This window comes from Notamacropus eugenii, chromosome 2 (assembly GCF_028372415.1).
Source record: "Notamacropus eugenii isolate mMacEug1 chromosome 2, mMacEug1.pri_v2, whole genome shotgun sequence".
Taxonomy (NCBI): domain Eukaryota; kingdom Metazoa; phylum Chordata; class Mammalia; order Diprotodontia; family Macropodidae; genus Notamacropus; species Notamacropus eugenii.
In genome coordinates, this window is record NC_092873.1 from 475,397,141 (window position 1) to 475,541,319 (window position 144,179).

Sequence of the window (144,179 nt, forward strand, 5' to 3'; positions counted from 1 at the left end):
TTGAGCAGTTACACCTCAAAAATCAGCTAATGCTACAAATTAGTCTTTGATTTATAGTTTTGTTAATTGTCTAGACTTAAGAAAGTGACGGAAATGCTAATAATGCACATTTAACTTAGATGTGTATTGTGGACACATTGCTCCCTACCCCCTCCCAGACAGTTGTTAAACATTTAACTGCATACTCCACACTTTTTCCATGTATTAATTAGTTTTGCTGATTTTTTCTCTTTTCATTTTCTTTTTGTATTTAAAAAATATTTTTTGTTGTATAGGATAGTTCATGGGGAGGAGGATACTAGGGAAATTTGAGTATTAAAATAAAAAAAAGGAATTAATAAAAAACTTTTTTAAAGAAGTAAAAAACAATGAGGAGGGAAGGGGAGAATGTTGTAAAATAACCAAGAACAAATGTGGTTCCAAAGAACTGATATGAGAGAATATCCCCATCCCACCTCTTTGAAGAGGTAGAGTGGGTGCATTATACATATTCTAAGACTATATATATGTGTGTGTGTGTATGTATACATATATTATATATAGTCATTAAAATATTAATTTTCATGGCCATGATTCTCTTGAAGGGGTAAGGGAAAGGATACGGGGGGAAATTTTGGTTATTAAAAAAGATATCAATAAATATTTTATTAGAGAACCAAAAAATAGAATTTCTTTTTGTCTCTTACTGTTGGGTTTTGTTGATAATATAAAGAAATACTAATGATTTGTGTGGGTTTATTTTATATCTTGCAACTTTGCTGAAGTTGTTAATTGTTTCAACTAGTTTTTTTGTTGATTAGTTCTCTAAGTATACTTTATATTATTTGCAAAGAGTGATAGTTTTGTTTCCTCATTACTTGTTTTTATTCCTTCAATTTTTTTTTTCTTATCATTGCTATTGCTAGCATTTTAAACATTCTTGTTTCACTCCTGATCTTCTTGAGAAAGTTTTAGTATTATCCCCATTACAGATAATACTTTCTCTTGGTTTTAGATAGATACTACGTGGCAACTTTAAAAAAACTCCATTTATTTCCATGCTTTCTAGCATTTTTAATAGGAATGGATTTTGTATTTTGTCAAAGTTTTTTCTACATCTATTGAGATAGTCATATGATTTTTGTTGTTTTTGTTATTGATATGGTCAAGTATGTTGATATGTTGATTAGTTTAATTCCTGATATAAATCTCACCTCTACCCAATGTATGCTCTTTATGATCTATTGCTGTAATCTCCTTGCTAGTATTTTATTTAACATTTTTGCAATGATATCCATTAAGGAAATTGGTTTATAGTTTTCTTTCTCAGTTTTTATTCTCCATGGTTTAAATATCAAAACCATATTTGTGTCATAAAAGGAATTTGGTGGGACTCCTTCATTTATTTTTTTCAAATAGTTTATATAGTATTGGGATTAATTGTTCCTTAAATACTTGGTAGAATTTACTTATATATCCATCTAATCCTGGAGATTTTTCCTCAGGAAGTTCATCAATAGCTTGTTTAATTTCTTTTTTTAAATAGGCTTAAGTATTTTATTTCCTCTTCTGTTAACCTGGGATGTCTATTTTTTTGCAAATATTAATCCGTTTCACTTAGTTTATCACTTGTCCTGACATGCAAGTGGGCAAAATAACTCTTAAAAATTGCTTTAATTTAATCTTCATTGATGGTAAATTCACCTTTTTCAATTTTAATTCTAATAATTCGGTTGTCTTCTTTCTTTTTAAAAATCAAATTGACCAATAATTTATCTATTTTATTTTTTCCATAAAACTAACTCCTATTTTTATTTGAGAACAATATATATTTTTTTTACTTTCAATTTTATTGATCTCTACTTTGATTTTTTTTAAGATTTCCATTTTGGTGTTTAAATGGGGATTTTAAATTTGTTCTTTTTCTAGTTTTTTTGTCACATGCTCAATTCAATGATCTGTTCTTTCTCTATTTAATTGATGTATGCATTTAGAGATAAAATATTCGCTAAGTGCTACACTGATTGCATCCCACAAATTTGGAATGTCATCTCATTGTTGTCATGTTCTTTAGTGACTTAGTTATTGTTTCTGTGATTGTTATTCAACCCACACATTTTTTAGGATTAGATTATTTAATTTCCAATTAGCTTGTAATCTATGCTTCCACAGCCCTTTGTTAAATGTAATTTTTTAATCCATTATTATTTGGAAAGGGAACGTTTAATATTTCTGCACTTCTGCATTTGGTTGTGAGATTTTTATGCCTTAATACATGGTCAATTTTTGTAAAAGTGCCATGTATAGCTGAGAGAAAATTTTCTCTTTTATTAAAGGAATTTTTTAACCCATTAAAACATTTTACTTTATGTATCATACTTACTACTCAATTAAATACCAGCTCCTCCCATCCCCAATCATCCTCTGTTGTTCCATCCCTTAGAATCACAAAACAAAACAGTAACAATGCAGTAGCAGCAGCAAAATAAAACATGAAACAATGATTTTTTAAAATTAATTTGTTTATTTGTAGTTTTCAACATTCATTTCCACAAGTTTTAGCTTCCAAATTTTCTCTCTATCTCTCTTCTTCCCCACTCCAAGACACCATGTGTTCTGATTACCCCTTCCCCCAAACTGCCCTCCTTTCTATCACACTCCTCCCTTCCTTTATCTACACCTCCTCTATTTTCATGTAGAGCAAGATAGATTTCTATACCCCATTAACTGTATTTCTTATTTACCAGTTGCATGTAAAAACAATTTTTAACATTTGTTTTTAAAACTTTGAGTTCCAACTTCTTTCCCTTCCTCCCTCCTCCCCACTGAGAAGGCAAACAATTCAATATAAGCTATATATGTGTAGTTTTGTAAAAGACTTCCATAATAGTCATGTTGTGAAAGACTAACTGTATTTCCCTCCATCCTATCCTGCCCCCCATTTATTCTATTCTCCCTTTTGACTTTGTCCCTCCCTGAAAGTATTTACTTCTATTTACCCCTTTCTCCCATTTGCCCTTCCTCCTATCATCCCCCACCCCACTTATTCTCTTCTCTCCTACTTTCCTGTAGTGTAAGATAGATTTTCATACCAAATTGAGTGTTCATGTTAATCCCTCCTTAAGCCAATTATGATGAGAGTAAGCTTCACTTCTTCCCTCTCACCTCCCCCCTTTCCCTTCCATTGAAAAAGCTTCTTCTTACCTCTTTTATGAGAGATAATTTGCCCCATTCCATTTCTTCCTTTTGCCTCCCAATATGTTCCTCTCTCATCCCTTAATTTTATTTTTTTAGATATCATCCCTTCCTATTCAACTCACCCTGTGTCCTCTGTCTATATGTATAGAATCCCTCCAACTACCCAAATATTGACAAAAGTCTCGAGTTACAAATATTATCTTTCCATATAGGAATGTAAACAAGTCAACTGCATTAAGTCCCTTATATCCTCTTTCCTGTTTATCTTTTCATGCTTCTCTTGATTCTTGTGTTGGAAAATCAAATTTTCTATTCAACTCTGGTCTTTTCATCAAAAATGCTTGAAAGTTCCCTATTTCATTGCATAACCATTTTTTCCCCTGAAGTATTATACTCAGTTTTGCTGGGTAGGTCATTCTTGGTTTTAATCTTAGCTCCTTTGACTTCTCGAATATTATATTCCAAGCCCTTCGATTCCTACATGTAGAAGCTGCTAGATCTTGTGTTATCCTGATTGTATTTCCGCAATACTAGAATTGTTTCTATTTGGCTGCTTGCAATATTTTCTCCTTGACCTGGGAACTCTGGAATTTGGCTACAATATTCCTAGGAGTTTTTCTTTTGAGGATCTCTTTCAGGAGGCTATTGGTGGATTCTTTCAATTTATATTTTACCCTCTGATTCCAGAATGTCGGAGCAGTTTTCTTTGATAATTTCTTGTAAGATGATGTCTGGGCTCCTTGTTTCATCATGGCTTTCAGGTAGTCCCATAATTTTTAAATTGTCTCTCCTGGATCTATTTTCCACATCAGTTGCTTTTCCCATGAGATATTTCACATTGTCTGCTATTTTTTCATCCCTTTGGTTTTATTTTACAATTTCTTGATTTTTCATGAAGTCATTAGCTTCCATCGCTCCATTCTAAACTTTAAGGAATTATTTTCTTCAGTGATCTTTTGGATCTCCTTTTCTATTTGGCCAATTTTGCTTTTTAGGGCATTCTTCTCCTGATTGGCTTTTTGGATTTCTTTTGCCATTTGGGTTAGTCTGTTTTTAAAGGTGTAATTTTCTTCAGAAGTTTTTGAGGTCTCCTTTGGCAAGCAGTTAAGCCATTTTTCATGATTTTCTTGTATCACTTTCATTTATCTTCCCATTTTTTTCTCTACTTCTCTTACTTGATTTTCAAAATCCTTTTTGAGCTCTACTGTGGCCTGAAACCAATTCATATTTTTCTTAGTGGTTTTGGATGGAGGAGCTTTGATTTTATTTTCTTCTGTTTGCACTCTTTGGTTTTCCTTGTCACCAAAGTAAGAGTCTATAGTCTGACACTTTTTCCAGCTTTTGTTCATTTCTCCAGCCACTGACTTTTGAGTTCCTTGTTAGGGTAGATCTCTGATTCCAGTGGGGGTGGGGGGTGTACTGTCAGCTGATCAATTCTCCCACAATATGTGGGCCTAGAGTTCCACAAACAGTAGCTGTCTCTGCCCCTGCTGCTGCTGTGGCTATTGTGGGTTCCTCTGCCCCCTTTCTCTTCTGCTGCCCTGAGCCTGGGGCCAGAACACTCCACTCTCCTACACTGGTCCCACAGGCTTTTCTCACTAACCTTCCAATTTGTCCTTGGTGTTTTGTGGTCCTGAAGTCTGGAAACTGCCACAGGTGTGAGAGATTCAGTCTTCCTAAGACCTGCTCAGGTTCTGTCTATGCCTGCACTGCCCACACTGGACTGCACTCTGCTCCCAGCATGGTACAATAGACACTTGCTGGTGACCTTCCAGGCTGTCTTGGACTGGAGATTTGCTTCATTCAGTCATTCTTTGGGTTCTGCAGCCCCATAATTTGTTTAGAGCCATTTTTTTACAGGTATTTGGCTGGGCTTGGCAGAACATTCCAGAAAGTCTGTGCTGTTACTCTGCCATCTTGGCTCTCCCCCTCTACTTCTCCCCAAAACAATGTGATCTTAGGAGAATTGAAACTACAGACTACTCAAAAGGAAATGGAAAAGCGCATGGTAACTAAGTAAGTTGTAGTGATTAGTGGTGATTTGTATGGAAAAATTGCATAAAGAATAAAAGTTTCCTAATTGGTTTCTCCTCCAAATTGTGTCTTCTCCACATTTGCCAAATTGATATTCTTAAACCACAGGTTCACTTCCTGTTTGGAAAGCTTCATTGGTTTCCTATTTATTCCTAAGTATGAATTTTATATGATCAGCTTGTCATTTAAAGCCCTTGACTATCTGACCCTACTTAACTTTCCCGTCTTGTCTCACATTACTCTCCCTTGACTTATTCTGCATTTCTAGACAAACTTGACCTCCCATTTCCCATCTCTGTGCATTTCTATAGGATACCCCAATTCCTGGAATGGATGCCCTTCTCACCTCCTTTTCTTAGAATCCCTGCTTTCCATTGAGACTGAACTTATGTGCCTCCTCCAAATAGAGAATTTTGCTTCTATTTTCTCCCTTCTTTCACTAAGCTGGTATTAGTACTACCCATGTTGTTTATCTGATCATGTCCCTCCTCTCATTAAAAACCAAAGCAGGATTTAACTAACTTCATGAAGTAAAACTTAGGAAAGTTTCAGGTGCTATGCCCGTAAAGTGTTAAATGTATATGAAATATCTGAAGTGTTAAAGACAAAAAAACAAAAAAAAGATTTCCAGTACACTGGACAGATCCTCTGTGAAATATTTGAAGCAATGTGGTACAATATAAAGAACTCTGGATTTGTAATCAGAGGACCTGGCTTGAAAAGTTGGTTCTTCCACTAAATACCTGTATGACCTTGGGCCTCTCTGGGACTCAGTTTCCCCATCTGTAAAATAAGGGAATTGGATTCAATCACTAATCTATGATACTATAATTTATGAAAAGACTCAGCAAGCATTGCACTGATGAGTGGGTGTGGAAGGGTTACATACAGCAATGAACAGGATATCCACATTGAGGAGATCATGGATACACCAGTGCATTGAAGTAAAGTTTCCTGTTGCTTATGGAATTAAATTCAAATTCCTTTACCTGACATTCAAGGCTCTTGACAATTTGGTATCATGCTGCTGTTCCAACCTTGTCTCATATAAATCTACTTTAAAATATTTTGAAAAATGTATTTCAACATAATTGGTTTCCTTGGTAATTCTAGGAATTTTTTCTAATGTAATTAAAAACGTTTTCAAAAGGGGTCTCTAGGTTTTACTTAGAGGAGTTCATGATACATAAAAGACCAAGAACCCCTGTATTAATTCCTTTTCTCATATCAATTCTGATCCACGCTGTAACCACATTGGACCATTCCATTCCTAAGCAGGCATCACACTTGCTTCTGAGATTTTATTCCCTGTGCCTAGAACAATCTCTCTCTTTCCCTCTGTCCCCATTCAGTTCCTACCAATCCCTAACATCCAGCTCAAATGTCACTTTTGCTATGAAACCTTCCCAAATCCTTGCTTACAGTAGTAGTCTTTTCCCCCAGGGGAATGTGCAAGGTATTGTGTTTTATACTTCTCCAATACATTTATCATATGATAGTACATTTTATATTTGACTGAAAATATGCCTTATTTCTACCCACCCCCCTTCATTAGATCATAAAGTGTACTGAAAGCAGGGATCGTCTAAACTCTGCATTTCTTCCAATGCCTGGCACAGGGCTTTAAAATATGCAGTAGGCAGCTAAGAAATGATTACTGAACTTAAGGAAAATAATATGAGCAAGATTACAGTTGCTTGGAACAAACATTTGTACTTTTTGTGAAAAGGGTTTAGAAAGAGTAAACATTTGGAACATCCTAATCAAATTCTTCTGGTTATATAAACTTGCTATTTATAATAAATTGCTTAGATTAATTAGATAAGATTTAATAGAGGGGATTTTTTCATGAGTTTCTAATAAACACTAGTATTAGATGATGGATTTTATTGATTCTTAAAATCAAGGAGTAGCTAAATATCTCACATTCTGGGAGGATGGCAGCACTTGAGGATAAATCAAGCTACTCTACTGATGTGCTTGCTCTAGCTCTTCTGGAAAGTTACTCCATGACTCCCAAATTCCCTTTCAAGTACCTGCTATTCTTTATTTTATTGCACCTAAATGTCTGCTCATTTCAACAAATCTTGGCAGACATGGTCTGCCTCCCATTCCTAAATACTTTGCTCTATTGGCTCAACCTCCTTCACAGAAAGAGTACTTTAGCACAATGCCTGGTATACAGTAGATGCTTAATAAATTTCCCTTCTCCCCCTTTTTTCCCGTCTCAAGTAAGGAAAATATAACAGCACTAAGTCGTAGAAAAGAGAGAATCTTTGATGAAAAATGAGAACTTTGGATTTACAACATAGAGTCAAAGCTGAACAGGTGTGTATCTACCTTTCACCTTCATCTTCATTTCATCCTCTCCAGAGCTCTGCACTCACTCTGCCCTTGGTGCTCTGATAGATCCTTTGATATCCACTATCCCCACTACCTATTCTCAATCCTGGGTCCCACCACAGTCCCCACCCTCAGATGAATACATACATAACAGCTGCTATCATAGAAAAGAAAGACATTTTGATGAACAAAGGGAACTTTTGGTTCATGGAAAAGAATTACAGTTACAGGGCAGGTAGCTGTCTATCTTGGCTTGTGCACTGCCCCTTCATTTTCAGTTGTTTCCCACCAGCACCATGGAGTCTACCCTCTGGAATCGTATCTTATCTTACCTTCAAGCTACTTCCTGGCATCTCTACACCATGCTGCCCCATTCTCATTGCCCTTCATGCACTGTCTTCCTATATTTGAATCTTAATTCCATAAGGGCAGGGACTATCTGCCATGTTTTTGTATACTTGAAATTAACCACCGACCCTTCCTTCCTTCCTTCCTTCCTTCCTTCCTTCCTTCCTTCCTTCCTTCCTTCCTTCCTTCTTTCCTTCCTTCATTCCTCTTTTCTTTCTCTCTGTCTGTCTGTCTGCCTCTCTCTCTCTCATTTATCTCCTCTGTGTGTGTCTCTGTCTGCAGCTTTCTCATAATCTCATTTTTCTTGCTCTAGCTAAGGTTAGGTAAGGTGAGAATGACTTAAGGAGGAGGAAGATAGTTAGGAGTTATCCAGATGTGCTATTGTCAGCTTCTCAAATTTGCCTAAATAGTTACAGAAGAGAACTAGGGATCAATAATGTAGATCTGACAGGTGCCTCATAGAACTAGAAGTATCTTCTTGTTATCTTATCTCTTCTCATAAACAGTCCTGAAAAGGCATAGGATCATATATTTCTAGATCTAGATTGAGCCTTTGAGGTAATCTGATGTTTTGCTTTGCAGATGTGGAAACTGAGACCCAGAGAGGCTAAGCAGTTTGCACAAGGTCACACAGCAAGTAACAGAGTCAGGATCTGGACTCTGGTCCCATGACTCCAAGTTCAGTACTTCCTCCATTGTATCATGTTGTCTCCCATCATTCATTTTTATATTATCAAGGTCAAACACAATACCTTGCACATTCAGGGAGATGGTTTTTATACTAAAGTGGACTTGAGAACATCCAGAAATTCATAGGACTGTGGATGATTCAGCACTGGAAGGTATCATAGGGGATCACCTAGTCCTAAATGTACTCTTTGTAAATGAAATAATGAAGGTCTAGATTAATTGCTTCATCCAAGGTTCTACAGGTGAGTCAGTAGCAAAAACAGGATTCAAATTCAGGTCTTCTTTCATAAAATGCAGTGCTCTTTGGAAGGTCCCATATCATCTCCTACAAGGTTGCCACCATTGACATATAGAAACAGAGTACCAAGGATACTTAGATAAAATCATTGTCACCAATTTTTTATCATTCAAGAAGAAACTGAGATCAATTCCTCCAAATAGTGGAGTCTTTAAAAAAAATCCTGACAATAAATATAGGAAATTTAAAAATTATAGTATATTTAGAATTGAGCAATGATCTGATGCATTTAGACTGTATAGACAATGTCTGAATGGTTTAGCCAAACTCTTTACCACTTGGCTCTTATTTTTCTGAGGTTGTCAGCAGGACACTCAATAACATTTATTATGTACCTAGATTTATCAGTCATGTATTAGAGTAATTCAAATCAAATAAATTCTCCTCCCTTCCCTAATCATTTAAAGAATTCCAGCTGTGGAGGTCTGGCCCCAGTATCTAAAGTCATAACTTCTCATTGTAGATGCTGCTAATAAAAACTTCATAGATGATGTGAAACATATTAGCAGATCCAAAAAGGCAATTCCTCCCTTTTTATGGGAAAAAATGATCAGCCTGAAATTACCTAGGAGATGCATTTTTTAACATAAAATTTTCAATTGATTAACTTACTTGCCTCAGATGATTTTTTAAAATAATGTTACTTGAATTAAGGAATAAGGAGGAGAGAGGGTTTGGTACAGTCTCTGAACTCTCATTCTTGTGTCCTACTCAGTAACATTCATACCAGTCCTGGGAAAAACTGGAAGTGAACAAAACTTGTCTTTGCTCTTTCTGCTTGACCTTTTGGTGCCTGGTGCTATGGGCACCCACCATCTTCATGGTGGGTGCTCATAGCATGTAATTCAGTCTTCCATGACCAGGCTCCAGTAGGATTTCATTGCATCTCAATTTTATAAACTTGCCTAAAACTTTTTGTCTCAATAGTGACAGGTAATGCAATTTTATACCTTGCACAATTTGTATGTGTATATGTACAGGGTGTCCTCAAAGTTTTGGTTAAGAACTCTGATAAATGTAATGACCACTGACACTTTGGAAGACTGATGAAACATGTTTTCCTACCGCTTAGTGAAAAAATTTATAAACTCAAAGTGAAAAATGAGACATAAATTTTCATACAAGTCCAAGGCAGAGATGTGTTTTATGAGACTAGTTACAGGGTTTTTTTTGGGGGGGGGGGAGCATGTAAAGGGGAATCATAATGAAAGTGATGCTGTGAAAAGAAAGAAAATAATATCAGCAAATTGTGTGAATTATTTTTAAAAGAGAGAGAAGGAGATACAGACAAGCAGGGCCGTGTTGGAACTTGCATGATCAATTTCAATTCTACCACATGAAAAAATTTTTTAAGATGTACTTAGTGGGAAAAATATAGCAAATGCTATTGGTTTCATTTGCAATAACCTTTAAAAATTATTCTTTGCATATTAAAATGTTTGTGCATATTAATATTTATATTCATAATAAAAAAGGAAATTTATTAAGAAAGCAAATGTTTATTGAATTGAAAAATGATTTAATGCTAAAACATTTTCCAGAGTCCTTATGTGTCAGGTCTTCTTTCAGATCATTAACTAGGGAATCTAGCCCTCAGGGCAAGAAGCACATAACAAGCCCCAGGGAAAGAAAGCCTCAGGAAAAGAGCCCTCATGGCAAATAAAACCTTCAAAGAAGAAATTCCTAGACAGAGTGAATGTTGGAATGGTGTCAACGAAAGGTTAAGAGAGAACATGGTGAAATGTTGGGGAGGAAGTCGCATAGGGTTGTTGTTATGTTTGTCCTTCATTTTCGAAGAGGACCATGATATCAGAGAAATGATGACTTGCACTTGACTTTGTTTTGAGCGAGGGAGGGCTGTGCAAGTTCACCAGCTTCACTTTCTCCTCCTGAACCATCTGGATCCAATGACCAGATACTTATCAGGATGACTGGAGATGGCCCAGCTTGCAATGGGAGACCTTGACCTTTTAGGCTAAGGCCTTTTCAGGCACTCACTTAAAGTGAGGTAATGCCCATTCAGTGAATAGTCCTCTTTAAAAAATAGTCAAGGGGGTGGTCCCTTTAATAGAAAAGAAAAAAATTAGACAAATCATCCTGGGAGAGGCAGGAGCCTCACATAGGGTATGGTTGCTTAAAGGAGGAAATATGTCCCGATAGCATCCTATTATTTTCAACAAATAGATCCTAAGTACAATGATTTCTACCTGTGGAATACAAGTGTTGCCAACACCCTCTATATTTCAGTGGCATCCTGCTCCAGTTAATACTTCAACTGGTTTTTCCTTGATCTTAATACATGCTTGTTGAATTGAATTGTATTGGGTATGCAGAGAGCTCATGCTAATTGAGAGTTGACTTGGACTTCTCAGGAATGTACTCCTTAGTTTTTGTGTAATTATGGGCAGAACTGAACGTTTGAGGTTTTGTTGGCAGAGATACTGGAGTGGTTTTCCATTTTCTTCTCTAGTTCATTGTACAGATGAGGAAACTGAGGAAAACTGGGTTAAGTGACTGACCTAGAATCACATGGCTAGTGTCTGAGGCTGGATTTGAATTCATGAAGACTAGTCTCTGATTCCAGACCTGGCACTATGCGATGCACTACCTAGCTGCCCAGAAGACACACCAGACTTTTGCTCATAGATCATATATGGTGGTACCCAGGGATTGGTAGATAAACTTAGCTGGTGGTTAGATAACTCAGCTATAGGCTGACTCACAGGCCATCATTTCTCTGTTCCTCAGTAGTCTGTGCAACATCTGTAATCTGGAGCCATCTGGAATGTTTCCCAATAGCTAAACAGGTAGATAGTTCAAGGGGTGCAGACCCTTGCTATGCCTGTGGTCTTCCAGGTGACTAGTGTATGACCACATATACAGGTGCAGATCCAAAAGGGGAAAATATTCAGGAGTCCCAGAAGAATGACATTACCATTCTCATCTCACATGGTTTCTTCTCACACAGCTCTCTCTGCCAGGCACTGTGCACTGGCCCCTTAGAGATGATATTAGCATTTGTGTCTGGTAATTTTTCTGTTTAAATACTTCCCTTATTGCAGTCCCAGTGTAGACAGGAATATGTGAGGCTGCTGCTGGAGTTCTGTATGCCTCTTCCTCCTCACCTTTCCCTTCCTTCTGAATTGGTCTAACCACAAATCACTCAAAAGGAAAACTTCTGAAGTAAGGGGCTTGTCTCCAGAAGTAAAGAGTCACTTTTTAATGTTTTCTATGGATTTCTTTAAAACTTCCCTCCCTGCATAAAATGAAATTTTACATTATATTCTATTTTTAGAATTGCAGATGAGAAACTGGAGCTAGAAAAATTGAGTGACTTGCCCGTTTACAACACATATACTTGTAGGAAGCCACAGAACTGGGATATGAGCTCAGGCTCTCTGACTCCCAAGCCAGAAATCTTTTTGCTTTTTTTTTTTTTTTTTTAAATTAAGTAACCACTATGTGTCAAGTCCTGGACTCAGCACTAGCATTTTAGAGAAAGGCAAAAATATGGTCCATATTTCCTACCCTCAAGGAACTTACATTTTAATTGGATAGACATGCAAAAAGTTATACCTAACAAGTTATATAAAGAGTAAATGGAAGGTAACTACAGATGGAAAATATTAATAACAGAGGAGGTGAATGGAGAGTAGACCAGGAAAGATTTCTTGTAGAAAGTGGGATTTGATGAGTCTCAAAAAAAAGTCAGGGTAGCAGGAGTCATAAGCGAGGAGAGAGAGCATCCCATGCATGGGAGATAGCTGTGGGAGTCCAGAGATGGAATGTCCTGCGGGATGAACATCTAGAGGGCTAGCATTGCTGGATCGTAGAGCACACACATGGAAGGGTATAACGTGTGAACAGATAATAATTATAGTAATAATTACTAATACTAGCAACTAGAGTTTATGTAGTTCTTTAAGTTTTCAAAGAATGATGCATGTCATATCATTTGATCTGGTTATGCAGGAGGCAACCAGCTGGCAAGGACTTTAAAAGCCAAACAGGATTTTATTTTTTACAGGACACAAAAGGGAACCACTGGAGTTTATTGAGCAGGGGAGGTAGCATGATCAAATATGCACTTTAGGGAAATCATATAATAATAGCTCCTGTTCTCTAGGAGACCAGTACCTTCTAGGGTGTGTTCTGGGTCCCCAAGTCTTCAATTTTAACACACACCTAGATCTGTCTTCCCACAAGTTCCACTGGCCCAAAGTTACTGCTTATATCCCCACCTCCATCAAAATTCCCATTGCATAATGTTCAGGATTTCAGTAAGATGTTAAGAGGTAAACAATCAATTAAAATTAATCCATTTTGAAATGCAGATTTCTGAAAGCTCTTCTACCCCCTCTTACTAACCTTCTTTGGGATGCTTGCTTATTGACCCCAATGAATTGTTTAATTGGCAGATTTTCAATCAGTTTAATGGCGACAATTTGAGTAGGGTAAGATGGATGGAAATTTCTCTTAAATCACATTACTCATTCCCTCTACTCTGTGTCAAAGGGGGCGAGGGGACTGGGGACCATGATTATTTCTTATTCCTTTCCCTTCTCCTCTTGAGGGAAGAAGTACAAGAAATTTCCTATGATTTAACTTACTTTCCCCTGCTGCATCAAGTCCATATTCCTCTGTTTGACTTGAAAAATCCTTCATAATCTAGCCCTTTCCTTCTCTAAAATCCTCCCTCCCTGCTTCATTGTGGTGTGAAGGTAAACCCTCAATGGGCATCAGAAGGATGCAAGTTATGGAAGGTTTTCCCAAGTGGGTGTAAATGTTGGGACTTACTGAGTTGATCAATCAAATCATGCTACCTCATGTATAGTAACTGACAAAACACCTTCAGATCATAAGGGAGAAGAGAAGAAAATAAGTATTTGAATAAATATTTATATGGTACCTACCATGTGCCAGGAACTATGCTAAGTGCTTTTTTACAAATAATATCTCATTTCCTCCTTATAATAACACTAGGCGGTAGGTGCCATTATTCTCTCCATTTTATAGTTGAAGAAACTGAGGAAAACAGAGGTTAAGTGGCTTGCCCAGGGTCAGAAAACGAAGTGTCTAAGACTATTTCAACTCAGGTCCTCCTGACTTCAGGCCCAGCACTCAATCCAATGGGTCATCTAGCTGCCTCAGAGGTCAGAACAGATCTCAGCTGATTCAATTAAAGGAGTGACTGAAGTGTGAAAAAGGTCTAGACCTCTCAAGCTATGCATTTCAGCTATGTTTAAATACACATTTCTCTTCATTAGTTGAAGGACTTGGTCACATTCTGTGAGGCACACATAAAACAGGGAAACTGGTTTGGAACAAAAAAACAAATTGAGAGCCCATTAGATTAGTGATGAAAGCCTCTAGCTAAGCCCCTAAGCAGGAATATCTTGGGTGACAGGAGAGAGTCCTTGACCTTGGTCTTTGTTTCTTTTACTGACTACCTCCTTCCCCTTTCCTTGACCAGAGAAAAGACCCCATGAATCTTGGCTCACCATATGATTTGTATTTTTAAAAATCCATATCCTTGCAACATTACCATGACAGCAGTGTCTTCATCGGGAGCTCAGGACAGACTGGAGGCAATGAGTAAAGATAGATTAAAAGTTCTTCAAGGAACTCAATAGAAATGTTAGATATAAGATGAACATCATGGATACCTACCTCCAAGAGAGAATAAGGACTTTCAGCAACTAGTCTCTGTGATCCCTTGGCCATTTCGGCTCTAAGCCTGAGCTCACTTTCCCCTGGACTCTGGATGTACTTGTGGGGGTACATAGAGAGAGAGCATTTTGTGCCAATTATAACACCATAGTAAATGCCTGTTTTTTAAAAGTGAATTATCTGACTGATTGACGTCAACTGATCATTGTGGAGGGTAGGACACTCTTAGGAGTTTTTGAGCTATAGTGTCAGAGGACAACAAAACAAAATAAAACCCTAATCTTCAAGGCTATTCAAAGAACTCTAAGGGGACAATTAACCACCTCAACTCTGGGGACCCAACCTGCCAGTGTCAGTGAGTGTTGCAAGACCTGCTCCATAGTGCTATGCAGGAAGTGCTTGACCTAAAGTCCTGATATTGACTGGGCGTATCACTTTGGGACACATCACTTTTGATCTGAGGATCAGCCCCTTTCACTCCAACAAAAGGAGATTGACCAACAAACTTCAGATTTGAAGCTTAAAATTGCACTAAGACTTTGGGGATGCCTTATATAGAAGACACTTAAGGAATGGAACCTGTGCTCGGAGAACTTACAAACTTGAGGAAAGAAAAAACTTGAAGCCACTGTTAAAAGGGTTAAATGCTAACTGTATGTGTGGTGTTAGCTATAAAGAATACAAGCTCAGATTATCAATGTGAGCTGAAGGACATGGGGTCTTGGGTTAGGGTATCATAGACTATGAAGGCTTTGGATAGGAGCCAAGGTAGCAATTGAAGTGGAAATGAAAATAATGCATTTGGGAACCTTGGAGATGATAGTAAATATATTAAACATTTGAATACATCTCTTATGTCATGCATCTGGGATTTAGTTGGTAAACATGTATACTATAGGGGTGAAACATGCCATTTATGAGAGTTAGAGTTAGGGCCTCATCCAAAATAATTATGACATCCTCTGTTTTCTTTTTATTGGTACATCTGGTAAAATAGAACTTCTAGTCATTGTGCTAAACAGTAATGCACAATGGATTTTCCCTAAATTTTATACCTGGATACAGAAAAATGAAGCAGTAGCAGGGCCTTCCAACATCAATTTTTCAACCAGACTTTGTCTTATGGACAAGAAGCCCCTATAAATTAAGTAGCATTGGAAGGTTCTGTTGTACTCTTACTGCTTATAGGCTCTTCTCCCTTAAATTCTGTTACATGTTCTTCAATCTCATTAAAAGAGCCAAAAGCTTCTCTACCTTTATAACTATAAAGAAGTGGTATGTTTTTGAATTGGAAGAAACTTAATAATCTTCGGAATCGTTGCTTAAGGCTAGAGTCTTTCACTTCATTCGCTACTTCCCTAAATAACATGTAGGTAAAATCAGCCATCCGCTTGATGGAAGGATCTTGATCACAGAGCATTTTTTCCATAGCTGAAACAAGAAAATTGATTCACCCTTTTAGGATTAAGCTGAACTCCTCCCATAATAGACCCTTCTGTTATACTGACTGATCCCAGCCACTCTCTTCTGAAGCTTCTTCACTCCTGAGTTTTCCCAGGGAACCCCTATCAACACTACCCTTCAAGCTTTGATTACTGTTTTTGAACCTTCTCCAGTGAATTATCTCCTTGAATTAGATTGACTTTAAATTGTCAGCTTCTGCTTTCTTGTCTGGATTTTCCAAGGTTGTAACTTTGCCTGTTCCTACTTACGTGGAGTTGGGCTTTTTAGGTCTCTCAGAACTCATTATCAATCCCTGCCATAAGGCTGAATATCCAGGGAGGGCCCTGAATCATCTGATTATGGACCTTCTTCAATGGGCTCCTTTCTAGCTGGGGCAGCTAGGTGGTGCAGTGGATAGAGCAACAGTGCAGGACTCAAGAGGATCTGAGTTCAAATCTCACCCCACATACTTGACACTCATTAGCTGTGTGACCTTAGGCAAGTCACTTAACCCCAATTGCCTCATCCTGGGTCATCTCCAGTCATCCCGATGAATATCTAGTCACTGGATTCAGATGGCTCTGGAGGAGAAATGAGGCTGGTGACCTGCACAGCCCTCCTTCACTCAAAACAAAGTCAAGTGCAAGTCATGTCATCATTTCTCTGATGGCATGGTCTTCTTCGGCCACGAAGGATGAACACACACAGTCCTTTCCAGCCATTGTTAATCTGTTTGAACACATTCCCCCACAGTTATTATACTGCTACCCTGTAATACTCTCCCCATCTCAGACTCCCTCTGTGTTCCCCTATAAACCTTATTCTCCATCTTTAATTGCCTACTCTCTTACTCCCATTCCTATAACCCTACCATTTTAAAGTTCCTCTCCAGCTTCCTTTCATCTTTTCTCTTCCCATCTTTTGGCATTCACCAAAACCTGACTCCTTCTTAATGACAAGGAATCCCTGGCTGCCATTTCTAACACAGTTTTCACTTTCATTTATATTCATTGGTCCTAGGAGTGGGGTTGAATATTCCATAAGCCCCGTTGTCACTTGCAGACTCTCCTTTTACCACCCAGGAAATTATCCTCCATAAAGAATCATTTGATTGACATTTATACCCAATCAAGATTCTGGTAACTGTTATCTACTGACCTGAGAACATTTTCCTTCCTTCCTCAATGAGTTCAGTGCTTAACTCAAACAAAGTCTTTTTCTCCATCCCAACTCCTGCCCTCTTATTAGGGGACTTCAATTTATATAGTGACACTCCCTCAAACAACCTCTCTCAAATGTCCCAGTTCTTTAATTTACTCATTTTCTATGACTTACTCCTCTAGTCCACTTCAGCTAAATAGAGAAATGATTATACTGTTGATTTTGCCAACAACTACATGTATTCTACTACATGTATTCCTCTCATGTACATACACTTCAAAATTCCTTCATCTGATCATAATATTTTACCATTCTGTTTTTTCCTCTGTCTTAAATCCCCAAACTTGGTTCTTTATCTTCATTGTGACCTAAACTTACTCAACCATTCAGTTCTTTTCCCAGTACACTACATCTGCACTGCCTACATTCTCCTTCTTCATCTTCACCTCTTAGTGAACCAATTTCACTTTACTCTTTCCGCAACAATCAAATCTTTCATATCTTATCTATCATTGATTATGCTTTGCCAAGACCCAAACTTGGAGTACTCCCACAATCTGCTGCTGTCACATATATATTCACTCATTGCTAAACAGAGCTGGAGAGAATTATGAAATTGTGCTGACTTGGGCTCACTACAAATTTAATACATAATCTCAACTGGACCCCCATGGAAGAAAAGCAACCCATTTAACCTCCTTAATCAATTAACTATTTCACTCATCTTGATAGCTTTTCCAAACTTTTTTTTAATCCCTCCATAGGCCTCTCATTGTTCCCATCCTTCTGTCTGCTTGGATAAGAACCTTGGCTCATATATCACTGAAAAAAAATGAGGCCATTTATAGAAATGGCCTTCTTTCTTCTTATTTCACTCCTTCTCATATCACAATTGCCTATTTCCACTATCTCCTTCTTCACATTGTCTCACATGAAGAAGGATGTGTCCATCTCCATATAAAGGCAACATATATACTTGATCCTATTCTATCCTTTCTTCTCCAATAGATTTCTTCCTTTATCCCCATCTATTTTCTTATTAATCTTCAGTTTCTTTGTGTCTATTGGATGCTTTCTACTGCCTACAAACATGCTTATGTCTCCATTGTCCAAATAACAGCAACACCTCTTACTTGATCTGAGCATCTGCTACCTCTTATCCTATATCTCACTTTTGTGGTTAATCTTGAGAAAGCCATCTACAAAAGCTTATATGTCTTTTCCTTTCATATCTTGACTCTGCAATCTGGCTTCCAATTTTGTCATTCAATTGAAACTATTCTTTCCAAAATTACCAACAATCTTATTTTAAAACTTATTTAAGAGTTTTAAAAAATGTTAATTTTATTTTACTTTCAGTATTCATTCTCTCTTTCCTTACTTCCTTTACCCCCACATAAAGAAAGCAAGAAAAAGTCAAGCAAAACAAATTATCGAACTGGCTTTCTGTGTTTATAAACATAAATATAAAAACTTACATATACATCATTTTTCACTCTGAGTCTCTCATTTCTCTATCTACAGGAGGGTGGCATGCTTCATCATAACTCATCTGAAATTGTGATCAGTTATTATGTTGATCAGAGTGCCTAAGTCTTTCAGAGTTGTTTGTCTTTACAGCATTATTGTTACTGTATACGTTTTTTCTCCTGGTTGTGCTCACTTAGATTCACATCAATTCATGCAAATCTCATCAGGTTTCTCTGAAACTATCCCTTTCATCACTTTTTAACAGCATAGTAGTATTCAATTATATTCATATGCCATAACTTCTCTAGCTATTCCTCAATTTCTAATTCTTTTCTAAAAAGAGGTGCTATAACTAGTTTTGCACATATGGGTTATTTTCTTCTTTCTTTATCCTCTTTGGAGTATATACCTAGTAGCAGCATTCCTGAGTCAAATGACCCGCACAGTTTAACAGCTTTTTAGGCAGAGTTCCACATATTTGTCCAGAATGGCTAGACAAATTCGCAGTTCTATCAACAGTGCCTTGATGTGCCCTTTTGACCCCCCTACAGCCCCTCTAGAATTTGTCATTTCTTTTTTTTTCTTGTTTAATTTGCTACTATGTCAATCTGATGAGAATAAGGTGGCAATTTAGTGTTGTTTTAATTTGAATTTTCTCTTTTATTGACTTAGAACATTTTTTCATATAGCTATTGATAACCTGGATTTCTTCCTTTGAAAAATTCCTATTCATATCCTTTGATCATAATTGGAGAATGACTCTTTTTCTTAGAAATTTAAATCAATTTCATATACATATATTTATATATATATATTTCATTTTTGAACATACACATATATGTATATATACATATATATGTATTAGAAATAAGACCTTTATCAGAGAAACTTATTACAAAGATTTTTCCCATTTTCCTATTTTTCTTATGATTTTACCTGAGTTGGCTTTGCTTGTACTCAGACTTTTTAAGTGTAGGTAATCAAAATTGTTCATTTTACTTCCTGTGAACCTCTTTATCTCTTATTTGGAAATGGATGCTTCCCTTATCCATAGAGCTGACATCTTTAATGTTCCTCTAATTTATTTATTATGCCACCATTATATTTAAATCATGTGCCCATTTGGAGCTTATCTTGGGAGAAAGTATAAGATGTTTTCCAATTTTCCCAAAAATTTTTTTCAAATAATGAGTCCCCTTCCCCACAGTTGGAATCTTCAGGTTTATTAAACATTAGGCTACTATCCACATTTGCTTCTTTGTACTGTGAATCTAATCTATTCCACTGATCAACTCCTTTCTTACCCAGTGCCAATTTGGTTTTGATGACTATGGCTTTGTAGTCTAATTTGACATCTACTACTCCATTCCCTCAAAATATTATTAATTTTCTTGATATTCTTGATGTTTTGTTCCTCCAGATGAATCCTGGTTTTATGAAGCAATCATTTGATGGTTTGATTGATATATCTTATTCCATCTTTCTTTTATACTCCATTAATCTAATTGAAAAATCTGATGGTTCTTTTTTACTCCTCATTCTTCTTGACCTCTGTAAAACCTTTGACACTGTTGATCACCATTTACTCCCTGATATTTCCTTCTTTCTAGATTTTCATAACTCTTCTCTTCCTTGGTTCTGCTGCTGCCTCTCTGGCTACTCCTTCTTGGTCTTGGCTGGTTGTGGATTTTGCACCAACTATGAATATCCCCCAGTATCCATCCTAGACCTTCTCTCTGGATTCAATTATCATCTCTATGCACATGATTCTCAGATTTATTATCATCAATTAACTTATATGATGCCTAGTGCGTCCCTACTATGCTAATCACTTTTCAATATCATCTCATTTGATCCTCACAACATCCCTGAGAAGTAGGTACTACTATGGTCCTCATTTTATAGATGAGGAAACTGAGGAAAACAGGTTAAATGACTTGCAAGGATCACATAGCTAGTAAGTGTCTAAAGCTGGATTTGAATTCAGGTCTTCCTGACTCTATGCCCAGTGCTCTATGTACTGTACTACCTAGCTGCCTCTAGAAGTTATTTATCTGGACTGTCCCCTCTCCTGACCTTAGGTAAACATCTTCAAGTGCCTATTAGATATCTTGAACTGAATGTCCTATAGATATCTTATATTCAATATGTTCAAAAGCGAGCTTATCATCTTTTCTCCTAAAACTTCTCTTCTCCATTTGCCTGATGCTATTGAGGGTACCACCACCTTCAAGGTTATCCAGACTTGCAACCTAGGTATCATCCTTGACTCCTAATTCTCTTGTCCCCCATGCTCAATTCTGTTTCAAAGTTCTATAATTTTTACATTTGGAACATCTCTTATTTATATATGCCTTCTTCTCTTAGATATGGCCACCACTCTGAAAGCCCTCATCACCTAATACCCAGATTATTGAAGTAGCTTTTTGGTTAGTTTCCTTGTCCCCCAATTCAATCCATCCTTTCCTCAGCTACTAAAATGCTCTTCCTAACCAGTCTGACCATATCATTCTACTCAATAAATTATGATAGTTCCCCCTTTTACCTCTAGTATTTGCTCTACCTATAATGTTTGTTCTAAGACCTTATACATCCTGTTTGGCTTTTAAAGATCTCTACATTCTGATGCAGTCCTACTTTTCCATTATTTTTATACTTTCCTCCTGCTACTTATTCTATGATCCAGAAATACTGGAATTTTTGTTGTTCTTCTCCTATAACACTACATCTCTCAACTTCTTGACTTTTTACTGGCTATCTCCCATGAATGCAATAATCCTCTTTGTTTACCTCAATCCCTACCTTTTGTAAGAGGCCTTTACTGTTTGCTCCACTCCTTGTGTCTTTTCTTTGCAAGTTTCTCCAGTTTACCCTCTATGTACATATGTAATGGTTAATTTAAATGGGAAAATCTTTCCCTTTCATTAATAGGCCCAGGTGACCTGCCTAAATCACATGGAAGCCTAAGTCACACGTGGTGGGAGGAACTTGCTGAACAGGTAGAATAGGAAGGGTGGAACAGAACTGGAAGAAAGAGAGCAGTTAGGATGGGGGAGAGAGGGGACATAGGTAGGCATAGCTAGTCTTGTGAATGTTTGCTTGTGGGAAGGCCCTGGGATGGGGGAGGCTTGGGAAAGGCTTTGTCCCTTGCAGTGATAATGTATATTGCCTTCTTGGTTACCATGATGGATTTGGCTTTCTGGTATTGGGATTTGGCTTTATGGTTTCTGAATAATATTTTTCTTCTGCCTTCTATACGGAGAGTCTGTTACACTTTGTGACCCAGAACTACACTGGCATATTCATAGTTGCTATTGGTGCTGTGAATACTGCCTTGGTGATGCAACATAGTTTTTTCATGTTGCTTCCCCCATTAGAATGTGATCTCCTTAAGTGCCTTTTTTTGTATCCTTAGCTCTTAGCACAGTGCTCTTGGCACACTGTAATCCCTTAATAAATGCTTGTTGACTTGATATGACTCCTGAACTTTCTATAAGTGTCATACCAAGTTATATCATATAGGTAAATGTAACTGCCTCTAATCCTCCATTACTTCAGAAAGAAGAAAGAGAACAGAAGGTAGTAAGATGGGGTAGCAGAGAGCTGGATTCTTAAAAATTAGATTTCTGTGTTGGTCAAAGTTGTGATTGTAGTATACAGTTTAACCATTCAAGAGAGTCTAGAAGTTTGAATTTTAAAAATAAAATACTCTTCCATATTTTTTAAGAAAAGAGTATGGCTTTACTGGGGAAGGAAATAATGTTTATAGGCAGCAAAGTGGTTCAGTAGATAGAGTGTTTGACTCAGTATCAGAAAAAGATGAATCTTGAATCTTTCCTCAGATAGTACCTAGCACAATACCTGGCACTGACTGACATAAACTGGTGACCTTGGGCAACTCACTTAACCTTTGCTTTCTCAGTTCCTTTTCTGTAAAATGGAGATAATGATTGTACAGGTTTTCTTTAATGAAGTTCAAATGAGATATGTGATAAGCCTTGTAAACTTTGAAGCATATGTAACGGCATTTTGTCATCACACCATTCCACTCTATACCATTTAGCTCTGATAGTATATTGATTCAGAGGCACCTTAATGAAATATGTAGAGAGTTGGCTTTCAAATCATGTACCACCTCTGACACATACTGGCTATGTGACGCAGGGCTGAAAATTCAACCCCTTAATGTTCTAGGTCAGAAGTGTCAAACATCAGGTGAAGGTGGCCTATCACACTCCCCAGCAAGGACGGAACCAGATTAAAATGCAATTGGGAAATATTTAATAAAATTTTAAAAATACAACTAATGTTGTATTTTAAAACTTAGTCAACAAGTGCTCTTCAAGAATCCTTATGGTAGATCCCTTCCACTTTTCTATTAGAGTTTGATACCACTGATCAAGGCAACTTTTAAAGACGATTAGTTGCAAAGTAGGAGCTCCTCTGCCTTGGATGGAGTTTTTTCTATCACTGAAATCACAGGCTAGTTTCCAGTAGTCCTTCACTGTTCTCAGGTTAGGAATCTTAATTCTGCCTTCAGAACACTGACACTTTGGTAATAGGTAGGGGCTTTGATTTACACTTTTCTCTGTTTGCCCTACAGCACCTGGTACTGAGATGGTTACTCAGGAAGCAATGAAATAAATGTGTGTTGATGAATTGTGAGCTTTTGAAATTTGGAAGGAATGCCAATTTTAAAGTGTTCTAATTAATCAAGGTGTTAGTCAGAAGCCAAGTCAGGTTAGGGTCCTAACCCAATCCTTCAGAAAGAGGTTTTTTTGTTTTGTTTTTTATTGGAAACCAGGATTGATGGTCCAGGAAGAGAGCTGGTATTCCTCATTATCTCTGCCTTTTCTCATCTTTCTATCCTCCCTTTGTGAAAAAACATAAACAGATTTCAGCAGTTTGAGTTATTCCCTCTTTCTACCTATCTTCCTTATCCCATTAGAAGGAACCTATAGTGTTGTGCAAGTTAGTTTGGACAAGCAATACGGTTGTTTTTGTTGTTTTTTTAATTGTTTCATTTTATGAAGGCGATAATCATATGGTGTGTGCTACAATTGATAACTAGATTGCCTCAGAAGTCTGAACTTGACCAGAAAAAGTCTGATTGATCAGGTTTCTTCCTCTTTTTTTTAGTTCTTTTTCAATTGAGTGCTGGATTTCATGCCATATACATGTGTTTCATTGTTCTCTTGTGTTGTGTTTTTAATATGTCATTTTTAATGACATTTAAAAGGTTGCAGGTCCCCAGCTAGAGATGTCCCCGAGATCCCAGTGTGGTGGAATACAATCATTCTGTAAGAAATGGCAAAGGGAATGATTTCAGACAAACCTGGGAAGCCTTGATATGAGAAGCAGAGTGAAATGAACAGGAATAGGACAATAATTCATACACTGATAACAAAAAACAAAGACAAACAACTTTGAAAGAATTAGGAATTCTGTGGAGTATAATGACCAGTCGTGCTTCCAGAGGACTAATGCTACCCACCTCCTGTAGAAAGAGTTCATTCAGTATAGAATTATGAATGTACGTGTGTATGTATATACATATATTCACATACATGCATACATAACATACATGCATACATGCATCCCCTCATATAGATATTGGACTTGACCAATGTGGAAATTTATTTTGCTTGACTATACATGTTTGTAACAGGTTTGGCAGTAGATTTTATTTTTCTTTTCTTCTTAATTTGGGTGAGTAATAGAGATATTTTTTCTGATTTAAAAAATTACAAAAAAGAAATATAGATGAGTTTAAATACATACAAAATATACCAAATCTGTATAAAATTCATCTTACCCTTAAGCATGACTTCAATTTCATCCCTGAGAAGTAAATAACTCCCCAGTTTTGCCAGGTATCCTAAACAAAAAGTCAAAATAAAAAGCGATCACTTAAAACATAGAAGTTTCTCCAATACTGATTGCCTAAGGTTGAGCTTTCAGCAAGAACAAGTACCTCCAATCAGTCATTATTAAAAGCCTTGTATGTATCAGGCACTAAGTTCAACACCAGGGATAAAAAGAAAGACAAAAGACAGTACCTCTCTTTGAGGAGCTCACAATCTAATAGGAGATATAACATGCAAACAACTATATACATACAAGATATCTATCTATCTATCTGTCTATCTGTCTGTCTATATTATACACACATATAGATGTGTATATACATATATATGATAAATAGAAAATAATTGAGAGAAGGCACTAGGATTAAGTGGCATAGGGAAAAGGTTCCCATAGAAGTTGCAATTTAACTGCTAATGAAGGAAGTGAGGGAAGTTAGGAGGCAGAAGTTAGGAGGAAGAGTATGGCACGTGTAAGGGATAGCCAGTGAAAATGCCCAGATTTGAGAAAGAGGGTCTTATTAAAGGAAAAGCAAAGAGGACAATGTCACTGGAGCAAAGAGCATGTGGGGAAACGTGGAGTACAAGAAGCAGGCAGAGTAGAATGGTAGATGGGAGGAGGAACTCATTTATGGACTTTGAACACCCAAGAGAAGACATTTTATTGATCCTGGAGGCAATGGAGGAGAGGAGATAGAGTTTAGCGAGTGGGGCAAGGGTCACATGGTTAAATCTGAGCTTTCGGAAAATCACTTTGGTGACTGACTGGAGGTTGAACTAGAGTGGGGAAAGAATTTGAATAGGACAGGCAGACCAATCAGAGGCTATGGCAATAGTCCTGGTGTGAGAAGATAAGATTTATATCAGGGTCATAGTAATATCGAAGGAGAGAAGGGGATGTACTTGAGAGATGTTACAAAGGTAAAATCAATAGGCCATGTCAGGCACCTGGATGTGTGAAAGGTGAGAGAATGAGGATGACATCTAGAGTGTGAGCTTAGGGATCTGGGGGGATATTGGTGGTCTTAACAATAATATGGAACTTTGGAAGAGGAGAGAGTTGGTAAGGAAAGAATTATGAATCTGCTTTTGGACATGTTGAGTTTAAAAAAGCAGCAGACTGGATGTGAAGGCAGGGAGGCAGAGAGAGACAGACAGACAGACAGAGACAGAGAGACAGTGAGAGAGAGACAGAGAGACAAAGAGAGACAGAGAGACAAAGAGACAGTGAGAAAGAGACACACAGAGAGACAGTGAGACACAGAGAGAGACATAGAGAGAGAGAGAGTGAGGCAGAGAGAGAGAGAGACAGAGAGGAAGAAAGGCAGAGAGAGAGAGAGAGAGTGTGTGCACGAGACAGAGAGACATAGAGAGACAGAGATAGAGAATGACAACCATGATGTGAACTTGGGGTTTTGGGAGGATGGTGGTGTTCTTACCAGTAATGTGAATTTTTAGAAGAGGAGAAATTTGTAATAAAAGATTCTGAGTTCACTTTTGCATATGTTGAATTTAAGACATCTGTAGGACATCCAGTTATAGATATCTGATAGGCATAGTGAGGGCAGAGGTCAGCAGAGAGATTAAGTCTGGAAAGTAGATTTGAGAATCATTAGCATGGAGATGTTAATTAAACTCTTGGGAGCTGATGAGATCATCAAGTAAAATAGAGGGAGATGAGGCCCCAGGACAGTCTCCTGGGACACCCATAGTCAGAGAACACGATCTATATGAAGATCCAGCAGCAATAAGGTAGAAGGAGAACCAAGTGGTGTCCCAAAAAGCTAGAGAGAAGAGACTATGGATAAGAGAGTGAGCCAGTGTCAAAGGTCACAGAGAGGTCAAGGTGACTGAGGACTGAAAAAAGTCATTGGGAAATTAAGAGCTCATTAATGACTTTGGAGAGAGTAGGTTTTGTTAAATGAGGAGATCGGAAGCCAGACTATAGAGTTAAGAAAAGAGTGAGAGAAGAGAAAGTGAAGGCAGCTATTGTAAACAGTTTTTTTAAGGCTTTTCTAACCACAAAGGGCAGGAGAGATGATAAAATCAAGTGAAGGTGTTTCAGAATAGGGGTGGATGGTGGTGGAATGTTTGTAGGCAATAGGGAAGCAGCCTACTGGGAGAGATTGAACGTAAGAGATGGGATAGAATGGGACTGCTTATAAATGTAGTGGGGTTGGCCTCATAAAGGGCAGGGCCAACTCATCATGTGAGACAGACGTAGAGGAGGAGTAGTGACAGAAGGTATCTGTGTGATGTGAGATAAGGAAGTGGGGAGAAAAGGGAGTTCTCAATGCCTAATTTGATTTTTAGTAAAATATGAAGCACAGTTCTCAGCTGAGGGAGTGGGTGAAAATGGAACTATGGAAGTTGAGAAGAGATGAAAAAGTTTAGAAGAGTTTCTGTTGTAAGTAGCATAGTGTGTTAATTAGGGAAGTCTAAAAATATCTAGCAGCAACGAGAGATAAGTTGAGGTTAGAAAGATTAGAGAGAGGAAAAAAGGAAGGAAGGAAGGAAGGAAGGAAGGAAGGAAGGAAGGAAGGAAGGAAGGAAGGAAGGATCCTAGAGAAATCTTGGTTTGGGCTATGTTGGATTCAGGATGCCCATGGGACACTGGTGTCAACATTGCAGCAATGTTCCTCCAATAGACAGTGAGAGATAAAAGTTGAGAACTCAGAAGACAAATATCTCAAAGCATTACCTGTTTTCTGAGTTCCCAACTTTTATCTCTCACTGTCTATTGGAGGAACATTGCTGTAACGCTGACACTTTGGTGTCCCATGGGCATCCTGAACCCAACATAGCCCAAACCAAGATTTCTCTAGGATGCTTTCTTCCTTTCTTTTGTGTAGAAATAAATAATCACTGAAGCTATGGGAGGAAACAAGATTGCCAAAAGATAAAGGCCAGAAAGAGGATAGGGTGGTAGATAACTATAGAGAAATTCTTGTCTAATGGCTTCATTTTCACAGATGAGGGAAGTACTTTTCCAAGGTGATGCAGAACTTGAAGAGGGAGAGCTGGAATTTCAACCCAGGGCCTCTGACTCCAAATCCTGCACTCTTACAATAACATGGAAAACAGAGATTTTCTGAATAGTTACCTTGGGACTTCAGGAAGAGAATACAGAGCAACCAAAGAGAAAAAGAAAGAGTAATTAGAGCCAGGGCATTTCAGAAGCCAAGCGCTTCTGAATAGGGTAGACGGTACATGAGAAAACTCAATAGATGTCACTCCCAAATGATCTTTTGTACCCCTTTTTAGCCTGTTTTAAAGAGATAAAGATGATAGGAAATGAAGTTTGACATCTTGGGTTGTTTTTGTTTTTTACCTACTAAAATGACTGCTGCTTTCCTTAGATAAGACCTACTGCTCTTTAAAAATTCCAAAGTTGCATAAATAATCTCTGAAATGTAGTTTCCATAACTGTTGAACTAGAAAGAAAAAGAGAAAAAGAACTTCAAATAAAAGGGAAAAATCTCCCCCTTGTTCCCCTCAAGTAGTTTTTACATAAAATCTTAATATCTAAGAATACTGAATTTGAAATTAATGTTCAAGTGTCACTCCGTTATGGGCTATATGATCTTTTACATTCAAAATCTCTCTTGATCACTGTTTCCTTAAGTGGAAATAAGGTTTCCTAATAACATTTATTCTACCTAATTCAAAGGACTGTTACAAGAAGCAAATGAAATAACATATGAAAGGTATTTTGAAACTACAAAACAATATTTGTTTGAATGGCTATTATTATAACATAATAATAGTAGTAGTAACAATAGAAGCTAAAATCTGCTTTGGGTTTATCTCCTTCCATCCTCATCACCATCCTGTAATGTAGGTACTAGTATTATCCACATTTTTCATCTGAAGAAACAGGTTGATTGAGGTTTATAAAGTGGTTTTCCTGGGATTTCAGAGTTAATAAGTATCTGAGACTGGATTTGAACCTGAAATTTCTCAGTCTTAAGGCTAGTATTCCATCCATTATACTAAGCATAAAATACAGAAACTAGGGAACAATTTGAAAATAAGTATTATTTTTTTATTATTATTTTTCCAAACATGGACTTTATTTTGCTTCCCTTAGACATTACCAGGCTTCACACTTGATACCATTGGTCATTTTCTGTGTTGCAGTTTAAAAAGTCTATCATTCAGCTTTCTTCCCTCAAAACTTTTCTTCCTTCTGCCCTCAATATCTTTTTCCCTTATTCTCCCCTCAAGGGATTTTGGGCCTTTCTTTTGTTGGTGACAGCTGTACTTTCCTACATTAGAGCTAGTGTAAGATCTTACTGTTCTTTCTATTCTCTAGCCAAACTCCAGAGAGTTTATAGGTGGGGCACACTGATTACATGTTGGTGGAGAAAAGATAAGGAGAGATCCCAAAGATCTGCCTTCCCTTCCATTTCCATACATTCCATCTCCCAGCCAAGTCTCCAAATTTAGCCTAATGCCCCTGTGCCAGTAAAAACCCAAAGAGTCACTTACAAGGCAGTTGCAGATGCTGAGGACAACTAGCTCGTAATGGTAATATTCGTCTTGGAGCAAAGCTGAAGATTGCCATTTAAAATATGGAGCACAGATGTTTAATGTAGATTTACATGCCTATGAGGCAGAGGAGGAAAAGCCAGTGAGATATTCCATTCGGTGCACATAGTTTTCATCTACCTGCATATCTCCATCCCCACTATCTTGCTTTCATTTAATAAAATCATCAATTTATAATTCTTGAGAGAGCTCTCTCTCATAAAAGAACCAAAAAAAAGTACTTCATTAGGATCCTCTAGCCTTTTTGGAATGCTTAATGCTAACTAGGCATTGTGCTGCACACTAATTTCTACTACGTGGGAGGCTGAGGTTAGTGAATCTCTTGGCAGGAGTGTTCAGTTATAATGTGCTAAGTCAGTTGGTTGGCCACAACTAAATTAAGCATCAAAATAGTGAACCCCCAAAGTTGGGAGGGCTATGAGGGTCCATAAGCAGGAGTTTGCCTAAAGAGGGACTAAATTGCCAAGATCAGAAAATTTTGTCAATTATTAGTGGGATTAAGCCTGTAAATGGTTACTGTACTTGTAGCCTGGGTGAGATTGGGAGACTTAGTCTCAAAAAATAAACAAATAAAAGAATTCTTGTAATCATTTCTGCATCATTGTCTTATCTTTTATGAGATGTTAGTCAGCTGCCTAGCAATGTTCTGGTTTTTCCAGCTGGAGGGAGCCAGGGAGGTTTCACAAACACTCTAGATTTCCAGTGCCAGGGAAGCATCATGAATAGATGGACTTACTCGAACTACAGTGATCTCTGTATCTTCCAAGAACAGGATTAAAGGCACCATAGCTTTGATAACAATAGGCTTTAGCATCCAAGTATATTGATTCATTTCCTGGAGTAGTTCACCAAAATGTCTAATGGCCATTGCTCGAATGCTTGAAGTCTTCTGCAAAATACAAAAAAGATTTCACTTGAAAAATCCTTTGAAGGGCTTGCAAGGCTGACATGAAAATTCAGACTTACAAAGCAGAAAGATCAGGGTGCCAACTACCTATTTTATAAAAGGATTTTCTTCATATTCCCTTAATTCTGAGGTTCTTAACCTTTTTAGTTGTTGCATTTTCTTTTCAAAGAGTTACCATCCTAGCAGGACAAATTCAAACCCTTGAGAAAGGGTTCTTAACCTTTTAGTGTGGCTTGGACCCATTTGGCAACATCTGTTTAAGCCTATGAGACTCCTGCTCAGAATAATGTTTTTAAATGCATAAAATAAAATACATTAGATTGCAAAGGAAACCAGTTATATGAAACTGTAGTTATGAAACATTTTTTACAAAATTTATAGGATCCCAAGTGATAGAATACTATTCACACTTATATTTAGCATTTTCCATTTGCATTTAAAAGAATATTTATTCACACATATTTAAGGTTTGTTGAATACCTTTTGATAACAATTGAGTGAGATAAGTAGTATAAATATTATTATCTTCAATTTATAGATAAGGAAAGTATGACTCTGCGAGATTATAAGTAACTTGTCTAGGGTCACACAGTTAATAAGTGTCTGAAGAAGGATTTAAACCCAGGTATTGTGACTAAAACCAGCAATCTTGCCACTATGACATGCTGCCTCTCAACATGATTTGATTTACTTTTAAAATAAAAGTTTTATTGATGCCTTTGTATTTCTATCAGATTCATTTTCAGAAACACTTTCCTTGTATTTGAATCTTCCCTTGTATTAGAAAAAAATACCATTATGCAGAGACAACCTTTGAAAATATATACAACATTCATGAAATCATAGACTTCTAATCAGAAAGGACCTTGAAGTTCAACTGATTCCAAAGCCCTCATTTTATGGGTGTGGAATTGAGGCCCAGGAAGATTTAAAAATTTGCCCCAAACCCCAGTAGTAGTATCAGGAACTGAATCAACAACCCCTTGCTCTAAAGCTAGGAATCTTTCCACCATGCCATGTTGCCTTTCATTCTGCCTAGGTCAACTTCTACCTACTCCCCCATACCATCACATTTCTTGACTATGAAGAGGGAATCTTGGGATCTTCATTAGTTTTTCAAATTATCAATCAATAAACATTTGTTAAGCACCTACTATGTGCCAAAAATTGTGTTAACCACTGGAAACAAAAAGAAACAATTATAGTTCACAAAAATTCAGTCTACATATAACATTTTTTTTTCCTGCAATATAACCAGTGTATAAAATATGGGCACATCTCTTCAGTCAAAGTTTAGGAGGCATTTCTAGAAAATCCTAGAAACCCAGGAAAATGTCACCTGGATAAACTATGGCTATGTTAACTTCTATAGATGAAGTAGCTTATACAAAAGGATTAGCTCTGAAAGTCTGAATTATAGATTTGTAACCAAATTCTAGAATTCCCCACTCCTTTTAGGAACACCTCATTCAGGCATTTGGCAACAAGTGCTAATATGTGTTATTGTGCCTTGTAGTATGGGACACAGTATTCTAAGGAATCCTTGTACCTGACGAAGTAATAATGGAGAGTAGGAATTCTAGAAAAGTTTAAGTAAAATTATCAGGCACATTTTAGTTTTTCATAGTACTACCTTCTACTTCATACATCAATTTGATCTAATTGAATGATCCCTGGACATGGGCTCAGAGGACGTGTGTTCAAATCCTAACTTTTACACCAGATACGTGGCCTGGGTCAAGTTGCTTTAACTCTTGGAGTCTCTGTTTTCTCATCTATAGAAAGTGGATAACATTTGCCTGGAGTGAGAGTGAAGTGAATTGTGAAGATCACACAAAATGAATGATTTATGAAGTGCTCAAGCTATGTACAAATCAAGGTTCTAAAAGTTGGGGATACAAGTAGAAAAATAAGACAGGCCCTCCTCTCAACATGCTCACATTCTAATGGGGGGGGATAGATATTAAATAATGACATGAAGGAAATGTCATTAACATCTGCTTTGCCGCAGTACCCAAAGTACCATGGAATTTTTCCATGTGATTTGCAGCTGGAACCTTCCACATGTGTTGTCTCCCCCCAAATGTGGTTCAAGGTGCTGGGCTATACCCATCAAAGTCAGATGGAAGATGGTGGTTTAGGTGGGGATGGGGGTGGTGGTGGTTTGCCTTGTTTACCAAAAACTGTCTACTTGATCCTCAGGGTACCTTGCTCTATCACCTAGCTTGGCTCACTTTATAAGTGGCATTTGGTTGAGATGTTCCAAAGGTGAAATCAACAGGTCTTGGCCATAGCTTGGATATGGAGGGTGAGAGATAGTGAGGCATCCAGGATGACTCCTAGATTGTAAGCCTGAGAAACTGGGAGCATAGTTTTGACTCCTACAGTAACAGGGAAGGTAGGAGTGGGGAGAAAGTTTAGAAAGATGAGTTCTGTTTTGAACATACTGAGTTAAAGATGTCTACTGGACATCCAATTTGAGATATCTGGAAGGCAGGTAGAGATATGAGATTAGAGGTCACTAGAGAGATTGGAGTAGGACAGGTAAATCTGAGAATCATCCATAAAGAGGTGGTAATTAAATCCATGGGAGCTGATGAGATCACCAAGTGAATTAGTATAGAGGGAGCAAAGAAGATCTAGGACATAACCCTGAGGGACATCTCTGGTTAGAGATTGTGATCCCAAGGGGTGTCTAAAAAAGGAGATAAAGAATGATCAGATATGTAGGAGGAAAAAACCAAGATAGAGTGGTTTCACAACAACTCTGCAAGCTATTATTACATCCATTTTGCAGCTGAGGAAACTGAGGAAGTCAAAAGTTAAGTGACTTTCCCAGGGTCACATAGCCAGTAAGTGTATGAGGCTAGATTTGGACTTAGTTCTTTCTGACTCCAGGTCTAATGCTCCGTTCATTGTTTTAGAGATATGTGTCAATTTCTCTGAGGGGAGTGACTATATTCATAGAGTATTTCTTATTGTTTTCCAAACACTGATGATCTCATTTTAGCATTCTATAGAACTAGGCATCCCTCAAATGTTGCCTATCACACTTCTTATTCCTGAAAATTGTTTTTGCCACTCAGGTTGCATTATAATCTTCCTAAAGTGTGATATGAAAATTTAAACCTACAAAATAATGAAATAAAGAAGTGGTTTTTTAATGGAAAAGAATTCTCTGTTTTACTGAAGAACTCGAGATGACTCTTTCACGCATCAAGAACTCCAGGGCTTTGAGGTGAGGGTAACATTTATTAAAAATTCTATGCCATGTCAATCCTTCATCAAAGAGATTATTGCATGAAATGAGGCAGTCAACATGTAGGCACCAGAACCCTATTAAAGAGGGACAACTTTGTATAATGGAAAGAATACTGGGTCCAGAGTTAAGATGATTTTAGTTCCAGCATGAAATAGCTATGGGATTTTAGGTGATTCGCCATTGTGAATCCCAGTTTCCCTATTTATAAAATGCATGAAAAAACCAGATAATGCCTAAGGTTTCTTCCATCTCTATAATTCTAGATGTCAGTATTAACCTTTCCCTAAAATAAAAATGTAGAATGCTTAGCTTGTTAGTTTTATTTTATTTCTTAGAGGGAGAGAAGGCATCATTCTCCATTTTCCCATTATCTTCAATTCCCTTTCCCATGTTTGGGTTGCTTCATTCAAAGATATGCATTTTGCTGAATAATACTCTGAAGTCTCTGAGTTAGAGTATTGTCTAGAAGGATTTTGGAATTGAGTGCTGTAGGGTTGTATGGGGCAGTCCCTGGGCTATAGCCCTCCTCCCTCAACTACCAACAAATTCATCCCATGCATGTAGGTGTCTCACTCACATGATCCATGAGCAGGTAGTAGCTGGAAGCAATTCGGCCACACAAGAAGGAATATGTTACTTTGTTCACCCCTGAGAGGAGCTTTCGGAGGGTATTCATGGCCTGTATTATGACAGTTTTGTCTTTGGAGGAGAAGGATTCCATTATACATAATATTAACTCTTTGACATTCGATACCTGCATAAAAGAACCAGCAGATAAAATATTCCTTTATCCCACTGGCAAATAGAGAGAAAATTGCCTGCTAAAGCTAAGCACTAGAAACCAGGGGGCAATGACAGTCATGTCAGTGGACAGGGAGTAAGAATTATATGTAGCATCTATTATGTGGCAGTCATCGTGCTAAATACTTTACAAATATTATCTGGGAGACTGGTCATATTATATCCATTTTATGGTGGAGGAAACTGAGACAAATAGAAATTAAATGAGCTGCTCAAGGTCACACAGGCAATAACGGTCTGAGGCAGAATTTAAACTTAGATCTTTCCAACTCCACCTCACTCTACTGTAACTCCAGCAGTCTTTAGGCAGAAAGGACTTCAGAGGGTATATAGTTCATTCCCCTGGTTCCAAGTAAAGCCTCATTCAAACTTGGGGTGAGTGTCCCCTTTGCTATATCCTCCTCAGGGCCACTGGGGGTGATACGTTGTGCATATATGGGTACCACTGAAAGACCTACAAAGCAGCAAAGCTTTGCTGGAGTCAGCGCTAACAGGTAAATTGTTATTATACACATATACCACAGAAACTGTCCATGTCTCTAAATCAGGGTTTTAGTTATCTATTTGTTGATTTGGTTGACTGTTTAGGCACAAGAATGTGTTAATAATGTAGCTTAGACTTAAAAGTGTGTGTGCATACATTTCCCCCTCCCACCCCAGAGAGGCCAGTAGTTTTATATTTTCCTGATTATTCCTGTATTAGGAAGAGAATAAGCATTTATTAAGTACCTACTATGTGCCAGGGACTATGCTAAACACTTTACAAATATTTTATCATTTGATCCAGAAGGTACTGTTAGCACACTGATTTTATAGTTAAAGACACTGAGAAAGGGAGAGTTTAAGTGACTTGTCCAGTCATACAAACTCAGATTTTCCTGGTTCCAGTCTTAATACTCTACCCATTAGGCCACCTAGCTGGCAGCCTATTGCTCTATTGCTTGAGCTCAGTGGACTTGCAGTAGAAGGCTGAAGTAATATGTCATTCCCAGATTGCAGATCTGGTGATTACAGGTTAAAAACAATGATAAGGAGCATTAGGATAGACCTTTAAGGATTGCAAAGTGACACACATATGATCTCATTTGGACCTTACAACTTTCCTGCCTATGGGCCTATATCTGTCTATATGAAAGGAGATGCGGGGGGAGGGGGGAGGAAGTATATTAAAAAGAAAACAAATGAGAGAATAAAAGGAAAAAAGGAGAAAAGAAAGAGGACTAGAAAAGAGCTTAGAGATCTAGCTCCCTCATTTTCAGGTGAAGAAACCAAGGTGGTTAAGGAACTTTTCCAAGGACAAACCAGATCCTCTGTCTACAAAGCTAATGATCTTTCCACTGCCACACAGCCCTGTCTGAAGAGAAGAAAAGAGAGGAAAGGACATTTGTTCTCTCTTCGCTTTTTTAATGCTACTGTCTAAGGAAGAGGGAGTTGACCCAAGTCAAAAGCAGAGCTCCTCAAAGTGTCTGTTTTTTTCTAGGATAGTATTTATGAGGTATTACTGTTGAGCAAGAATAGATTACCTGGGTAGATCACCACTGAAGTACTGTTTTCAATTCTAGGCACCACACTTTAGGAAGGAATTTGACAAAATGGAGCTCTTAATAAATCTTTACTGACTTGACTTTTTGCATTTCTCTTTATGCCCAATGCTTATTACAATGGATAGTACTTTGCTTTATAGGTTCCCAGTGTGAGTGATACCACCCCCTGGGAGATGCTAGTATGATTCAGGGGAGCAGCTGTAGCCTTGAGTGCAATTGGGGGTGTTGAATAAAAATAAGGGGGTGGTGGAAGCATAAGGAAAGAACAGAAGAAAATGTTGAAACACCATTCATACATGCTTTATTTGCTGTATAACAGAGTTAAAGTCTTAGTGATTACATTATTTTCCAAATAAATAAACAAAATGCAAGTTATAACTGATCAGTGGTCAAGTCTGCCAACAGGTCTTAACAAGTAAATGTTGGCAGGTGAGTCAGGAAGTCCAGCACGCATGAGCAGGAATATGTGCATCTAATGACTTGTTCACTATACAGTACTCTGGTTACATGATGCAATATTGTACCATCAAAATTTCAGTGGAAGAAAAAGCCCCCACAAATTTACAAGAAATTATTAAATTTAAGCTGTGTCATTTTAAAAAGATATATTTTATATATTTTTTTGAAATTATGCAAATGTCAAAAAATTAAAGGGTTAAAGAAAGTAGATTTCTAGGGGAGCATTGAGTAATTTTTTAAAAAGAGGGTACTGGTCAAATAAGTTTGGGAATCTCTGACTTAGCACAGAAGTAGGTTTTTAATAAATATTTCTTTACCAATCAACTCTAAGAAAAACAATAATGGATTTAGACTTGATGTTGACAAATAATAATTACATGCTCACATATACACCAACAGACCAACCTTATTAATAACTACTGACATGCTGGAAATCTTCTGGAGACTCAACTTGGAAACTGTAGGGTTTGGGTCATTTACCCAGGTTCTGAAAAGTGCCAAAAATTCTTGTGGGAATGGATCCTTAAAAAAGTTATTCAGAAGCTAATATAAAAGAAAAGAAGAAGAAAAAAAGAACAAAATTGTAACTACAGCAAAGATTATAACTATTATTGTTGTTTAGTCATATCTGATGTTTGATTGCCTCCTTTTGGGGTTTTCTTGGCAAAGATACTGGAATGGTTTGCTATTTCCTTCTCCAGCACATTTTATATATGTGGAACTAAGGCAAACAGGGTTGGGTGACTTGCACAGGATCACACTACTAGTGAGTGTCTGAGACCAGATTGAACTCAGGAAGATGAGTCTTCCTGACTCCAGGCCTAGCACTCTATCTACTGTACTACTTACCTGTTAAAACTATGAGCACCATGTTTTCCAAATCTCAAATGAGAAGCATAATCTAACAAAAAATATCTCTCTTTAAAGTCCTGTCCTTTTGTTGAAATTCAGATTGTCAAAGATTTTTGACTTATGGTCACTATCATTTATATATGTAAATATACTATATATTCTCAGGATCTACTTCTGAGTGTGAAGAGTCAATACATTCATTGCCACCACTTACCTCCAGCTGATGTAAACGTCTGCTTACACTTTGTGGTTGGTCAAATGTGAACAAAAGAGTTGGGTAGCTGTTGTCTTCAAAAACTTCACTGGGGAGGAGGGGTAATGACTAGAGAAGAGATCATACCCTAAACCTGACATATCGGGGATGCAAGAAAGTCCTGGGAAAATGTAAGTCTGTTCTTGGCCAGAAGAAAGGAGAGAAGAGAAGGGATGAATACTGACCAACCAACTATCTCCTCCACAGCGATAACCACTTGTGTTAACTAGATAATAATCTATATAGAACCATAAGATCATACATTTAGATCTAGAAGAGACCTTACAGTCATCTAGGCCAACCTCACTCCTCTACAACACAATTTTGCAGATAGAGAAACTGAGGAAAAGAGATTACATGATTTGCTCATAGTTACACAGCTTATAGATGTCTGAAGCAGGATTTATTCAAACTCTCAGTCCATTAGTCTATCTAACAGACCATGTTGCAATAGTGGCTTGGTGGACAGCATAGAATAATGGAGAGAACACCAGTTTTGGAATGAGAGAACCTGGGTTCAGATCCCATCTCTGACACTAACTACCTCTGTCACCTTGGGTGAGTTGCTTAATCTCTTTGGATCTCAGTTTCTTCATCTGTAAAATGAGGGAAGTTGTGCTAGATGCTTCGAAGGATTCTTCTGAGTCTATGGCTATGATTTAGACATGGGCAGGAAGTCTCAAAACCTCAGATAGCCCCTAAGGAAAGCTTACCTCAGTGAGGAAGATGACTGTGGTGACACTATCCTCTGTCCTCCTGGGGCCTTCCAAAGAGAGCTTGTAGAGGTACTGTAAGGTCTCAGGAAACTGTGTGAAGTTATGCTCACTGAGAGTTCTGTGAAGGAGAATATAGATTTCCTATTAGTAAGGCAGGAATTTAATAGGTTCTATACAAGGACCAGGGACAATAGAATGATACTTCCCCCAACCTGGCCCACCCAGATAGAAAAGGAATCGCTCCCAATTCAAGAAAGGCTGTGAGCCTCAACCTAAGTCCTATAAAGTTCTCTGTACTAGGATTCCTGGGAATTTATAAGTTATGTAAAATGTGATCTCTTATTACATTTGCTATCCCACTGTTTCTTTTCTTTCCCCTGGGGAGATGGTTTTCAATTTGTCCTGGAATGCCTGCACCAAAAAGTCATGATTCCATAAATTAATGAAATAACTTATATAAGACACTTTGGAAGCATAAAGGATTAAAGAAATGATTTATTTAACTCCATTTCACAAGCATTAGGCCCAATTATGGTGATAGACAAGCACTGGGCATACTATGACAAAAATAAAAATATTCCTGCCTTTAAGAACTTTGCATTCTTTTTCAAAGTTTATTTTAATCTTAAACACAAAATTGGAAAAGGAAAAATAACACTGTCATGTACACAGCAGAACAAAGGAGAAGATTCAGTAGAAAACAATAAATTTCCATTTCAAGAAAATCTATGTAAGAAATACTACCCATTGTTTTCAAAGCTACCCAGCTTTCCTTGGCTTCTATTCTGGTTTTCTTTTGTTCTCTGTTGTGTACTTTTTACTTTATTTTTGCCCTTCTTTCTCCCTACTACCACAGAAGGCTACGATCAAGTATGGACATAGATAGATAGATAGATAGATAGATAGATAGATAGATAGATAGATAGATAGATAGATAGATAGACAGACAGATAGACAGACAGATGATAGAGATTAATATAGACCTACATACATATCTATAAACATTCACATAACATACACATATCTGTATTTGAAATGGTACTATGCTTTTTTCCACTCATCTGTTTCTCTGAAAGTGACTAACATCACCCTTCATAAGTCCAAGTCTTTCCATGTTTTTCTAAATCAACTGACTCTCTATTTCCTATACCAACCCAATCATATCCTATTTAAGAGATTGTCTATCAAAGATTTTCCCCCAATTTTCTACATTCCTTCTATTCTTGGCTGCATATGTTTTATTTATACAAGACAATGTTAATTTAAAATAATCAAAATTATCCATTTTATACTTCAGCAATATTCTTACCTTACAATATCATTTAAAGTCTGATATTCCTGAAACTATTTCCTTTATATTCCCCCTCTCTCTTAGGTTTCTTTGAAGTTCCTGACCTTTTGTTCTTCCAAATGAACTTTGTTATTATATTTTTGTTACTCAGGTAATTTTTAGTAATTTAACTGGCATGACATATAGATGAGTTAGATAAAATTGTCATTTTTATTTATATTGGCTTTACCCATCCATTAACAACAAATATTTCTTCATTTATTTGGATATGAATTTATTTGTATAAAAAGTGTTTATGTTTATGTTCTTATAGTACCTGTGTCTGTTTTGGCAGGTATGCTCCCAGATATTTCATATTGTCTAGCTGTTTTAAATAATCTAAAACAATATTGAATAATATTGCTGACACATAGTGAAGTTTCCCTATTTTTCTTTTGGTTAAATCTATTTTAGCTTAAGAGCTTATATTTTAATTGGATAGAAACAATCTATACTCAGATAAATACGTTAAATGTATATGCAGATTAAAATAAAATCATTGGAAGGGTGAAAGAGGAGGACCAATGACTAGGGGGAACCAGGGAAAGCTTTCTATAAGAGGTGATACCTGAGCTAAGCCTTGAAAGGATCCCAGGATTCCAGGCTGGGAAAATGAGGAAGACTGTTTGGGGCATGGGGGGAATGGAGCAGCCAGTGCAAAGAAACAGTTAGGAGATAGAATGTCATTTATGGGGATCAAGCAGGCTAGTCTGACTGTAGTGTGGAGAGTTTAAGAGGCAATAATGTGAAATAAGTTTGGAAAGATATCCTACAGTCAGTGTGGGGCTTTAAATACCTACCCAGAAGACTTCTTAGGCAGGAGAATGACATGGTAAAACCTATGTTTTGCAAAATTAATATTAGTGGAAGGATTGCAGAAGGGAAAAACAGGGTTTGAGGAGACCAATTAGAAGATTGTTTCAGTAGTCCAGGTAAGAGGTTATGGGGCCTGAACTAGGATGGTTGTTATATGAATGGAGAGGGATTTTGTAGAGAAGACCTGGCAACTGATTTGATATGGAGGGTGGGAAGAGAGTGAAGAATGAATAATGAAGGATGGTTAAGAGATTACCAACCTGGGATGCTAGAATGATGCAGCCCTTGATAGAAATACTGAATTCGAAGAGATATGGGTCTATGGGGGAAAATAATGCGTTCCATTTTGGACATGTTGAATTTAATATGTCTATGGGATATCAAGGTGGAGATGTCTAACAGTAACTTGGTGATATAGGACTAAAGTTCAGGAGAAAAGTGAGGTTTGGACATATAGATCCAGGAGTCATCTGCATAGAGATGATAGTTAAACCCATGGGAGCTAACGACATCACCAAGATAAAGTAAAAAAAATATTCCTATTTACTCTTTCTCTATCTTCTCCCCTATCAAATTGATCTTGTTTCCAATTTCGTGTTGATGCTAAATTTCCTGAAACTGAGATGTTGATGAATTAAGAACCACCCAACCTATTAACCAGACTTGCTTCTCAAGATACACTGTGAACATTCCTCTGCCATACCCAGAGGTCAATATAACTAAAATTGGAAGGTAAAGGGGGGCTAATAAAAGGAAGTGGTTATTTACCCCAAATCAAACTATTGTTTCTACACGGTTGTCAGAGAGCATTCTTAGATATTTTGAGGGCTGGTGACATCATTGTGTGTCCACTACTGCCACATACCCTAATGCCTGCACTTCTAAGTCGGTGGATTTCTGTGGAAAAAACCCAAAAACAAAACAAAAAGTACCTGCTTTGGTGCTATGAACCTCTATGCAATTAGTTAAGTTGGATACTGAGATGCTTGAATGAGGTGAGGGTACATAGTCTGATAATCACCTTGTTTTATCTTAAAGTAGCTGGATGGTTCAGAGGGTGGAGTGCTAGACCTGGCATCAAAAAGACCTGAGTTAAAATGTAGTCCCAGATACATTAGCTCTGTGGATATGGACAAGTCATTAAACCCTGTTTGCCTCAGTATCCTTATCTATAAAATGAGGACAATAATAGCACCTGCTAGTTAAGGTTATTGTTAAAGATTAAATGAGATAATATGGATAAAGCACAGTGTCAGGCACATAGTAAGCACCACATATATGTTACTAGTCATTATTATCACTATTAATCTCTCCATATACTGAAAGGTAATTTCCCGATGCTTTTGTGTTCCCCTGTCATCCCCCATCTCCCATCTTAGGAAATTTCTTCTCTATCCTAGACTTCAAAAATTAGAGGTGAAAGTATCTACTTATATATGAGTGCAGAAAATTCTTTTGCTATATTTGATCTTGATTTTGTAACCACTTCCTTTATCTCTTAATTAAACGTTTTTGCTATTGAATTTGAGAGTTTTGTAGGGTTTGAGAATAAAGAGCAGTTTTATAGGGGCAGGAGCTTGGGCCATGATTACCCCAAATAATCAAGATAAACTGAGGAAAAACATCAAGAGCCTCCAGAACAAAAGTCTGCAGAGGGATTGTAGCACCTCAGTTGTTATATGCCCTTTTGCATACTGTTTTGAGGGTTTGAAAACATTATACTCATAGTAACTTGAGGTAAGCATATTGTCCCCATTTTTTTTTATTTTGTAATGTTTAACAATCACTGCCATACAATTGTGATTTTATCCCCCCCACCTACCCCCCACTCCCCCCCTCCCTCCCCACGACTGCATACAATTCTGTATAGATTCTACATATACTTTCCTATTGAGTATATTTTCACTATAGTCATGCTATGTAGTCAGACTAAGATAAATGAAAGAAATCGTATAACAAATCAGAACATGATACACAAACACATACACATACACAAACATGATCTGCTACAATATGTGAGTGACTTCCATATTTCTCTCTCTGAGTGTGGCAGGCATTTTGCCTTCTCCCCATTTTTTTCAGATGAAATAGCTACTACCCATAATAGATAAGCATTTGCCCATGTTCATCCAGATAGTAAGTATTGGAGCTTAGACTAGAACTCAAGCATCCTGGTTCAAATTCTAGTATTCTTTTCATGACACCAGACATGGAACACCTATGTCCCAGTCCTAGCTAGTTAGGTAAAAAAGTGACAAAATAAAATTCCATTCTTATCATTCCTTTCCCTTCTTAATCACCAAAGCAGCAGGGTAGGAACTGTCATTCCTCTCCTCCATCCTAAGTTTTCTCAACCCAAAATAAGGGAGGTTAAATTTGATGATGTCCAGGAAAGTCTCATTATTCTGTAAACCAAGACAAAAGAAATTTCATATAAAAGGTCTGCAGGGTAAGGAGGGTTGTGTAATAATACCTTTCTATGTCTTAAATTAATGGAAATGGGGAAGGAAGGGAAGGGTCTAGTATCAATATATTTAGCTTTCTCTTACTTGGCAATGACGTAGACTCCATAGTGGTGAAATATGACATTAGAAAACTGGTTCCAGCAATCCGCTTTTTGAAGGTCATCATCTACTTGTTGCAATCCTGAAGATCTCAGTAGAAGTCTCAAAGCCTCCTGGGCAAAGCTAGAGGTCCAAAACAAGAATAGTGTGACTCCTTGAAGAAGACATACACATCCTATTGATGGTCTCATGCAGGATTCTGGTTTTGCTATGCAAGAACTATTACAGAGAAAGGGGATTAGATGATCTCCAGCTTTTATAGAGGATAGAATACAAAGAAGTAAATTTAAGATTCCTTGTCCCATAAATATTTTTAATAAACTGTAAGGAAAAACTTTTTCACAGTGAGAGCTGATAAATAGTAAAATAGAATGAAACAAATTGTGAAATTCTCTTCTCTGTATGTCTTTTAAAAAGAGAATGGTGGATTTTCACCTAAGGAAAGTCAGAGTAATGTAACCCTGGACTTAAAATCAGGAGACCTGGATTTAAGTCAAATGGTTTTCCAAATCTAATATTTCATGATTCCTGCCGCCTTGACGCTACCACTTACTAGCTCTATGATGATGGAGGTCACCATTTGTCTAAGTCTAGATATCTTCATCCACTAAGTCTACCTACATGACAAGGCTATTTTAAGGAAATAACAATAGTCAATTCTCATCTGTTTATATTACCATGGGGCTTCTTCATCAAGACCAAGAAAACTTATTGGGAAAAACTTAACATTCTGCAAGATGTCATCCCACCTTGCTACATCAGCATTTAAATGATGCTTACAATGTGCCAGGTACTGTGCTAAACACTTTACAAATATTATCTCATTTGGTTCTAACAATAACTATTTTTAAATTTTTTTTTGTTATGTTTGCGTTACAAGCTAGTTCCTTTCCTTCCTTCCAACTCCATACTGGAGAAAGCTAGCATTTGACACAGATACATACATGAAATTACATAATACATAGTTTCATGTATCAGTTTTTTCTCTGGAGATGGATGGCATCTTCCTTCATGGCCCCTTTGTAATTGATTTGAATATTCATATAATTCAGAATAACTTAGTCATTCATATTTACTCACCAAATAATATTGCTGGTACTGTATACAATGTTTTCTTGGTTATGCTTGTTTCACTCTTCATATTTCACACATATCTTTCCATGTTTTCCTAAAATCAATCTGCTCACCATTTCTTAAGGTACAGTAGTAGTAATCTATCACAATCATATCCTACAACTCATTCAGGTATTCTTCAATTACTGAGCATCCTCTCAATTTCCATTTCCTTGCCACCACAAGGAGAGTTGCTATAACTCTCTCGTCTCTCACTCTTCCCTCTCTCTCTTCTTCCATCTCTCTTCTCCTCTCTCTCCTCTCTCTCTCCGTCTCTCTCTCATCTCTCTTCTCTCTCTCTCTCTCTCCTCTCTCTCTCTCTCTCTCTCTCTCTCTCTCTCTCTCTCTCTCTTCTCTCTCTCTCTCCTCTCCTCTCCTCTCTCTCTCTCTCTTGCTATAACCCTCTCTCTTTAGAACATATAGGTTCTTTTCCTTTTATCTGATCATCTTAGGAAAGAGACCTAATAGTGGTATTGTTGGATCAAAAGGTATACACAGTTTTATAACTCTTGAAAGGATGCTCAGCAAATGAAAAATAGCTGAATAAGTTGATTTTAGGAAAACATAGAAAGATGTGCATACATATATCCATGTCAAATGTTAACCTTCTCTGATCTACCCAGTGAGGAAAGACATTTGTATATTTGAATCCAACAAAACATTTTGTTTTCACTTCTCTTATGAATTTATAGTGTGAATCACTTTGGATAACTGCTCATTTTTGATGTGATTTGCTTTTGATGACAGCACTAATCATCTACATGTACTCCTACTGATACTAGTTTATTGAAGAAGATATAACCTTGATCAGATCAAAACAAAATGAATTGGGTTGCCCCTTGAAATGACTCTTTGATCCAGTAATATTGGTTCTCAGGCTACTCCAGGAACGAGACACTCCATTTCTTGGGTCTGGTCATCTCTTTGACTGATGCCATCCCTGGTGTGTTTTCCTTCCTTCCCTCTGATGACTGAACTGACTTCTCTGGCTTCCTTTGAGTCCCACCTAAAATCCCACCTTCAACAGAAAGACTTCCCCAACCCCTCTTAATTCCAGTCTCCTCCATCTGTTAATTATTTCCTACTCACCCTATATGTAGCTTGCTTTGTATATATTTGTATATATATCTCCTATTAGAGTGTAAGTTCCTTGAGGACAGGGACTATCTCTTGCCTCTTTTTGTGGCACATAGTAGACACTTAATAAATGTTAAGGCTTGATTTGGAGTTGTAGTGGGAGAACTGTTTTTTAAAAGTATATGCAATATCCAATTTAATAAAGGTATGGTTTCATGATGAGGAAATAAAGACTGTGTTAAAATCTTGTGAACTCAATGGAAATTGGACAAAAGAAGTGAAAAGAACAAAAGGAAGGTATACCACATATTAGATCCTTTTTAGATGTGAAATGTTGCAAAATATAGTAATGATAATAACCAACATTTGTACAGTGCTCACTATATGTCAGACACTGTGTAAAATGCTTTCTAACAATTATATTATCTCATTTGATACAACAACCCTGGGAGGTAGGTCCTTCTTTCATCCTTATTTTACAGATGAGGAAGCTGAGGCAGACAGAGGTTAAATGACACAGCTAATAAATATCTGAGGCTGAATTTGAACTCAAGCCTTTCAGACTCTAGGCTCAGCCAGCTAGAGGCATCTAAAGCAGACGTGTCAAATAAGTAGATTGCAACACTACCAAGTGTCACTAAAGTTAAATGTAATTGGAAAATATTTAATACAACAAATAAAAATACAATAAAACATAGATAATGATGATTTGTGGTTTTCTAAGTCAATTTGCAGGGGCAGGGATTATTGGAGTTTGATAGCTACTGATTATATCAATAAACTGGATTATTTTACTATGTCTCAATTAATTTGCACAAGACTTCATTGTATATTATTTATATGTCTGGTATGTTATCACTCTTTCCTACTAGTCTGTAAACTCTAGGAATATGAGGACTGTTTCTTATCCAAACTTTGAGTTTTCTTTTAGATTTAGCATAGTATTCTGCACACAGTGGGTGCTTTATATGAGCCTGCAGAATTGAACTGAGATTGATTGAATTTTGAAATGCTTTTCAGCAGTGTTTTGGTTCTCATATTTGAGGGTACTTATACCCTTTCAACACATACACATATATGCACACACACACATTATCACTTGCTTACATATACACAATATGTACTGCCCAGTAAAGATGCCTCCCTAAACACAAAACTGCAAAGAATAACCAGGCCATTCTCTCCTTAATAGATAAATTTTACAGTATTAGATACAGGGATGTGGAACCTGTGGTCTCAAAGCCATGTGTGTCCCTCTAGGTCCTCAACTATGGCCCTTTGACTGAATCCAAACTTCATAGAATAAATCTCTTTAATGAAAGGATTTGTTCTGTAAAACTTGGACTCAGTGAAAGGGCAGCACCCAAAGACCTAGAAGGCCACATGTGGCCTTGAGGCCACAGGTTTCTCACGCCTACAAGCATTCATGTACCACAGGGCTTCTTAGCATGTCATGGACTCCTCCAGCAATCTGATGGATCCTATGGACATCTTACAATATTCTTATATAAATAAAATATATACAATTACAAAGAAAATAATTATATGAAAATATAAGCATCAAAATATTTTTTATGAAAAAAACCCCAAGAAATTCAAAAACCCCAAGTTAAAAATATTTTGGTTCCACTCACATGAAAGAGTCCATGTTACTCTTTTCCTTGTTGGGAGAGGGAAAAAAGAATCCATTGCCTATACTGTGCTACAGGAATTCCTATATAAGCCAATGGGAGCAATGGATGGTAGATACAACTTTTGACCTTCATTAATCATTCTTTGTATTTATGTCTTACCATTGCTCTGTAACATTTTGTAGATTCATTTCACTATTATAATGAAGTTGTAGTATTAAGGCAATTAACAGCTGGGGGAAAAACTGAGCTGCTGCTTTCTTGTACTCAGGGACGGAGAGTAAGGTGCACAGAGCCTGGGCTGCCTAGGAAGAAAGAAAAAGAAAAGGAAAGAAAAAGAAATAAGATGAGACCCAACCAACTGTGATTCCGTGTTTCTCCTTTTTCACCTTTCTCTGATCTCAATCAGTCTTAGGAAGGACATCACCCACCCCAACCCCTGTCTCCTTGGGGAGACAAATCCTGTAGAGTAAAATCACGCTCATGTTACCCAGGGGAAGCTGTTTTCCAAAGTTCAGACTCTGAACTTTAAGAAAACAATATTTTTAAACCGCAAAACTTTATTTTGCAGTGAATCTTCCCAGAATAATGCCACTAACTCGTATTTATCTAACTTTTTTAATTTTGCAAAGCTTTTTCCTTAAAATGGGCCTGAGGTCAAGAGTGCAAGTATTTCTAGTCTCATTTTTACCAATGAGGAAACTGATCTGTGTGGCTATTTGACTCATCTTTGATCACATAGATCAAAGGTCTAGATTCAAATCCAGGTATCCTGATTCCAAACTCTTTTCACTGTACCATTTTGCCTTTTGAAGTTGGAAAGATTTTCAGAGGTTGTCTGCTTCAGCTCAAGCTTTTGTTTTTCACAGTGGTTCATGACAAGATTTCGTGGCAGGGTACCAAGGCTGGCCACACTCTTCCTTTCCCATCATGTTGTCCTTCTATGAATTGTTCCATCACACCCCTAAAACTCTTTGTTCTGGAAGATCACTTCATTCCTGTACTCCCACTGTAGAAATACTCTCATCCCCTAGGGTTCCTCCCTCACACTCCTCCCAAAATCTCAAGTTAAGGAGAGCACCCAGGTCACTCAATCTTTTCATTACCTACCAGGCTACACAATTCTGAACAGCTCCATCATGCTTCATGCCAGGTACTTTTCCCTTCCTTTCCCCTTTCAGTTTGCTTTTACGTATTGTCTTTACCACTAGAGTATAAACTCCCTGAGGGTGGGACACATAGTAAGGACTTAATAAATGCTCATAGACTGATGGTGTCTGAAAGCTAGGTGCCTCATCAGATAGAGTGCCAGGCGTTGAATCAAGATGACCTCAGTTAAAATCCAGCCTCAGAGACTTACTAGCTATATGACCTTGGACAAGTCACTTAGCCCTGTCTGCCTCATCTATAAAATGAACTGGAGAAGGAAATGGCAAACCCCTCCAATATCTTTGTCACAAAGATCGCAAATGGGTTATGGAAAGTCTAAAATGACTGAACACCAACATAGAATGACTTTAGCCTTTGTATCTCTAGTACCAAGCAATGTGAATGCTCTGGATTCATCAGGCCTTCCAGCCTTTACTGGAGGTGTCTTAGAGTTCTGAAAAAGCTGTCTCCTTCCTCTGAACTTGTCTCTCACCTGAAGGACTGACAATGCAGGAATGGGTACCTACTCCCAACCCTTTGCTTCTCTGGCCTGCCCTTTTGTCTCCAGGGAGCCTTCTGGGAGGCAAGGGAGCTCTGAAACTAATTTGACCCAGAAGGGACCAGGTGGAAGGTGCAAGGGGCAGGAGACAGGGGCTTTGTTCCAGCACTGCAAATTCTCCTTTTGCTGGAGACAGAAAAGGAAGGTTACGATACCTGTATAACTCTAAGGATTCTATGAGATTTGGGATTCATTAGACTTTTTCTCAGCTTGATTTCATTGTCAGTAAGAATTGAATGAGGCTTCCTTTGCAACCATGGGCAAACCATGTTCTTTCTTTGGAACCTCAGTTTCCTCCTTTGTAAAATCAAGTGTGATTTTAAAATGTAAATTGACTAGATGATCACTAAGGTTTCTTCTAGTTCTAAGGAGATATCTTAGGAGTATATGTATGGGCATGTGCAGGTATTTGTATGTATATGTGTATGTGTGGGCACACACATATATACATACATATGTATATATGCACATATATAGGTATATCTAAATTTGGAGTGGGCTTCAAGTCCCTTCTTAGCACCCCCATGCCAAAAGCATTTAACTATTGGTTAGATGTCAGAAATCAGGCTTCAAAGAACTTACCTCAGCACCTAGATATCAAGAGTAATTCATTTAAATAACAGTGATCAAATGGTGATGAGCCCTGGAGTATCTCTGTCTACCCCAGGGACGATATATACAGATAGGTACTAGTAGATAGAGTCCTGGGCCTGGAGTTGGAAAAACCTGAATTTATTTGGCCTCAGATATTGCTAGCTGCAGGACCTTTTGATAAGTCACTTTATCAGTCTAAGTTTCCTAACAATGGCACTTACTTCACAGGATGGTGGTTAGAATCAAATGGAAAACCATCTGTAATAACATCTGTGAAGTGCTTAACACAGTTCCTGGCACACAGTAGTAAATTCCCTTGTTCCCTTCCCTTGAAAGTTGGTCACTTTTAGTACTACTGGCCTTAAGGGTGATCTGCAGTATTTGTACCACATACAGATTCTCAGAGTTAAGGATCTGGGTTCAGAGAACATCTGACCTTGATAATCTTTGAGGCCTGTGATTCTATAAAAGCATAGAGGAGAGCTAGATTTGCTCTAGGGAAATACTACTTTGGCCCAAGGCACTGATTCCTTGGTAGTGACCATGAGCTGAGCATTGCTGAGGGTAACACCCAAACACTTAGAAACGATGGACATAAGACTTACTGTCACAGGCATCATGTTGGCATCACCAAGAGAAAACCGCTTTAGAGTTGTAATGTTTGCTTCCATTTGTCCGGGTTTCCCCTTTAGCACGGTCAGGATTGTCTTCAGCACAAGAGGTGAAGAGTCTATTTCTGAACTGACTGCTTTCCACATCTCTAGCACTGTACTGAAAAGTAGTTTCCCCACAAAAAAATAAAATAAATAAAAATCCATTGTATACATTAATCTTGCATTTGGCACACAACATGGAAATGTAACCAGGTTACCCACTGAGGTCATCTCACTACTTGAGATGTAGTGCCTGTAACAGCTGCCTTGTTTCATCCCACCTGGAACCTGCAGCCTCCATATGAGACCCAAAGCTCTATATCCTGGACCTGCAGGATCCATGTACTCATGTCCCTTTAGAATTGATACACTCATCTTTGGAGGTCCCTTTCCTAGGGCCAAACCTAGTTGATTGGAGATAGACTGAGTATGAACTAGTTCAATTAACCTTCTACAGCTAATGGCTTTCCTTAGCCAGACCATGCTTTACCTTTACATCTCATCTGTCTATCCACCGAGGACATCTCATTACCTGTTTGTTTTGCGTCCCTCCATTGCAAATATCAATCTCTACTACTTTCCACCTTTTGCTTTTGGCACAGTGAATCAACTCACTATCTCTATCATTCCCTAGATCTAAACTCCCTTCCCAGACCACTACTCTTCTACATGTATTATTTTCTGCCTATTAGAATGTAAATTCCCAAGAGTGGGAATTAACTGTCTTTTTTTTTTTCCCTTAATCCTCATTGTCTGGTACATAGTAAAGACTCAAAAAATAGTTTTTTCTTTTGTTCATTCAAGTGGAGGGACTGGTATCAGAAGCATACTTTTTTACACAACACAAATAATCATGTTGGAATCCCCAAACAGAGAGAATAATTTCTTTTTCCAATTGGTTTTGTGACTTGTCAACTTCTTGGAACTTCTTGGAAAAGGTTGTAACAAGATTCCATAGGAAAGTGAAGTTGGAAAATCCATTTTTCTCTCTTGCTTTTAAATATTGCCCAACCCATAGCCAGGGACTTCTGATTTATCACCCATGCATTCTGCTCCTCTAGGCAGGTGTACCTATGCATTTGGATCTACCACCATCCCCTGTCCAGTAGCTTGGATCCATATAAGGAGTCTCTGCCTCAGAAGAAATTGGTTGCATGTTAGGTCATTGGTTCTGCTGGTCCTGGTTCTTACTGTTCTCTTTCCTGAAATACTAATCCCTATTACCTAATCACTCTGTGCCAGCGTGTTTGATCCAATGCCCAGTCCCTCCGTGGGTAAATCTCCTAACTCCTATCATGTCTCATTCGTCCCTTGGTCCCTGCTACCTTTATGTTTTCTAGACTAGTGCTTTCTGTTTAATGTCATCGTGGACCACCATTACTCTCAGGTCTGCCTCCTTTTATCCTTCTTATATTATAGACTTTGGTCCAGCCTGTTACTTGGAACTCCATGGCCTAATTTGGAATTCCACTCTCCTCTTATGACTCCCTTGCATCAAGGCTCATAGTCATGACTTTGAATTACACTTCTTCACCTAGATAGGGCAGGACTACTTAATCTCTTAATTATTAAACTGCCCTCTCCAGATGCTCAGTGTTCAGGCTCCCTCTGGTCTAGAATCAGAAGCAAAGGAAAATTAGAACTGGAAGGGACTTTGGGCATCATTTAGGCTAATCACTTTATTTTCATATAAAAATACTCAGGCCCAAAGAAGGATAGTAACGTACAATGAGGTCACAGCTAGTATGTAAGCAGAGCCAGAGATACTGATTCCTATTGTACAATATGACCTCCCCAAATGGAAAATCCTAGTCCTACCCTCATTTGTTTTTGCCATTTAAGTCTTAATGTTGAGATTTGTTTATTTTTACCTGGAAACAGGGTTTAATTAAATTCAACTGGTTCTAATTATCCCATCTCTTTGTATTACCTTCACACTGATATACTACTGCCAATCAGTGGGTCAACTAGCATTTATGAAGCACCTTCTATGTGCCAAGCACTGTGCTAAGCACTTGGTATACAATGAAAGGCAAAAGACAGTTCCTGCTCTCAGGCTAATGGAGGAGATAACATGTAATCAATTCTGTATAAAAATCAGAGATAATCAAAAGAGAGCAGGCAATTGCCTTAAGGGGGATCAGGAATCTTGAGTGTTATTCTTTTCACGGAAAAAACTTTCCATACTTTAACTCCTCCCCTACCAGGCTCCCTGTTCAATTTTCTCTTGTACATTCCTATGCCCCACATTTTCCATTCTCAAATCTCTCAAGTCATATAGTCCTGGATCATATTAGAAAGTAGTTGGGGAACTAAAGTTTTCAGTTCATCTTACTAGTGGTAAGAGCCCTCTTCTTTGTTAATCAAAAGAATACTTTTCTCCATTCCAGTAGATGTTCCAAGACTTCCCTCAAGGAAAATAAGGAAATGCTCATTTGTCAGGAAATCCACTGCTATTTTAAGGTACGATGGTCTGTCCCTGAAGTACAGGCATCAAGAAAGCAACACTTACAAGTTCTAGGTGAACATATGCTTAATAAAAGAAATATTCTCACCTGTCTACTGGAAATGTATAATCCAAAAGTTGAAAGACAACTTTCTGAGGGCAGGTGCGAGTCAACAAGGTGACTGTCTGCAGTAATTGATGCCTTATACTGTTAGGTAACTTAATTTTCAGTTGCTTACGGATATAATCCACTATAAGAGCTGCCTGGAAGAGAAATAGTACATCAGAAACTATCTTCTCTCATATTCTTCCTATTGAGCTTCTTGAGGTTCTAGCAAAACTCCACAGAATTCACCTCTCTTTGGAAGATGGAAGTCAAGAACTGGAGGTAAGAATTTAAATGTCTTCATTCATCAACAGGAACAAGAGCAAACTGGGGAAAAGGGAAAACCAAAGCAGTTTATACCAAAAATATTATATTTAGGGAAGATGTAAACATGAAAGTCTTTGAATGATAAAATCAGATCCATTTATTGTAAAATTCCTTGAAAACATGTCTTAGAAAGTCAGTTCAGGTTCAATCTTCTATAGGAGGGTTTTCCTGACAACCTGATTTTTAATAATCTCTCCAGGGCTTAGCACAGTGCTTGGAACACAGCAGATACTTGATAAATGCTTATTGACTTGGCTGGAGGACTCAAATTACATATAAATGTTGTTTCCCTCTAGTAGAATCAAACTCTTTCATTTTGCCTTTCTAACTGTAGAACTTACTTGCATATAGTAAATACTTAAAAAATGCCTGATGTTTTTATAGTCAATTCTGTCATGCTCAGTGAAGTATGTCAGCTTCATGAAACCAGTTAAAATAACTTGTTGAACAACTCCATCTTTGTGTTATCCAGTATATTATCTTGATGCCAATGTTGATATGATTTGCATTTATAACATACGTTTCCCTATTTGATCTTCACAAAAATCCTCATCAGATTGGTAGTAGAAGTTTTACCTTTTCCTCTCACTCTCTCCTTAACTATCTACAGTCTGACTCTTCATTCAAGTGAAACCACTCTTTCATTTTTTTCCCATTAAACACATTTTCACATTAGTCATGTTGTACAGAAGAATTAAAAAGAATAGGAGAAACCATGAGAAATAAAAAACAAAACAAAACAAAACACAAAATAGCCTGCTTCACTCTGCACTTAGACTCCATAGTTCTTTCTCTGGATGTTGATGGCATTTTCCATCATGAGTCCTTTGGAATTGTTTTATATCCTTGCATTGCTGAGAAGGGCTAAGGCTGTCCAAATGTCATCGCACAATGTGATTGTTACTGTGTACAATGTTGTCCTGGTTCTACTCACCTCACTTAGCATCAGTTCATATAAGTCTGTCCAGGTTTTTCTAAAGTCTGCCTGTTCATCATTTCTTATAGCACAATAGTATTCCATTACATTTATATACCATAAAACTTGTTCAGTCATTCCCCAATTGATGGGCATCTCCTTGATTTCCAGTTTTGGGCCATCACAAAGAGAGCTGCTATAAATATTTTTGTACATGTGGGACTCTTTTCCATTTTTGTGATCTTTTTGGGATACAGTCCTAGAAGTGATATTGCATGCACATTTTTGCAGCCCTTTTGGCATAGTTCCAAATTGCTCTCCAGAATGGCTGGATCAGCTTATAGCTCCACCAAAAATGGATTAATGTTCCAACTTTCCCACATCTCCAACATTAATTATTTTCCTGTTTCACCATGGTAGCCAATCTAATAGGAGTGATGTGGTGCCTCAGAGTTGTTTTGATTTGTATCTCTCTAATCAATAGTGATTTAGAGCATTTTTTCATATGACTATAGATATCTTTGATTTCTTCCTGTGAAAATTACCTGTTCATATCCTTTGACCATTTATCAATTGAGGAATGACTTGTATTCTTATAAATTTGACTCAGTTCTCTATATATTTTAGAAATGAGGTCTTTATCACAGACACTAGTTGTAAAATTTTTTTTCGAGTTTTCTGCTTCCCTCCTAATCTTGGTTGCATTGACTTTGTGCAAAAACTTTTCAATTTATTGTAATCAAAATTATCCACTTTGCATTTCATAATGTTCTCTATTTCTTGTTTAGTTATAAATTCCTCCATTCTCCATAAATCTGACAGATAAACTATTTCTTGCTCCCATAATTTGTTTATAGCATCAGCCTTTATATGTAAATCATGTACCCATTTTGACTTAATTTGGCATATGGCGTCAGATGTTGGTCTATGCCCAGTTTCTGTTGTACTGTTTTCCAGTTTTCCCAACAGTTTTTGTCAAATAGTGAATTCTTATCCCAGAAGCTGGAGTCTTTGGGTTTATCAAGCAGTAGGTTGCTATAATCATTGACTACTCTATCTTGTGTACTTAACCTATTCCACTGATCTACGCTTCTATTTCTAAGCCAGTACCAAGTAGTTTTGATGATTGCTACTTTATAATGCAATTTATGATCTGGTATGGCTAGGCCACCTTCCCTAGCATTTCTTTAATTCCCTTGATATTCTGGACCTTTTGTTCTTCCAGATGAATTTTGATATTTTTACTAGTTCTATGGCATTGAATAAGTAAATTTATTTAGGTAGAATTGTCATTTTTATTATATTAGCTCCACTTATCCACGAGTAGCTTATGTTTTTTCAGTTATTTAGATCTGACTTTATTTGCATGAAAAGTGTTTTGTAATTGTGTTTATATAGTTCCTGGGTTTGTTTTGGCAGGTAGACTCCCAAATATGTTATAATGTCTACAGTAACTTTGTAAGTGCAATTTTTCTTTCTATCTCATGCTGCTGGGTTTTGTTAGTAATATATAGATATATAGAAATGTCGATGATTTATGTGGGTTTATTTTATATCCTGCAACTTTGCTAAAGTTGTTTATTATTTCAAGTAGTTTTTTACTTGATTCTCTAGGATTCTCCAAGTATATTATCATCTCATCTGCAAAGAGTGATAATTTAGTTTCTTCTTTGTCTATTCTAGTTTCTTCCACTTCTTTTTCTTCTCTTATTGCTAAAGCTAACATTTCTAGTACCATATTGAATAACAGTGGTGATAATGGACATCCTTATTTCACCCCTGATCTTATTGGAAATGTGTCTGGCTTATCGCCATTACATATAATGCTCAAAACCACTCTTACTAAGGTTATCAATGTTCACTTAATGGCCATACATAATGGCTTTTTCTTCATCTTCGTCCTTCACAACCACTCTGCATTTTTTCACACTATGGATTTTTCTCATTGATTCTGTCTTTTTGTTTTTGTGACATACCCTCTCCTGATTCTCCTGCCTATATGATTGGTCCTTAGTCACCTTTGCTGTATCTGTATCCAGGAGCCATCCATTAGCAGTATACTTCCCTCAAGGCTCTTTCCTAGACTCTCTTTTATTTTCTACTTACATACTATTTATCTTGGTTACCTCACTAGCTCCCATGGCATCTCTATAGATCCTCAGATTTATTTATCCAGCGCTAACCTCTATCCTGACCTCCAGTCTCACATCTACAACTGCTTAATGAACATATTGAGCTAGATGTTCCTTAGACATCTTAAACTCCACATGTCCAAAACTGAACTTATCCTTCTCGAAAGACTCCATCCTCTCCACAACCTCCATATTTCTGTTGAGGGCATCACCATCTGTTGAGGGCGGGCACCCAGATTTTCATTCCATGTATCATCCTTGATTCCTCATTCTCTTTCACTTTCCATAGCCAATTTGTTGCCCAAATCTTGCTGATTCTACACTTGCAAGATTTCTCATATGTACCTCTTTCTCTTTTCTGACATAGTCACCACCTTGATGTCAACCTTCAATACCCCATGTCTGGACTATTGCAATATAATTGGTTGCTTTCCCTCCCTTATCTCTCCCTACTCCAGTCTACTCTCCACTCAGCCATCAAAATGATCTTCCAAAGCCTACTTCTGACCATATCACTACTCTTCCATCTTCCCTCTCCAATCAAACTCCAGTGTCTCCCTCGCACCTCCAGAGTCAAATATAAAAGCCTTTCTTTGGCTTTTAAACCCATAATTTCTAACCCTTTTCTATTTGTCTAGGCTTCTTACACCTTACTCCCTCCCCCTCCATGCACCCTATGATTCAGTAAGACTGGACTCTTTGCTGTTCTTTGTACTAGACATTCCTCCTGACTCCATACATTTGCATTTTCTTTCCTACATGCATAGAAAGCTCTCTCTCTCTCTCTCTCTCTCTCTCTCTCTCTCTCTCTCTCTCTCTCTCTCTCTCTCTCCTTATCTGATGGCTTCCTTCAAGAGTTAAAGGTAGAAGACCTGGAAACAAGAATCAACTTCATTATTAAAGTCATATGATTTTAAGCATGTCCCTTAACATATCTCAGAGACTTGGTTTCCACATCTATTAAACAGAGATAATAATACTAGACAGATTCTAACTAACCTGAAAGAAATGGAATTTTTGCCTCAGGATCCTACACTTTCTTCCTGAAAAAGTGTCTTTCAATGATTCTTCTGCAAATCAACCACTATTCCTTATGTCTCAGCTGATGATTTATATGAAAACAATCATGCTCATGAGATTCTTTGGGATACCAGCTGAACCTTTTCAGTGAAAGAAATTATTAACAACCAATAATTTGGGGAGATTCTAAGCTCTCTTCTTCCAAAGTCCTGATTTTAAAAGTTTAGTCTCTTGAAGGACCTTACTTATGGTGAGATTCAATTAACTGTTCTCAATCTTGGTTAGGCCTCACCCAAACTTACAAAGAATTTCATCTAAGGTGAGGAACCCCAATGAGTTTCACTCAAACTTAGATGGAGACAAATTCTTTTGTCTAGATAACCCAGGGTTCGGGGATAGTCTGAGTACAGAGATAGTTTCTCTGTCCAACTGTGACATGATGTCACTCTCAGACCTTCATTTTAATATAGTTCATCTTCCATTGTGTTATCCAAACAGAGCTGATTGCCACTCAAGAATACTCTTTGAAGGGTATATGAACTGTGAGCCTGGTGCCATGATTATCTTTGGTCTAAGAGAGACAATCAAATGACCATCCATTTATTAATAACAGATTGGCTTTATTAATAAAATGATGAAATTGCCCTGAAACTATGTTTCTTGAACTTCTTGAATTATTATACTATCATGACAGTACCTCCAGTGGGGCTTGTTCTCTTCACAATAAACCTTTCTCCCTCACATACTATCTTCTGAACCAACATTATGCCTCTCCCCTGCACTGTTTCACATGATCCAGCTTGGACAATTGTGCTCTTAACTGGTTGCATGGCCCCTCTCACTCGAATGAATTTGTCCCAGTTTTGGTCTCAGCTAGGTATCGCTCTGATACTTAAAGTCCTTACTTCACAGGACCATTGTGAGGAAAGTCGTCTACAAACTGTAAAGTGATGAAGAAATATGTGCTAATGAATATATTGTAACAGGTTTAGTTATTTAAGCTTGAGCATGTGTGGTGGGGTATGGTGAATTCCTTTATAAAATGGAAACCTTATAAATAAATTGTATCTTTATCCTCTCAATAACAATCTAAGTTTCTCATGTTTATGCAGATGTTTGGAGGATCATAGAGTTAGAATGAAAAAGAATCTTAGAGATTATGGATGTTGGTGGCCTTAATTTATAGGTGAGGAATCTGATGGCCAGAGTGGTGAAGAGGTCTCACAGGTAGTATAGAGGGAGACCCAAGATTCAAACTCAGGTCCTCTGACTCCATGCTCTTTCTAATCTACCACATTGCCTTTGTTGTCCAATGTCCAGTAAAGACCCTGGCAATTGAGTGCCCTTGAAAATCTTATTTTCTGAGTACCAGTCAAAGAAAGGCAGAGAGCACAACACTCAGTCAGGAAGATCACAGTTTGCATCCTATCACAGGTAAAGCACATAACCTCTTTGGGCCTCAGTTTTCTCATATATAACATGACAGGGTTGGAGTAGATAACCTCTAAGGGTCACTTTCCAATTTTAAATCTATCATCCTATGAGTTATGACAAGAGAAAAGGACAGAAAAGAGGAGAATGTTTATTATGGTAGACTTCCCCCCACCGCAAAAAAACCCAACCCAAGTGTATCTGTACTTTGCTCTCATTAAGCAAGGCTCTTACCCTGGTCACTTTAGAGCCATAGTCTTCTAGAACAAGTCTCAACAAACTTGCTGCTTTTGTTGCAGTCTTCAATGGAGTATTGCAAAGTTTCTTCAGAAGACCATAGACAAAGTCATTCAGCAGGTATGGTGGCAAATATTCACCTACATACTGAAACCAAAAAGGAAATAGCCAATTAACCAGAGAGAAACCTGATTCCTTAGCATAAAGAATCTGCTTTATGATTCTTTCTCTAGAGCAAAATAAAGACAGAATATCTGCTTGGGGTGATGAATTGAGAAGAGAGCCAGAATACAATGGAGATAAGAGGGAATGTGGTACATTTACTTTTCTGCACCATGGTTGTGCCAACCCAGACTGAACATGGTTCTGGTGAGTGGAAATAAAGACTGACAGGAGTCTGGAGATAAAAGAGGTAGAATAGTAATAGGAATGCATTGAAAAGGACTTGGAGTGGAGATGGAAGGACTCTGCTCTTTCCTGTCACAATGATACCATGGAGAGAAGGATACAACACAGATATGTCAGTGTCTGAAATATGGAAGATGAAATTCATAGGAACTGAGCTATGTAACAAGGGTGGGTAAAAAAAAATCTGCTATATATTTGAGGAACCTGTTCTCATCATAACCTATGAAGTTTCCCCTTTTACAGAGGGAGTACTATGTGTGGTAAATAAAGTATTCAACTTGGATTCAGAAAGTCTTGGGTTCAAATTCTGCCTCAGACACTTAACAGTTGTTTGACTGTGAGCAAATCACTTAAACTCCCTTTCCTCTATTCCTTCAGCTCCAAGAAGAGAAGGTTGGATGCAATGGTTTCTAAAGTCCTTTCTCACACTAATTATATGATCCTATACTTTTGCAGTGCAAAAGTAGTGCACCTATCTTTCCTCATCTAGCAGTCTCCTTCACTAGTCTCACTAAAGGGGAGAAATACTACTCAGCTGATGTGGTTTGTTCTTCATTCTCAAAGAGGACTATGACATCAGGGAAATGATGACATGACTTGCACTTGACTTTGATTTGAATGAAGGAGGACTATGCAAAGTCACCAACCTCACTATCTCCTCCAGAGCCATCTGAATATTGATCAGGATAACTGGAGATGGCCCAGGATGCAGTGAGACACCTTGACTTTTTTTTTAAGTTATAAAGGTCATTGCCCATTCAGTGAATAGGTCTCTTTAAGAAATGAGTCAAGGGATGACCCCTTTAATAAAAATTTTTAAAAAATCAGTAGTCCTGATCGATTCCCAGTCACTGGATTCAGATGGCCCTGGAGGAGAAAGTGAGGCTGGTGATTTTGCACAACACTCCCTCCCTCAAAGTCAATTGCAAGTCATGTCATCATCTCCCTTATGTCATGATCCTCTTCAAGAAGGAAGGACAAACCACAGCCTGTGAGGAGTCTGAGCTGCATGAATGGGGACCTAGCTGGTCAGTTGCAGTTGGACAACACAGCTCCTTCTCTTCCCTCCCTTCTTACCTTAAGGTATTCTGACCAAAGGAAGGTAATTTTTGATGACCAAATGCTACCTAGTTAACTTGAGGTTTACTGACTAGATTTCTTTTCAAAGACCAAGCTTCAAACCCAATTCACTCTGGATCTCATGGATTGTACAACAATAGGTCCCTGTCCAAACACCACTTAATGGTTATTTTTTTGGTCCCTCCTGGCTCAGAGTAAAGGTAAATAGCAACTATTTGTCTTTTGGCCAGTAATTTTGATTTTTTTTTAATTAAAGGGACCATCCCTTGACTCACTTATTAAAGAGGACTATTCACTGAATGACTGTTGCCTCACCTAAAGTGAGAACTTGAAAAGACCTTAGCTTAAAAGGGCCAAGGTCTCCCACTGCATCCTGGGCCATCTCCAGTCCTCCTAACTCAGCTAATAATGACATTCATTTGCCTTCACTTTTGGACTATCACTTAAATCTAATTTACTTGCAAGTCAAGACATTCCCCTCCTGATACTACTGGTCCTCTTCAAGAAAGAAGGGAAAACAACACCATGATGAAAATATTGAGTGACTTATATTTCCTATTGACAATTAAAAATGCATAGAGAAACTCAAGAGAAAGATGACTAGCTTGGAGAAAGCCTCAAGATTATGGGATGTGAGTATTGGCTAATGGAACCTGGGTTATTCAGCTTGGGCAAAAGAAGAATTAGAAATGATATGACATCTTCCTTCAACTATTGAAGCACTGCCCTGTGGCAGAGAAATTCAATTTCCTCTGCTTAAACCTAAAGGATAATGGATGAAAGCTGCTAGACAGGCTGACTGAGGTAACTTCCTAATGATCAAAGCTATTCAAAAGTGTACTCACTACCTTTTGAAGTTGAGGGCTCTATAAGGAAAGGATACAAAAAAAAAAAAAACGATCCCAAAGTTTTAGACTTGGAAGAGACCTCAGCAACCAGCCAGAGCAATTTATGTTAGAAAAAGAATCCCCATTGGTAAATACCCCCAAAGATGTCATCCAGGCATTGTTTTAAGCTGAGGAGAAACTCACAACCCCCTCATCCACCCATTCCACAAATACATAGGCTAGGAACCCCCTCCTGGATTGGTTGTCAGAGACACTCTGGAGCATACTTTATAAGACATTAATTCTATATGCTTCATAGTTAAATTGGAAAACAAGAAAACCCTTTGGGATTATACCGTGAGTCTTTAATTTCTATTGGCTGAAATGCCACAGCATCTGGGACTGGGGTGAAGGAAGGGGTATTGAGGCTAGGCATTTCTTCTTTTCTAGAGAGAAAGGCAAGCTGATAAAATCATAGACAAAGAGAGGGAGAGTGAAGGAAGGAGACTAGAGAGAAGAAAAAGACCCACCCTAGGAGCCCAGGATATGGAGACAGGGCAATCCATGAGGTTTATTGACTGTTCCTTTCAAAAATGAGGAGGAAAAATAAAGCTAGGCCCTACAGGGACTTTGTGGACTACATTTGTGTCCTCAGTTTCCAGCATACTACCTTGATTACAGTCCTTGCTCCACATAGGTTTCTTGTTTTGAATTTAATGGTTAACTCAAGTATGATAAAACAGAAGATACACCTGTTGTTGTTGTTCGGCTTTCCTTTTAGAAGATATAATTGTGATATAATGGGGTGATGTCTTGACTTCCGGGTGAATTTGATTTAAGTGAGACAGAGTTGTACAAAGTCATCAGCTTCATTCTCTCTTCCAGAGTCATCAAAGTTCAGCAGTAGGACAAAAATCGGGATGACTGGTGATGATCTGGAATGCAGACCATGGTGTCTTTGATATGTGACCAAGCTCTGAGAGCTCCACAGTGCCTGCTTCAAATGCCTTGATGGTCTTTGGAACAAATTATTCTCATTTGCTTGTTGTGCAAGGGGAAGTCTAAACATGGTGGGGGTAGGCTTTTTTCAAGGTTTACTGCATTCTACCTTTGGTGTCTATCCCTTTCACCCACCTCTCACTTGTGGCTCTCAGAATTTTATACTTGAGGAAACAACTCTGAGAAGTGATTTGATTTCCCAGTGGTCACAAAGGTAGCAAGTGTTAGAGCTGGAAAACTATCAGGTTTTGTTACTCCAAATATAGCACTTTCTTTACTATAAAATCTCAAACATTACAAAATTTTGAGTTCTACTCAATTTCTGTCTACCTCAGTTTCTAACCTTTTTTTTTTGAGGTAATATAGCATGTATATATAGCATGAGGTAACTTAGCATGCAGCATAGGGTAGGGGAGAAAGTGACTGTCCTTCAAGTCAGGAAGACCTGGGCTCAAATTCTGCCTCTGGAATATACGAGATTTGTAACCCTGAACAATTCGTGTAACCTCTCCTTGTCTCCAGGAAATTCTCTACTTTAGCAATGAATTGCCTGTTGTCATTAGTGAAGGACATTGCATGTATTCGTCTTTCTTTGCCAAAGAAGACCATGCCATGAGAGAAATGATGACATGACTTGCACTTGACTTTGCTTTGAGTGAGGGAGGGCTGTGCAGGTCACCAGCTTCACTTCTCCTCCAGAGCCATCTGAATCCAGTGACCAGATATTCAACAGGGTAACTGGAGATGACCCAGGATGAGGCAATGAGGGTTAAGTGACTTGCCCAAGGTCACACAGTTAGTAAGTGTCAAGTGTCTGAGGTGAGATTTGAACTCAGGTCCTCCTGTCTCCTGCACTAGTGCTCTATCCATTGCACCACCTAGCTGCCCTCAGTGAAGGACATTACCACACAAGGAGTTACCTATACCAATGAGAAATAGATCCTTCCTTCATACCTCCTCAAAGAATTGTGTTAGAAACATTCAAATAAGAGTGATTTGAACAATGTTGTGCCATTAAACATGATTCAATGCTTAGTCTACAGGATATAAATCATCAATGGTTGAATTACCATGGCGATAGCAGCATTGTTTCTCTGAAACATGGTAGGCACGAACTCATTTTCAAAAGGGGCAGAACAACTGCAGTTTTCTGGCAAATGAAGCTCCATCATCATATATGCACACAAATCCTCTGTAGAGAAAAAGGGTTCACATCAATGTTATTGTTTTCACTTAGGGGGGAAGAACTATAATGTTTAATCCTCTCCCTGGATGATCCAGCAATTTGCATTAATTTTCTGAATGATGCTGACTTCACTGCTAGATTAGGTGTATAAAATGGCCTAGATTCATAGAACCAGTGCTTTGAAAGAGAGTAGTTTGGCCTCTAAGAAGTCAGGCTGTAGTTTAAGGAAATTGGGAGATTATGTGACTGATCCCACATTCCAGAGGCTTTCAGATGAGCTGTTTCTATGGCTCTTGATCTGTGTGAAGAAATGTTTAAAACAATACCACCACCACTTGAGAGAATCAATGGTAGCCCAGCAGTTTGGGAAACAGAGTGGGTAGCAGTCAATAAAAGCTGGAATGGATCCATTGAAAGAGTTTTATTGGGAGTCTGCTAGAGTTATGGATTTAGAGATGGAGGGGACATTAAATGTTACCTGGTCTAACTCCACAATTTTACAAATGAGGAAACTGAGGCCCAAGAGGTTCAATGGCTTGCCCAAGGTGTTGACAGAGCTGAGATTTTTAACCAGTGTCCATTGACTCAAAATATAGTGCTCTTTCCACCAAACAGTACTGTTATACGTTGAAGTAGTATATCATAAAACCAGCTAGGTGAAACCACTAGCCTGCCATCAGGAATGCTCATCTTCCTCATTTGAAATCTGGTCTCACATACTTACTAGCTGTGTGACCCTGGCAAGTCATTTAACCCTGTTTGCCTCAGTTTCCTCATATGTAAAATGAGTTAGAGAAAGAAATGACGAATTGCTTCTGTATCTTTGCCAAGAAAGCCCCAAATCAGGTCAGGAGAAGTCAGACAAGACTGAAAAAAAAAGCAGTGTCAAATATTAAAATATCCTTCCCCCATGAAACAGTGGAATATTTATTCCTTGGTATCAGACTGGAACATGTGGGGAGAATCTGATTATTCTCTGTGGGGCTTTGAATTTTTCAACTTCTAGTTAACTACTTATAAGTTTTAGTATTTTAGGCAAAGGCAAATTTCAGTGACTGTGGTGGAGAATTCAAGCATTAACTGTAGGGAAAGAGTGACAATAATAAAGGAGGTATCCCTCTTTATACCTTTTCCTTCATGCATGCATATATGCTTGTATGTGTATATGTATACACTTATGTGTGTATGTATGGGTGTGCATACATGTATATGTGCATGTACATGTATTCAGCGATCAATTTTTTGTTTTAAACCTAACCTTTGTTCCCAAATACATCCCATCTCTCTCTTCTCCCCTTTATCACTTTGTAGGTATAAGGGTATGAAAGTGGGAGAGAAGCTGGGGGAAAGCAAACACATTCACAGTTGCCTGTAGGGACATGTCATGAAGTCTGGGGCCCTAGAAGATGCCCAATAGAAACCTGATGGGGAAAATAGCACTCCCATTCTAGCCCCACATCTTCTTCAAAGCTCTCCTAAGTACAAGATGTTACAGACTGGAGAATCAATTAGAATATGACCATCTTCAAAATCCCAAAAGATAAGTGATTCTTCTGGGAGATTTTAGAAAAAGAAAAACAAAAACTGATGTCCAGGTCTTGTGAATGTGTAAAAAAATATTAATAAAAAGTGTCAGTCTTGGGGGTGGAGCCAAGAGGGCAGAGTAGAAGGATGAACCTGCTCTAGCTCTCCCCCTGCCCATAACCCATAAAATACCTATAAAAATGACTCTACACATACTCTAGAGCAGCAGAAGCCACAAAATGACAGAGTGAAACAGATTTCCAGTCCAATTCAGCCTGTGAGGCTGACAGGAAGAGTCTATAACACCAGGCTTGGAGTGGAGCACAGCCCAGCATGGGTCATACAACATGGACAGGACTGGAGCAGGCTTCAGGGAGCAAAATCATGGGTAGAAGCTGCCATTCCCAGATTTCTCAACCCACAGACATCAAAGACAGCTTCAAAGGGCAGTAAGAAAGCTCTTTCATTGATGTGAGAGGGGAGCACATTCCAGTCCCAGGGTGGTAATAGCCACTGTGGCAGCAGCTCAGCTTCTACTTTTGGAGACCTCAGCCTAAAGACCCTGGGGGAATTGAGTAGCTGATATGGGCCTCAGTACTGAGTGGCAGTCCTGGGATGAGAAAGACCACTGGCATGGTGGAGCTGGTGGTGGTTGTGGAGAGGGAACCCTACTCACAGTTCCAGGGCAGAAAAAAGTGCTTGTGGTTACTCACAGACCAGAAGAGGAGTAAACTCATCTCCCTTGATTGTGCCACTTTGGAGGAACTGAGAACTTATAGGTCTCTAGAGATATCTCAGAGAACAGCTGCACAAAACCTCTATAGTCTCTACTATACCCTCACTTGACAAAAAGCTCAAAAGTCAAGTAACTGGATGGGAAAATGACCAAAAAGGGGGAAAAAATAAGACTATAGAAGGTTATTCTCTCAGTGAACAGGTATTTTCTTCCATTCTTTCAGATGAGGAAGAACAAAGCATACCACTGGAAGAAGACATCAAAGTCAAGGTTTCTATATCAAAAACCTCCAAAAAAATATGCAGCGGTCTCAGGCCATGGAAGAGCTCCTAAAGGATTTTGAAAATCAAGTAAGAGGAAAGCGAGTCAATAGCTTGCTAAAGGAGACTCAAAGAAATGCTGAAGAAAATAACACCTTTAAAAATAGACTAACCCAAATGACAAAAGAGGCCAAAAAGTCAATGAGGAGAAGAATGCTTTGAAAAGCAGAATTGGCCAAATGGAAAAGGAGGTTCAAAAGCTCACTGAAGAAAATGGTTCTTTAAAACTTAGAATGGGGCAGATAGAAGCTAATTATTTTATGAGAAACCAAGAAATTATAAAAGAAAACTAAAATATGAAAAAATAGAAGACAATATGGAATATCTCAATAGAAAAACAACTGAACTAGAAAATAGATCTAGGAGAGAGAATTTAAAAATTATTGGTCTACCTGAAAACCATGATCAAAAAAAGAGCCTAGATATCATTTTCCAAAAAATTATCAAGGAAAACTGCCCTGATATTCTAGAACTAGAGGGTAAAATAGAAATAAAAAGATTTCATTGTTCACCTCCTGAAAGAGATCCCAAAAGAAAAACTCCTAGTAATATTGTAGCCAGATCCAGAGTTACCAGATCAAGAAGAAAATATTATAAGCAGCCAGAAAGAAACAATTCAAGTATTGTGGAAATAAAATCAGGATAACACAGGATTTAACAAGCTTCTATACTAAGGGATCAGAGGGCTAGGAATATGATATTCCAGAGGTCAAAGGAGATAGGATAAAAACCAAGAATCACCTACCCAGCAAAACTGAGTATAATACTTCGTGGGAAGAAATGGAATTTCAATGAAATAGAGGACTTCCATGCATTCTTGTTGAAAAGACCAGAGCTGAATAGAAAATTTGACTTTCAAATACAAGAATCAAGAGAAACATGAAAAGGTAAACAGGAAAGAGAAACCTTAAGAAACTCATTAAAGTTGAACTGTTTACATTCCTACATGGAAAGAGCTTACTTGTAATTCATGAGACCTTTCTCATTATTAGAGTAGTTAGAGGGAATATACATATGTGTGTGTTTGTGTGTGTGTGTGTGTGCATAAATATATATGTAGGTGCATATGGGTATGTATGTATGTGTATATTATATATGCATAGGTATGTATATGTACATGGGTGTATGTGTGTATGTATATATATGGGTGTATGTGTGTGCACACACACATACACACACAGATAGAGAACACAGGGTGAACTGAATATGAAGGGAGAATACCTAAAAAAAATAAAATTTACTGTTGAATGTAATGTACTAGGAGTAAGAGAAAGGGAGAGGTAGAATGGAGCAAATCATCTCACATAAAAGAAGGGAGAAAAGGCTTTTACAATGGAGGGGAAGAGCGGGGAGATAAAAGGAAATAAGCTAGCCTTATTCTTATGGGATTTGGCTTAAGGAGGAATAACACACACTCAATTGGATATGGAAATCTATTTTACCCTGCAGGAAGGCAAGGGGGAAAGGGAGAAAATGAAATAAATTTGGGGCAGGATAGGACAGAGGGAAATGTGGTTAGTCTTTTACAACATAACTATTATGGAATTTGCATTGTCACACATGTATGACCTATATTGAATCGCTTGCTTTCTCAGTGAGGGTGGGTGGGGAGGGAGGGAGAGAAGATGGAACTCAAAGCTTTAATAACAAATATTAAAAATTGTTTTAGCATACAACTGGAAATTGAGATATACAGGCAATGGAGAATAGAAATCCATTTTGCCCTATAGGAAAATAAAGGGGAAAGGGGATGAAAGAAGGGTGGGTAATAGAAGAGAGGACAGACTGGAGGAAGAGGTGGATGGGGTGCATGCTGTCCTGGGGTGGGGGTGGGGAGAGATTGGGAGAAAATGTTGACTTGAAATTCTTGTAGAAGTGAATGTGGAGAACTAAAAAATAAATAAATCATATATGTATGTGTGTGTGTGTGTGTGTGTGTGTGTGTGTGTATCAGTGTGTTTGTATGTGTGTATTAGTCTTAGGACAGTGCAGGCTATCAGAGAAACTCAGACGTAGAAGTTACACTAACAGGTTTGAGTAGAAGAGCCCATCCCAATCTTTGCCCCTGTTGGAACAACCATGATGGCTGAGACACCTCTCTTACCATTCTGGTATTTTACAATGCAGAGGAGGTAATATATTGCCAAAGAAGATGGGACGACAATTGACAAATCATCATGATTGCATAACATGGCCAGTTCTGTCGCCAGGTGACCCATACATGGAGCATCAACACTTGTCTGAGAGAGAGAGACAGAGAGAGAATGTAGCTATTTGAATATCCTTGCTATATAACATGGATCATATCTCAAAGGGCAGACACCAACACCAGATGATGTTCACAATGAATGACTAATTTAATTGTGAATTAGTCATTTAATTATGGTTAATGAATTGCTAGAATACTATTAGAAATCTGGCAAGCTATTTCTGTATTCGGGGCAGATGTCTGCAGCAGTAGGTGATGGGGTTCATCTGGATTATTGCTGCTGGGAGGTAGCAAATGCCCTGGGACACAATGAGCCTTCAAAGCTGCTAAAAGGGGAGAAAGCACCCCAGAATGAGGCTACTTTAGCCAGAGCATTGGCACCAGGCAGAGGAAGGAGCATACTTGGGAGAGACTTTTGACAATATTAGGGGTTGGAGGAGTCCAGGGAAGGAAGTAACCCTGGGAAGGTGCTGTTGTCTAAATTTTCTGCCATGTCACTAAACCCAAGTCACCCTACCTAGTTACAGCTTTGAGTTCCATACATTAGGCAGAGTTTATAGAAGTAGTCTCAATGCTCTCATCTTCATGAATAACAAAGTATAGTTTACACCAGAAGTCTTTAGATAAATCTCTTTATAACCTCTCGGAATAATCTGACTCATAGATGAGGGAGAATCGCTACTAGAAAATTCATGACATTACTTGCCTACACTTACTTTCTATCCCACCTCCAGAATAGATTAGATTTTAAAAGTTTCTAATCTAATCTAACAGATTAGATGAGAATAGTTTGATTAGAACAGAGAGTAAAGGTGAATAATGGCAGGAATTTTCCAGGTGGGATTTTTCGCTATAGATTGTTCAAAATAACCTATTCAAAATAGTTTCCTTCCTATGCCAAGAAAAAGCAGAAGGGTCTCGATGGTTTGTCTAGTTGTGGGCAGAGCTCATATTATGATCCAAACATGGTCCTCTTTAAGAAGGGTAGAGAGAAGGACATATACGCAGGTCTCAATTTACAATCAGCTGACATGCTGTTTATGTGCCTATGGTCAGCCTATCCATTGCTAGTACATGACCTTTCTCTAGAGCTGCCAAGCAAGAATGGGTTCCTTGGGCCACTGTGTTTCTTTTGCTGGTGCAAAGCCAATGTAGAGGTGAGGGCCCAAAGCAGAATGTTTAAGCCTCCAGTTAGGTCTCTTACTTCATCACAGAAAGAATTTTCATCATAGAAGCAGTGATGTGCATGATGGCTCCTATCTTAGGATAACCAGCCCCACAAAATCATATTTAATTTACGGTGTAAGGGGAAGGCACCATTTAACTAAGAAAATGCTTTTGTCAGAACTTAAACAGGGGTGTGGAATCTACAGCCTTGAGGCTGCATGTGGCCCTCTGCGGCTGAATCCAAACTTCACAGAACAAATACTGTGAAAAAAAACTGTGAAGTTTGGATTCAGGCAAGGGCCACATTTAAGGACCTAGAGGGTCACATGTGTCCCCACTCCTGCATCCTAATCCATCGTGCGTAAGAGAGGTTCCCAGCATTGATTTCTTTCACAAACCTCTTTCCGAAATAGCAAAAACGTGTTGTGAACCCTCATGGTAATTTAACAGCCTGCTCATAATATTTTGCAATTATTTACTTGGTTAAGGTGTCAGTCATTTTTAGTGCAAACCCTTTGGACCTTTGCAGTTTGGAGTTTTGAAAATCACCAAAAGGGCACCAGTAACGTATAACTTTGTTTCCAAAGAAAAATATGTTCTAAATTCCAAATATCCCGCTTTATAAAGGGATTGCTTAACATTAACCATAGCCTAGATAGCTAGGACAGAAGAGGGACAATCATTATCCACTCTAGTTCATGCTCATAAGAAGTTTTGTAGAAGACACATCCACTACTGAGGCATTTACATGAGGTATTCATGGAGGTGTCCAAACTACTCCATTGGGAACACTAGGTGATGCAGAAGTACTTGAGGCTTAAAGATTCTTTTTCTAGTGGTTCATGCCATCAGAAGCAAGGCTCTCAGGCATGCTTTTCTGTCTATTGAGAAAATAGGCAGAAGGACTGGGCTGGAGGATTGGGTGAGCACTTCAGAAATACAGTCTGCAGAACTAGGTAGCAAAGGAATCTCTTATGACTTACACGCCCCTTTATTTTTCTGGATGAAAACTTTAAGACTCTGCCTATGATGTTCATGACTCGTTCCTGCAAGTAACTGGTCTCTCTGTTCATCCATATGATCATTTCCTGTTGGGAATGCAAGAGAAGTAAAAGAATGAACATTAGATCAGGAGTTAGAAATAGGGTGGACTCCCAGCTCTACCCACTGGGTAACTTTGGCAAAGGCCTTAACCTCTGTGGTCCTCAGCAAAATGAGATAGGTTAATTGAGGGTTATAGGGATTGATCATGGCCCTATACTTCAGAGGATATCTAGTTCAAATCCTCACCTCCAACCCCTTTGATTTTACAGATGAAGAAACTAAGGTCCAGAGATATTAAGTGATAATAACAGAACATTAATCAATAACATTAACATTATAAATAGTAAATATTAATAGCGTTCATAATAACACATTGCTTTTAGTTTTAGTTTTAGTTTTTTCTTTTTTAAAATTCTTTTTGAACTTAAATACATAAAGACAAAAAGAGAATATTTTCATGTGCACAGCACAGTATAAAAAGATGATTCCCTATAAGTACTACACATAATTTTCAAAGCTACTCTGCTTTCTATGCTTCCTTTGAAATTTTCTTTTATTCTATGCTATGCACTTTTTATATTTTCCCTCCCTCTCTCCCCTGACCTAGATATAGCTAACATTAGAATATGTGTGTGTAAATATATATATACATACACATAAATATGTATGTACATGTGTATGCACACACATATATATGTATATGTGTGTACATATGCATGTGCTTATGTATATGTAAAACCATACTACATATACGTCTATTTATTAGTTCTTTTTCTAGAGGCAGATGGCAGCATATTTCTTCATATGTTCTTTGTGGCTGATTTATTTATAACATTCAAAATTAGTCACTCAAAGTTGTTCTTAAAACAACATTGCTGTTAAAGTAAACATCGTTTTCCTGGTTCTGCTCATTATTCATTATTTCATACAAATCTTTCCTTTTTTGTTTATATCATCAAGCTTATCATTTCTTATAGCACAGTAGTGTTCCATTATGATCACATACCTGAAACTTATTTAGTCATTCCTCAATTGAGGGGCATCCTCACAATTTCCACTTCTTTGCCACCACAAAGAGAGCTGCTATAAATATTTTAGAATATATATGTTCTTTTCCTTTCCCTTTAATCATCTTGGGAGACACACCTAATAGTGATATTGCTGAACAAAGGGTATAGACAGTTTAATAACTCTTTGGGCCTAATTGCAGATTTCTCTCCAAAATTCTTGAATTAGTCCACAGTTCCACCAACAGTAAATTAGTATTCTAATTTTTCCACATCCTCCCACCATTTGTTTCTTTCCTCTTCTATCATTTTAGCCAATATGAGAAGTATGAGATGGTAAAGTTGATTTAAAACATTTTTTTCATATAGCTATAAATTGTTTTGATTTTTTCATCAGAAAACTGCCTGTCCATATCCTTTGACCATTTGTCAGTTGGGCAATTGTATTCTTATAGATTTGACAAAGTTATTTATGTTTTATTTGAAACATGAGACTGAGTAAATGTCTATAAAATTTTCCTTTTTTGCTTTCTTTCTAATTTTGGCTGCATTGTTTTTATTTGTACAAAAATTTTAATGTACTGTAATCAAAATTATCCATTTCATATCTCCTAATGCTCTTTATTTCTTGTTTATCATAAATTGTTTGTCTATCCATAAGTCTGATAGGTTCCGTGTTCTAATTTTCTTGTGATATCTCCCTTTACAGTTAGGTCATGTATCCATTTTGACTTTGTCTTGGTAAATGTTTTAAGATATTGGTCGATGCCCAATTTCTGCCATACTGCTTTCCAGTTTTCCCAACAATTTTTACCAAATAATTAATTCTTATCCCTTATATTTAAGGCTTTACATTTGCCAAACATAACGTTACTGTAATCATTTGCTGCTGTGCATTGTATGTCTCCTCTGTTCCACTGATCTACCTTTCTACTTCTTAGCCAGTACCGGAGAGTTTTGATAGTTACTTTCTTTACATTTTCTTCTTTTACATTTCTTCCTTTACATTTTTTATTTGTTCTTTTGATATTCTTTACATTTTGTTCTTCCAAATGAATTTTGTTATTATTTTTTCTAACTCAGCAAAATAATTTTTGGTAACTTAATTGGAATGCCATTAAATAAATAGGTTAGGTACAATTGTCATTTTTGTTATATTGGCCCTAACTATCCATGAACTATTAATATTTCTCCAATTATTTAAATCTGATTTTATTTGTACTTACTGAAAAGCTGTTCCCCTCCCCCCACTTTTTTTTTAGATAAAGTTTTTCTCCGAACGTTCATTTAGTTCAATTGAAATCAACTTCTACTCCGTACCTCCTTGTTATAGCTTAAGCAATACTCCTAAAGTCAACCCTCATAGGAGACAAGAAAGTACCCTTGAAGTTCCCACAAAGATTTATTTAAGTTTATCCCATTTGTAGGGATGATAAAACATATGAGCTCTCTCGCTTCAATCATAATGATAGCTAGCATATATATGTACATATAATATATATACATATATATGTACCATATATGTGTGTAATATGTATATAGCACTTTTAAGATTTATGAAGCAATTTACAAATATTTCATTTTATCCTTATGGTAAAATTAGGGGTTAGATGCTTTTATTATCCCTATTTTACAGAAGAGGAAACTGAGGCAGAGGTTAAGTGACTTGCCCAAGTTTACACAGCTAGTGAGTGTCTGTCTGTAAATGGATTTGAAGTTGGCTATTACTGACTACAGGCCACATGTTCAATAAGAGCCTCTTGAAATGTAGGTTTGGATGAGTTTTTAAAATGTAGGCATGACAATTAAGCTACTCCTTCTCATGATCATGGTTTCAGTTTTATCTGAGTCCCGAGAGACTTCTTGAAAAATTATCCCTTAACATGCTTAATTTTACCCTGGTCTGCAAAGGAATGTCCCTCTACCTTGACTGAATGCTCAGAAAACATCTGTGATTTTTGTCCCTGCAACAAGGCCAGAGTTCCTCAATTTTCATAGATCTTCTTGGTGGAGACCAGGGCATCTGCTATGAGCACTACCACACAAAGCAACCCTCTGATTGTCACCAGCATTAGAATTACCACATTGGATCAGAACCAGAGTCTTCCAACCCAAGTCTACGTCTGAATATGATATGGATCAAGGGGTGGGGCATTCTGGGGTATTTACCAAAGGTGATATTGTCAAATATTAGTACATGTATAGATTGTTAGCCATGATATGGGGCCTCACTTTGTCTTCATTAGCTCTGTGCATGCTGGAGAGCAAGAGCAAACTAAGGTACATAAATTTGTGGAGAATGTACATATGTGTATAGGAAGTGTTTATTACGTGCTATACAATATATTTTGTGGTTCAGTCATTTTTTTAGTCATGCCCAACTTTTTGTGACCCCAACTGGGGTTTTCTTGGCAAAGATACTAGAATGGTTTGCAATTTCCTTCTCTGGCTCATTTTTATAGATGAGGAATTGAGACAGAGTTAAGTGATTTACCCAGGGTTACATAGTCTGAGGCTGGATTTGAATCTTGAAAGAGGAGTCTTCCTGACTTCAAATCTGACTTCAAACCACTCTATTCAGTGTGCTACCTGTGCCCATATAACATACACATATACACACATATACATACACACACATATATATACACCCACACACACATATGTATATAAATGCACACATATATGTGTGTACACAAACATCATATAGCACAAAAAAGCATAGTATAATAAAAAGAATTGCCACTTGGAATCTAAACACCTGAATTCGAGTCCTAGCTCAGACACTGATGATCTGTGTGGTTTTGAGCGAGCCCTTTAGCCTCTTTCCAAATTTCAATTTACCCATCTATGAAATGGAGCTAATAATACTTAGCCTGCTTCCTTCATAGGTCTGTCCTAAAATGATGAAAGTCTTTAGTAAAACACAAAATGCTTGATAAGAAATGAGTTATTATTCAAGCCTATTCAATTCAACTAACATTTATTAAATACCTATTGTGTATAAGGACCTGTGCTATGCACAGTATATACAGAGATGAAAAACCTCAGTGCCCCACCCTTAAGAAACTTACATTTAAATGATAGTATAATAGAGTGTCATTATAAGGGAGTTCTTTATTATAGGAATTTGAAGATACTGCAGATTACATCATACAATGTCCTTACTCCTAACTCCTTAAAATAAGCTTGTATATACGTATTAAAAGAGTATATATAAGTTCCAGTATCAGTAATCAGTGACAGGATTGTTATTCTACTTGAATGATTAATGACATTAATTTTTGGTTTTTACTATTTCAATTCATTTTTCTATAGTGATAGGTACTGGATCTTTGATTTTCTTGGTGCTATATGGGGGATTCCCAGGTGAGAAGACACCTTTCCCAATGCAGATCACCACCTTCTCTGCAAATGAGTCTTAGAGAGCCACCAAAAGCCTGGAGAGTCTTAGTAACTAGCTTAGGGTCACCTAGGATTTTTCAGAGATGGGACATGAAACCAGGGCTTGCTTTCTATTTCCATAGAAGAGGGTAAACCTTTTTTTTCTTTTTTTTTCTACCCAATTCCAGAGATGATGAGAGTCACCATCAGAAAATTAAAGGGAAAAGGGAGACAGGAAAACAACAGAAACATGTCTGGATTCCTGGACATACAACAAGAATATAAACTTCCAATTTCTTCTGAAGAGCTAAACAGAAATCAATCACCATTCTTAGGGTGGCCTACTTTACCCTTAAGAGCTGTAACTTGTAGAGGTCTTTTGAAACCAATATCAGAAGTGTGTTCTCAAAGGTGGTTAAAATAATTTCATACAGTTCCTGAGGGAGAGAAGAAAATCAGAATTATGAGCTGGCCTTAAGCAAAATCACACTATGAATGAGTTTATTCGTCACAAACAGGGCAGGAGTTGGGACCCAGGGATGACATTGTCTTCAAGTAGAGGAGATGCTGATGTCAATCCCATCCTTCCTGTAACAGGGAAGCCTAAAGCAGCAGCCAGACCCTGGGTATTGATATTGAAGTAACAGAAGAACTGGGGAACTCTCTTTTTCTCACCCAGGCCACCTCTTTCTTCTCCTACTCTAATCATCTTAAACTTTTTTCATCAATTAGCTTGTCTTTGCTCATCCCCTTTACCACCAAGCTCTCCTCCAGCCATCTAGTCTCCTGTTCATTGTCTGCCTCCTCTCCAATCACTTCTTGGGGATTGTAAATGCATTGGATAATACATTGAGAGATGGGAGGGACTTTAGAAATCATCTAGTCCAACCTTTTCATTTTATAAATGAGGAAATTGAGGCCCAGAGAGCTTAAATAATAATAAAAGTCAGGATTTGGGAATGGAAATAAGCATTTATATAGTGCCTACTGTGTGCCAGGAACTGTACCGAAGTACTTTTTAACAAATATTATCTTGTTTGATACTCACAATACCCCTGCATATTGAGTGATATTATCCCCACTTTACACATGAGGAAACTGAGACAGAGATTAAGACACTCATCGAGGCTCACGTGGATAGCAAATGTCTGAGGTCACATTTGAATTCAGCTCTCCCTGATTCTGGGCCCTGTGATCTGTCTACTGCACCATCTAGTTCCCTTGATATATGATTATTATTTAATATATAATACATAATTTGAGGCAGCTAGATGGCACAGTGGATGGAGTGCTGGTCCTGGATTCAGGAAGACTCATCTTACTAATTCTGTGGCCCTGGGCAAGTCACTTAACCCTATTTGCCTCAGTTTCCTTATCTGTGAAATAAACTGGAGAAAGAAACAGTAAACCACTCCAGTATCTTTGCCAAGAAAATCCCAAATGGGGTCACAAAGACTTGGACACAATGGAAAAATGGCTAAACAATAACAATAATATAATTTGAACCCACATCATTCTCAAAATCCAGCACTCTTTGCCCTATACCCTTGCCATGAAGAGCTCAGTAATAGACCTATCTCCATCTCTTACCAAGGAGGCCTCAGGGCGGCATACTTGGTAACCATTAATCCTTGCCTAAGTCACATCTAAGCTATGCAAACTCCCCAAAACAAGCTTATATAGACATATTAAAATAGTGTAAATTCCAGTATTAGTAACCAGCAGCAAGATTGTTATTCTACTTGAAGGATTAGTGACATTCATTTTTAGTTTCTACTATTTCTACTCATTTTTCTATAGGGAAAGGTACCGGACCTATGATTTTCTATACTATATAGAGAATTCCCAGGTGAGGAGACACCTTTCTCAATGCAGATCACTCACCTGCAAATGAGTCTTGGATAGTCACCAAAGGCCTTGAGAGTATTAGTAACTAGCCTAGAGTCACCTAGGATTTGTCAGAGGTGGGATATGAAACCAGGGCTTGCTTGTCACCTAGAATTTGTCAGAGATGGGACATGAGAATATTCTATAAGAATAGAAGTCAGATGTTCTCTCAGCCCCACGAGAATGATTTTGGGCAAGGGGAAGTGGAGCTACATTTGTAAAAGGAAGGGTCTCTCTGGTTTCCAGGACTTTGGTGTTAGAAGGGATCATCTAGATGCAGCCTCCTTCTGCCCCAAACCCCACCTTTCACAATTAAGAAATACAAGGCCTAGGGAATTAAATGACTTGTCCATGGTCCCTTAATGGTGGTCAATGTGGTAGTAGAGCCCCTGTCTCTTCTCCCAGTCCACTTCTCTTTCCACTCACAATGAATGAATAACATAAAATGCTACCTCAATGTCCTGTATGTCATCTGGGGTCGTCTGTCTTTTTTTTAGTGTTTCTAAATCAGGCATGGAGAACACATTTTTAAAGCATTCCTCTGCCGTTGTCAACTGGGTATCAAATTGTTCTAAGGGATCCACGAAACTGGGAAGAGAAACAGAGCATTCAGTCACTTTTAATCTGTTAGCATGATCCACTGGGGATCAGGACTAACTCATTTATGGAGTAGGATTGAGACCTGAAGTAGAAGCTTCTTTGAATGACAAGGAAAGGAGTAATCTTTTCCTGTTCAGTAAGATCATTTGCCAATACCTACTCAACTTTTTTAAAATGCCTACCACGTGTAATGAAAAACTATTGATTTAATAAAAGGCAGCCTTCTTAGAAGTTCTCTATAAAAGCTGGGCTCTGATTGAGGGCAGGATGAAGCTGGTGGATTGCTTGAGCTCAGGTTTTCTGAGCTACAGTAGGACTAAAGCCTATTGGCCATCCACACTAAATCTCATGCTATTATGGTGAACCCTAGGGAGCAGAGGGACACCAGCTTTCCTAAGGAGGGGCCAATCAGCTCAGTCCAGAGCAGGGGAAGGCACTCCTGCCAATCAGAATTTTGTGCAGGCCTATGAGTGATTGCTTCTCTTCTAGCCTGGGAAAGATAGGAAGACATTCTCAAAAAACCAAAACAAAACAAAAACAAAAAAATTTCTATAATGAACAACCAAAACGAAGTTACTGTAAATGTAACTGAGCAATGCAACTGGTCTCCATTAAGTAACAGAATTAGAGCAGTCTGATGAAAGTATTTCATGTAAATATGTGAATGATATTATTTCACTGTCCCAGAGGTTTTTATCATTGTATTATTATTATATTATGTTATGTCATATCACATCATATAATAATAAACAAGTTCTTGTTCCCATAAATGAATCCTGAATAGGAGACTTTCAGAGATATTGGAAGGAAGCAGGGGGAAAATTGGTTGAAGGAGTTTTGCCCAGGGAACAACCTCATGCCTAGACATCAGCCCCTGGGTCAGTTCTTGTAAACGCCTTTGGTTTTGTAGTTTCTTTGCTTTTTCAACTTTGATCCACACATTTTCTGCTGACTGAGTTTTTCCAAGTTGTTCCCATTTACTGCAGTGGCATCAGAGAGTCCTTGGTATCAGGGGTGGGGTCAGAGTCTTTGACCCTCAGTTGAGGACAATCTGCCTATCTGTAAACAATGCCTTGGAAAGAGTTTGTAGATCAGCATAGAATTTTTTTCTAACTGAAATACCATAAAACAGATGGAAGCAACCAGCCCAGGAAGAGGAGACAAAATTCATCCATCTCCAATAAGTGAACAAGATAGATGCTCTTTTGTTTTTAAAACTGATCTGCCCAATGCAATGATTTAATTGAATACAACTGACAACATTTGAATGATTTGTTTATACTTGAAATCTTACTTTCTTATAAAAATAACATTTTTTTTTTTTGGCAGAGATACAGCTAGGTGGTACAGTGCATGGAGCACCAGCCCTGGAGTCAGAAGGACCTGATTTCAAATCCAACCTCAGATACTTAGTAGCCATGTGACCCTGGTCAAGTCACTTCACCCTGATTGTTCCTTCCCCTCCCCCCAAAAAAGACAAAAATATGATTTTTCATTTTCAATCATTATCTTAATATAATTTTCAATGGCATTTTCCCCTTTGTACTTATTTCAAGATCTTCACTTATATCTCAGAAAAATCTCATTTGGCTCTAATGTTACTGTTAGCCATTCATGCACTAAGAGCTTCCAACAAACCAGTACAGGTCCATAACCTCAAGACCCAGGAAACAAACAAACAAGCAAACAAATAAACAAAAACTAGACTAGTCCTGAAAGAATTCAGATTGGAGTAATGTGGAGATTATTTTTTTTTAATTAAAACTAATACAATTTATTTTTAAATTGTAATTCTTTTTGAACATAGACCCTGGATCCAACAGGGATCTCAAAGATCACGTAGTCCAAACTTTCCCATCTCAGTTACAAATCTGGTCCCTCATATTTCTGAGAAAGTGTCCTCTGGCTTTTGCTTGAAAACCAATGTTAGGGAACTCATTACCCCTTTGGGTAGCCCATTTAATTTTTTGCAAAGCTCTAATTTTTGATGAGTTTTTCCGTATATTAAACTAAAATCTACCTCCCTATACCTTCCACTCATTGATTCTAGTTATTATCTCTAGAATCAAGCTGAATAAATGTAACTCCTCTTCTACATGACACAGCCCTTTAAATATTTGAAGATACACTATATCCCTTTTAAATCCTTTTTCTTTCCCAGACTGAATATTTCCAGGTCTTCAAAGTAATTTTTTCCAGATAGTTCTGAATCTTCTTACCACAATGGTTCCCCTTCTCTGGAACTGCTCTGTTTCTTTCAATTTCCAGTACATTGCCAAGAAATAAACACAATATTCCAAATGTGGTAGGATCTTGGAAGACCATAGTGCAACTCTGTCATACCCCTATACTTTCAATAATGCAAACTAATTTCACATCATTTATTTTGGTTGCCATCTCATATGATTGACTCATACTATGACTTTCAGCTAACAAAAGACCCTAAAGTTTTTTTTTTTAACATCCAATCATGGTCTTTTCTTCACCTTCTTTTCTATAAAGAGATACACACTTGTACATGTGTGATTAATTATTCTTCAACTCAAATGTAGGACATTATGTTTATTCCTATTAAATCTGAGAGTCAGTATCAAGGGTATGTTGGAACCAGCTTGAACCAGGCAATTGTTAAAGTTCCAGTGAGGACATTTACACCTTGGAAATCGACAAACTAAAAATTAGGGCTTGATTTTTTTTTTTTGGTTGATTACCTAGACTTAAGAAAATGATGGAGAAGTTGTTAGAGATACAGATCAAACTTAAAAGTATGTTGTATATACATTTTCTGAGGAGTTGATTGTTAAAGATTGATCGGCGCACCCCTGATCTGTATTCTTCTATCTCTCTCTCCTCTCCTACAGTCACTGGAAATAGACATAGCTAATGAGCCATCAGTATGTGTGAGAGCTCAGCAAAGAAAAGTTGCTTTTATGCCTGGTATGAAATGAAAAGTCGTCACATACCTGGAATTAACTGCCAAGATCATAGTCTGATGGCTCAGCACTTTACAGAAAATATTCCAAATATCATTATTCTTCATTTCCTGGAAGTTGCAGAAAAAGTCAAATCATATAACTGCATTGGTTTTCACACAAAGAACAGCTATTTTTCTTTTCTTTGAGGGCATCCTTACTTGTAGACTATGACTAGAACAAGACGTCTAACCTCTCTGAGACATAGATCATTGATCTATAAAATGGGAATCATAATAGTATTTGTGGTATGGATATCTTAGGGTTATTGCTAAGCTCATGTGAGGGAATAGGTCTAAAACACTTTGGAGTTATATAAATCTCAGTTATTATTGTGGTTGTTAAAATACCATTTTAAGGTTTGCAAGACATTTCTTCAAAACAACCTCGAGAGATAGGTAGTATGGTGTTGTATAGCTAGTCCAATGTGGTATACTGGATAGTACTGGACTTGGAGTCATCAAAGACACTTAATACCTGTGCGATTCCGGACTAGTCTCTTTGCCTCTGGCAGTCTCAGCAAAATTGTCATAGTCATAATTGTAATACAGTTTACCATTATGGGATTGTTGAAAAGCTGGAATAATATTCAGCCTTTAAAGTACAATGTGGATTTAAGTTTTAATCTCTCCCACCTCTAAAAGATGAGAAAACTAAGAATTAGAGTCCCATAACAAAGAATGATCTATAGCTGGGCTTTGAACCCAGGTTTTCCTGAGTCCTGGAAGAAAACTCTGTTCAATATGAAAGGAAACTTGAATGGAAAGCAAGTGAAATTCCAGCCAGCTTGGCAAAAACTTGTCCACTAAAAAATATTATGTGGTGGCATAGTTAATAGGTATGTATTAAAGCCACTGGGATCCTAGGTGCCAGAGGACTCACAAATGAAGTATGAGAGGCCATGTCTCCCAGAAGGAACTTAACATCTTGTTGAAGAGGCAGGATTTGCACAGATGAAATAGATAACAATGCTATTCAGCAAATATCAAGTCCTATATTGTAGGGTCTTGGGGATTATATGTGATACAAGAGGAATGGGAAGGTGCAGTGTTTTCTAGGCAACAAAATCTGTTGCTTTCAATTCATTCTGATACAATAAACATTTATTATGTAAAAATGTTTACTAAACACCCATTATGCCAGACATTATCTAAAGATCTGGTGATATAAAACCAAAAATGAGACAGCCCTATGCCTCAAGGAACCTATCTTCTATGGGATGTAGGGAGAAAGAAGGACATATGGACATTTAAGTAGTACAAGATGAAATGTAATTTGAGGGATAGAGTGATACAGAAAAGTTTCATACAGGAAATGTTGCTGATAACCCAAGTGTAAATGGCTTTAAATGTCAAGCTCCTGAAGGTTCTTAAGTCAGAGAGTGGAGTGGCCTGGTCCAATATGCTTTAGAAAGCCTTTTGGAGGTTGTGGAGGATAGATTAAAGATGGATCCATCCACCTATACAAACCCAGTCATTCTACATAACTAATTAGTGACATAGAACTAATTCATGCCAACTCATTCTCCAAGTGTGGAGCATCCATGCTGAAGAGCCTCTCTAACTTAGGCTACAAGATAATCTTGCTGAAAACGACTGTCTTCAGTAAACATTTAAAAGATACCATATCATCATCATTGTTGGCACCATCACCACCATCATTATCATCTCCATTGTCATCATCATCATCCTCATCAACATTATTATAGCTACCCTTTATATAGCACCTTAAGGTTTATAAAATATCTTAAATATATTATCTTATTCAATCCTCACAAGCACCTTGTGGAGTAGGGATGTTATTGTTATCCCCATTTCAGAAAGAGGAAACTGAGGCTGGACAAGGTTAAGTGACTTGTCTAGGGTCACAGAAGTATTAAGAGTCTGAGACAATATTTAAACCTAGGTCGTCCTGACTGAGTCAAGTATTCTATTCATTTGCCACCCATCTGCTTCTATAACAACATAGTTTTAAAGCTAAAATGAGCCTCAGAAATAATTTGGTCTATTTTATGCATGAGAAACCTGAAGTCAAGGTTAAGTTACCTGATCCAGATCAAACATACAGAAAGAAGCAGAGCCAGAATTTGAATTTAGGTCATTTGATACTCAATTTGGCACTTTTTGTATCACTTTATAACTCCCTACAATGTGAACGAAAAGTCATTTGGTGGAACTTAAAGATGTACCTCCTATGCCTTCTGCTATAACCAAGGAGCCAAGACCCCTAAGAGCAAAGGCTGAGGTGGAATGCTGCACCAAAACTTGCAGATTAAAGTCCTAGTTGGGTATTGCCTACCTAAACCTTTTTCTGCTTCCTCTAGTTCTCCTTTCTCTTTTCACTTTTTTGGGTGAATGTGGGCTTGTGGTGGTTAAGCTCATTGTCAAAGATGGAAAAGGAGACTTAGTAGTTGGATAGAAAGAAGAGTTGGAGGTAGTGTAGAATCAAAGGATCTTTGTTTTTCTCATGTATCTATATCATTTCTCTCTACGTTTACATCTCCATCTATCTATATACATGAAGAAGACAGCAAACACTGATTATGGGAACCATGTTCTAAGACAAAAGCAAGTTCTATTCTACTGCATATTTTCCAAACAATTCCTGACAATATTCTATTCTGCAAAATTTCACTTACCATGCGACGCCATTTTACACTGGCCTGTAAGGCCTGGAGCTGGCTAGCTAAGGAGGAACACAAAACATAGTTAAAGCAAGAAGAGTTTGGATCATAGGGAATAATAAGAGCTTATCACAGAGTTAATCTCATTTTAAAAAGCTCTGTTAAATTCTCTTTATTAGTGATGATTCCTCCCCCTCCCCCCAAAGTAATATTTGGTGGAAAGAGATAAAGTCCATCTAATGGAAATTAGTTTGTATGTGAGCCAATTTTCTGACTATAGAGGCTTTTCTTGGGAGATTTGGGTAAATTATTTCTATCTTAAAGGTTTATATTATAATATAGGTGTCATCTAATATGGTTAGCCTCTAGAATGCTATTTAGGAAGAGGGTGGGTTTTTCTCTTCTTTGAAGACAGAAAATCCTTCCTTTCTGATTGGGGTAGGGATGGAGAAACAGTCCAGGTTTTTGTACTGTTTGCACTGTCAAGATACTCCAACATGACTATACTATCTCTTTTGGCTTCTTACAAATTTGGAAAAAAAGCAAGAGAAAGGTACGGAAGATAGAATGGTAAATGTCTTTTCTTTAATTAGCTATAAGCAGTCAGAGGTAAATACTAGTACAGTGAACTCATTTCACCCCAATATTTGCAAGATCTTGACATTTCTAACTCCACAATCCCTTACATTCATCCTTTCTCTCCATATTCATGAGTTCACCACCTTAGTTCAGGCCACTATCACTTTTCACCTCAACTATCGAAATCATCTTTTAGTTGCCTTACCTTGTCTCAAGTCTCTCCCAACTCCATTCCATTAACCACAAAACTGTCATTATTTTGCTAAGACAGTTCATCCTTGCCTTCTCAGTAAATCTAGTTTATCTCCTACTACTTCCAGAATCAAATATAAAGTCTTCTTGACATGTAAAGCCCTTCACAACCTGGCCTCAACTTACCTTTTGGGCTTTATTATATCACATTCCTTTTCTTATGTCCTTTACTGATCAGTCTAACTGGCTTTCCTACTGTTCCTCATGCAGGAAGGACACTTCATTTCCCATCTCCAAGATTTGGTACCTGCTGATACCCATGCCTGACATGAGGTCTCTCATCACCTCCATTTCCTGAATACTCTAACATTTCAGATTCAATTCAAATGCCACCTTTGTAAAAGGTGTTCCCTGATTCCTCTCACTCCAAGTGTCCTTTCCACTGAAATAACCTTGTATTCAATTCATATACACATACGTACACACATGTACATGCACACACATATTTATATATCTATGTTCATATTGTCTCCTTGGAAAGAAGGTAAACTCATTGGAGACAGGTACTGTTTCATGGTTGTCTTTTGTGTCTCCAGAATCTAGCATAGTGCCAGAGCCATAGAAGATGCATACTAATTGCTTAATTAGTTTAATTAGACAGGAAGTCACTGTCAGATAAAGGAATCCACTTGGAAGATCATTATTTAATCATTAGTTTATTTGAGACCTCAAAGCTACAGAACTATGAATCCATGCCCAAGGAGAACTTTCAAAGTTAAGAGAAAAGAGGCAGGAAATAAGCATTTATTAAGTATCTACTCAGCCAGGCACTATGCAAAGTACTTTACAAATATCTCATTTATTCCTCACAAAAACCCTAAGAAAAAAGGAATATTATTATCCCCATTTTACAGGAAGTGTAAAGGGTGCAGAGAGAGAAGAGTAAAATTCCCATTTTGCATTTGAGGAAACCAAGGCAAACAGAGGCTAAGTGACTTTCCCAGGGTCATACAGCTAGTAAGTATCTGAAGCTGGATTTGAACTCAGGTCTTCCTCATTCCCAGGTCATTGCTTTATTTACTGCATCTCCTACCTGCATCAAAAACAGTGAAACACAAAAGGATATTCTATAAAGCCTCTGAATTCAACTAGATTGAAATATGATAGAGGGTTAAGGAGCTATCGTAAAGGTATGGAATTATACCAGACTTTTGTTTTCAAAGGTTTGATGTTATTTTAAAATTTTGTGTTTGGCAACACTTTATAAAGTTCAGGCATGTTTTTAAAAGGACAAAATTATTATTAATAGTTTCTTTGAAGTATCCATTTTTGTGAGGGAAAATTTTCATCTCAGATGAACTATGTTTGTAGAAAAACCTAATCCCATGATCTTACCTGGGAGGTGACTCTCTTGATGGCTCTTGTTCATTTGTGTCCTACTCCCATTTGGGGTTTTCTTGGCAAAGATTCTGGACTGATTTGCCATTTCCTTCTCTAGTTCATTTTATGGATGAGGAGCTAAGGCAAACAGGGTTAAGTGACTTGCCCAGAGTAAGTGTCTGAGGCCAGATTTGAACTCAAGAAGAGAGTTTTCCTAACTCCAGGACCAATGCTTTATCCACAATGTCACCTGTCCTCTTTTTGATGATAGTGTATTCTAATTTCAAATTTTTGAAGTTTTTGAAGTTTTGAGTTCAACTTTTAATACTGTCAATTTAAGAATCTTTTTTCTTGTTTGATTAGACCTGTGATTTCATCAATAGGAACTTCCTCTACTACTAGAGATGGAATTATATAACTCTATGTGATTTATAGTTTTTAGAGAGTATTCTGGAGTATGAAGAGGTTAAGTATTCAAGTTCATCTGGCCATTATGGGTCATGGGCCAGAGGCAGGAAGGAATTAAAGGCAGGCCAGTTCTTTCTACACTATATTTCACTGCTTCTCAAAATTTCTAATTATGGTAATGTATATTGAAGGATTATGTATTCTGGACTGTTTAAATGAGTGAAATTAGTAATTGCTTCATATTCACCTACTCCACAGGGTCACTCTGAGAAAAGCACTTTGTCAATGTTAAAGCATTAAATTGATGTCTGCTATTGTCATCAGCAGTATATAGAGAAAGGCAGGTGGCACAGTGGATAGCATCCTTGATCTAGAGTCAGGAGGACCTGAGTTCAAATCCAGCCTGGGCAAATCAATTAACCCCTGTGTGCCTCAGATATTTTATCTATAAGATGTATATAATAATAACGGTTACTCCCCCAGAGTTTTTGTGAGGATCAGATGAGATCATTGCAACACATTTTGTAAACCTTAAAGGGTTATATAAATGCTAGGTGCTAATAGTTTTTTTTAAAAAAAATGTCATTCAAAAGTAGTGATTCAATTTAAAAAAAAAATAAACCTGTCATTTGGGAAAGATGACACTAGGTGGCACTGGAGAGATCTAAAAGACACTAGGTGGCTTCTCATTGTGGCATGGTTCATTTAATAATTTTAAATCTAATTGTGTTTTTCTAAAGTGAAATATCAGTATGCCTTCTCCACTTTTTCCTTTTCTCACAAAGGTACTTACCTTTCTCCAAATATCCTGATGGAGTAGAAATAAGGAATCCCTCAGAGCTACACTCTCAGACGAGCTATGCGTTCTCAATTATAGGGACTCTTCCTAATCTGGATGAGATCAGATGCCTGGCTCTCCACCCCCCATCACCCTAACCCCCGACACTCTCACCATTCCCGCTACTCCTTCACCTGCTAATGAATTAAAATAAGCAAATCTCCAACCACGAACTCCTAGTGTTCCAAGAATCATAGAGATTAGAGGCTGCTTCTCAGACTCCAACCCAAACCCAAATGAGTAAACTCTAAGGACTCCTGCCACTGTGAGCAAGAATATAATTAATTCACCCAAGGTTTCCTATTGTGCCTCCCACTATCATCTCTCAAAATAATTCAAGCCCCTGGGTCACATTACCAATGGAAGGTCCTTTGGTTCTTATAGACTTTCTGAGTGGAAGTGAGAGCGGATGGCAACTCATTCTTGCTGTGTGCCTACAGTTGCTTTCTTTCCCCCATTCCACTCCTGAATTTCTTCATTCCTCTTGTCTTATACGTCTTTTAATCCCCTCTCCTATATAACCTTGTGTGAAGGAATGTGGCCTTTAATAATTGCATGGCACTTTTTCCACTTCCTGCATATCTTTCCATGGAAAATAGTGAGTATCTTTAGGACCCATTGGTTTGTTATTTTTATCCTATATCAAACAATCATACATTTGTCTCAGAGGACATGTATGACTGAAATATACTACCCTGTAAAGTATTAAGATAACAACTTTAGACAATAGGTCAGATAACTCTTTGAAGAAAAAAGTCTGTGCCTATGCATATACATTTTTATTTTTAAACAAATAAATACCTACATACTGTACAAATGCCTACACTGTGATTTTTAGCTCTTTGCAGAAGTTTCACCTTAAACTTTGGATTTGTTTAGCATCATCCTGGCTATAAATGTTCTATATTTCACCTCAAAACCCAAGAGAAGAACTTATCTGGTGGGGAGGGAGGAGTAAAAGGGGTGGGTACTTCCTACTGAATCAGGACCCCCATACACAAAACTAAGAATTGAAGTAATCTAAGAAACCTAAGAGAATTGTCTTTTAAAAAAATCTTCTACAGAAATATTTACTTCAAAAAGTATAATCACAAACATACAAGCTTCCCCTCCCAGTACTTTGGAGTCATAATCTCCTGCATTGTCAAAATCAATTTACATTAGCTAGAAACTTATGAGTCTGATCTAGCTCTCAGCCCAGGCATGAAAAGGCAGGACAAGATGGAGGATTGAGCAACCATGTTTAATGCTAGCCATGGACAACTCTCTGAACTAGGCACTGGGGATATAAATACAGATACGATGCAATATGTGCTTTCAAGGAATTTGAACTCTAATAAGCAAGAGGTGAAGGACAAGTAAGTAGATAACTGTGGTGTAAGGAGAAATGTTACAGAGAGAAAGGAGGGGACCTAGAAAAATGCTATGAGAAATTTTAGGATTAATAGATCACCTCAGCTGATCAAAAAGGGGGATAAAGGAATAAGGGAGAATTGAACAAAAGAAGCCTTCAAGGGATTCTGACAGATGAGGGAGTAACCAGCAAATCAAGGCTTTGTTTTCTACATATATAGAATATAGGAAAAGAGTAAAATGTGGATATTTCTCCAACTTTTTGGAGAACTTATCTTTTTGTCCCTTTTTTAAACTTTATATTTTTCTGTAATGTTTAAATGTAAAATATCTAAAACTAGGGTTGTGACATATTAAGGAAAAAGGAAATAAGATATTTCTTCTCTTTTTAGAGGGAAATGAGAGCCTAGGATCAAGAGGAGAGATGGTAGAAAGAAGGTGCAGATGGGAGTACCAAGGAGCCAAGCCCTGAGACCTTCTGGGAGAAAAGGATGGAATTATGGGTTATAGAAGGCCCATGATGCTACTACCACAGATCTAGGTAATTTACCACAATGGAATAGGTTAGGCAGCTGAAGGTTAACATGAAGGCACTTGACACACTGGGTGCAGGAGAGCAAGAAGGGTGACGGTGGACAGGACCAAAACTGTCAGGGTTTAAACTATTCTACAGTTTAAACAAGAGTCCTGTTGGTTGTTAAGCCCAACAATTGTTCTGAGTCTCCTGTGAGGCAGATTGCTGTGTTTTCATTCCCTGGGGTACAATGGATCTAGTATCAGAGGGTAATGAGTTCATTCCCACTTCCCACTCATCCTGGGTGACCTTGGGGAAGTCATTTTCTTTAGACTTCGGTTTCCTCATCTCTAAATGAGGGGGAAGTACTGTTTCTTGCTGTTGTCAACATATCTACAATTCTTACGACAGAGCATTGTATATACTAATTACTCAACAGATTTTTGTTCATTGAAATCAGCCCTACAAGTTTTGATCTTATAGTATGACTCCTTCCCAGAAGTTTTCCTTTCATGGGGACAGAAGACAGAGGGTTGAAGATGTTAGGGAGGTCTCCGAGGAAGAGTGGGGCCATTACTCTCTGGGAGAAAAGATTAGCAATGTTTGGCAGAGTGGAAAAGATGTCACTTACTTTTCTCCATCACTGCTAGGGCAATGGAGGGGGGAACAAGTCAATCTCTTCTCCTTACAACAGACCTCTCCGAACCTTGACTCAATCAAACAACAGCCCCATGGCTGTTGTCAGTTGCTTTGGCAGTCACCTGGCCCAGGGATTCCATTCTGAAAGGCCTGTAACTGACCTCCCACATTACTGATCAGTACACAGATGACCTAGGTAGCCTACCTTGATGCCCAGCTATTATTGACCCCTGCGGGAGTAGAAGATCCTAGTTCTCAGACCTTTCAGGGAATCTTCAGCACAAGAAATTATGTTTAGAGTTTCAATATTACCCTTACTGATTAGGAAGTTTTTAAATCAAGGACAACCATAAAAAATAAAATCTTATCTCTGGCATTCCAATAATGTATGTGTGTCTGTACTTAGCACAATAAATAGTTGGTTTATATGAGATGGTTAAAAGGTCAAAAATAAGAAGTCTTTCCTTTTTCCCCCTTTTTTCTGTCTATGAGGTTACTCTTTTGTTTTGTTTTTTGTTATTGTTGTTTTATTTTGTTTAAAAAGATGTTTTGACCTCTTTGATGTATGTCTGAAACATGCTGTCCAACAAAAAAACCTAATTTTTTTGCTGAGTTGTTCAAAAAATAAAAGGGGGAGTAGAGCAAAATAGCATTTAGAGGATGATTATGATCCAGGTTTTAGCTTTTCTCTTCCTTTCAAACAAATTAACAAACAAAAGCATCTTCTTGAATCCAACACGGCAAAGTTTAAGTAGAAGCCGATAAATATGTGACCCATTATCTTCCTTATGTTGCACTGGTTCTCTCCGATTCTTCAGAATTGGCGTCAATTCTCTCCCCAGTCCTCCACCACCAAACAACAATCATTTATCTGGATATATCTGGAAATTCATTCCTCAACAGAAAGGAAATGATGTGCTTCTATCCCAGAGTGCTTCACAACATATCAGCAAAGCAAGGAAGGCAACTATTCTCCCCGATTTGCAGATGAGGGATAATCTGGAACTAAGTCATGTGAAGTCACTTGCTTAAAGTCATTTCATCTGGAAAAAAATCCATATTCTCTCATTTTTGTCAAAGCACATACAACATTTTGAGCTAGAGAAGTCTATTTTAAATCAGATTTCAGTTTTCTTTGCACTGCTACACAGAGTCACTAGATGTCACTAGAAATAAACTTTCCAAATAGGTTTCTGAAATCAGCAAGAATGCTTATAAAAGTGAGGGAGAAATGCAAAGAAAACATGGAATCCGCTATCGTTCAAACATAAAGTATGGGCTCCAGATCAAAACTACTCAAAGAAATCTTTGTTCAGCCCTGTTTTACCCTATGAGAGAATAAATATATAGCTTTTTTGAACATAGTATGATATAAATGTCAGTTATGACTACTATTGTCATTTTTCCCATTTTATATTTGATAGAGGTTCAGATAAAACAAGTCACTATCCTGGTATTGTTGACAAGTTTGAGAGGAAAGAGCCCTAGCTCTGGGACCAAAGGAACTAAATTCAAATTTTACCTCCGATTCTGATGACCTGTGAAGCCTTGGGCAAATCAAAACTACCCTAGGCCTCCACTTTTAAAATATAAGATTTTCATTCTTTTTTTTCACTGAACTATTGCACAGGTGGATAAAATTATTGGTTTGGAGTTATTAAATATATATTTATATGTGAATATAATAAAAGTAATAATAGAAATTATTGAAATTATTAAATAAAAGTGTTAAGATTGATTCTTGTTAGGCAGCTCATTGGAAGCTTCTTTGGAACAATTCCAGTAGCAGTCAGGATATTGGGGATGATATACTCTTTGTCCAGTTACCACATGCTTTTGATTTCTTCTGCTATTGTCTCTATAGAGGGAGAACTTTTCATTTTACATAGTTTAGAGGAGAGAAATATTCAGCATGACAGCAGCCATTAGAATTTTTTATATTCAATTTTTCATGTCATTGTTATACTTGGGTGATTATGGGCAGCAGTATGTCTGTTCCAGTTACAGTACAGCTCATTTGTTGAATTCTCTAGATACTTTGAGGTCTGTATTGGTGATTTGGGGATTTGTAATTTGTTAACTGGTGAAGGAAAGTGAGCCTCTAGGCTATAGATTGAGAAAAAAGCATTTATTAAGCACTTATCATGTGCCAAAAATGGTGCTGAGCACTGGGGACTCAAAAACATGATGGCAAAATGGTCCCTGCCTACAAGGAGCTTACATTCTGATAGGAGAAGACAATGTATAAAGGAGAGCTAGAAAGTGGGGATAGAAGGGAGAGGGACAGGGTGTGGGTATGGCTGGGAAGTGTTGTGAAAGCCTGGTTCCCAAAAAGAGAAGGTGAAAGCTCACCTATTAGAGCCAGGGAGTTCCAGGAGTACAGTTCAAGGTTGCATTTGAGGTAATTTGAGGACTTCCTTCTATGTTCTGTTTCCTTTCTTAGGCTCAAGGGCAGGAGGTTTGAGGATATCTAAAGTTTGGGTTAAAGTGAAATAATTCTATTGTCTTTACACCCCCACCTGATGTCACAGGATAATAGATTTCAAGAAAGAAGGAATCATCAAAACCATAAGGTCCAGGTCCTTCATTTTTTTTTTTTTTTTGCTGAGGAAACACAGGTAGACAGAGAGATTAAGAGACTTGCTCATAGCTACATGTCTAGTAAATGAGTAAAGTAGAATTTGAACTCAGATCTCTCTGGCTCCAAATACAATGCCCTGTCTACTGTGCAACTTTCAAGTCCTAGAGATCAACGAAACCAAGAGATGTGGCCTTTGCCTGTCCTATCTACCATGGAAAGCTAACTGAGAAGGCAGGTGTTAGCTCTGCCTCTGAAAACATCGTGAGCATTTATAAAATGTTTTCATCATATTTGCATTTAATTTATTCTTCATATTTTTATTAATGAGACAAGCTTATTTTTTAAGCCAAAGAATTTTGTCTGGTTTTTGTCAAGTAAATATTTTTAATAAAATAAAGCCACTAAAACAATAGACATTTGTTTTTATGATCTCTTCCTTAGGGTTTGTGGGAGTTGTGAGAGGAGAGGTTGGGGATGTCTCTTGGGGCCAACAGTCTATAAATAGACATATTCCATGATGTTATTTGTCAAAATAAATATCAGGAAGTATTCCAAGGAGATTTAAGACCTTCCTGGGATGCTGGAACAATTGACTAGTAGAATAGTCTGTAGCACATCCCAGAAAACCCACATCAACCTTTCAGTAGCCTTGAATGGTAAAGTGGAATCCCAAAGGATTACATGATTACTGTTTCTAAAAGTTTCCAGCTTTGCTCCTACACTCCATTCCCATACCCCCACCATTGTCCACCCAATTTCAGAAGTGTACTGAGAACACACAGGAACTTCTATATGCAAAGAATATTTAAACATCAGGAACTAGTCTAATCTAAGTGCATGGCAAGATATCAGGAGCCTAAGCCAGGTAAACATAAGCCTGAACTCAAGCACAAGACTGTACTTATTGGTAGAGATTTGATTATTCAATGCTTTGTGCCTATAGGAGGGATGCATTGCTGAGAGCTTGGAATAAGAAAGAGTCTGTGGTCTTCCAAAAATGGGCTTGAGTCCTGACTTTACATATGACTCAGCTTTCTGTGGATAAGGTATATAGGGTTCATTCCATTTTAGACTCATAATTTTGCAGGTGGAAGGAACATTAAAAGATACCAACTCAATCCATATGTGAGCTGGCATACCTTGCAACATCACTGACTAATTGTCATCCAATCTCCACTTGCATCCTTCCAATGAAGGGGAAACCATTATCTTCAGAAGCAGCACATTTTACTTAGGGGCATCTCTAATAGAATTTTCCCCCTCATATTGGACCAAACTTTAATTCTCTCAACTTTCAACTATTGCTCCTAGTTCTTCTATCTGGAGCCAAGCAACTAAGCAGAATACTTTATTGTATAGCACTTTGTATGTCATGGTCTGGCTTCTCTTTTAGTTACCAGAAGAAAGCTTCTTCCGCAGCTTCCCAAGTGGCCATTGTACAGAGGAAGGAAAGAGAAAAAGTTTTGGAGAGGATGAGATGGGATGGAATGGGATGAGATGGGATGAGATGGGATGAGATGGGATGGGATGGGATGCAAGAGAGAGCAAATGGAACAATATCAAGGCTGCTTGTTATAAGGGATCAAGGGAGTAATACACCCATAGATATTTGCATAGTACAACATTCCTCTGTTTCTTAGTTAGCCATAAACATTTATTACTATGTGTCAGGGACTGTGCAAAGTGATTGAGATAAAAAGAAAAGCAAAAGAGAGTCCCTGCTCTCAAGGCGCTCACAGTCTAATGTGGAAGGCAACATGTGATCAACTAAGTACAAACAAGATAGACACAGGATAAATTGCAGATGATCTCAGATGGAAGTCACTAAAACTAAGGAGAATAAGTAAATCCTTTTTGTAGAAGGTGGGATTTTAGCAAGGATTTAAAGGGAGCCAGGGAATCCAGGAGGTAGAGATGAGGAGGGAAAGAATTCTAAACATGGAGGAGAGACAGTGAAAATGCATAGTGTTGGGAGGTGAAGTATCTTGTGTGAGGAACAGCAGAGATCCATGTTATTGGATCACAGGATTTGACTTGTTCTACCCAGCCCCAGAAGGAAAAATTAGGGGTAATATGTGGAAGTTACAAGGAGATGATTTTAGGGTCAATGTAAGATAACTTTCAAATAAACTATTCCCAAATGGGATCAATTCCTTTAGGAGCTGATGGGCTACCTCTCACTATAAGTTCAAGAAAAAAAAACCGAACAGATGACCACTTACTGGAAGTGGCAGATTTTGGCTAAATATAAAGGAGAATTTTCTTACAATAAAAACTGTTCAACGATGACTAACCTCCTGAATGAGTAAGCTGCCTATACCTAGAAGAATTCCAGCAGAACCAAGATGAATCCCCATCAGTGTGTTAGGCACCCATGATCTTTGATCTTTGACTGCAGGCATATGCATGCCCTTGGGATGGCAGAGTTCTTATTGTCTTCTCCCACTAAGTAGCCAAGTAGAGATTCATGAGACCTCAGGGGCACCCAGAAAGGATGTAAGCACATCTTCCCTGCCATGGTCACAAGTATCACTTGGCTCCTGTTACACTCTAGACTCACAAACAGCCTCTATGTGTATCTCAGAATTGTTACAACCGGTTTTATTTGTCCAAAGATACCCCAACCTGGTTCATTCCAGCTGCTTCCTTAAAATGCGCTGGATACAGTAGCCTGCAGTGGAAGGGCCAATGATGCATTCAGCCAGCCTTGCCCAAGCCTTTGTCAGGAACCTCTGAGTAGTGGGGCAGTAGATATTGCCTTCCTGTGCAATGCCTGCTACAATCTCTTCTGTTTCTAGGAACCTGGCACCGTCTTGCTATCCATCATATTGACACCAGGAAATGGGAAAGGAATTAGATCCCTTGCAATTCTTAAGAATCTATGAGTATTGTACTGAACTTGTTCACAGTATCTTGTAAATCTGGGATCATGCAGTAATGTGAGCATGAACTTATGTATGAATTGTTAACTTTGTCTCCACATCTGGGCAAAGATGAGCATAAAGGCCACCTGAACAGTGTGGTTCTAAAGATGTAGGTGTAGGTTGTAAAACCAAAGGCATTTGTATTTGATCCTAGAGACTTTAGGGAGCTGTTTCTTTTCACTGATTAGAGAAGTGATATGGCCATACCTAAACTGTAAGAAAAGTTCTTTGGCACTTGGTTGTAAGATATGTTGGATAGGAGAAGAGAGTTGAGGCAGGGAGACCTGACAATTCACTTTTAAGGAATATCTGAGCAAAAAAAGTCATTCTATTATAAATAAATAAATTTACTACAAATGACATATGAAGGAAAATACTTTCTGCATCCAGAGAAAGAACAGATAAATAGAAATATGCATTTGTACATATTTTTGTCCAACGGTAGCCACCTCTAGGTTAGGGAGAGAAGAAAAATGATGACAACTCTATTATATATTTAAAAGGAATAGCAAATTGTACATAACAGATGTGCAATTTCACAAGCAACTATTTTTATTATACTGTTACAAAAATGCTTACTTTATTCATAAATTAAAAATAAAAGAATATGAAAAAATTTAAAGAATATCTCAATTCAAATCCTGCCTTGGACACATCTTGCTTATGTGACAATAGAAAGGTGACACAGGCTTTCAGGGCCCCCAGACAAGTAAGAATTAAAGTTGATGACAAGTCAATAATTTGGAATGGTGAGGAGACTTTCCATACTGGAATCTCTCTACAGTGATGAAATAAATTATTTGGCCCATTAAAAATGAAACAAAATTTAACATGTATCCACCGAATGTAGAGAATTGCATTACATGGTGGAAGATATTTTAAGCTTAGGTAAGAAACTAATTATTACAGTTTGGTGAGCAGGAAGGGGCAAAAAACCAAATAATATTACACAGGGGCTACGTAAGATCAGAAGGAGAAAAATCATGAACAGTCCTGAATATAAGGGAAGACTTTCCTAGAGATGTTTAAGATGGCTTTAAAAGGGTGGATAAGTGTTTAATAAGTGAAAATGGGGAGGAAGAGTATCTCAGGTGTGAGAGTGAGTAAAGGGAAGAAAGCACAAAAGTGCAGAATGTGTTCAGGAATCAACTGTTCACTTGGGCTAGGATATAGAATTCATAGAAGACAATAATATGAGATAAGATGGAAATGAGGTGGTGGCACCAGGTAATAAAACGTCATAAATACCAGGCAGATGAGTTTATACTTGATTGGGAAAACAATAGAGATTCCCCAGAGATTCTTGACTGAAGGTGTGGCATGATATAATCTTTGGATAAAAAAGGAACATGCTGTCAGTGAAGTATTTGAAGGGTGAATTGGAGACGGAACCAAATGGAGAAGAAAGGCTACATTAGAACCTTTTTATAGCTTCTATATAGTCCAGGAAAATGGCAATGACAACCTGTGCTAGGATGCTAAGTAGGAATAGGGAAGAAAATAGATTTGAGAGATAATTACAAAGTAAATATAAAATAATACGAAGTCATTTCAGGGAGGAAAGAGACCTAGCCACTGGAGAGAGAGGGGACAAGTGGTGCTCAACTGGACTGTGACTTGAAGGGAACTACCTTTGACAGGTAGAGAGGAGGATGGAGTACATTCTGGACATGGAGGACTGCCTTTGAACAATCATGACAATGGAAAATGGGATGTCATGCATGGGAAAAAGTAAGCTCAATAGGATTATTAGAATAGGGAGTAAGTGAAGGGTTCTAATATGAAATGAGATTGGCAAGGGACAAGCACAGATGGCTGTGGAGGGCTTTAAATGTCAAGCTGAGAATTTTTTTTTTTTTTAGCTAATAAGATTTTTTTTATTTAATTAATTTATTTAACTTTTAACATTCATTTTCACAAAATTTTGGGTTCCAAATTTTCTCCCCCCACCCCAAAACACTGAGCATTCTAATTGCCCCTATCACCAATCTGCCCTCTCTTCTATCATCCCTCCCTTCCCTTGTCCCCATCTTCTCTTTTGTCCTGTAGGACCAGATAACTTTCTATATCCCTTTACCTGTATTTCTTATTTCCTAGTAGCAAGAACAATACTCAACAGTTGTTCCTAAAACTTTGAGTTCCAACTTCTCTTCATCCTTCCCTCCCCACCCATTCCCTTTGGAAGGCAAGCCATTCAATATAGGCCATATCTGTGTAGTTTTGCAAATGACTTCCATAACAGTTGTGTTGTGTAAGACTAACTATATTTCCCTCCATCCTATCCTGCCCCCTATTGCTTCTATTCTCTCTTTTGATCCTGTCCCTCCCCAAGAGTATTGACTTCAAATTGCTCTCTCCTCCGATTGCCCTCCCTTCCATCTTCCCCCCAACTCATGCTTATCCCCTTCTCCCCCACTTTCCTGTATTGTAAGATAGGTTTTCATACCAAAATGAGTGTGCATTTTATTCCTTCCTTTAGTGGAATGTGATGAGAGTAAACTTCATGTTTTTCTCTTACCTCCCTTCTTTTTCCCTCCACTAAAAAATCTTTTGCTTGCCTCTTTTATGAGAGATAATTTACTCCATTCCATTTCTCCCTTTCTCCTCCCAGTATATTTCTCTCTCACCACTTAATTTCATTTTTTTAAGATATGATCCCATCTTATTCTATTCACTCTGTGCTCTGTCTTTCTCTGTGTGTGTGTGTGTGTGTGTGTGTGTGTGTGTGTGTGTGTAATCCCACCCACTACCCAGATACTGAAAAGTTTCAAGAGTTACAAATATTTTCTTTCCATGTAGGAATGTAAACAGTTCAACTTTAATAAGTCCATTATGACTTCTCTTTGCTGTTTACCTTTTCATGCTTCTCTTCATTCTTGTGTTTGAAAGTCACATTTTCTTTTCAGCTCTGGTCTTTTCATCAAGAATGCTTGAAAGTCCCCAATTTCATTGAAAGACCATTTTTTCCCCTGAAGTATTATTCTCAGTTTTGCTGGGTAGGTGATTCTTGGTTTTAGTCCTAGTTCCTCTGACTTCTGGAATATCCTATTCCATGCCCTTCGATCCCTTAATGTAGAAGCTGCTAGATCTCGTGTTATCCTGATTGTATTTCCACAATACTTGAATGGTTTCTTTCTAGCTGCTTGCAATATTTTCTCCTTGACCTGGGAACTCTGGAATTTGGCCACAATGTTCCTAGGAGTTTCTCTTTTTTGGATCTCTTTCAGGCGGTGATCTGTGGATTCCTTGAATACTTATTTTGCCCTCTGGTTCTAGAATCTCAGGGCAGTTTTCCTTGATAATTTCATGAAAGATGATGTCTAGGCTCTTTTTTTGATCATGGCTTTCAGGTGGTCCCATAATTTTTAAATTGTCTCTCCTGGATCTATTTTCCAGGTCAATTGTTTTTCCAATGAGATATTTCACATTATCTTCCATTTTTTTCATTTTTTTGGTTTTGTTTTGTGATTTCTTGGTTTTTCATAAAGTCATTAGCCTCCATCTGTTCCATTCTAATTTTGAAAGAACTATTTTCTTCATTGAGCTTTTGAACTTCCTTTTCCATTTGGCTAATTCTGCTTTTGAAAGCATTCTTCTCCTCATTGGCTTTTTGAACCTCTTTTGTCAATTGAGTTAGCCTATTTTTCAAGGTGTTATTTTCTTCAGCATTTCTTTGCGTCTCCTTTAGCAAGGTGTTGACCTGCTTTTCATGCTTCTCTTGCATCTCTCTCATTCCTCTTCCCAGTTTTTCCTCCACCTCTCTTACTTGATTTTCAAAATCCTTTTTGAGCTCTTCCATGGCCTAAGCCCATGGTATATTTATTTTGGATGTGTGGGATATAGAAGCCTTGACTTCTGTGTCTTTCCCTGATGGTAAGCATTGTTCTTCCTCATCAGAAAGGAAGGGAAGAATTATCTGTTCACCAAGAAAGTAACCTTCTATGGTCTTATTTTTTTTCCCTTTTCTGGGCATTTTCCCAGCCAGTGACTTGACTTCTGAGTTTTCTTTCCACACCCACCACGCCTCCAGATCTGCCCAGCCAATTCTTGGGGTCTGAGATTCAAATGCTGCTTCCCAGTCTCAGGGCTTTGGGCAGGGGTGGGGCTGCTATTCAGCGTGAGATTAAGTTCAGCTGCTCAGGTGGGGGCAGGGCCACCACTCGGGCCTCAGTTCCCTCAGGAGGTTTATGCTGAGACCTTCAACAATGCTGTGGGAGCCCCTGTCCACTGCTGCCCCCACTGCTGCCTCCCAAGGGGGCCTGAGTTATGGGGACACCCCGCTCCCCTCTCGACCAGCCAAAGAGACCCTCTCACTGACTCTTGTCACCTGTGGGTGGAGGGACCTACACGGCCGCTGGAGATTCTGTCCCTGAAGCCTGCTTGGATCTGCTCCTCTCGGTGCCTTGTGGCCAAGGCAGGGCTGGGCTCCACTCTGGGTGTGCCATGGACCTTTTGCATCAGGTTTTCAGGCCTCTCTGGAACAGAAATCTCATCTGCTCCATTGTTCTGTAGCTTCTGCTGCTCCAGAATTTGTTGGGAGTTCTTCTTTACAGGTAATTTATGGGCTGTGGATTTGGAGCTAGCATATGTATGTCTTTCTACTCCACCATCTTGGCTCCTCCCCTCAAACTGAGAATTTTGTATCTTTTAAGGAATGGAGCCCCTGAAGATTTCTGAGTAAAGGAGTGACATGTTCAGATCGGTATTTTGGGACTATCAATTCAACAGCAGTATAGAAGTGTTACTGAAGGAAGAGACCAGAAGCATTACTTTAAAAAGGGGCATGGGAGAGAACAAATGCATTTTACTGGAGCAAAAAGAAAAAGATGAAAGACAATGCTTTAACTTAATAAAGCAATCTCAGGAGAGCTTCAACGTTACTGATCGATTATCTTGTTCTTACAAAGTCTTCTCCAAAATCCTGCCTAATCACATTAAGACAGACTTACAATTAGAAGGAAAGAAAAGCATTTATGTAGCATTGATATTGTGTCAGGCACCATACTAAGCACTTTATTACAAATATCATCTTATTTGATCCTCATAACAACTCTGTGAAGTAGGTGCTATTAATATCCCCACCTTACAGTTGAGGAAACCAAGGCAAAATGAGGCAAAGTGACTTGCCAGGGTAATACAGTTACTAAGTGTCTTAGACTGGATTTAAACTCAAGTCTTCCTGCCTCCAAGCCCAGTGCTGTATTTATTAGCTGCCTCTGATTATTGAGAAAGAACAAGCAAGATTTTAGGAGCCCAATTATTAACCACATTCATTCTATCTACCACCTGAGAGAACCATCAAGTTCCAATCTACTTTAAATTCCTTAATTACAGGAAAGCAATAATCCCAAGAGAAGCTAACACCATTTCCTATATAACATGACAAAATTGAAACATAGAAAAGTCCTATAAACCATCTGGAAGAAAGATTCCACAACTATATAACAGGAATTATGTCATTCAACAATTCATGCCACATAAATCTATCTGGAGGAATCAAGGAAAAGAGATACCAATGCCAAACAAAAACCATTCACTTTAATCAAGGGTGGAGAAACTTAACCAGGAACAGGAATCAATATGGATGGCGTAAAATTGATGTATCTTCTCTTTGCTGACAACTGAATTATACTTTAAAATGATGCCTAAGAGATGGAAAATAGAGTATGAGAATTTCAGTTGCTGTCACAGTATGTTAAATTGAAGATGAACCTTTCCAAGACTAAATGTTTCCGCCATGAACACTGTTGGAAAGGGAATGTTGAATTAAACAACAAAATGATTAAAGAAGTAGAAAAATACAGGAACACTGGGTGGAAACTAAGCAAGGCTAATCCATCTGAGAGTGAATTTAGTAGAAGAAAGATAGTAAAGATTAATTTCTATAAAATTAAAGCATCGCTGATGGATTGTAAATTATGTTCAAGGAAGAAAAAACCATTACGTTATTTGACTAACAATTTTTAGCATCATATTATTAAGAGAAGAATAGTCATGTTAGAGACAAACTTGACACACAGAAAAGGTATCAAGAAAAATTTATTAAAAATGGAGTTCAGAGTAGGGAAGGCCTTCTACATTCCTTCTCCTGAAGGAACTGGTGGCTTCCAGCATGGCCACCAGAAGGACTACGACCAGGTCAGGATGAGGCAGGACCCTTATAGAATTCTGAACTTTGGATTTCCCTTGATACCGCCCCCTCGTCATGTTCTCCTCTGATAGGCTTTCCCTCAAACAACTTATTGGGCATGCGCAGCAGTTTTCTGACCTTCACCTCACTGTACTAGGTCACACCCTCCCATCAAAGTGTGGAAATAAAACTTACTTCCTGTTTTCCCACAATCCTATTGGGTTAGACTCAGTGAAGTATTCTGTCTCTGACAAATGTACCAAGGAACAAGTTGTTGAAGAACACATTTTCCCCTTTGGATAAGTGATTTCTTTTTGCTGATTTTTTCATCTTGTAGGAGATACATTTTTGAAATCCTTTGCAGATTACTATTCTCATAGAAGTAAACAGTTAAGCTATGAGTATAGAAAGATAGTAGTTGCCAATAGTTCGACGGGTAGCACGAAAATCTCACTTTATGAAAACATGTACACAAAGAGATGAAATTAAGGACTGTGGAGCTGACTGTACTGATAAGAAAGAAAACAAGATAAATTGGGCAAGGACTTTTTATAGCAGAACCCTATAAGCATTATATTCCTGAATTGTTTCTCCTGTGTGTCTGTTTGTAAAGGTTTTCCTCTATATCGTGTGGTTATGGATAGAATAATGCACTAGGCTTTGCTTTAAGTTGTCTGAGATCTTGGGAACAGAAAAGACCTAAGGTTTGACTATTATGGGTTTGTGCCCCAAGGCCAAGAATGACTCTATTTTGAGTTCCTCCCTTTCACTTAGACATCCATATGAGACAGAAATTGTGGTGTTGGGACATATATATTAGCTTTAAAGTTTAGATTTGACCCATACCCCACAGTTCTCCAAAGATTATCTTTGTTTCCCTTAATGACCCATTATGAGATCTGACATTTGCAAGTTGGTTAACTTTTTTTTTAATACTATGTTTCCCATCTGTGACACCTCCTAAGGTGGAGCTTATTACAGGATATCTGAACATGTACATTCTTTCATTTATCCAGAGTTACAACTGTTGATATGAGAACAGTTGTCCAAGAAAAAGTGACTTTTATTTGCAACACACTATTTTTATTGAGTACAACATTTCATTTGGTCCATATTGTCAAATAATTCTGGAAGTATGTGGAAGACAAAGGTGTGGTACAAAGTACATGTGGTTCAAAATGAGGTGGGGTTAGTCAGTTGGCTATTGGTTAAGCACCTACTATGGGTCAGTTACTGTGGTAAACTCTGGGGATACAAAGAAATGCAAAAATCATCCCCAATCTTAAGGAGTTCATAGCCTAGTGGTAAAGACAATATGTGAACAACTGAATACAAACAGACTATGTACAGGATAAATTAGGAGCCGTCTCAGAGGGAAGGCACTAAGATTAAGGAGGACTAGGAAAGCATTCTTGAAGATATTTCACACACCTGATCATGAATCCTAAACTGGAAAACTATATATCTGAGGATATATGAGGATATCTGAGGATACAGTGAGCAGTTCCATTGATGACTATTTCAGGATGTGAACAGATACACAAGATTTGGGAGAAAAAAGAAATTAGAAATGAGTCAGATTGAATTGTGGAATCTTAGAACTGGGAAAAGCATTTGGCATTGTGATAGGGTTAGAAGTGATTTAAACACAGCGTAGCTGGCAACAGCTGATAAGGTATTGTCCCTGTTCAGATACGTGATCTGTGGGAGATGTGTAGACCCTTAGAAGAGTATTGATCTGGAGGGGAGAAGCCTTTACAAGGAACATATAGGAATTGTACCTGTAAAGCTCGTCAGACCAGGGGGACCACATTTCTAGCTAGGTGTGGGCCATCTCTACTTAGGTGACTCAGTGTACCTTTGTGTACAGTGGAAGACTGTGGGTAGCAGAACTCATTATACATCTTTTTGCCACTGTCTAAGTAAAGACATCTCTTGATGGTATGCTCAAGACCATGATTGCTTTATTGTATCAGAAAATAAGAGATTTCAGTCTCAGCTGGAGACAGACATCATCTAGACCAATGTCTTACCTAAGTCAAGTACTCTTTTAGAATGTTCCTGGCAGATGGGTATATTGGTTCTGCCTGTGCACTTCCAGTAGCAGAAAGTCATGATTTTCAATGCAGTTCATTTCATTTTTGGGCTAGAAAGTGAACTTAACGTTGTGCCAAAATTGACCTTCCTGTAATTTTCATTCCTTGGCCTCTGAAGCTAAAAAAAAAATGAGCCTTCTCTATTTACTTCAAACACTGAATCTTCCTATTTCTTGTTTCCATTTCTTTTAAAAGATTGTTACTAGATCCTTCATCCTGTAGATGACTTTTCTGTACCTGCCGTAGTTCAGTCATTATTCCTCTTAAAATGTTCTTAAATGGGACACTGCACTAAAGATGTGGCCAGATCAGTAGGGAGGGAGTACAGTAGACTGTGACTTGTCTTAACCTAGGCACCATACCTTTTTTTTGTTGTTTTGTTTTGGAAGCAATCAGGGTTAATGACTTGCCTAGGGTCACATAGCTAGTAAGTGTATAAGGCCAGATTTTAACTCAGGTCCTCTTGACTCCAGGCCTTGCACTCTATCCCCTGTGCCACATGGCTACCCTTACTTTTTTTAAATTCAGATTAAAATTAACTTAAAGAGAAAGGTACAGATTGGGATGGAATAGTGAAACCCAATTTACTTTGCAAATCTGCAGTTTCACTAAGATGAGAAGAATCAGGACTTGTAATACCATAACTCAACTGGTAGGTCTAATTTGAAAATGGATTTCCTACCCTATTTTTCAATGTATAGCCATCTCTTTCTCTCTCTATTTCTCTCTCTCCTCCCTCCCTTTCCTCTTCTCTCTGTCTTTCTTTCTCTTTCTTTCTCTCCCTCCCTACTGACTTACCTTTCTGAATTTTATTGCTTCCTTTTTTTTAACCTTACAATCTTTTTTACATATACGACTCTCTCTTACACCACCCTCCAACCCCTAAGTGAGTGTTTCCTTCTAACAAAGGGGAAAAAACTATGCAAAATACCATTGTTTGTGTCTGACAGGTCAGTACCAATACCCACTCATGATTTTCTCATCTCTTCTCCTAAACCAACATTGGTCATTATAATAGCAAAGCATTCAGTTTTGTTTTAATTACTTCTTTCATGTACAATGTTAAGGCCATTGTGTATATTATTTGTTAGATTCTGCTTACTTCGTCTTTCATCAGTTCACACACATCTTCCTAGCTTTCTCTATATTCCTCATATTTCTCATTTCTTATGGTGCAAGAATATTCCACTATTGTTTCCAAGAATGGAGAACTTGCAGCCTCAAGGCTACATGTGGTGTTCTAGGTCCTCAAGTGCAGTCTTTTGACTGACTCCAAACTTCACAGAACAAATCTTCTTAATAAAAGAATTTGTTTCATAAAACCTGGCCTCAGTCAAAAAGCTGCACTCAAGAACCTGGAAGGCCACAAGTGGGTTCAAAGTCTCAGGTTCCCCACCCCTGGATTATTCATTGCCTAGTTGGTGGATATTCACTTTGTTTCCAATTCTTCCCTACTACAAAGAATTCTGCCACAATTATTTTGGTATAAACATGACCTTCCTTCATACCATCCATTTCAGCTTAGAGTCTCAAAGGGGATTATATAGTTGGACATTTAATTTCAGTCATCCCCCATCCTGATACAACACTCCCTTATTTTGCTACTCTTTTGATGGGTTAGCATCAAGGAACCCTACCTCCCATGCCACAAATAAATCATCCTTAATCCCATAATACACAACATTTTATGGAAAATACAAATTTTGGAGGGCTCCCCTTCTTAAGACAATTTCTCTTGTTTCTAGATGAGTCACATGTAAAGTTCATCCACATCCAGAATACATGCTATAACTTCCAGCACCTTACCCCAGCAACAATTCTTTCCCTGTGTCTCATCTTTAATGTCTCCCTTTCAGACTAGTTCCTATGGTGGATGGGGTGTATAAGCATTCCCAAGCCTCTCCCACCTTCCAAAGATCTTCCGTTGGTCATACCATCCTCTCAAGATATCATTTCTCCTTCCTTTCACTTCAAAGATCTTAGAAAGAGTTGTCTACTCTTGTTACTTCTACTTCCTTATACCTTACTAACCAGTTACAATGACTTACTGTCATGTTTCAACTCATCAGTTTTCCAACCCACTGTTCTACTAAAATTACTCTTGCTAAGGTTACTGATCATCTTTGAACTACTAAAATTCATGACTTTTTTCAATCTTCATACACTTTAACATCTCTGAAGGTTTTAATCTTTTAAACATCTCCTCTTGGATACTTTTTCCATTCTTGGAGGAGAGACTAGTGTCCCTCTCAGAAGACCAGATACTTCTGGTTCTCTTTCAATTTCGCTGTCCCCTACTTCTCAGCTTTCTTTGTTAGATAACTCCAACAGGGGCTGGAGTTAACTCAAACCACTTACTAGAGCTGAATGTAAAATTTTCGGTGTAAGTATTTACTTCTCAGAAGTGAAAAAACACTATGAATCAGGGCTAGATTTATTGCTTTGTTGATTGTCTAAACTTGGGTTCATCAAACAGTGGACTGTTTGGGCCCCATCTTTTTTGTATGGGGCTGTAAGCTAAATATGATTTTAACATTTTGTGTTGGATTTGTCCCTTATAGTTTGTCAGTTTTTGGTCTAGACTTAAGAAAATGGTGAATAAAATATTAATGATGAAGATTAAATTTAAAATTATGTTAGGCATACTTTTTTTCAGAGAGGTACTTACTAAGTACACCCTTGGTCATGATCCATCTACCACTCCCTAGGCAGTAAGAGTTGCCCATGGCTCTGTCCATCAGCTCTGATATTGAAGACTTACCCATTTCATAGCCAATGGCACACTTGGGTCAAATTTCCCTCAAAATACACGAGCTAAAAAACCAAGGAAATATTATTCAAGAGAGGAGAAGTTAAACTTTCCCTACAAAGCAATCCATGTAAGAATCCATCATAGGCTAACTGCTTCTATGGATCTGTATAATAAAAGAAACAGATATGCAACACTTCTTGGGGAAAAACTCTACTGGTGTTTTAGTGGACTGTAAGCAAAGTATAACTCAGTAATATAACACAGCAGTCACAAATCTCAAAGCAATGTTAAACTACACCAAACAGTACTTAGAATAAAAGTCGTGATAGTCAATTAGCACTTATTAAGTCCTGACTGCATGCCAGGAATTATGCTAAGCATTATACATAGAAAGAAAGGCCAAGAAATGGTCACTGTCCTCTAGGAGGTGACATTGGAACTGGGGAGATGACATACAAATAATTATGTACAAGATTTATACCATGCAAATAGAAGGTAATCTCAGAGGGACCAGGAAAGTCTTCCTGGAAATAAAAGATTTGAGCTAAGTCTTAAAGGAACCAGGGAGACTAGGTGGCAGAGGTGAGGATGGAGAACATTCTAGGCATGGGGACAACCAGTGGAGTTACCTGTGAGAACAGTAGCCAAGTCAATGTCATTGAGATTGTAGAGTCAATTAGAGGATAGAAAATATAGGAAGACTAGTTAGTACCATTGTATTCTGCCCTGATCAAGCCTCATCTCTATATTCTATCCTCTGTAAATAATATATGGCTGGGATTGCCAGAGTTCATTCTGGGGTCAAGTCTCAGCTTTGTTCCTCAGCATCCACACCCATTTTAAACATGGGAAGAACAAGGCTCATTTCTTCTGAGTTTTCAAGCCCCTCCCACTTAATGGAATCATTCAAGTGAACCAACGGGCATGAAGTGTTATTGCAAGGAAAACAGACTGTTAAAGGGAGGAAAGTTCTACAGCTTAGAGCTGAGAGCATAATTTCAGTATTTAGGGACTAGGAAAAGCCACACACATTGATTTCTTTGAGCCAAGGCTCATCAGAGCTTAAGAATTGAGCTTAGCCCTTCTCCCCTTAGCTTTGCTGTCTTTTCCTGTTAGTCTCTTGGCTCATTCTCCCTTTCTTTAATTGGAAGAAAGATTTGACCCAGGATGACTGCATTAATTCAGGGGATGGGGAGAAGCAGAAGCGTGATATTTGGTCTGTACAATAATCTTTGTGTCAGGTGCTTGATCAGAAGCAGGGGACTGAGGGGAGGGGGATGGCTCAGATGGTATTGGAGCCCTGGAAAAATAGGTCGTCATCCTTTGGCATCACATCTCAGTTCTTCCTTAAGGCACTTGGGTGGAAAATTTTCCCTTGGTTCATCAGTCCATGTGTATTTCAAGGGAAATTCAATCCTTATGTTTCTGATTCATTTACACTTAACTCATCACAATGTTTTGTAAGAGAAATTTCTGGTCCAAGAAATTTATAAGCCTTTTTTAATGTAATCCATTTAGTGAGACTACAAGTTTTAAGCCATGGTCTTCCCAGATTCAACAATATAATGAGCATTTGTTCAATGTCTACCATGTGCCAGACACTATACTAGGCACTGGAGATAAAAAGATAAAACTGAAATAATTGCAAACCTGAAGGTGTTCACATTCTGCTGGTGGTGATGGACACCGGGGTTGGAAGGATGGAAGCAACATAAGAGCAGAAAATAAATACAAAATGTAAACATAATAAATAATTTCAGAAGGAGCAATATAACAATTGGGGTGAGGCAGGAAAGGTGTTTTGTAGGAAAAGGCACTTGAGCTAACCCTGGAAGGGGACTAGTAATTCCAAGACATGAAGGTGGGGGTGGGGGTAGAGCATTGCATGTATAGAGACAACCTGCAAAAAGGCATGGAGACGAGAGATGGAGTGATATATAAGGGAAAACACTGAAAGGCCAGTTTGCTTGGACTAAAGAGCGTGTGAAGAAAATAGGGACAGGAACAGGTACCAAACTTGACAAAGGAACTCCCAGGTGAGGGAACTTCTCTACCAAGTCACATCAACACTTTCTCAATAATTTAGAGTCTTAAAGAGCAGATGTGTCAAACATTCAGCTGGTGGAGTTGTAACACGGGCAGGAACTAGATTAAAATGTAATTGGGAAATATTTAAATGAAAACCCAATTGTACATAGATAATGTTAACATGTGTTTTTCTAAGTCAAATATGAGGCCTTTGGGGATCCTTATATACGGTTTAGTGGCCCCTGTTTCTATCTGAGTTTGACATCACTGTCTAAAGTACTGGGCATTTGAATAACCTGCCTAGGGTCATGTACCCAGAGACACTGTCCAGTCACTTAGAGGTGATCCTTGAATATAGTTCTTTTCTTTTCTTTTTTTAGATTTACCCAACCTCAGCTACCTTCTTAAAAAATTTTTTTTTAACATTTTTATTTTAAGTTTTGAGTTTCAAATTCTTTTCCTCCTTTATTCCCCTATCCACTCCTCGAGATGGTAAGAAATCAGATATATTATATACATATATATATGTGCAATTTTGTGTAATGTTTGTACAAAACGACTTGAACACAAGAAAAAGATAGAAAAAGTGAAAAATAGCATGTCTCAGTCTGTATTTAAACAATATGAGTTCTTTCTCTGGAGGCAGACAGTATGCTTCATCATTAATCCTTTGGGATTGTCTTGGATCCTTGTATTCCTGGGAAGAGCTAGGTCTTTCACAGTTCTTCATCAAACAATTTTGCTGTTACTATGTACAATGTTATCCTAGGTCTGTTCACTTCACTCAGCATCAGTTCATGTAAGTCCAGGTTTTTTGGAAATCATCCTTCTTGTCATCTCTTATAGCACAATAATATTTCATTACAATCATATACCACAACTTGTTTTTCCATTTCCCATTTGATGGGCATCTCTTCAATTTCCAATTCTTCACCACCACAAAAAGAGATGCTATAAGTATTTTTGTACAAATAAGTCCTTTTATCTTTTTTGGATGTCTTTGGGATATAGACCTAGAAGTGGTATTATTGGATCAAAGGGCACACACAGTTTTATAGCCTGTTAGGCATAGTTCCAAACTGGTCTCCAGAGAGGTTGGATCAGTTCACACCTCTACCAATAGTGCATTAGTGTCCCAGTTTTCCTACATCCCCTCCAACATCCAATATTTTCCTTTTTTGTCATATTAGTCAATATGATAGATGTGAGATGGTAGCTCAGAGTTGTTTTAACTAGCATTTCTCTGATCAATAGATTTAGAGCACTTTTTTCATATTTGACTACATATTTGAGAAATGAGGCCTTCATTAGAGATACTTGTTGCAAAAAATATTCCCAGTTTTCTGCTTTTCTTATAATTTTAGTTACATTGGTTTTGTCTGTGCAAAAATTTTTAAATTTTATTTTATCAAAATTATATATTTTACATTTTTCAATGTTCTCTGTATCTCCTTTGGTCCTAAATTCTTCCCTTTATGTAGATCTGACAGGTAAACTGTTTCACGTTCTCCTAATTTACTTATGGTATCACCCTTTATGTGTAAACCACGTACCTATTTTGACCTTATCTTGGTATATGGTGTGAGATGTTGGTCTCTACCTAGTTAAAGGAAGAATTTAGGGCCAAAGGAGATAGAGAGAGCATTACAAAATGTAAAATAGATAGAGAAATGAGTGAAATTTATAAATATACAAGTTATTTACTAATTGATAAATGGTCAAAGGGTATGAACAGGCAGTTTTCAGATAAAGAGGTCACAGCTGTGAAAATGTAATGCATTTCACTTTTGGAAATTAAAAATTTGTGCACTTTGTACATTCTGTATATTACTCCTGGTTCTGACCTCGGAAGCCAAGTGAAACAAATGTCATCCTCCTTTATGTGACAATAGCCTAAAGAGGAAAAGACTCAAGGGAGATGTGATAGTTGTCTTCAAGTATTTGACTCTGTCTTATGGAGGAGGAATGACACTTATTCTGTTTGACCCCAGAGAGATGAACTGAAAGCAATGGGTGGAACTGTCCAAGTTTTTTAGATTTCTATTCCTTTTTGGCTATTTTTGTTCTGTCCTTTCTGATAAAAATCATTTACAAGGAAGAAAATTAATGGAAAGGGGGAAAAACTCAACTTCCTTAGAATTAGAGTTGTATGAAAGGGGAAAAGACAACTTCAGGAAGCAGTGGGTTTGCCCTCCCTGGACGTCTTCAAGCAAAGGCTTAATCCCTCCTTGTCAGCACGATGCAATACATATGCTTTTGGGGTGTGTGCATTGGACTAGATGGAGCTGCTGAGGTTCCTCCCAGCTCTGGAATTGTGTGATTCTGTGTGACCCTTCAGATTATTGAAAACCACTACCATATCCTTCTTAAGTCTCTTCTTTTCTAGTCTAAACATTTGCGTCATCTACAACCAATCCTCAAATGACAGAAACTTAAGGTCTTTCATCATCCTGAATGCCTTGCTATGGATACGCTCCAGCTTTTCAATGTTCTTCAAAAAAATTGGTTCTGACAACCAAGCACACTACTTGAGATATGACCTAAGGATGCATTACGGTCAGACCCTAACTTCCCTAGTTTCAAATACATGAATTTTCTGAAACGATCCTAAGGTTGGAGTCATTTCTTGTCTTCTGTATCATACTACTGAATCAAATTAAACTTGTAGTTCATTACACCCCCACCCCCATATCTTTTTCTGAGTAACGGACTGAGCTCTACCATTTTGTACAATGACAGTTTTTTTTTTTATCCAAATATGGCATTACATTTATCCCTATTGAATTTCATCTTATGTGAAACTTGCTGTTCAAAATTGAGATCATTTTGTATTTTGACTTGGCTGTTCAGTGTATTAGCTAGTTCTTTCCACTTTGTGTTATTGGAAAATCTGATAAGCCTATCATCTATGATTTTATTGAAATTGTTGTTAAAAATGTTAAACATCACACATCCTTTGGACAAAGCACTATGAATTACCCTCTATGTTAACATATAACTATTAATTATTAGTGCTGTTTGGAATTCAAAGCCTTTCATGACCTAGTTGTCTCCTACCTTTTCAATCGTTTATACGTTACTGCCTGACATGCACTCTTTGATCTAGGATCCAGTGCACTGGCCTTTTGGTTATTCCACAAACTAGATACTCCTTTTCTGGTTTATCATGGATAGGTTGAAGATCAATGAGGTCATTGTCACTGGGTCCTAGAGCAGTAAGCAAGGTGCAAGAAGACTGAAAGGTGGTAGTGGTGATGGCTTATGAAGGGTTTTGAAAGCCAAATAGAGCACTTTTATTTTATCTTGGAAGAGATAGGGAATCACTTGAGTTTACTGAGTGGGATGAGGAGTAGGAATATGGTCAGATCTGTGCTTTTGGAAAATCAATTTAACAACTAAATGGAAAATGGACTGTTATAGGGAAAAACTTGCGCCAGGGAGACAAACCAGAAGACAATTGCAGTTCAGGCATGAGGTGATAAAAGCCTGCACCAGGAGGTGGCAGTGTCCAAGAGAAGAAGGCATATACAAAAGATATTAAACAGGTAAAATCAACATGATATGGCAAAATACACTTGGGCAGAGTGGAGGGGATGGTAATCACATAATTAATTTCTTTTTTTTTTTTTAAAGCAATTGATTCTTTCTAACAGATCAGAAAATTGAATGTAGTCAACCACTGACATATTAGGTAAAAATCAAAACTGGTAAAAATAGGATAATCTAGAGAGAAAGGAAGAGATATTATCTGCAGTGAACACAATTTCAACCTGACCTATTTAAAGAAGTTTTTCAAGCTGGTAAAGAGGAAATAGCTGGCAAAAGTGACCTTATCACTAAATGATTATAATCATTTCCTAAAGTTGATAAAATTGTATCAACTTTATGTGTAAATTTATATTTTTTAAATTAATATAAATTAATTGCTATAATGAGGCCATCAAAAGAACTTAGTAATTGCCTCACCAACATATGCTTGATCTCTGATCTCCTGGACAAATGGAGCGTTACGGAAGCCAAACAAACACCAGTTTAGAATATAACTTGATTGTAAAATCTTATGGAAGAAGGATAGAATTATAATAACAATAATGATAATAATGATAATATATATTTATATAATATATGTATATGTATAATCTCATTTGATCCTCACAACAGAAGAGGAAACCAAGGCCAAGAGGAGTTGTGACTTGTCAGGGTAACTAATGTACCTGATAAATGTCTGAAGTTAGATTCAAACTCAGCTCTCCATCCTTCTATGTCCAGCATGATATCCACTATGCTACCAAATATTGTCTCAGAAAACAAAGAGAAGCAGTGGAAGGAAAAGCCAGTGCCAAGTAAGTGTGGTGAGAGATGTGACTAAACAAAGTAATCCCAAGGGCGTTTAAGGATAGAACTCAAGGGACAGCAAATGAAGGGAAAGAATTGTAAATATTTTTAGAATAAGCTTTTCTGTCTCCATTGTAGACAGTAAAGCCATTTCATTTAGATTCTAACATCATTGTCCTACACATAAAAGATTTATTGAGTGCCTGCTAGGTTTCTGCACTGACATAGGCTTTGGGAATACAAAACAAACACAAAACAATTCCTGTCCTCCAGGTGCTTACCTTCTAGTAGAATCTATTGGAGTGCAGACTACTACTTTCAGATCCAACAACAATACAGAAAAAGAACAGGGAGGCTTTCAAAAATTATGTTATATAGAAGACCACATATTTATAGTCACAAAATTGACTTAAAATCATGATTAAAAAAACCCGAGTTTATCTATTCTTTATTAATTATAAAAGAGCATTTGACTCAATAGAGCAAGGTGTCGCCTTAAAGACTTTTCTCCAGAAACATATATCAAAACCATGAAAGACTCCTTGAAAGATGCAACAATAGAAATACTTTTTTCAATAAAACCTAATTATTAAGATCCTGTGAGATATAAAACAAACAAAAAGACAAAACCACCACTTTCAGAAGGCAATCCAAATGGAAGAGAGATTTCTTGGATGTAGTGCATTTGTCCTGATTCTCTTTTTTTTCAAGTGGCCTGTATCAGGTCCTGGGGAACGGAAGAGCTTCCTAATTTAGAGCCCTAATCAATTAAAAAAGTTTTTCCTGACTGTCCAAATAAGAAAAAAAAAACAAATGGATAAAGAATAACCATTTTCTGATATGCAATTCTATAGACCAAAAAGAAAAGGTCAATCTATGTCTACATCTAAATTTGTATCTATCTAGACATAAATGACTAAATCTATATTTATATCTATTTATATCATCTATATCTATGCCTGTCTATAGCTCTGTTGATATCAATATCAATATAGATCTCTATTACATATACACATATATTTACATATGTAAAACATGTATATTTATACATGTAATATGTATATAATACAGATATTGCAAATGCAAGATGAACTAGGCCCACAGTAAAACTGGGGAGAGAATTGGCTCGATTACCTTTGGGAATTAAAACAGTTCTTTTAATGACCCCAAACTTCTACCCAAAACAAAAACCCATCATTCTAAAACCAATATGCTTCTGGTAATGTATGGATGCAAGTCAAGGAATACTACAGTCTTTGAAAAACTGGAGTATAGGATCCCATAAAGAATAATGGAGAAACATGTGGTAGATATAAGGAAGGTTGAAGCATATTAAAAATGAGGAAATATGCAGAAGTAGGGTAAAGGATATCATCAAAGTCTGAAAAATAAAAGAAAGGTAGACTAGTCAAATGGTGACAGTAAAAGAAAAACAATGTACAATCCGTGGGCTATGATAGTACTCTTGCAATGTCAAGAGAATGTAACAAAAGCTCCAAGAATTTTAGGTGGATTCTCCCATGGTGGGTTTATGGGGCAACATGGACAAGAGTCTTGGGTCATGATAGGCATCACTGGAATGAGCACTACACCAATGAGATCATAGATTCATTGGAAGACTGGGACATACTTTATTCTCCTTGATAGCAAATGTTTTTTAAGTTCTATTACATTCTCCTTAGAAAGGAAAAACAGCCTAGGAAAATAACTGAAAAGTTCTCCTTTACCTTGTGGGAACTCAAAGATATTTTAAGGTTATTGAAAAGACACCAGAATGATTGTGAAAAAGCACTGTGCTGTGCTGAGAGTCCAGATACAGTTCAAATATTGGCCCATCAATGGATGCACTTCACTACATTAAGTCCCTTCAGGTCTCTAAGCTTCACTATTTCCATCTATAAACTAAAGAATTTGAAAGTGATGATCTCCAAGTTTCCTTCTAATGCCAACACAGGATTCACCCTACATGAATATGGAGTCCATTAAAATGACCCTTTCCATTGTCTCCTAATTGCTTCCATTTCCATACCCAAGCTCAGGAGGGAAATCAAACCTTTCAAAAGGAGAGAATTATGGTGAATTTTAAAAGCATTAGTCTCAGTTTACAAATGATCTGTGGTAATGAGACTATCAAAAAGCTACTCCTGCAAATAAAGTGTTGCTGAGACCTTAGGGGTGTTTCAAAGGTGAAGAACACATTCTTCTAGGAGTAAATACTAGATCCTCCCCCAAGTATGGCTATTCCTTATAGAGATGGCTAACCTATAAACAAATAGAGTACCAAAAGAAGAAAAGGATATTCCAAGCAAGGTGTGACTATAAACTAAGGTAGTTATCACAAATATGCAAGACCTTGGATGGCCAAAGGAGAATTTCTCTTTTTAATGGTCAATGTGGGAGCCTACAAACTTATTCCAGTTCTTTTTCCATTGTCCAACACAGTTCTGGGAGCCTCTTTTAGAATTCCCTTCTTTTAATACCTTCAATGGTGGAAAGTCTTCATCCTTTGAGGGTGGATTTAGCTTTTGGAAATAGTCAAAAAGTTATTCATCCAAATGTGGTGAATGAGGTGAGTGATCAGGCTAGCTGGGTAATGACATGTATGTAATGAGGTGTGATTAAGAAGTTAATGGTGTTCTTATGTGGCTCATAAACTGCTTCTGAAGATAGTTCCAAATGAAGGAGTCCAAAAAATGTTTTGAATAGTGGAATCATCTCTAGACTTAAAAGATATCCTCCCAAGGGGCCCACTTTGAAGGATGATATTCCTTTGTAGTCATGGGACATGATATGTATGTGGATAAAAATGAATTTCATTATTTTTTTATTTGCATCCTCTATTTCAAGTGCCATGCTCTGTATTACAAGCTTTAAACCTTGACAACACTTGGCACTTAGTTCAGTACCTTCTCCAAGCCATTCAGAAATGTCCATAGTGCTCTCCAGATGGTCAGAATGCTAAATCTGGTCTTGTGATGGCTAAATGAAAAGGGGCATTGTAGGACATGGGAACTGACAAAGTTCTCACACTATTCAGTGACTGAAGGAATAAGTGATGTGATTCTATGCTTGACTCTAGGTCCAAAGTCAGTAGATTTGAAAGGAAGGAGTGCTCTAAACCCAGTCCCTGAGAAAGGTCAGGGCTATTCATATGGGACTTTATTATAGCTATGGACGTGTGTACGTGTGTGTGTGTGTGTGTGTGTGTGTGTGTGTGTGTGCAGGATCTCACATGAAGTAAATTGTTAGTGCTTTAAGAGTCAGATTATATATTCCCCCAAATGCCTCACACCATGCATAAAAAGTGATCTATAAATTTATTATAATACCTCACATGCATATAGTGTTTTAAGGTTTATAAAACATTTTCCTTAAACTAATTCTGTAGAATAGCTACTGCAATTATTAATGGCCCAACTTCACAAATAAGGAGACAGGCTGAAAGAGTTTATTGGAATTGCCCACAGTTACAGAGCTAGTTGAGTTCAGACTTGAGCCAGGTCTCTTGATATATGGTGTTCTTTCTGCTATGGGACACTGGCTCCCATTCATTAAATAAATAAGAGGCAATGGAGTGTAGAGAAAGTGCCAAGCACTTAGAGTTGGGGAGACATGAGTTCAAATTCTACCACAGACACTTAAAAGCCAAATGACCATAGGAAAGTCTCTTTATATCTCTGGGTTTCAATTTCCTCATCTACTAAATGAGGAAGTTAGAGATTAGATATATAACACATAGAAACAAATACACCTAGAATCCTATTATTTAATAAACATGAAGACTCAGCTGCTAGGATAAAGACTCACTATTTGACAAAATCTGTCAGGAAAATTGGATAGGAGTATGGAAGAAATTAGATTTAGGTCAATGCCTCATGCCTTATATAATGATAAGAGCCAGATTTGTGTCTTGGTAACATCATAAACAAATTAGAGAAACAGAAAAAAATTACCTTATCAGATTGAGAAAAATTCCATGACTAAACAAGAGAAAATCACAAAAGACAAAATGGATAATTTTGATTACAAAAAATATAGAAGTTTTTGCACAAGTCTAACATAGCTAAGTTGAAAAAAAGGAAACATTAAAGTAAGAAAAATCTTTATAGCAAGTTTCTTTGATTAAGATCTCATTTCCAGGATATATTAGAAACTGATTAAAATTCATAAGAATAAGAGCAATTCCCCAAATGATAAATAGTCTAAGGTTATGTACGCATAGTTTTCAAGGGAAGAAGCCTTGGCTATGTATAGCCATATGAAAAAAAAAATTCTCCAAATCACTACCAAGGAAAGACACACAAATAAAGTAATTCTGAAATTCCACCACGTACCCACCAGCGTGGCAAAGATGACAGCACAGAAAAATGATAAACGATGGGGTCTGTAGGAAAACAGGTAGACTGATGTGGCCCTTCAAATGTGTACAATCATTCTGCAGAGCAATTTGGAATTACACAGAAAAAAGTTATGTGCCCTTTGCCCGAATCATAACACTATTAGATTTAGATCCAAAGAATATCAAAGAAAGAGAAAAAGAAAATGTACGAAAGAAAATTATGGCTGCTCTTTTTATAGTAGCAAAATCCTGGAAGCTAAGGGAATGAGTACCTATCAACTGAGAAATAACTGAATAGTTTATGGTATATGAATGTGATGGAATACTATGGTGTTGTCAGAAGTCAGAAAATGTGATTTCCAAAAGGCATGCAAAGACTTGTATGAACCGGTGCAGGATAAAGGGAGCAGAGCCAGAAAGGCAATTTATACCATGACATCAATATTAAAAAAATGAGCGATTATAAAGGCTTGAAATCTGATTAAGAATGAAAAGAGCAGGACCAGTAGAACAAATTGTATAATAACCATGTTGTAAAGACAAACAGCTTTGAAAGTTGTCATAACTATGATCAACACAAAGACTCTTCGAGATTCCAGAGGGCAAATGATGAAGTGTATGATCTTGACAGAGATGATGGATTTAGGGTGTGTAATGGAAAAAATAGATGTTTGTAAATATCATTTATGGAATTTGTTTTGCTTATTTCTGCATATTTTGCTAGGAATTTGATTTTCTTTCCTTTTTTTTTTTGGAGGGGGGGGGAACAGGCTTCCTAGCGTGATCGCTCATTGTTGGGCTGTTATCCGTATCACTGACACTGTTCCCTTTCTCATCTCCCCTTGCTCCATTTGAAATGAATTTGCTCCAGGCTCAGAAATTCCTCGTTACTGTTTGCTTTGCAGTCCCTATATTATAGGAAAAGGAACTGCAACTCCGAAAGGAATTGTGATTTGTCTAAACTTGAACAATGAACTCAACCTATTTGCCAAATGATGAGTTTCTGATGTTTGCTGTTCTACTTTGTTGAACAACTTTGTTTTTCTTAGATAATGAAAAAAAAATTAAAGTGTTTGATTACAATTCTAGACAAAGAGGAATAATGGTGGGGTGGAGGTGAGGGCTTTTCTTTCCTTTTTTTTCTCAATGGGGTGGAGGATGGATGGGGGGAAATATTTTTTTAGTTAATTTAAAAAGATAGAGAAGTGGATTATGCCACAATATAAAAATTTATGTGCACTTTCAGAAGAGATCACTGAATTATTAGATGTTTACTTAATTGCTTTACTTTGTTAAAAGAGAGACTTCTCATGAAGTGGGAATAATCTGTAAATCTTTGTAATGTAAAAAAAAGAAACTTAAACCCTCAGGGATATACAGTGTTATTTATTCTATGTCTCATGTTCAACTAGGAACAGCCTTTAATTGGTGGACTCCACAGTATAGGGACCCTAGTGCTCATCCTTCCTTGCTGAAGAAGACCATGCCTTCCGAGAAATGATGACATCACTTGCACTTGACTCTGTTTTGAGTGAGGGAGGGCTGTGCAAGGTCACCAGCCTCACTTCTCCTCCAGAAGCATCAGAATCCATTGACCAGATATTCATCAGGATGACTGGAGATGACCCAGGATGCACTGGGAGACCTTGGGCCCTTTAGGCCAAGGTCTTTGCAGGTACTCACTAAGGGTGAGGCAACACCCATTCATTGAATAGGCCTATTTAAGAAGTAGCCAGGGCATGACCCCTTTAATGAGGTCAAGAAAAACAAAGACATCAGGCTGGTTGGGAAACAGCAACAGCTACTATTGATAATCATTGTAAAGGTAGGAGGGTCCAGAGGAGTTCTTAGACTGGGGCCCATTGGCGTCCCAGCTTCACAGTGCAGTAGGTTTAAGGTTTTGGAAAGGGAAGGGGAAGACAGAAGAGGGGAGGGGGGGGAGGGAAGGGGAGGAGAGGGAAGGGAAGGGACTTTACAAATCTGTTCTCTAAATAGAAAAAGGAATATGGGTTTAGCATGTATGATATTTTGACCCTAGAGGTAAGATAAAGTTGGAGGCAGTCATAATCCCCTTCTGAGACAGGTTTGGCTCATATTCTTCAGCCTGCAGGAAAAAAGAAAAAGACATTTTTTCTTCTTTTCATTACTACTTTCTTCATAAAGCAGCACAAAACAAACAGTTGATTGGAAAACCATGACTGGGTGAAAATGTCCTAATCAGAGACAATGAGGGTCTCAGTCACTCCAAGCTTGCTGCCTTGAAATATGGGTTGCCAGAGCACTGAACAAACTAGATTGATTAGAGATTTCTGGGATGATTGGTTTATTGTGGCAGGAATGCTCCAGGTAAGCTCCACCCTGTAAGTCCTTGCAGCACACAACTACTATACAAGAACTATAAAATAGATGAAATACTAAAGATCCCAAAGAAACTTCAAACTAGCATTGCATTTGGTACTCCCACCTAGCCATCCTTCTATCACCTAACTCAGTTGAACCATTTCTAGCAATGTGGCTGAGGAGAATCAGGATATCTTTCCCATCAACTGATCCCATGTGGGGAAATATTGATTGTCCTTCTTCCTTTGTCTCCAGCCACTACATTGACCCTCTTCCTTCTATATGGGAACCCTGACAGATCACAATGTGCAAACTTCCCCTCTTGCAATAAATCACTACCATCTAAAGCTCAGATTATAGCCTGGGACATCTCCAGTCATCCTGATGAATATCTGGCCACTGGACCGAGATGGCTCAGGAGAAGAAAGTGAGGTTGATGACCTTGCACAGCCCTCCCTCACTCAAATCAAAGTCGTCATCATCTTGATGTCATGGTCCTCTTTGAGAACAGATAAACACAACAACAAAAACAATCTGAAAGGGATAATCTTAGAGAATTGTCTGCATTTTTAGGAGTATAAGTAACTTACCTGAGGGTCACACAATCTTGGTTAGTATCAGATTGTTATCTGAACCCAGGTCTTCCTATCTAGATTTCCATGCTAAAGAAAGATGAAGGAAATAATAACAAAAACACATACTATGTGATACATGCCAAAAGAATTTCATTACCTACAAACAATAGAAGGAATTTAGAGGGGGAAAGATCATGACTTCAGAGATGAGAGAACCATTTGAAGAAGAGCTGGCACCTGATATGAGTCTTGAAGAATGGGTAAGGCAGCTTATGGTGGGCATAGGTTATTTTGATTTTGTATCCCCAATAGCTAGCGCCTTTTATATAGTAGGAATTTGTTTTTACCTATGTGGTCTCCCTATCTCACCCAGACTATCTCATCCAGACAGGGGCTATTCATAAATCTGATCCCACTTTCATCATCACAGTCATCTCTTCCTCAAGGGATTCACCATATTAAGGCTGAACTTAGTTTAAACACCCAATTGACTTAGTCTGCTGCAGTTCAGAATTCCAGGCTCAAGTCATCAACCAGCATCATCATTTCTGGTAACTGGGATTAGGAGCACAACCACCACACCTGGCTTGTAGGATCTTAATAAAGTTTTCTTACTGTAATGGTCTCAATGGGTAGAAATGAATGGGGAGAGTATTCAAGAGAGAAGGAACAGAAAGAATAAATAAATAAGCAGGGGTAGAAAAGTTCATGTCCCATACAGGGAATGACAAGTTACTCAGTTTGACTAGGGTATGCTAATTGCTTTGCTGAAGAACAAAAGCCTTGTGGCACCTATGTAATCTAGTGGTGTTTGTGCTACTTCTGCATACAAGTTCTAAAGCCCAGAGCATGTAGGTCTCTCCCACTCCTCCCTCCCCCCCCCCCAATCATCCACCATAACAAAGAAACAGAAATTGTTGTTCTTTTGTCTTAGCATACATATTTCTATGGGAATAGCCCTATGCTCACTTAGCCTGGGAGTCTGTTCTTTTGTGGAGGTATGCCAACCCTACTTGAGAGCAGGATGGCCCTCTCACTCTGTCCTTCACTTACCTATGCCTAGTATCACCCTGCCCCACATCTGGTCTTCCACTGTAGCTCCAGAGAGGATGTCACCACTGTTCCCAGGAAGCCCATGGGGCTGGGTTTCACTGAAATGAGCATGAAAAGCTTTTTCCCTGGATGGGCTTGTAGCCAAGCTCCCTGGAAGAAGTCCATTTTCAAGGGAGGCATGGAGTTATAATCCAAAATAGAATAAGATCCTTGGAAGAGTTAACTTTTCAGAATGGGCCTCATGTGCTCATATTCTGTTTGATGTTACCTTAATTCTTCTTCAGGAAGTAGACCCATATATGGTCAAATTTGATGGAGGATGAAGATTCTTGGCATTCAAAGAATAAAACTATTATTATTTGGGGGGCTGGCCAACATGACAGCCATCCAATGTACATTTCAGTTAATGGCTTAGTAAGTGGAAGCAAAAAGCATTCCTGTTAAGACAGTGACTTCACGCATCACAATATCCATAAATCTAGCATATACTCAGACAGTAACTTCACTCATATATCAGTTCTCATTGGAAGGGGAGGGGACTTTCAAGGACGTTTCTGTAGTATTCTGCTGTAATAAATTACCCAATACATGAAATTTAGCAAATCCAAATATATGAAAAACAAATTAGGAAGCAAATTCTTGACAAGAACCTAGCATGAAATTATTTTTTGTCCTTTATTTATTTAATAGGATTATAGATCTAGAGCACAGAAGTGCCTCAGAGTTCATTTTCATCCAAACGCCTTATATTACAGATGAGAAAACTGACACCCAGGGAGATTAATTGCCTGATTCAAGGTGACAAATATTATATATCAGAAGTAGATTTAGAACCTTAGACTCCAGAGCTGATATTCTTTTCACTATGTTATGATGATTTTTATCCTCTTGTGGTTTTTAGAAGTACTATATAATAATAGATAGCATATGTAATGTTATTCTTATGTACATATTCTGACAATACAAACAAATCTCTATTTTAAATAATATTTCTGTAAGTTTTGTAAGAGGTTGATGACAAAAAGGAGTACAGAAAAGGAATAGGACAACTTGGGATGGATAGGGTGATGATAATGGGAGATGTTGAGAAAGTTGTGCTATTGAACTCTAACTTTATGTCTGTTTTGTTTTCAAAACTCATCTTTGATATGGGGGAGGTAGTATAAAAATGTTTTGCAGGAAATAGAAACTCAGTTCTGAGTCCATCTGACCGTAGTATGGTCTAGTCCATGTTACTGTTTTTTTTTTCTCCCGTAAGGATAATATGAAATATTTTGTCACATGCTTTATATAATCTAATTATACTATTGTCTACAATATTTTTTGATCTACCAGTCAAGATATGTCAAAATATCTTGGCAATGAAACATGTGTCATGTGCCCATCTTCAATCCTATGGTACATTTCCTGTTTCATTCTTTTGTTCCTCCCTCCCCTTCTCCCTCTCCCTCCCCCTCTCCCTCTCCTTCCCCCTTTCCCTCTCCCTCTCCCTCTCTGTCCTTACTATCTTGCCCCAGACTACAAATCCAAGCTGATCCCATTGTTGATTAGCACAGAAGTCTTGCCCTGCCCCATGTCCAACCTAACCTGACTCACCCCTCCCTAGGCAGCCTGGGGCTATTCTTTTCCCAACTCCCAAGGGCTCACCATATTTGTGGCAGACTCAGTGTTGAAACTCAATTAGCCTTAGCTCCACTGCCACTCAGAACTCCTGAACTCAAGCAATCCATCAACCTCAGCCTTGCCAGGAGCAGTGATTACAGGCATGTTCCACCCCACTTGGCAACCTTTCCTATTTTTCCAAATTCTTCAAAGAGCAATGATGGGTGTTCAGTAACCACATCCATAAATTCTTTCAGTTGCCTGGAATGTATTTCATCTAGACCTGGTATCTTGAACTTATCGAAGGCAGTTAGATGCTGTTTTATAATCTCACTTATCTTGGGTTTCTATTCTCCATTAACCATATTTTTCCATGACTCCCAAATCTCTGTCTCTATCCCCAAAAGTCAAATTCTTCATCTCCTGCCAACCACATCAGCTTCTCTTCTTGAGTGCCCTGTTTCTCCTCATGATACCCCCAATTTTCCCAGTCACCCAGTATTATGAGCTCACAGTAATCTTCTATACTCACCTCTCCTTTTCACTAACATATTATCAATTGTCAGATTCTCAATTCCGGTTACTTTGTAGCCTTTCCATTCTCACTAATCCTATCCTACTGCCATTAAGTTTTGCCTAAATTATTGCAAAAAGGATCATAGATTTTTTTAAAACTAGAAGGAACATTAGACACAATTGAGTCTAACACTTTAATTTTTATGGATGGTGAAATTTAAGCTAAAGAGGTGAAGTGATTTTTCTAGAATTGCATAGCTTCTGTGTCAGGTAGAATTCGAAACCCTGTCTTCCTGATTCCAAGTTTTGCACTCTAACACAACACCACAATGTTTCTTTTGCTTCTTTCTCTGTCTCTAGTCTGTCTTTCTTCTAATGCAAGGGTTTTCTTTTTTAAAAACATTTATATTTTCAGTTCCAAATTCTTTCCCTCCTTCCATGCTTCCCTACCATTGAAAAAGAAAGAAATATGATATTCAGTATATATATATGTATATATATATTCATGCAAAACATATTTCCACATCAGCCATGTTCTGAATAAAAATTCAAGAAAAAGAAAGAGAAAAAGTATGCCTCAATCTGCACTCAGAATTTGTCAGTTTCTCTCTGGAGGTAGATAGCATTTTTAAGGAGTCCTTTGGAATTGTGTGGATCATTGTGGTAATCATAGTAGATAAGTCTTTCAGAGTTGATTATCTTGACAATATTGCCATTATTGTGTACATTGCTAGAAAAAGAGAAAGGGGGAGGGGGGAGAGAGAGAGAGAGAGAGAGAGAGAGAGAGAGAGAGAGAGAGAGAGAGCCCAGGTATGCAGGTGCAGTAATACAACTGGAGTTTTTCCCATCTTATTACCTCCCATAAAATAAATTTATAAGTAAGATATTAAATTCAGTGGTAGACGTGATTCTGATACTGATGGTCTATTAATCTGAGCCACCTGCCTTGGTGATTTATGGGTCAAATTCTTAGGCCTTGATTATTTTGTGAATTATAGGCCATACAACTAGGAGATTTCTTTTACGCACAGAACTGCAGGATTCTGGAATAAGGCCTAGTGGAAAGAGCATTACTCTAGTATTAAAAGATCTAGTTCAAATTCTGACTTAGATTCTTAATGATGATGAAACTCTAGTAGCATTAAAAACAACAGATATTTACATAGTCCTTGAAATTTTGCCTAGATTCCTTAATTTGAACTTCACAACCACCCTGTGAAATAAATACTGAACATATTGTTGTTTGCTCATTTTTCCTGCCTATTTCTTGATTTTGAACTTTATGTTAAAGTTGGGCTCTGTTTATTTGGGGGTGGGGAGGCACTCTCCGAAGCTTCAGGTTTTTCCCTGCTGTTTTCAGAGTTAGTTCTTGAGGACTGTTAAGTCTTTGATACTTCCAAGATGGTGTGGTCCTAGGTGAGAATGGTGGCTGCTTTCCTGGTCTGTGCTCTGGTCTTTAGCAAGGAAGAGCCCCTGGTCCCCTATAGTAGCAAGCGCTGGAGCTCCTTTTTGCCTTGGAACTGTAATCAAAGTCTCTGCTTCTTTGTGCTCCTCTCCATCTTACAACTGCAGCCCAGAATTATGTATGACCAATAGAGTTGCCAGCTAAACCCAGTGCCTGCCACAGGCCTCCTGTATTCTCTTTCTGACCAGTTGTCTGACCTCCTCACCATCTCTGGGCTCAGAGCTCCCAGAGCTGCTGCTGCTGCTGCTAATGCAACTATTGTTGTTACTGAGTGTGTGGGCTCCAGACAGACCTGCACCCCGGTGTCACAGACTTCTCCTGTCAACCTCTTAAGTTCTATAAGGCTGAAAAATGTCTCACTGACTTTTTTTTGGCTCTGACACCAAAAATTTGACTTGCGGCATTATTTTAAAGTTGTTTGGAGGGTACTATTGATAGAGTTCAGCAGGGCAGCTGCCCCTAATCTTTCATCTTGGCTCTGCTTCAGTCCCCTCATTTTAAAAATAAAGAAATTGCATCACAAAAAGGTTGTGACTTGCCCAGGATCACAGAGGTTAAGTACCTAAGGCAGGATCTGAGCTCATGTGTCTCTAAGCCCATTGTCCTATCCCACTATGACAAGGAGTTTAGATAGAAATAGCCCCAGGAAAAATTACCACTTTGCGTTTAACATTCAGCTAATTATTAACTCAAATAGATAAAATGAAGACTTTTTTCAGTAATTGAATAAAAAGACTGGGATATAAACTCATATTTTATAGGCTTATTTTCAAGATCATAAGAACCAGTGTGGTAGCAGACATATTATGAGGTTGATAAGAACTTCATCATATTTTCATGTGATTTTGATTTCTTCCATTAGATCTTTGTATTTTGCAGACCCTTCATTCTACATAGTCCAGAGTTTATGAGTGCTTGGTATGGCAACATCTTCTTAAGAACATTGGTCTTAAATTTGGTTAGGTTGATGTTATGTCTGGACAATTGTGAATAAGTTTTGTCTGTATTGAGGTCCTGATTTTGTCTAGTCATTTTTGAGTCCTGTTTAGCTCTTTGTAACCTCACTTGGAGTTTGCTTTGCAAAAATACTGGAGTGGTTCAGTCACAACTTTTCCTTTGATAATTTATGTTTGATGTGTCTTGTTCGGAGAAGACCAAATTATTTGTAAGTATCACTTTCATCCATTTTTCTATTTTACCTATGGAGTCAAGTTTGAAACCTTAGTTATATTTTCCTAAGTGTATTTTTTAAAGAATTTTAAGCTTCTTATTATTTTTATTATAGTGACACACTATGTGGTATAGTAATAGAATCAGGATGACCTACTATGTTCAACATGTATCACCTTTGACACATATGAGTTGTGTGACCCTAGCAAGTTACTTAACCTTTTCATTGCTCTAAGCAACTCTAAAATTATAAATAGCAGAGAAGGAGACAAACTATATTGATAGTGAATTTCCTCTTCTGGTAGTCTCCCAGATCAATGTAATCAAAAGTCCAATGATTTACGTCTATTGTATTTTTATTACTACAAAGAATCCATTTACAGGCACTTAGTTGTACATGCAATTGTTAGATAGGAGAGATGGGAAGCTACGTGGTACAGTGGATAGTACTGGGCTTGCAGTCAGGGAAACTTGTCTTCATGAATTCAAATCTGGCCTCAGATACTTACTCCTTTGGGACCGTGGGCAAGTCATTTAACCCCATTTGCCTCAGTTTCCTCATCTGCAAAATGAGCTGAAGAAGGAAATGGCAAACCTTTCTAGGATCTTTGCCAACAAAATTCTAAATGGGGTCAACAAAGAGTTGGACTTGACTGGAAGAACCAAAAAACAACAAAGGTTGGAGAAATAGCATAATGCGTCACATGTAACAACCAGAAGGCCTGGGTCAAGTTCCAGCTCTAGCATGTGCTATTTTTGTGACTTTGGGGAAATTACTGAACTTTTCAGAGCCTCAGTTACTTAACTGGTAAAAATGGAGATCATAATCCCTTACTTACATAGGACAGAAGTTCAAATTTGGCTTCAGGCCAGATTTGTGTGACTCTAGGTAAGTCATTTAACTTCTCTCTAAGTTTCCTTATTTGTAAAATGAGCTGGAGAAGAAAATGATAAATCACTCCATTATCTTTGCCAAGAAAATCCCAAATGGGGTCACCAAGAGTCAGACAGGACTGAAAAACAACAAAATAAGGAAAATAATAGCACCTGCCTCCCACAGTTGTCATAAGGATAAAACGTGGCATGTTGTCCTTTAATTTAAAGAACTTTCATCAAGCCATCAACGCATATTTATTAGGTGCTGACTATGTGCCAGGCACTGAAGTGCTACGGGTATAAAGAAAGGCCAAACAAAACACCTCCCTCCCCTTAAAAAAAACAAAACAACAACTAGATGCCCCTCTCAACGAGCTCACAGAGAGACAACATGTAAACAAGTGGTATGAACAAGATACAAACAGGATAAATCAGGCATTTATCCTGCATTAGAAGGAAGACTAACATTGTGAGCCTAAGAAAGGCTTCTTGCAGAAGGTAGGATTTTAATTGGAAGGAGAAGGAAGTCAGGGAAGCCAGGAGATGATAAGAGGAAGGTGATAATTCCAAGAATACAGATAGTCAGTGAAAATGTCAAGATTCAAGAGATGGAGAGTTTTGTTCAAGGAATCTAGTTATCTTTGGACCTCAGAGTACATGGAGGGAAGTAAGGTATAAGAAAATTAGGCAGGGAAGAAAGTGTCAGGCTGTGAAAGTCTTTAAAAACCAAATAGAGGATTTTATATTTGGTCTTGGAGGTAAAAGGGAATCACTGGGGTTTGTTAGAAGGGGAGGAGTTAACATGTTCAGACCTATGCTTTAGGAAGATTAATTTGATGGCTGAGTGGAGGGTGGACTGTAACAGAGAGACACTTGAAGTGGAGACCAATTAGCAGTCTGGGTATGAGGTGACTAGGACCTACCTGTATTGGGTTGTGGCAGAATCAGTCTAGAGAAGGGAATATACGTGAGAGATATCACAAAGATAACCTTGGACATATATGATCCAATACCTTTATTCTTCAGTTGGGGAAACTGAGGCTGCCTAGCTGGTGAGAATCAAATGAATTAATAATGGGTATGAAAAATTTTTGTCCATAAATCACTGAATATTTTCTAGATATTGCGATAATCGGTCTTGTTCCTGGGAATGCTTCTCTGACAGTCTTAGGATATGAAATGAACAATTGCCACTGAGACATTTCTAGGCTTTGGGGTTGCCACCAAACTGACAAATTAACCATTATACAGAAGTACAAGCAAATGTTGAGGAGAATAAAGGATCTAAGTTAAAATGTAACCACAAGAATATTTGCTGTGGTTTTGTTTTTTTTTTTCAAAGAATGTTGCTTGAAAATGTTTGCATTGACATTACAGTCTAAATATTTTCTCCCTGTTGTACTTTCTCACTGCAGGTAGAGTCCAAATAGTTAGGGCATACAGAAAAACTTTAAAAACTAACCCAAAAACCCCCATTACTTTCAAGGCAATGACTGAAGGAAACACTTACATTTGAATCTGCTTGGTGTGAGAAAGTACTTTCATTTTCACCTTTTCAAATGAAAAGAATACCCTGTGAATAGTGACAATCAAAATCTTTGTTGGCATGTCTACCCAGCTGATGGGTATTTGAGCATGTCCTCCATGCTGTTTCGTACTACCTTTCCATAATCATCTAGGCTTTCCTGCATTTTCCAGATAATTCTAAAACTAAGCTATTGGTGTAGTTTAAGCAGCTAGGTGATGCTGTGGATAGAGCACTGGGCCTCATATCAGGAAGAGCCGAGTCCAAATTCAGCTTTGGACATTTACTAGCTGTGTGACCCTGAGTAAGTCATTTAACCCTCTTTGCCTCCGTTTCCTCATCTGTAAAATGATATGGAGAAAAAAAGTGGCAAAAAAAAGTGGCATTTGAACTCATGGTTTCCTGACTCCAGGCCCACTGTTCTATCCACTGAGTGAAAACTGCCCCTAAGATCACATTTCTATGTTGTTTTTATGACTTGTAAAATTGTCTTCCTCATAACAACCCTGGGAGACTGGTAATGCAAGAATGATTAACTCTCATTTTAGAAACAAGGTAACCGAGACTGAGATAAATTAAATGATTTGCCTAAGGTCTCATATGCAGTTAATTATAACAAATAAATGCAGAGACAGAATCCAGTGCATTTCAAAGGCTGAAGATAAGCATCTTGGAGGAATAAGACCTGGAGTCAAAAAGACCTGAGTTCAAATCCTGCCTCAGACAATTAGAAGCTATGTGACCTTGGGCAAGTCACTTAACCCCTGCCTGCTTTAGTTTCCTTAGCTGTAAATGGGGATAGGGATAGCACCTACCTCCCAGAGCCGCTGCAAAGATCAGATCTACGACATTTTTAAAGTGTTTATCACAGTGAATGGGACATAATAGGGGGTTAATAAATGCTTATTACCTTCCTTTTCCAGATCAATTTTTAGTTCCTAAAATAAATTTAAAAATTTTAAAAAGATCTTTCACAGTCCTGCCTCCAATTAGCATCATCAAAGAAACAAATGGAAGAATTTTCCCTACAAATACCATACTGCCATAGTATGGACATTTTAGCTGGATATATAAGAAAATATAAGAAAAGAGCTCTATGATTGGTCCTTGGATCATTTACAACAAACATATTTTTGGTTATTTCTGTTTCTTCTTCTTTTAGTCCTTGAATCTTCCGTTACCTAAGTGGTCTGCCTTCTTTAGTTTATGAAATAGTGTGCAATTTTCAATAGACCAAAATTCTTTTTAATGCTAGCCTCTTAATAGATTTAATGTCATGATAAGTCAACTCCGATTAGCTCAGGATTACATAAGCATTCATTCATTCATTCAGTAAACACATTTTAAGTTCCTACAACATGCAAAGCCCTGGGGATACAAATTATATGTTCCACACCATGTTCTTAAGAAGTTTAATGTTATCTAATAGAAAGGAAAGCTATAAATAGCAATGGTTCAACCTCAGGTTATCCTTTTTACTCATTAAAATAAAGATATCTCATTATCATTTTTAAACCATCTAATGCTGTTCTTAATTCTTAGTCATTTTGAGCTGATATGACCTACTGTCTCCCTTTCTAAATCTGAAAACCATTCAATAGTGTTGATGTGGTTTAGGGGTACAGGGACCTCAAAACTATCAAGATACAGGGCAGAGCCATCTGGAAATAATTCACACACTCAAGCAGTCTTCCAATCAAGTGACAAAAAGTTTATTATAACACTAATATAGCAAGCAGAGCTCCTTAGAGAACTTGCAGCTTATTAAAGGGGGGATGCTAAAGCTTATATAAGGAAAATACGGTGAATGGTGTATCAAGTATGCTAATTAGATGGTGACAAAGTTTCAGTGCCTTGGACTCAGGCATCATTCACTATTGGCATAGCCTGGGGTATGGGCAGAGCATTTCTTTTTTTTTTAAATTTATTTATTTGATTTTAGTTTTCAACATTCATTTCCACAAGATTTTTGAGTTCCAAATTTTCTCCCCATCTCTCCCCTCCCCCACTCCAAAACACCATGCATTCTGATTACCCCTTCCCCCAATCTGCTCTCCCCTCTATCACACCCCTCCCTTTCCTTATCCCCATCTTCTCTCTTTCTTGTAGGGAAAGATAGGTTTCTATACCCCATTACCTGTATGTCTTATTTTCCAGTTGTATGTAAAAACAATTCTCCACATTCCTTCCTAAAACTTTGAGTTTCAACTTCTCTCCCATCCTCCCTCCCCACCCATCCCCACTGAGAAGGCAAGCAATTCAATATAGGTGATATATGTGCAGTTTTGCAAAAGACTTCCATAATAGTCATGTTGTGAAAGAATAATTATATTTCTCTCCATCCTATCCTGCCCCCTATTTATTCTATTCTCTTTTTTGACCTTGTCCCTCCCCTAAAGTGTTTACTTCTAATTATTCCCTCTCCATTTACCCTCCCTTCTGTCATTCCCCCACCCCACTTGTCCCTTTCTCCCCTCCTTTCCTATAGTATAAGGTAGATTTTTATACCAGATTGAGTGTGCATGTTGTTCCCTCTTTAATCCAAATATGATGAGAGTAAGCTTCACTTTTTGCCTCTCACTTCCCCCTTTTCCCCTCTATTGAAAAAGTTTTTTCTTGCCTCTTTTATGAGAGATAATTTGCCCCATTCCATTTCTCCCTTTCTCCTCCCAGTATATTCCCCTCTCACTCCTTAATTTTATTTTTTTAGATTTATCTCTTCCTATTCAACTCACCCAGGCCCTCTGTCTTTATATATGTGCACAATCCCTGCAACTATCCAAATACTGAGAAAAGTTTCAAGAGTTACAAATATTATCTTTACATGTAGGAATATAAATAGTTCAACTTTAGTAAGTCCCTTTTGATGTCTCTTTCCTGTTTACCTTTTCATGCTTTTCTTGATTCTTGTGTTTGAAAGTCAAATTTTCTTTTCAGCTCTGGTCTTTCATCAAGAATGCTTGAAAGTTCTCTATTTCATTGAATGATCATTTTTTCCCCTGAAGTATTTATTATACTCAGTTTTGCTGGGTAGGTGATTCTTGGTTTTAATCCTAATTCCTTTGACTTCTGGAATATCATATTCCAAGCCCTTCAATCCCTTAATGTAGAAGCTGCTGGATCTCATGTTATCCTCATTGTATTTCCACAATACTCCAATTGTTTCTTTCTAGTTGCTTGCAATATTTTCTCCTTGACCAGGGAACTCTGGAATTTGGCTACAATATTCCTAGGAGTTTTTCTTTTCAGATCTCTTTTAGGAGATGTTTGGTGGATTCTTTCAATATTTATTTGGCCCTCTGGTTCTAGAATATCAGGGCAGTTTTCCTTGATAATTTCATGAAAGATGATGTCTAGGCTCTTTTTTTTGATCATGGCTTTCAGGTAGTCCCATAATTTTTAAATTGTCTCTCCTGGATCTATTTTCCAGGTCAGTTGTTTTTCCAATGAGATATTTCACATTGTCTTCTATTTTTTCATTCTTTTGGTTTTGTTTTGTAATTTCTTGGTTTCTCCTAAAGTCATTAGCTTCCATCTGCTCTATTTTAACCTTTAAGGAATTATTTTCCTCAGCGAGCTTTTGGATCTCTTCTCCTATTTGGCCAATTCAGCTACCAAAGCTATTAGTCTGTGGCCATTTCTTCTTAACGGTCTTGGGGAATGAGAAGAAAATGAAAACATAACCCCTATTTTCCAAACACAGAATAAAAATTTGGTGGGGGGAGGGATAAATCCTATTTGTGACTTAGGTCCCTCTAGCCAAACATGCCCTTCTTGCTCCACCCATGTTTTAGGAGAGATGGGGACTGGGAACATGTGGAGATGTCAGTTGACATTCTGAATCAAAGTAAAAATTTCCAAGGAGGTTTCCTCTTCTATCAGCAAACTTCAAACACTGAAGGGACTTTTGAAAAGTAGATGCTGAAGCAAGAACACATGTTTCCCAGAGGAGAGATGAGCAAATACAGCCAATTTGCAAATAAAGGTCATCTCTCAAAACACTGATTAGGACAAAGAAATTATAAGGAGAATACTGAAAAGACTGGAAATGTGGTGAGAAAATTCAACATCAACTTGGAAAAATGAATGTTAAAAAAATGACCTCAAGCCCAGATATTCATCAGAAAGAAAGCTACAATTGGCATTCCTAGAAAAATCCAGGAGAGTGGCAGTATGAAAAATTCCATGAGAAAGAGAAGGAAGGAGAGAGAAGAAGAGAAGAGAAAGAAAGAGAGAGAGGAGGGAGAGACAGAGAGAGAGAGACAGAGGGACAGACAGAGAGAGATAGAGAGACAGGGCAGGGGAAGGGAGAGAGAAGGGATAGATGTACAGAAAGAGAAGCCAAAAAAACCCACAGAATCTCAGTCATCTATTCCAACCCCTACAGAAACAAGAAAGTAATGCCAATATGCCTAAGAAGTGGCCATTCAATCTCATTTGAAAGCATCTAATGAAAGAGGAGCTATAATGTCCCCAGTTAGTTTGTCTTACTTCTAGAGAACTATAAGTATTAGAAAGCATTTCCTAACACCCAATTAAAGTCTATTTCAATGCAACTCCTATCCATTCTTCCTGCATCAGCCCTCAGACAACTCCAGTCAATCAATCAATAAATGTTTATTAGGTACCTACTATATATTGGGCACTGTGCTAAATCCTGGACTACAAAAAGAGGTAAAAGATAACCCCTTCCCAAATAGGCACCAATCCCTTTCCAATCTGACATTCCTTTAAATGCCTGATGGTCCCTATTTTGAATTTTCTTTTCTCCCTATTAACCATCCCAAGTTCCTTCAACCAAATCTTGAATGGCACAATCTCCCATCCCTCCACTATCCTGGTTACTATTTGTAGATAAATTTCAGCTTGTCAATATCCTTCCTAAAAAGTGACATCCATAACTGAAAACTATTCTCCAGATATTGAGTGAAGTACTAGAGGGTTATCACCTTGGAGTAAGAGGGAAGGGGATGAGGAATTGGGAGAGAGGGAAGAAAAAGAAAAAACTTAGGGCTACACAAGGATGAATGACTGCCATAAAAGGAAACAACAAATTAATGACTTGCCCCTTAATAAAGATGACTACAATTCATATAGGCTTAAGCTTTGTAAAAGACTTCATCTGCATTATTTTATTTTTAAGACTCAAATATTTTTTCAGTTAGCTATTACAGAGGCTTTGTTGCTGCTGTTCAGTCATTTCAGTCATGTCCAAATCTTCATGACCCCATTTGGGATTTTCACTGCAAAGCTGTTGGAGTGGTTTGCCATTTTGTTCTCCAGCTCCTTTTACACATGAGGAAACTGAAAATAAACAGTTTAGTGATTTACCCAAGGTAAATAATAAGCGCCTGAAGCCAGGTCTTCAAGACTCCAGGACCAGTGCTCTGTCCACTGTGCCACCTAACTGCCCTATTACAGATGCCACCACCCTATAAGGAAATTGTGACTCAGAAAATTTAACCCAGCTAGCAGGCATCAAGAATAAGACTAGAACATACAACCACTAAGTTCAGAAATCTGTCCACTATACCACACTCTCTCAAACTTTACTGAACCCTAGGCACTTCTTAGCTCAGAACCACTAGGGCAAACTAGAGAGAACTAAAGGTCAAAGATAAAAGTCACAAAAATGCCTCTAGAGATGGATGACTCAAGTTTGAGAACTGCAGCTGATGGACAGAATGTTATTCCAGTGTGCCCTGGGGAAAGGAAAGGAAAATGCTGGCTAAGGATGGGATTTATTTTATCCTGCTTAAGTCAGATAAACAATCACCAGAGAGGTCCCTGGGTCACAGTCATCTGACTGATTGTCTTCCCCACCCAGGCTTACCCTACATACGAAACACTTATTTGTGGTACGATTTTGGCAAATCGTTTAAACATTATGCACTTCAGTTTCTTCAAATACAAAATGGGAATGACGATACTTATGCTACTTCCCTCACAGTGTTAATTGGGAACTAGTTTTCTTTGCCCAAGGTTACATAGCTAGTCACTGTCTGAGGCCGGATTTGAACTCAGGTCTTCCTGACTCCAGGGCCAGTGCTCTATCCATTGAGCTTCTAGTTGTCTCCTCACATATGTCTAATCCTCTCAATTATCTCATAGCCTCTCAACAACATCAGGTCAAAACAGCTGAAACTGTGTCTACTAGGGTTTCATGCTTGTTACAGAAGTACACAATCATAGAATTTCAGAACTAGAAGGGACTTCAATGGTAACCTAGTCCAATCTATAATAACAACAAAAAAAGAATCTACTCTACAAGTTACCTAGAATGTGAGCTCCCTGAGAGTAGGAACTGTCTTGTTTTATTATATTTGTATCTCCAGCATTTATCACAGTGCTTGGCACATTGTAAGTACTTAACAGATTTTCTATCATCTACCTCTATATTCATCTTTCTATGTCAATCATTTATCATCTATCTGTCCATCCATCATCTACCTATCCATTTATCCATCTATCCATCCATCCATCCATCCACCCATCCATCCAGATATACATACATACATACAGATGAATAGACTTCCAGGAAAGAGTAAACCAATACTTCCCAAAGCAGGACACTCACTCCTGCACAGTTCTTATCATCATAAAGTTTTCCTTTGTATCAAATCTAAATATACCCCTTTACAACTTCTACCCATTTTCTCTAGTTCAGTCCTGTGGGGCCAAGCAGAACAAATCTAATACTTCTTCTATATGATTGTCCTTCAGATACTTAAAGATAGCTGCCATGTCTACCTTACATCTTCTCCTCTTTTAAATTTTCCTTTAAGGTTCATTTATACAGATTTTACCCGAATAAAAATGCTGAAGGGCATAGGGAATCAATGTGATGTATGTACTCTGTCCTGTAAACACTATCAGACCTGACTTGAACCTATTTGGAATAGACCAGTTGGTTTTTCTGGACAATATTAGAATATATTAGAATCCTTCCTGTCATTAATGCTGGGGGAAGGGTGCTATAAGTAGAATACAAACAAGAATGATTGAAGAGGATGTAAGCACTGAATCTAGGGATAGCATCAAGGAACAGAAGCAGCATTGGACTTAAGATCAAAAGATCGACATTCAAATCCTTGCTCTGACATTTATTTGTGGCATGATTTTGGACAAACTTTCAATCTTTATGTGCCTCAGTTTATTCAAATGCAAAATAAGAATGAACATACTACTCAATTCGCAGTGTTATGAATTGTCATATGTTATCTGACACAGATGGCCTCTCCACAGGAAGGTTGCTGGGTAGTTGCTTTCCAGAGAATCATAATGGCAATATAAAGGCAATGCCTTGGACAGACAGACATATACTCTATAACTAGTTTTAATTAGCTAGGTTTTTCCCATCTAGAAGCATTCAGAAAGGCTTGTTGACTTTAACTATGATCCTCTTTGCCTCAGTGATCTTGAGGGAGCTCAACAACCAATGAAGAGAATGGAAGCTGAAACCCTGTTAGTTTAGAAGTTTCCAAGGGATCCTTGTCATCCCATCATTCCCGAATTTGAGTTTCTCAGCCAACAGAGTAGTGATGCCCTGAGAAGCAAGGAGGAACTTTTGGGAATGACCTTCAGGAACCCAGCCCCAGCAGCAACAGAGATAGTCTCTTCCAGCAGTCATTCAGCATCTGGACAAGAATTTGGTGGGACTAATGCTATGCAGGAGTCAAGACAAGTTTTGAGATTAATTCTGCCTCCCCTCCTAAATGCATGCACACACACACACACACACACACACACACACACACACACACACACCAAACTAAGGTGGTATAGGGGGAAATCATAATTCCCATGCTATCAAAAAAAGTTTCTATGCATCTTCTAGCTATATCTTTGAAGTAAATATATTTTTGTAAAAACTACCTGATATTAAATAGTTTACACAGAACATGGGTGTTAGTCACTTGGACCCCTAAAATAGGGGCACCATAGTCGTAGGGCATTCAAGATGATGGTGGGGGAACAAGAAACCCGCAAACCCTTCAGGGTCCCCTAGAACCATAAGGAGAAAAGGTACCATTAGAATTTAGGGCCAGAATACCCTCATTACCTAAGGATCAAAGAAAATAAAGCATGGGAAGATACAACTGTACAGTTACAAAGTGACATAAGTGTCAGCTATGATCATGATGATGATGTCAACATGTGTCAGAGGCAAGACTGAATCAATATTTTCCTGACTTTGAGACCAGCCACTTTCTGTCTACTATACCATGTAATTTCTCATATAAGGGAGGCCCTTTCTAAATCTTATAGCTCTAAATGAGTGTCAGATATTATTAACTATTATTTTTGGAGCACTTTAAAAAGTCCTCCTATAATGGAATAATAATTTAAATAGAGCGTAGAACATTTGAAGACTTCTCACAGGGAACAATTCATCTTTGGCCAGGACATGAGAGCAGATGCTCTTTTTCCTAATGCTTTTTTTCTTAATGCTGGAAAATGTTGTATTTTCCACAGTATTAAATGCATGCATTCCATACAAAAAAATATCATCAAAGAATAAGACACCAAAGGCAAAAGAAGAAGATGCTGTAGGGGAGGGTAGCAGTTATCTTCGTTGCCAAAGATTGTAACAAGATCCGTATTGCCAATCGCTGCATAAAAATATGGTGAATTTCAACTGAAATGGTTCATCTGTCTTGGATGTGGACTGTTCCTCATTCAGACCATTCAGAAAGTAATTTGTATTGTATGGCCTTAAGCATGTCACTGGAATTCTCAGTAATTTCTTTAGGCTGTATCAGGCCTCTCTGTCTGTCTGTCTGTCTCTCTTTCATTTTTTGTTTATTTACTCATTCATTCAATTGTTCATTTATTTATTTATTTGGCTTGATGGTTATTTATTGTGGGTAGGATCCAGACCTAAGATTTTTATCAGTGTTGAAGAATGATAGGAAAGCTTTCTCTTCCAATGCAAATCAACAACTGTTCTGCAATGTATGGCATAAGAGGATTTCCTGGGGATATTCAAAGGTTAAGGGACATGCCCAGGGCAAGTGTCTGGAGGCAGACCCTGAACCCAGCTCTTGCTGATCTCAATTAGACCTGCTTGAACCTCAGCTATGTCCCTACAACTCCCAACAAGCTCTTTTGAAATTGCATCAACCCCTACAGAAGCCAATCGGGTTTAGGATCAGGTTCTTAGCTGATTATTATTACGTTGAGAGGCCAGCTCAGACTGGAGGACAAAGAAAGAGGTACCTACTCCATTAGTTCCACAAAGCATATAGAAAATGCCTGACCACCTCACTGATCCATTACTCCTCACACCTTGGAAATATATATGCCTTACTGGCTTCTCTCCCTTGTGTGGGTGTATCAATCAACAAGGATTTATTAAGTATTTTCTATGTTCTAAGTGCTAGGGACTTGAAGAAAGGTAAATTGTCCCCATCCTTAAGATCCCCATTCTAATGGAGAAGACAATGCATAAATATTTTGGCAAATAGAAGATATACACAGAAAATGTAGAAGGTAAAGTAAAAGAGGGAGTCAGTAGAAGCTGGTGGGGTGGTTGTGGGAAAGACGTCCTGCAATAGGTGGAATTTAAGCTAAATAATGAAGGAAGACAGGAAACTGAGTGAGGGGATAGAACATTCCAAGCATAGAGGACAACAGACAGTGAAAAGGCAAGTAGACAGGAGATGGGAGTAAAGGCAGAAAACCAGAGCAACTTCAGGTCTCCAGGTAGTGGTTACTTGGTGGTAGAGAGGAACAGTGTCTCTGCTCAGACTTTAAGCCCTGAAGTGTAAATTAGGCTGCATCCTTAAAGATTCAAAGCTCAAGTGAAAACTGTAGTTATGACAATCTTAAATTGGAAAGAATAAATTCTCTTAGGCCAAGAAGAAAGGGTAACTCCTTGAGTTTGATAACCAACTTGAATTCATTTTTCAGTGATGAACAAACTCCCATCCTGTCATACCCTGCCTAGCCCAATGATTCTGATTCTTAGCTGTAATTATTCAAACTCTGGTCTCTGTTCTCCACTGCGCACTCCCTTATTTCCATCTCTCTTAACTCCTTCCCACAAGGTCTGTCTCTAAAGCTATTCATTTTTTTTACATATGTGTGTATGTATGTATGTCTATATATAGATAAGTATGTATCTATATGTATATCTCTATCTATGCATCTATCATCTATCTATCTATCTGTCTGTCTGTCTACTTATCATCTATCTATCTATCCATCCATCTATCTCTTTATCTATCTGTCTATATCCTTCCTGCAAACAGCAGGAGGATTGAGAGAAAGATAAAAAAAAGAGTTCCTCAATAGCCCCTCAGTGGGATTTGGGAAGATACTTCTCTCCCAGCACAGTAGTTTCTGAATCTCATGAAACCAAGGTGGGAAGAGAGAAGGAGAAAAAAATGATAGAAGAAAATTAGCTGTCAGAAGAAAAGAGAACTCCAAGGCCAGCTTAAAGGAGGAACTTAGAGAACAGTAAGGCCTCGAAGAGAAAAGTGTGATTGAAAAAAGTGGAGAACTAGAATAGAACTCCCTACAGTACTATGCCAATGGGTCACCCCAACTTTGAGAGCCACAGAGGGATGTTCAATGAAAACAGCATTAGCAACTCCATTTGGCCCTTATCCATCATTTTGTGAATGTGTTGCTCAAACTTCCACTTCTTGGAAGCCATCTGATTTTGGGGAAGCCACAAGATAATTCTTCCTCAAAAATGTCACCCCATTTAAGGAATATCACAAAACTACCCCTCTTTCTCTCACCAGTTTCTCTTGATCATCTCCACCAATAAGAAACCATGTGTCTCAATCCCTACATCTTGTTTTTTTCTGTTTTTCATTCCCTCCAAGTTGTATATTAATTGTGTAGAAACAAGGTTCTTGGCTACCAAGAGCCTTGGACCTGATTTGTTTCTTTAATCACATGCCTTGCTAAATAAATTGTTTATCTGAATAAAACTCAATTTCTTTATTACGTTGTAAAAGGGTTTCACTCAACCCTGTGAGACTGGAAAGAATGGAAAATAGGTATCGGGAGTTAGAAAAGGGGGATAACAACATTGAGAATGTTTCAGAATTCTCAAGTAGGGAAGTTGTTTGGTTGTAACAAACCTGACTACACTGAAAACACTGTAAAAAAAAAAAACAAAAAACCAAAGATGGAGGACTGATAAAAATGGACAAAGGAAGGAAAAGGAGTAAGCAATCTAGGAAGGTTCAGCCTGATAAGCAAGTACTTGGCAGTGAAGGAAATGAAGCTTTAAAAAGTGAAAGGGAGAGGAAAGTATTAAAATGAGTTTTAAGAGGCTTTCAGAAATGACAATGGAGAAACTCCAAGAACATTCAGAATGATTCAGAAGCATGATAAAAGAATTAAGAGAACTGATCAAAGAAATTAGGACAACTAGGGCTCTCAAGGAAGAAATCACTCCAACGATGTTTAAATGGGGCAAAAGGTGGAGGATCGGTGTCAATGAAATAATTAAATTCATAAATATTTATTAAAATGCCTACCTTATACAAAACAAAAGCAGAGACGACTGGCTCATCACAAGATCTCAAGCCATCTGATGGGTCAGGAAATGGTTTGATGGAAAGACCAGTGGACCTGGGTTCAATTCAAGGATGAGCTGATAAATGTATGACAACTGTGGGGATGAGGAAGGGAGGAATGATACACGTTTAAGTTTAATATGCATTATTAATATTTTCTCTATTACTTTCTTAAGTCTAGACAATCAACAAAATAGTAAGTCAAGCCCTAATATTTAGTGTTTGCTAAAGGTTTTTTCACCCAAGGTATAAACGCTCTCTGAAAATTTAACAACGGGCCTCAAGAAAGCTGACCTCAGCACATAGCTGGTTCAATTTCTAGTTCCACCACTTCCTGCCTAGGTGACCTGGGGCATAGTTAAACTCCCTGGGTTTGGTTCTTCCTTTTTAAAAGGAAATGACTATACTCTAGAGACTTTGAGCAATGTTAGGCAGGAGAGAATTTATTTTTGTTTTTGTTCCTTAAGGATTCCCCAAAGGAGGGGGTCATAGTACCATAAACTCTTAAACCTAGTAAGATCAGTAGAGACAGTGTGGTTCAGCTCCTTCATTTTATAGAGAAGCTAAGATCTAGAAAGGTTATATAATGTGTCCATGGTCACACAATTGGTTTGTTGCAGAGCAGAGCAAGAATTCAGTTTTTGCTTTCTACCTTAGCCCTCCAGTTCTCCTAAAAGATGGTTTGGACATCACATCTTTGGACTCAAATAGCCCTTTCTCAGAGGTCTGCTGCAAGGTATGACCACACTAAGTTAATGACCATGTCACCACATTAGCCCCTCCTTCTTTCCCCTGACTGCACTTCCTTCCTCACTCCGTTTACATATTTTGTGGAATCAATTTAAATGGAAAGAAAGCCCTCTGGGAAGGGACTATGTCTAATTTGTTATTTAGGGTAACAGTACATTGTTGATATTGCAAAAATGTTGCCAGAGAAGTAGTAATTGACAGCGTTTAATAATAAATAAGTAGTTGAAAAATAAATTGTCATTAAAGTTATAATTAGCATTTCCCCTACAGTTCACACATAATTCAGTAGTCTGTCCCAGAGAAAATATGTCAGTCCTTGACTCTCGAATTCCAGGCACCTGTTGGCGTCTGTTCTCATCTAGATCGCCTACATTTTGGAAATTCTTTCTTGGTCTTCTGTACACCTCCTTGGTCTCTGGTATGTCATCCTTCTGCCCCCTAAGTTTGTGTCTCTCAAAGTTCTGTTTTTCTATTGGTGATCTCATCCATTCCAATGGCTTCAATTATCACTTCCATGCAGATAGCTCTTAAATCTAAATTTCCAGTCCTAATTTATTCCAGTACCTCCAATCTCTTTCTAGCTATTTTCTTTCTAATCCTAGTTTTTTTCTCTTTCTCTCCAGAGATTATGTTTCCCTTGGTTTCTGCATTTGTTTACATTTCTTATTTTTCTATTGTCTAATGTATTTGCAAAGTATATAACCTGTTCATATTTATTGTTTGGTTTTTTTTTTCTAATAAGAATGCTTCAATTGTCTATCTTTTACTGAATGCCTATCTTTTTCATTGATGATTAGACTCAGGTTTGCAAGATATGTCACCTTGGGTTGCATCTTGAGCTCCTTCTGGTGGGTACAGAATACTTTTGTGCTATTCAAATTTCCCTTTTTATTTGAAGTTCTTTCTTCTGGTCACTTGAAGAATTTGCTGTTTGTCATTGGAATTTTCAAACTTTACTCTGTATCTTGGAGTTTGAAACACAGGATTTTTTTTTCTAAAGACATTCTTTGGATTCTCTCAATTAGCACACTTTACTTCTATATTCAGAAGTTCTGGGCAGTTTTATTCTATTATTTGTTGCCCTATACTGCCTTTTTAAATTTATTTTATTCTGTGAGACCTATAATTTTTAAGTTGTCTCTCTCTCTGTATATCTGTCTTCTATATCAAAATGTTTTGTTTCTATAGAGATCATTGTTTCTTTTAAAGTTATTGCTTTTTTGATTCATTTCTTTCAGATAGTCTCTTACTTTTGTATATTTTAATTACTAATCAGTTATTCTCTTTTTTGTTTCTTTGATGAGACTTGTCACTATAGCTTCAAGTTTTTCTATTCTGCTAATTATTTTTATTGTGTGGGCCATAAATTCTATTTTCATTATTCTAATTTGTCTCTTGAATCATTCAGAAACAACTGTTATCATTCTATGCTCTTTTGGATATTCGTAGGGTCCTCTGCCTCTTCAAGTATTGATTCATTCTCCTTTGTTGTATAGTATTTATTGAGGTGTTTGCACTTGTTTAGATGTCTTCGAGGTCATATTCCCTTGCGTTATTATTTTATCCATTGATGTATCTGCTTGTGCTCAAGGTTTTTAGCTGCATTTGCTGCTTCCACACATCCTCAATAATTTCAGTATTTCTTCCTTAAATTCCTCTATTGCCCATTTTCTGATTCCTTCCCCACTAGTGGCAGATTCCCCAAAGGGCTGAATTTCACAACTCTCCCATCCTCCTCACACATTGGGAAATTCATGTTCACTGGCATCAATATTTGCCCCAAGCAACTTCTTAAAGGACAGAACTGGTATTAATCATACTCATGGCCTCATTCCTTCAGGCCTAATGTGACCCCACACACTGGCACAATGTCTGAGTTCCCTAGTTCTCTGAATGAGCACTGCTGAAAATCAATGTGTACATTGGTACTCCAGATAGATCGTGCTTCTACTTTCCTTTGTCTATCTCTCCTCCTCACATTTTGGGGATGGGGTAGGGTTGAGTTCAGTTGCTTGTTGCCACAAAATGATGAGAAGAGGGCAAAGGTAGAGGAGTGAGCTGGGAGAGACAATAGCAGCAGTAAGAGAATTGCTGAGTAGATCTCGGTGCACAAGCTCATGGGTTCCTTTGTGTGGGTTGATAGAGCATGGAAGTGTGTTAGGAATTAGGGATTAGTTGTTCCTGCTGTTAGTTCACAAGGTCACTGCCTCGTTAGAGTTTTTGATTTTTAGCCTGTGGAGTTATCTTCAATTTTCTTAACTCTTGCACCAAACTCTTCTTTTGGAGAGGTTTGAGAGGACATAAATTGGAGGTCTAGTCCTCCATCATGTTATTCACATGGCCCAGTCCAGTAACTCCAATTCCAAATTGTTAGCTGCCCAGTGGACAACTCCACCTGGGTGTCCTGTCAGTACCTTATACTCAGTGTGTCCATTTTCCTCATTATACTTCTGATTTCTATTGATAGTACTACCATCACCCCAATCACCTAGGATCAAAATCCCTTTGACTTTTCCTTCCTCTTCAACCTTCACATACAGTTAGTTGCCAAGTCATGTTAATTCTGCCTCCATGGCATCTCTTGTGTATATGTCATCCTTTCTAACATCCGTCAGCAGTGTGATATGGCAGCCACAAAAGCTAATGTGATCATGGGCTACATTGATTATCAGAGCTTCTAGGATAAGGAGGTGATAATCATACTGTACTCTGCCTTTCTCAGACATTTTCTGAAGTACCATGTTTAGTTTTACGTGATTTGGTTTAAGGAGGACATTGATAAGCTAGACAGGGTCGGGCAGAAGAGAAACATGAGTGGTGAAGGTCCTTAGATACATGTTGTATGATGATCTATCAAAGGGCCTAGGGCCCTAGGCAAAGACAGATTGAGAAAGAGAAGACTTCAGGGAGACTTATTAACTATATTCAAGTATTTAAAGGGTTGTTGTGTTGAGAAGGGACTAATAAGAACCAGGAGCAGCTGGTGGAAGTTGCAAAGAGACAAATTTAGGGTTAAAGTCATAAAAAAATTTCCCACAATTAGAGATGTCTAAAAATGGGATGGGCTGCATCAGAAGGTTGTGCCTTCCTCCAAGCAGAAAGAGGACAATCACTTGTTGGCTGTGTTATAGTGGGGATTCCTTTCATGTAAAGTTTGGAGTAGATAAACACTGAAGTCCCCTCCAACTCAAGTTCTATGACCACACAACCACCACCTTTGTTCATGGATTACGCTCCTAAATTATTCTCCTCTCTAGTCCCTCTCTCTCCAACCCAGCCTTGACATAGTTGCTACAACAACAGCTACTACTGCTACTGCTGCTACTACTACTACTACTACTGCTGCTGCTGCTGCTACTACTACTACCATTGCTGCTGCTACTCCTACTATTATTAATACTACAACTACTACTACTACACACGCAAATATATATATATATATATATATAAATATCTACACCCATATATATATACAAATATATGCATATATATACGTGCATGCAAGCACAGATACATAAATGTGTACATACACACATATTGCTCAAGTTTGACTATCATTCAGGGCAGTCAAAAAGTTTTGATGGTTCAATGTTGTCTATAAGATAAAACACAAACTTCTTAGTGTTAGTTATTATTTAAGACCTTCTGTAGTATGGATCCAGCCTACTGTTTCAGGCTAATTTGACATTACGCCCTTTCTTGGATTCTACATGCAAACCAAACTGCACTACTCACTACTTCCTGATCTTGGCCTGAACTTTCCCACTCTGATCATTCATCCAGGCCATTTCACATGCTTAAAATGCACTTCTCCATCCCTACTTGTTTAAATACTTCTTCTTCAAGGCCCAGTTCAGGTGTGACCTCTGCCATGAAACCTTTCCTTTTCTGGCCTTTCTCCTCCAAGAAATTTTCTCCTAAAAATTTCCCTGAGTGGTTTATATGGGTCTTTCCTTTCATTTTAGCAAGTGTCATGTTAGTATTGTATTAATTGTATTAATTTAAGAGGGGTGATAAGGGATACCTCTCATGGAGCTAAACACAGTCTCTGGCTCACCGGGGATAACTAAGTGCTATAAAGGGTTTGTGTTTTGGGACATGGAGAAATTTTTTATAAGTCCCTGTGCCTGATGGGAGAAGAGGAGGGAGAGTTGAAAGATGATATTGACTGGGCCAGGAAGAAACATGTACTCAGTCATCAAAGTACCTATTCAGTAATCTACAGAATAAAAGGAGGAAGGTCCCATTTCTCTCTTCCCCTCCTCTTTTGAGTGTGTTACTTTAGGATCCTACCAGCTGTCCCTTGGACTTGCAGCCAGGGAATGAGAGGATATCTCTTCTCTCCTTCAACTCCTCAATGTCAGCTATGAGCACATGAGAATCAATCAATAAATCAACAGGCATTTATTAAGTGACTACTGTGTGTCATACATTGTACTAAATGTTGGGGATACAAAGAAATTTAAAAAAAAACACAAACAAACCAAAAAACAAAACAAGAACAATCAAAATGTGCTGTTCTAGGTAAACCTCAGACTGGACCTTAAAGCCTTAACAGCCTCTTTTTTGTTGTTTCCTTCCCAAGGTCATGAACCAAGGTCATGGACAGAAATCCTAGGAAATGAATTGGTCTTCAAGACCAGAGACTATACTTTCTCATTTATTAATAGCCCCTACAACCTACTTTGCACATAGTAGGTATTTGTTGATTTGAATTGAAAATGGAAACTAATCCCATTTCCATTTCCATTTTCCAACCTCTCTGATACTTATATATTAGGAAAATTAATCACCATTCAAAGTGCACTACAACTTGAAGTGGCTTTAGGATTATCTAGTCCAATGCATGAGGAAATCGAAACTGAAGGTAAAGGGACTTGCCTAGGGTCTTACAACTACTTAGTAGCAGTGATTTAAACCCTACTGGTTTTTTCCTCAGAGACCACTGATATTACCACTTTCTATCATGTCTCTTCTGCTGATCGTCCAAAAGATTGCATCTTATAACCATACTCTTGCCTTGTATAGCTTCACCACTGAACCTAGAGTTAAAAAATTGGATTTGAATCCTATCTTCATCATTTACAAGTCATGTGACCATGAGCTAGCTAATCTGTTTAATACCCAGTTTCCTCATCTGTACAATATAGATAGTAAGAGTTGATATGCTTATTTCATGGAGTTATTGAAAAGAAAGCACTTGGTAAACTACAGATCACTACATTAACGTGAACTAATATTGTTACTGCTCAGATTACTAGACAGAGAAAAGGGGAAAATATATTCCTTATACTATTATACCATACACTAAATCTATGGACAAAAAGGTCTCTCTTCTTTATGGACCTGACTTAGGCTAATTCCCTAGTAGTCCCCAGGAGTGGGGTCAGTTCTGGAAGTAGAAGAGGTATTCAAACATTGACTAATGAGCAGAAGGAGAGTTACTTAGCCATAGCAGAAGAAGGATATTCAAAAATGTAAAGTCCTGAGTGTCCCTCAAGTTGATTCACCTACATGAAGCTCCTTCCTCTGAATCGTCTATCATGATCCTCCAAATGTCAGAGAGCTCCTAGAGTTCCTCCTGGCTGCTTTGCACTCAGATGACCAGGATGTAATATGTGAACATTTAGTCGATGGAGCCAAGCAAGATTCAAGATGGTCCAACAACAATAATATTCCCTAATGAATAGGGAAATCCAACAGCAAAACCCACTAGGTAACATGACCAGATTTAGGGGAATTCTATGATATATGATATCTTTACATGC

The 144,179-nt window shown here is 37.9% G+C and overlaps 1 protein-coding gene across 7 annotated transcripts; it reads right to left on the minus strand.

The window, feature by feature from the left end:
- Positions 1-15,510: 15,510 nt before the first annotated feature.
- Positions 15,511-87,982, minus strand: MROH9 (maestro heat like repeat family member 9). 7 transcript variants are annotated; one of them, XM_072648669.1, is made up of 21 exons: positions 87,810-87,979; positions 81,930-81,976; positions 79,283-79,362; positions 76,172-76,307; positions 74,183-74,269; positions 69,384-69,488; positions 67,129-67,264; positions 62,329-62,450; positions 57,942-58,091; positions 51,885-52,039; positions 49,282-49,447; positions 46,537-46,679; positions 42,539-42,676; positions 37,841-37,961; positions 36,428-36,565; positions 33,796-33,972; positions 29,786-29,938; positions 28,990-29,106; positions 27,830-27,932; positions 24,450-24,512; positions 15,511-15,991 (listed from the first exon to the last, which is right to left on the minus strand). In XM_072648669.1, the coding sequence occupies exons 1-21, from the start codon at positions 87,817-87,819 to the stop codon at positions 15,705-15,707; spliced, it is 2,634 nt and encodes an 877-aa protein (XP_072504770.1). In that variant the 5' UTR covers positions 87,820-87,979; the 3' UTR covers positions 15,511-15,704. The 7 variants fall into 7 exon arrangements, with proteins under 7 accessions (XP_072504770.1, XP_072504771.1, XP_072504773.1 ...); XM_072648670.1 differs by having other exon boundaries at positions 81,930-81,972; positions 87,810-87,978; XM_072648673.1 differs by lacking the exon at positions 15,511-15,991 and adding an exon at positions 23,542-23,932.
- Between the last annotated feature and the right edge of the window lie 56,197 nt (positions 87,983-144,179).

What these genes read in the sequence shown, in the direction of transcription:
- MROH9 (XM_072648669.1), bottom strand. An exon ending in TGTCAGTAGTTATTAATAAG is followed by an intron (nt 33,973 to 36,427) that starts GTTGGTCTGTTG and finishes TCTTTTATGCAG; the next exon opens with GTATCGAATGTCAAAGAGTT. An exon ending in CAGAGATCACTGTAGTTCGA is followed by an intron (nt 29,107 to 29,785) that starts GTAAGTCCATCT and finishes TCTGCCTCATAG; the next exon opens with GCATGTAAATCTACATTAAA.